General features: G+C 39.3%; 2 protein-coding genes across 2 annotated transcripts; one reads left to right on the forward strand and one right to left on the reverse strand.

Moving 5' to 3' along the window:
• Positions 1–12,625: 12,625 nt before the first annotated feature.
• emc2 (ER membrane protein complex subunit 2) lies at positions 12,626–49,250 on the reverse strand. The gene is made up of 11 exons (XM_038288793.1): positions 49,144–49,250; positions 48,396–48,509; positions 41,503–41,567; positions 38,899–38,984; positions 36,558–36,615; positions 32,180–32,265; positions 31,928–31,987; positions 26,661–26,742; positions 25,814–25,924; positions 20,505–20,609; positions 12,626–13,139 (listed from the first exon to the last, which is right to left on the reverse strand). The coding sequence occupies exons 1-11, from the start codon at positions 49,208–49,210 to the stop codon at positions 13,053–13,055; spliced, it is 921 nt and encodes a 306-aa protein (XP_038144721.1). The 5' UTR covers positions 49,211–49,250; the 3' UTR covers positions 12,626–13,052.
• Positions 49,251–63,487: 14,237 nt separating this feature from the next.
• Positions 63,488–110,901, forward strand: eif3ea (eukaryotic translation initiation factor 3, subunit E, a). Its single transcript, XM_038288809.1, has 13 exons — positions 63,488–63,643; positions 67,945–68,062; positions 68,322–68,439; positions 72,618–72,660; positions 74,369–74,473; positions 87,443–87,568; positions 87,884–88,008; positions 90,700–90,826; positions 92,312–92,413; positions 100,202–100,311; positions 107,390–107,492; positions 107,802–107,936; positions 110,744–110,901. The coding sequence occupies exons 1-13, from the start codon at positions 63,554–63,556 to the stop codon at positions 110,777–110,779; spliced, it is 1,338 nt and encodes a 445-aa protein (XP_038144737.1). The 5' UTR covers positions 63,488–63,553; the 3' UTR covers positions 110,780–110,901.
• Positions 110,902–120,869: the final 9,968 nt, after the last annotated feature.

The raw sequence follows: 120,869 nt of genomic DNA on the forward strand, positions 1-120,869 counted from the left end.
CGGGTAGATAAATAAGGATCTCACCGAATTTGGTGGAAGCTGCATCTCGGTCGTTACATTCGCCATCTTCCCTCTAACTGTCTGCACCTGCGCTTGGGTTCAGAAGCCTGTTAAAGCGCAGTATTTTCAGCGCCCCATTACCATAAAGTTCAGAGACGCTGATTGGCCATTAAATTCACCTAGCAATAGTACATGATTGACAGATTCTCTGCAAATGTGGGTCAGTCTGATCAGCGCCCCCAGAACAGAGACGGTAGGAGTCTGTCTGTGGAAATCCACAAATTAATGACAGTAGATAGGGAAATGTAGTTTATATAATTTGTTTTGCTTATATGTACACAGTCTAGAGAGTAAAACTGACATTTATGAGTTAATTTCTAAAAATATATTTTACGTTTCTCTCTTCTTATCAGGGAGGGCGGTGCCCCAGCGCCCCCTATGGGCCGGCCGCCACTGCAGTCCAGTGCAGAGATGGGAAGAAACAAAGTACAAATACTTCGTTACTGTACTCAAGTAGATTTTTCTGATATTTTTACTTTACTTTACTACCTATTTTTATGGTGACTTTTTACTTCTACTCCTTAAATTTTTAAACAAATATCTGTACTTACTACTCCTTACATTTTAAAAAATTGGTTCGTTACTTTAGTTTTGAATCATTTCAATGGAGTTACCGTTATTATTTTTCACGTCATCAATACCAAATTCAATCTAATTGGATGGGAATCTACATTGGATTTGACGTACCACTACGAGATGAATCGACAGATTCGGCGGTATTCATTTGCGGCAAATCATTGCAGCTTGGTGGCGGTGGCGTTAGCATAGTAGTATAGATGACGAGATGATTGAAAATGAACACAATGGATATCTAGTCCTATTGGCAGACATCCATTTAAAATGTAGGCAACGGCATGAAAAAAGTGGTTTCTACTTTTACTTTTATACTTTAAGTAAAATTACAAGCCTGTACTTTGTTACTTTTACTTGAGTAAAGAAGTTTAATCAGTACTTCCACTTTTACCAGAGTATTTTTTAACACAACTATCTGTACTTTTACTCAAGTACGGAAAGTGAGTACTTTTGCCATCTCTGGTCCAGTGTCTTTCCTTTAATTACTACAAAATATTAAAGTCTTTCTAAAAGAATATTATGATCAACTGTATCAAATGCATCACTGAGATCTAACAGAACAAGTACAGATACATGTCCATTATCTGAGGCCATGAAAATATCATTAGCAATTTTCACTAGAGCTGTTTGTTTCAGTGCTATGATGAGCTCTAAAGCCAGACTGAAACTCTTCAAAAGGTTCATTATGGTATAAGTGGTTGCACACTTGTTTGGCAACTACTTTCTCAAAAAGTTTAATTAAGAAAAGAAGACGGTATATGGGTCTATAGTTGAATACAAGTTGAAGGCTTAGATGAAGACAATAGTTTTGCTAACTCTGAAAGTTCAACTGGATCAAAGCAGTCTAAACCTGTTCAGATTCTATGGCTACCTCTAGATGCTGCCTCACCTTCCAGAGATAAAACAATCATAGAGTGCTAATTATCTTATTTCAAATAAAATCAATCTTATTCATAAAGAATCCCATAAAATCAGTACTGCTAAGAGCAGGCTGGGGTGGACTTTGTTTTATTTTTTTTATCATGGAAGGCAGTTTATTAATGGAGGTAAATTCTGCACAGAAACAGCAAACAGAGAGAAATTCCCTTTCGACAATGATGGTCAAGAGGATTAGTTAATATATTTTGAAAAAATAAAATAAAAACATAAATTTAATTGCTTTTAATAACTCATACTATAAGTGTACACTTTATTATAGTGAATTAAAATAAAACAAATTAAGGGGCTGACGAAAAACATTAAGCTCATGAGCTCAACAAGTTCTTTAATTAAGTAAACATTATAAAAACTCTTACATGCTTAGCTCTTGCATCCAACCTCTGGCGTTTTCTGGAGAGACTCTCAGAAATAATGTATGTATCCTCAGAGTCACAAGAATTGAGGGGTGATAGTTGGGACTTTTGAGACAGGTCCTAACCATGAATAGAAATAGAAAATAACACATTATATAGAGTTCACTAATAACTCTAACCGAGCACTTCTAAAAAACATCACAATCTTCATAGGATACTCCATCCTTTAAATAATTTAGATAATTAGAGACAAACCAGAGTCATATTTGATGGTCAACACCCCAGTTGAGGGATTTGCTACCCCATTCTTTAAAAACATCTTCATCCAACTCAGTCCCTGAACTGTCGCCAACTTTAACACCTTTTGTTACAGCTGGGACAACAAGGCTAGGAAACAAGTAGCTTGTAAAAACAAGAAAACTATTGCTTATAACATTTTAATTGCCTTAATCTTAACGAAATATATATGAGTTCCTACATTATGACTCAATGTGAATTTAAATTATTTTTGTAGCAACTTTAAAGGGTGTGAGGAGTCAACACAAAAGTTCTTGATGAATTTCAAAATGCAAGGCCTTATAATTTGTCATCATTCAACAACAACATTACAGTATATCACTTTTGAACAGCTAAATCTGCCTATTATTAGCATTTAAAGCTCCTTGTGCAAATCTTAATTCCACAATATCAGTATCTCACCTGCAATCAATAATTCTTTCAGATTTGGCTCATCTGGCGATGCGCCCAGAACTGTTGATAAACCTCTATCTCATCAAGGACAATGCCTGTGGTCAGCGTTGACGGACAAATTGAATGCATTCATCAATACATACATAACAAATGTTTCAAATGTCACATTGACTTCATGTGACTCCGCCTCTGATGTGACCCACTGCTGAGATATCTGTCTCATGTTTTTATGTTCTTTTCTTGTGCTGAGATTTTTTTATAACTCAAGCTGTATCCTGTCAAAAATAAAGTGTGAAATATCCATTTTTCCCATCTTTTCCCCAATGTGGCTCCTATCCTCCCACAGAGATAAAGGCAGCGCTATAGGTAACCACCTGAGACCATGGAAGCCAGGTAACCGGTGAGAACCTGGCCAGCCAAAGGAATGCGCTACCAGCAGCGTTCTGCGGCACGCATGGCCTCAGTAGATCCGTTCCCCCTCTCAGCCCCCCCATCCCAATGTATGTTATGTATTGTGATGAACGGTTTGTACTGAAACTGAAATTTCGATTGCAATGTAAATTGTAGTTGACAATAAAGATTGGTTGATTGATTCTGGGACGTAAGGCATACGCTGGCTAAATCAGCAAGGTGTGACAGGGCCCTATGGCAGAAACTGAAAAATCAGCATGAATGTAACAACTTATTGAGATTGTTGGGAACAGTGATGTTTATAAAGTCTTACAGATGCTGGGAGGAAGGATCTGTGATAACACTCCCTGGTGCATTTAGGATGCAGCAGTCTGTCACTGAAGGAGCTCTCCAGTTATGCAACAGCTCCATGCATAGAGTGGGAAATATTATCCAATAGAGATGTTAATTTAGTTAGGGTACTTTTGTTTCCCCCCTCCTGCATTGAGTCCAGAGGGCATCCAATCACAGAACTGGCCTTCCTGATCAGCTCATCCAGCAGCTTTCTCTCAGCTACAGATAATCCACTGCTCCAACAGACAGCTCCTTAGAAGATGGCTGATGGCACAACAGAGTAATAGAAGGTCTTTAGGAGCGCGCCCTGCGATACAAAATACCTTGGTCTCCTCAGCAGGAAGAGTCCACTCTGACCTTTCTTAAACAGAGCCTCCGTGTTGTGAGTTTAGTCCAGTTTGTTATTCAGGTGAACACCTACACAACTCCACTATTTCAATGTCCATTCCCTGGATGTTCACTGGTGAATCCACCACTAGCTCATTGGTTTTCCCTGCATTAATAAGAAGGTGGTTCTGCTGGCACCAGACCACAAAGTTCTGGGTCCACTGTCTACACTCAGTCGTCCCAACCTGTGGTGAGTCCTTTGGATGTTTTGTCTTTGCCACTGATCCCAGACAAGAGGTCTTCCACAGTTGTAGTACTTCTCCCAGCCTCAAGCTTAAGTTGAACATGTAGCACAAGATGATACACAGTTCATCTGCACAGTATCTCAGTGGCCTGGAGCTGATGCCATATGAACTCTGGCATGTCCTTGTGTGTTAGCACAAGGTTGTGTTGAAAATGGGGACTGGTATGGCGCATTTATTGATTTAGTGCCTACTTTTAAAGAAAATCCTATGTTGAGAGGACCGCGGCAACAAACAGACCTCCGAGGCAAACCTCAGTCAGGGCTAAGGTTCTAATGGCTAGTTTTTTGTTTTATTTGGCAAAATGTTAATTTTAAATGAAGAAAAAAAATATTATTATCTAGAGACTATTAATAACAAGAGGTGAAATACAGCTGCAGATGAGCTGAGCATGTGGTGATGCCACAAGTATGCTTCTTTTCCAACTAAACCATATTTTTTTCTGCATGCTCCCATTCTCCCCGGATTAAACTTTCCTGTGTTCTTCTCAAGAACATACTTGGCGAATTGGGAATTGAGTAACGCTTAGAGTTGGTAAGATAGAGATCACCAAAAAAATAACTTAATTCTGATGGAGATAGCCTGAACAACAATGCAACTCAGCAGTCAAAACAGGAAATGAACAGTGGAAGAAGGTTGGACTACTGCCACAAATGTACAGGCATTCCTAAGACACACTTTTTACTTCATATTATCACAATATATCATTATAACCCTTCAGAACACTTATTTTAAGCTTTTGCTTTTGGGATAATTTACAGAAGACAAAGGCGTGCACACTCTGCCGCCAGCTTGGCGCGGCAGAGCAGCCTTCAGCTTTAGAAGGACCGGTCGGGCTTAGAGAAATATACATGGAAGGCCTTCAACATTGGTTTAATTCTGAGTTTATAAACAAGATCTGATTTCCACACAGGCTTTATCAGAGCCTCATCATGTTATGATATAGTATATATATCAGTCTTGACATGCTATGACTGGGGAAACCATGTACTGGATTACTGTAAGCCATGCTCTCAAAATGTGGTACTGGTGCTTAGGCGGCCTTCAGTGGTACTCACAAGAAATCAGGATTGGTGAAAACATCAGAGAAGCACCTTTTTTTTACTTTCAAATTGAAACTTGGACTTTTTTCAACAGCTGGAGAAAATTAAACTTTGAAAGTATCTCTAAGAGTGATGCAGTGCCACTGAATAATTCTTTTTGTCCTACTGTCTGTCAATTTGATGTTAATTTTGTATTTACACCAATAGTTTCTGAAGTCCGAGAAACCCTCCATAGATTATTTTTCTATTAATACTGCAAACACAGATGACATCTGGATTTGGTAGACCTAGAAAATCCTGCTGATCGGTTGTGTGTTGATTTAGATTTAGGGAATTATGAAGCCGATTAAAGGATTCTATTTGGGATCCCCTTTTTTTTGCAATCAGTGAGCACTTTCCCGCTGAAATAGTTGCCAGTCATCAAGCTTTTCTGGTCCATTGAAAGGTTGCATGTTGTCTGTAGACTTATAGACTTAGTCAAGCTTTATTGTCATTTTGTACACACAGTGTGCATATACAAAAATAAATTTTGTTCTGTACAGTTCTCAAAACATTTTCATTTTTTAAAGTTTTTTCAAGGACATTCTTTTGAGGACCAGAATGTCCATATTCTGGATAAAGAAAATAGGTGGTTTGAGAGGGGCGTGAAGGAAGCCATCTATGTTAAGAGAGAAAAACCAACTTTAAACAGAGGTGGTGGACTGAGATTCCAGCTTCCAAAAACATACAATTCAATCATAGACATGATCCCTTCCAGATATCACCAAACCCCCCACCCCATCACAGAGGAACGAGGGACTTACCCGCTCCAGCCGGTGAACAATACCTCCTTAACGACCAACCCTTAACAATCATAGACAGGTTTCAGGTATTACAGGAGACAATCCCCCCCTTAATGACAATCCCCCCTTTAACGACCGACCCATGGAATCATACACAGTTTCAGATATTACAGGCTAACGATGGAACTAACGACCCATTCATCGGTTTCTATTGCATGTTTCCAAGCAATACAAGGCGTTGTCTATATAAGACTCAAACTCACTGCGGATCCAGACATTTGACCTCTTAACAGAGATTTTGACCATAACCATTGACCTAAACATTTTCATACAAGCAGAAATCTATAAATGGGATCAACAGCGACTGGAGTATGGAAAGACAAAACTACAAAAAATCCAATAAATTAAAAAGTGACAAGATCTCTATTTGTAAAAAATATATGTTACATCTGGTGCTTGCATTAGATACAAAATATACCCTTTTATCCTAAATAATCAAATATCAACTAACTTTAACTAACTACATATTTTTCTTACTTCCAAAATAGGAATCAACAAGTGGGGGGCCCATATCTTTTGTGTGTGGCCCAGCCAAGGCTGTTGGCTGGCCTGGTTGCACAGTCAGTAATTTATGAACTAATGGACTGTAGCTAACCTCCCTGGTCATGACCACTGTAAGAAAATTGATGATGAATCAAAGACACGGATAATATGAATGTTAACAAAAGAGCCCAAAAAACTTCTAAAGAGATTCAAGGTGAACTTCAAGCTCAAGAAGCATCTGTAGCAGATGGCAGTATTGCTCATTGTTTAAACCAAATTGGAGTTAATGGTTCAGAACCAAGAAGGGCACATTGTTAAAAACAAATCATAAAAAAGCAAGACATGTTGACAAGCCACAACGCGTCTTGGAGAATGTCCTACAGCAGGAGTCTTCAACGTTTTCCGGGCCAAGGACCCCCAAACTTATGGCGAGATGGAGCGGGGACCCCCTAATTATATATATATAGTATGAAATTGTGTTACATCAAAGTAATCCTATAGTCAGTCTATTACAGATGGAGTAATGTAACAAAAGTAATTTCTCCCTGGGATTATTAAAGTATTTTTGTTTCTGATTCCTCGTTGATGGGACGGGTGTTTTGAATTAAATGGTGCCCAGTTTGAAAGAGCTCCTGTGTGTTGCTGAATGTGTGAAGACATCTTCTGCCTCCTTATATCTGTTTATTACAGTGTGTTGAATTCATGTTCATCTGTATTTAAAGACATTTCAATTAGTGGAAAAAAATTGCAGGGGGGAATATAAAAAAAATCGAATCCACCAAAACTTTCGCGACCCCCATGCAGTACCCCCTGTTGAAGACCTCTGTCCTACAATATGGATGGATGACACGAAAATAGAACGAACAACTGAGGGGTATCTTGAGGGGAGTTTTATCCATGTCTCTGAATCCCACACTAACACTAAATCAGGATATACAGTACAAAGTATTCCCTTCCTGTTGCTGATTGTAACTTTCCTGTCTCTGTTTGAAAAATTTGTGCTTTTAGATTAACCTCAGCCCAGTAAACTAGCCCCACCCGCCAGCGGTCAAATAATTTTTGCCTGCAAGTGGTCTAGCCTCGATCAATGCCCCAGGACCTAGAACGGGCGGGCCAATCATAATGCAGAGATGTGTTTTCAATATTTGGATGCAAAGGGGGCGGGGTTTTAAGGGAGTGACGACAAAGCTGCGCGACGCTGGAGAAAGCACAACAAAGAAGATGGCAAAAACAATTGAAAAGTTCTCGTTTGACTGCTTTGGAATCAGTTTTAGAAGGATTAGTCTTTCGTTGAAACGTGAGCAGGATGAGACTCTACGCTCATTCATTTTTAAGAAGGGCGTATTTGCCGTTTTACCGACAGGCTGTTTATCTCTTATACTGCACTGTAATTTTTATTCTTGTGTTTTATTTTGTTTTTATTTTTAACTGTTTCTTCTGTGTTTTAATTATTTTTTTAACTGATTTTATGTAAAGCACTTTGAATTGCCCTGTTGCTGAAATTTGCTATACAAATAAAGCTGCCTACACTCCCTTACCAGCTTTCTGTTGCGCTTACTACGTCACAGTCAGTTGCACGCATTGGTCAGAGCGTTGGCCAATAGGTGCAGACAGCGGTTTGCAAAACAACGGGTTGTTCTCTTCAACAATCTTCTGATGTCTCATTCATCGGGGCCAGACTAAATTACACATTTAATCTCACATTTAGTCTGGTTTATCAGGCTAGATTAACCTGAAAGTAGCCAGATATGTGTAGAACTGGGTTGAGTTCTACGTTATCAATCTGGGATGGCTGTCCATCTGTCTGTAAAAAGGAGCGACGTTTAGTAGAATACCTCGAGCTCACTGGGTGATGTGGCAGCTAGTACCCACCTACCATATTACGCTTTCAGCCAATCAGGGCTTTACCAATGTCATGCAGCTTCATAGCAGAAATACCCAGTTTATAGTTTCTGCAACTTGGCTGTCCATGACAGCCAGATACACGACGATCACAATAGGATTCCTCTGTAGCTTCTAGAGGGTTTTCACAACTAGAGGAGTAAGCTGATAAATCCTTTCCTAATCCTGTAGGGAAAAATGTCCAGGCATCTTTCCTATCTACAAATGCACAAATTGCTTTTCTTTGCTCCTTTTTTAAATGAGAAATTGTAGCTATTTTAGATAAAACCGAGTCAGTTGCGTATCAACAGTTGAGTCTTCCATGTTCCCATGTTTGCAATGATCAGGCCGTTCTGACTGTCGTCATTCCTACATGTGCTGCCCCCAAAAAACACTGCCGGCATGTCATTGGTTGTTACGAGATTACCGGTAGCGGGAGTCTTTCAAGACGGATTTGTTGTGTGACTGAAAACTCAGATCTCGTGACAACCCAGCTTGCAGCACAAGGTTACTTTTAGATGGCAACTGTATTTTTGGATAGATAATGTACCTTATTTGTTAACTCTAAGACAGCGTCCCCATTGCTTTGGTGGTGGTTGACGACCTTAACTAGATAAAAGAACACTTCGCTTCTCAGAAACCATTTTAGTTCACTTTAACCCCCAAAGTACAACCTTTTTTAAAGCAGGTGGTTAATTTACAGCTTACTGATTTTGAGCATCCTACACTGACTTTGGTTCATCTAAGTCTAATTATTTCAGAATGCTGGCTACAAAACATTTGATCAGAATTCATGATTAAGCACCAACTTTATTTATATTGCAAATAACTCAGACCGTTTTTATTCCTTTGTGTTAATTTGCACCCGGAACACAATCAGTCGTTCAACTTCTTTACAATTCCAGAAAGACAATGTTAAAACAGGTAATCCACATTTAATCACTGTGGCTATCTCACATGCTTGCATCAATAGGTCCTTTGGCTCTATACCTCTCCTCTGCACTGTGAGAGCTCAGTTGACCATGAGATTAAACGGCACCTTGGATGACTCACTCTTGTTCTTTCCATTCGATTGTTGGATGCTGTGTTTGATCCTTAATTAGTGGGTGATTCAAAGAGCTTGTTTATGTGTCCTCTAATATTTTAGTTCTATGACACACAACTTATGAAAGCAGAGGGAACATGATTTTATGCCTCAATGAGAAGCAACTGCCTTATAGACCAGTGTGAAGAACAATTTCGTCACACGTTAAGCCATGATTAGAGTCGATGAGTCTTAATCGAGCAGCCATATAAGCTTAATACCCTGTGTGATACTGTGTTATAATCCTCTGTGCTCTTGTTCCACATACAGTAGTTAAACACAAGGCTTTGATTTACTGAGACAGGTGTTTGCCCTTATAGTACATCTAAGGATTACACAGCATGGAGCAGGTTTTTTGGTATATTTTAGATCAAGTAGAGTATAATAAAAGTATTTCATTAATGTGCACCCTTAGACTAATACTCTATTTAAGCCTTTATTTTATGCCAAAGAACTGGCTCCCACAATCTACACTAAGGGCCCAGCTTTTGGACAGCTCTTGAAGTAGCTGGATTGTTTCTGCTTTTTCATTTTAACTTATGACTCAGGATTTAATTAATTGGCCTTAATCTGAAGAGATTATTTTTAATCGACCAAGTATTGGTCTAGTTTAGGTCTGTGGTTGAAAGGGGGTTTTACACCACAACACATATTATGCCAAAGACGTGCTACATGTCCTGCCTATCATCTGCTTTATCAACCATACCATATTTATTCAATACTTCAGTCCTGTATGTGAAATCTATTTTTCATTAACTTTTGTAACAGTTTGATTTCCACTTGAAGTAAATTCAGTGAAGAAAATATTTGTTTGACCTTACTTTAAAAGACACAATGCTTGAATGAAGGAAGCTGTAATTTATTCAGTAGGAAGTTTTAAACATAAACCTCTAATTTCCATAATAGAATCAGCCTGTAGAGATGCGACTCCCTTTAATCAGATCTTTTTAAAGCTTTTTTTTAATCTTGTGCAAGAGATTCCATCCAGCAACTTACTTAAAGTGCTGATAGAAAAAAGTAGAGCCTGTACCTTTAAGATTTATTCTTTAAGAGCTAAACAAAGAAGAAAACCAGATACATTTAGTACCAGTTTAAGGGTTTTTGGAGGATTTTTTTTTTGCATATTTCAAATATTTATTGACATGAGAGATAAAGATGTTAAGCTCAAAGCCTTTTCTTGTAATATGATGAAATAAATTGATCATCCTGAAGCAATACAGATGGATAAAATTTCTGTTTGATGCGTTTTATTACTTTTAGGCTCAGATGGCTGTTAGGTTTACATTTGATGACCCCGCTGACCAGCCATAGCTCTGCTTCAGAGTAAGCCAATTATCCCAGGGCTAATCCTGTTCTAACCTGCTCAGTGCATAGCAGTGAAGGACAAGCAAACCCCCTCCTGCCGCTAATCTTCCTGGGAATCCTGGATTACATGCGGCACTAAGTGAATCCTCTAAACATACTAGTACAAGCAGCTTTCTATTTGCAGTGCCTTTTAATTTGGTTTGTAATCTCTGTTACGGACCAAGAACTGAAAGGGTTCTGAGTCAGAGGTTGAGAAGACAGTGGTAACAGAGGGAAATCTTTTTTTAATTATGAACACTAAATGAAGCCAGATTCAGGTTTCATTGACAGCAAAAGTGTGTGGTTTCATACTAATAGTTACACATTTGTTCAAAAGAACACCAACAGATTTAATTCTGTGCATTTCAAAGTCCCAGAACTTCCAGCCAGTTCTCGATTAAAGCTACAGAGGGCACTATCGCTTCAGTCTGTCTGGCATTGGATACCAGTCTTTCATGTTGATCACGATTTCAATTGACAGCTATTTTTCCAACAAAAAGTTCATCCATGACGTAACAATAAATATAACATTTAAATTGGAGTTTCAGCAAATAAAATAAAAAGCTCAACTCTGCTTCAAATCAAACAGCTTTCACTCTGCAACTCTTCAAAATACAGCCTGTTCTGGCCTGAACCCCTATCCTTTAAAACTAACTTTGGTCAGTTGAAGTTAAAACATCGCCTGGCTTTCATTGGTTCTGCTAGATCGGTGAGGCAAATCAAATGCAGACATTCATGAGCTAACACAGAGACATTTAAAAACCAGGGAAGAAAGAATTTGTTCATTTCCAGCGTTGAGCTGGGGACCTGTGTCAGCTTAAGAGCTGTCAGAGCAACATAAACTCAACAGTTCTTTTTCCTCAGCCCGAAAGGAAAATTGTAGACAACTTCCTCGGCTTTATTAAATTAAAACAAAAAGAAAAAAAGACATGGAAGCATTTGTTGATTCTGCCTGGGTGAACAACAACCTCAGAATATTCTCCAGATAAGAATCCATTCATGAAAGCGATCAGTGTGTACGCCCAAACATGAAGAGCAACCAGGCCCTTCTTCTCACAGGGTTACACTGCATCTCTTCTCCATCTGTCAGGATTCTCTCCAGATTCATCAGTAAACATTTTCCTACATTAATAACTGTCAGGATTTTGGTGGAGGCGTAAAATGACACAAAGGTCCGAATGTTTCTGCTATGTGAGGCTGAATAAAGCTTGAAGCTAAAATGCAAACTCTCTGGAAGAGCCAGATGCTCTTTTCTCAGGGTGCCTCACTATTTTCTATTCAAAAATCCTATAACGTTCCTGAATAAAATAATTTTTTTCCCAGTTTTCAGTACATTTTGGATGCTAAGAACCCAAGGCATGGACATTTTTGGATCTTGTAGCGTCCGAATGTTTCTTTGATAGTAACATTCAGAGTTCTGTTTTTAATAGCATCAAAAACAGCTTAAACTGAGAATCTAGAATATCCACCGGCTTATCCAATCTGCTGAATGGTAATTTAATTGCTTACCTTTAAAATTTCTACTAGGTGCACGTTTTCACGTAACAAGTTGTTTTAACTGTTTTTTGTTAAAACGCACCACAAATCAGGGCCAGTTTGAGAACGGAGTTTAAAACCTGATGCAAATAGTTAAAAAAAATAGGTGTGAAAGCAAGTTTTTTTCCCTTTTTTTTTAAAAATGAGTTTGCATTAAGATTGAACACTCAAATACAAGGTCAGGGATTTCTGACAAAAACTAGATGCTGTGCAGCAAATCAAAAAGCATAATTGAAATCATCTTAGAAAATTGGATTTAGTTTTTAACCGACCGACCTTGGACAGATCTGTCTGCCTACTGGTCATTAGAGAATTTTTTTTATCTCCATTTCATCTATTACAGTACTGCATTTCAGTATATAAAAAAAAAGACAATCAAAAAACAATAACCGAGGATATTGCTTTTAAAAATGAAGCTATGTTGTTCTATTTTGAAAAACATTTTTATTAGTTTAATTTACAGATACTTCTGAAAACAAAAGCTGAACACAGGATCATCACGATGTCATAAATACAATCTATTGTTCAGCCAAAACTTCCTCAATATTAAAGTTGATGTAGCACTAATGGAGAACAGTCCAAACCTCTTAGAAGCTGCGATGAGGAGGGGGCAGCTCAACCCAATCTGGGACTGTTTAACAGCTAACCATCTACAGCATGGTTTACTTTAGTTTCTAATTTATTTAGAGCTATTGTCTGTTCAAAATTAAATAATCACATAAAAAAAAAATCTAAGAAAGGGAGAAAAGAAAACACTTAAGGATGAACATCTGGTAAAATCGCCGTTATTATTGAGCTGCCGAGTTGCTCCGACTTTACAGAGGAAAAAGGAAACGTGTGAAACCAGATATCTATGACATGGTGATCTGCATGGACTCCAGCATCTCCTCCACAGCCTTTATGGAGCATTTGTTGTCCTTGTTCCCACGACCAGCCAGCTGTATGACAGTAGAGAAAGGAGAGGAGGCAAAAAAAAACAAATTAATGATCTCTTTATTTTGTTTAAACAATTCACATTGAGATATACTAGAGATACACTGACAGGCGCATTCAGTGACTGAGTGAAAACATCCGATTTCCGGTTTGATAACCAGACAGCTCAAAGCTGAAACAATCAGCAACTAGAGTGATTCAAGTTGGCAAACAGGAAGGGCAATCGCCTCCGATTAAAATAAATTATGTTCAAATGTTGTTTAAGTGCCATTTTTATTTGAGGAAAGCTTGAAGTCAGGACTCCAATATTAGTCAGCTTCCACGGCCCCCGGTAGAGGAGAACACAAAACCCTCACTCTCATGTCTGAGCCCCGTCCAGACTGCTTCACAAGAAGAGCCGCAGATCATGACCACAAACGTGTACAAGATAACTCGAGCGTACAAACAAAGGCACACAATCTTTCTACCCAATTTAGCTCTGCAGCAGGAGAGGCAACACGTCCAGAGAAAGAGGACTTCCTGAACTGCAGGCATAGGGCCAGAAATGGAACAATTGTCTGATCAAACCTCCAAGCAGACAGAAAAAATGCCTCTTTATTCGAGTCCTTCCTATTAAAGTGAGGATGGAGTTAGGGCTGCTGTGATCAATATATCAATACCTTTAGTGGAACAGCTTTTCCTCCTGACTGTTGCCTGTGGGGAAGGTCCCACAGCTGCAGTCAGCAGCTCTATCTGACATACACGACAAACAGGGCATCAGAATCACCGCTGAATAAATATGTCCGAAAAAATCTTCAAGTCTGAAACGGTCTAAAACACAGCTGTTCTCCCAGTCAGTAAGAATATAGAGGGCTTTGGATGCTTATTGGAAACCATAGCAATCGTATCTTTCCTCCCCTTATCCTCAGCGGGTTGTGGGGGCAGCAGACTTCCAGACTTCCTTCTGCTCGCGCACCTCCTCCAGGTATGCTGAGGGAAGCCTGAGGTGCACCAAGGCCAACCTGAGAGATGTGTCCTGGGTCGTCCATTGGGCATCCTTCTGGTGGCATGGCCCTGGAACACCTCCTGAGAGGTGTCCAGGGGGGTATCTGACCTCGGCTGACTCTCTAGATGTGGAGAAGCGGCTCTACTCCAAGCCTCTCCCAGATGACTGAGCTCCTCACCCTCTCTCTAACCCCAAAATCCCACATCCACCGCAAGCGCCCCGCTGCGCTCCAGACCGCCTGCTCGAAGCAAAGCCAACAGCCTCCGCTTTTCCTCCCCTCCTGCTCGGCTCTGACTTATTCGGGCTTGAGGAGAGCATGCGCTATATTATTATTAAATTCACAGGAACAAAACATGTGGTAATGAACACTTAATTATGACTTATTAAAAAAATCCCCATCAGCATCCAGCATATGTGCAGTTTCTGCCCAAATAATAAGAATAAGAAGTTTGTTTTGAAGTAAAATGTGATCTTGGAAGTTGTTGTGACTGGATTTGATTAAACTTTTAAGCCTCTCGGTATAAAATAAATATTTTGATGGACATCAGAAATCTGCTTCCTGGTATGTTGAAGTACCAATAGTTTGCATCCAATCATTTCATTAAAGGTTCTTAGTTTTTGGGAATATATAAAATTCTGCTCTATTTTGTAGTTATCAATCCAACGTTATTATATTTTAATTTGACAAACCGGATAAAATCGACGTTCTTCTTCTTGTTTGGTGTGATTGAAACTGCGGATATTGAGCTGGCCGGACCGGAGCAAAAATTAGCTCTATTTTGACGGTGAAGGATGGAGAAGACGTATGTGGACTGTGACGTGTGGAAAAGTAGCAGTGGATGTGGAACAGTTCTCATTGATTAACATGACAGACAAGTGCTATGCATGATGTACGTGAGCGGGGCGGGGCAGAGCGGAGGGCTGACAGAGGATGTGGAATCTGGGGGTAAGGGAGAGCCCAGCAACTCTGTGCAGAAAGCTCAATTCAGCCGCTTGCATCCAGGGCCTCTATTTTTCTGCCATGATCCAGAGTTCATGACCATATTTGAGGGTAGGCACGCAGATCTACAAATTAACAAGGTTTGTCTTTTCGCTCAGCTCTCTCTTCACAAAAACAGCCCGGCGCATTGTCCGCATTTCACCATCAGTCCATCGATCTCTCACTCTATTCTTATCTTACTGCTGAAAAGGACACCAAGAACTTCAGCTCCTCCACTTGAGACAAAAGCTCTCAACTGGAGACCTGAAGGAGACAATTCAGCTTTTTCCAGTCCAGACTATGGCCTCGGACATAGAGGAGCCAATTCTGGCTGCTTCAATCTCGGCTTTAGCTAAGGAGACCAAACCAAAGGGATAAAAGCAAACTGCTTTAAAAGCTGAACACAGTGTGACAATCTTTCTGCAGTTTTTTCCTCTAAGCTGTTCAAGAAAACATTAAAATCTACTATTAAAAACGCATCAACCTGTTTTGATGTGCAGACTTTCAGCAGTTTACTGCATCCATTGTAGCATGTATTCTTTTCTATATTTACCAAGTTTAAACCTCTGTCTTGCTCCCTTAGACTCATGGCAAAAAAAAAACAAAAAAAAAAAGACAACGACATAGCGTTCCTTAAGTCTCCATGACAACTTGTAAGTAAAGCATGGACTTTAGGTCCATGCTTTACTTACAAGTAAGTAAGTATTTTAAGGAAATACTTTTGGTGGTGTAGAAGTAGGCGAGTCGTTTTAATTTATCTTTTAACAAACAAAGAGATCCAAAACACAATTACAATCCAATCAACATCAAACAGGCTAAGGTCAACTTTTCTCTGCATGGAGGAGTTTTATCTTCCAGATAATCACACAGATGTAGATTTGGGAAACATTGTTGTGACTCACTAGGGTCTCTGATGGCCTTACCCATTTACTGTGGGTTCATGACTCATTCTTTGCTTATTATCACCGATGCTTTAGTTTTCAGTGGTTACCCTCTGTGGATCATGGAGCATCTGCATACTTTAGAACATTAGCATCACCAAACCTTTGCTAAAGCAGTTTTAAGTGGTTATTCTCGAGTTGGTCATGTGAAAAAGGACAATAACGTGCTTTAATGTCAATAATGCGTGACAAAGAATTAAGCTGCTGAATTCTGCTTGGCATTTAAGCTCTAATTCGGTTCTCCAAATGTAACAAACAGTTTTCAGAAATATAAACCTTTTCACACTTACATGTTTACCTCCATCAGTTGCATCAATAACCAAAACATGAATTATATTTTACAGCGCAGAAACCACCTGTTTGTATACTGCAGCTGTGGATTAGTAGTTTATTCGGATTAATCTTAAGGAACCAGGTTTGGGTTCGGCTGTGCTCAGTCACCATGATCATTCTCCAAAATATATTTCACATTCTAACAGTCTGGGTAAAAATGCTCAATTTGAACTCTGGGTTAAACCCTTTAAATCTCTTATTCATAGACCCGTTACCTGCTGCATCATGTCATTCTTACAGCTTCAAAATTCAAGAGTGATCCTTTGAAGATGGTGAAATTCACAAGCTGCGCACTGCAGGTAAGCTGGCTGGGAACACTTTCCTCCCAAATATTTGTGTTAAAATAGCCCTGAACTAAAAACATGAACCAAAGAATCAGAAAATGCCAGGTAAATAACAAACCCATGAACTCAAAGTGCTCCAACTTCACTCAACCCTCTCTCCAATAAATCCAAAACAATACATTTTAATAGCTGCAGTGTAGGAAAACCATGCTTGTTCCTTTTTTCACTAAAAAGCACTTCTTTTATTGAGTTGACACGTTTATTCATCCCACCTTTGGCACTGCTGAAGAGTCCACAAACAGGAAGTAGCTGTAACCTAATCCTAGCCCATACTGTTATTTCCATGCTAAAACTTTTTCCTTCCCTTTTTGCCAAACGGACTTAGACAGGGCAGCTGGCGAAGGTATAAAATTGGCTATGTAATTTCCAAAGTGACTCATTCTTCTAGATTTATTGCATGTGCATGTGTGTGTGTGTGTGTGTGTGTAAGAGATGGTGGAGCTGCAATGATCAGTGTTTTTAATTGCTTTGCTGCCTAATGCACCATTAGTCCAGGCCTCATAGTCAATTATCTCCTCAGCCTGAGGTGAGACCACCACATTAACTCCTGCCCTCCTCCTCAACAGAAGGAGCCGACCAGACAACTTCAGATCTATTTAGAGCATCTGATAATAGAGTCGTGAGCCAGTGCTTCGTGACAGAGGAGCTAATCAGGGAATTTGTTTGGAGAGTTGGGGCAGGAGGCCAACCTATGTAGTGTGTCTTTGACCCTCCCTCCCCCCTACCCAACACACACCTATAACCCAGCATCCCCATGTCTCTTACATGTCAGCCAGCCCCACCGATCTAATTACATTTCTTTTCGAATCTGCCTCAATCAGCGTGACCTCCCGCCGACATCTGCAGCTACCTGACCCCCCACCCACCCACTGAGGTATGACAATCACCAGGTACTGAAGGGTAATAAAACTGGACGACTGACACGAACAACACTTTTAAAAGGCAATCAATCAGCCCCTGTGGGCCCACAGCTGTGTGACAGAGGCCCACATCTCTGCTACCTGAGAAAAGCTCCACATGCATTAAAATGGAGGAAGAACAGAAACAATAAGGACATTATTATTATTATTTAAAGTGCTCCACATGTGGGGGGAAAGGTTAACCTACATGCTCGCTGCAAGACATGATTACATATAACAGATGCACAAAATGAAATGTTCCAAAAATAAGAAAATTAAAAACAATCCTCTGGACTTTGTTTCCAAGTTTGAAGATGTTTCAATTGTTTTAATTGCTTCAATTGTTTTTAAAATTCTAGTTATTTAATAAAGTTTCGATTGTTGGTAATTTTCTTTTTTTGGAATGACCATGACCTGGTTGACTGAGAATCTTCACCAGTGAAAATCAAATGTTTAACTAGTAGAGGAAAATACGAGATCTCCCAGAAAATATATCTACTGGATGTGTTTCGGTGGCGCAGTGGTTAGCACAAACAAACAATAAAAAATAATATATTATATATATCATGCCACTTAAACTTTTATCCCCATTTTGGCCTTACTAGAACTTCAAAGTATTTGATTGGCATGGGCGGTTCTAGAGAGGGGCCGACAGGGGCCCCTGCATAACTGGTCCTGGCCCCTGTAGTGAAACCATAAGACTAAATAAAAATGTATGTGCTGGCACAGAAACCGTAAATCATATGGTCCATTGGACAAGTTTTAAAACATTTTTTTGTTTTATTTCCACAATCTTGGAAAAATTAAGCCGTTGCCCTTTTAGCTTAAGTCTTACTAAGGGGGAACTAAGGTTCATGGCTTTGATCATGATGTTTTATTTGAGGTTTCCAGAGGTACAAATGGATTTTTGGATATTAAACAACGAATCATTGCCTGGTTTTTGTTCTGATTCTTTTGTTTGTTGGGCCAATGAAAAAAACACTGGCTCCCCTGGTAAATTTGGTCTAGAACGACCAACATTTATTGGAAATGTATTGAAAAAATAGATGAAGGAAAATGATGCATGATTCTCAAACCTTTTTTTAACCCATTTTTTTATTTTTTTCTATTTTTTATGTAAAGTTCTGAAAAGTGTGGGATTGTGCCATCATTCTAACGGATCCCTAATATGAACTATTTTCAGCTGATTCTTGAAGCAATACTCTCTTCCTTTCATTTATATGGTCAAAATAAACATAAAAATTACAACATAAAGTGCTACACAAATAAAAAAATAGTTAAAAAAATTAACAAATCAAAGAAATTACAAATTAATGACACAAAAGCAAATTAAGGGGGGCTGCAATGCTACACTTTGCCTGATCTCAGGGCATGGCTGCTTCATGCAACAATGTACTGTAATTAGCCAAAAATATGGGCCGGCTGATGTATTGGTTTATCTATAACTCTAAAATATAACACTGTAACGTTAAACTTTATAATCTGCAAGTCAAAATGCATTTCCCTCAGTCACTGAGCCCCTTTATGAGTTGTTTTAAAACATATTGCTTTACTCTGTTAATGTTATTATCTAAATGTTTATAGTGCTTAGGATCATTTTTGTTAATAATAAACACAGTTGGACACATACAGGGCTGTTTAGTTCCAAACAGCCAGCATCACTGATCCCAGATTTGCTCCATATCTGTGGGTAAAGCCCCCGCCCCCCCCCCAAACACACAAGACAGAAAAGAAAATATTTAAGCAGGGAAACATATGCTACCCTACTGGTTATGCTACTGACCAGCTCCTCTCAACACTCTCAGATCGGGTCCTTTTTCAAGGGGATTTGGATTCTTTCCTCAAATTTTTCCACAACAAGGCTTTTCTTTTTGTTCCTGATCACTTAGTCAATCTGAAGTCTCCGCTCAGTACTTTAGTATAAGCCATCGAGATTCATTTATATGGTCAGAAATAAAATAGGTTAATAAAATAAAACACTGCTTCTAAAAGTTGATTACTTTATCGTTGGTTTTTAACATCAATTGACTCAACATAAAAAGGTCCACTCTATAATACCCTCATATCCTGCTGCTGCTCTTTTTATGTAGCAAAGTTTTAGTGGTATTCTAAAATCTGCCTCTTTGTTTCGATAATGCTTTAAAAACCCAGATAAAAACCTTCATGGAAAATCATTCTCTGGCTTTAAATGATGTGGGAATAATCAGCTGGTTTTTCAGCCATGATCTGCAGCTCTGAGCGAATGAAGACAGAGCAGACACATAAAAATACAGGAAGCTCCTGTTTACTGTCAGAGTCATTTCAAGTGGTGTAAAAGCTTTTTATCATAACTGGAGAACTCAGATTTGCTTAACATAATTATATCCTTTTAGAACAGTTTTGCAAGTTATACAGGAAATACTTAGGGTATGTTAATCATTGAAAAATCATGTAGTAGCAAACACTTAATATCTATAATATTTCTTTAATGACCAGTCTGATTCACTTTTTGACCTCATCTGTGAAACAGCAAAGCTCACTTTCAGTAAATCACTACTAACTCAATACAACCATGTTTTTGATCTTAATCTATGAACTAATAAACTTTCCTGTTATGGTCATCTGTGTACCATATTCTGAGTTTATCAGTGTGACAAATCTGCTCACATGTCCTGGTCCAGAGTAAAATCTACAAAGGTTGGTATAATAGTGAGAGCCATGAAAGCAAACTACATTTTCAGGCCCTCAAGCAGTTTGGATTTTGTGTGCATCCACAACATCCACAGACAGAAAACGGGTTCTTGTTGTGTGGAGACTGAAGAGTCATGTGGAAAGCAGTTTTCTCCTGTAGCAGATATGTCAACCGAAAACAAAAAAGTAAGAAAGGTAATGTCCAGGTAAGATACTAACCTTATAGGCTCTATTAATCTGAGCAGCGGCCCAGGCGGCATATTTGATATTGTCCTTCTTCACCTTGGCACTGACTTTAGGACTGGCAGCAATGTGACTGGCAGACTGAAAGAAAAACAGACAACATGAAGAAGAAGTGAAGGAGAGAACAGGGGAAGAAGTGTTCCAGTATCAAAACTTGGTGAAGCGGCAATAAAAACGTAACTGAGATGAATGTGCAACCACGCTTACCATGCACCACTCTACTAGTCATTGTGGCAGAATAAAGAGAAAAAACAGACCTTGGCCTGATGACACAGGGGAAATCATTTACAGGGAGGAAAAAGTGAGCACTTTAATGCTTCATACGTAAATTGTCACTTAACAGGGCCTAATTTCTCCAACACCATTGATTCTCAGTGATGAAAGGACCTTGTATGCTTGAAAAAAAAAAAAAGAAAAAAATGCACTGAGAGGAGTGCCTTGTGAATCACAGTCTGTTCCTGCCCCAACAGTTCCCCTCTGAACCACAAATCCCATGTCTTTCCCATGTTCCTGCCATCATCTCCACACAGCAAACCCCAGCCAACGTACCCAGCCTGCACTTCAAAGCTCTCTCTTATAGTGCTGAAATTTTATCTACATACCAATCAACCTGGTCCTCTTTAAAAAAAAAAAAAATAGTTTGGGTCTTTTTTTTTTTTTTTTTTTTTTTTTAAGCATGAATTTTCGTTGTTTCAATGTTTCAACTCCAGTCAAACCTCAGTTTGGATGATGTCAACCCTGAAAGGCTATCCCTGAATAACAGCGGACGCCATTATGAAGGGGAATCCCCGTGCATGTGTTGTCAGTAAGTGAACCACAGCCCAACTGTGGTCAGTGCTACCAAGTCCACTGTCACACTGACTCACAGGGTTTGGGATGGAGAAAGTTTTCTGCCCTTTCACTGAACTGCCTGCACCTGTCAAATGTTGCAGCTTGCAAAACAAAAATCTTAAAATAGATCCCAGATAAAGCTAAAAAGTCCCACTTCAGATATGAATATTTAATAAGTGATGCACAAAGAAATCGACTGATGTCAGAATGCACCGACTTTACCCTTGAGCAGCGACGATGAGGTGGGTTTGACTCTTAAAATCCATTTTAGGTTTTAATTAAGACAACTTATTTAAGTACTAACAATCTGTTTTAATAACCAGGGCAGCAACAACTTATTATAAACGCATCATCATCACAATAAGGCAATATTACCCAATCTCTTCAACTACAACCAAGTTGTTTCACTTCCAAAAAAATAGACGTCAGCCAGCAACTCATTTTCTATCAAAACCTTCTTGATGCTGAAATAAAGATTTTTTTCCTGGTAGCCGAATAGATTAATTATACTATGGGGTCTGTGTTTGTTAAGAACCAAAGAAAGGTAAACCCTTCACTGCAATATTAACCATTTAATCTCTTTCCCCCATTTTGCAGCCCTGTTTATAACACTTAATTCTGGAAGCTGTCACTGAGTGAAGACCATCTTTACACACGTCAATTTGAGGCTCTTAATCTAAATGGTTTTCGATTAAATCTGTTCACTCTTTGCTACAACAGATTCAGTAGGAAAGGCTTTCAACGAGGATGAGGAAAAAAGTGAGTTTTCCTAAAGTGTATATGTAAGGTCTAACACGGATGTTGGATGACAAAGTGTAGCTAGCAGTCTCTACATTAGTACCAATTAAGGTCCGTTTGGAGGCTGGGGCCAAGCTCTGTATTTATAAAGCATATTGGAGTACCAATACAATTTACGGAATTTACTCCTGCTTTCAAATGTAAGAATTGATCAACTTTCTCAAGTCTAAAAATCCCTCCAACTTATTCAGCATTTAACAGACCTCTGATGTGTCTTAGGTGGGTTAGAGGTGCCACTAGAGGATTGCATGGAGGGGAGAGAGACGTCCACCAACGTTCAACGAGCAAAAGACGCTTCGGCTTTGACAACACACAACTGATCAGAAGGGATCCAAGAAAAGAAAATTTAAAAAAACAATCCACTGGACTAGGTGGATTTGGACCAAGTTTGAAGACGTTTTGATTCCCATCCAGGAAGCTTTTTTTAATTCAAAAAGTCAGGAATAGCGTTGAGTTTGAGGTTTTATAGAGCCTGCAATGCCCCATAACCGGCTAACGAAAGAAGCCAAACTACCCCATTCCAAAGGGGTGAACCCTTCGTCTGTTTCAATTTTGCATGTTTTCAAAAGAAAAAGAAGGTTCTGTCTGGCTACTGTATTAAACCTTGAACTCAACGCTATTCCTTACATTTGGAATTGAAAAAGCTTCCTGGATGGGAGGCGAAACGTATTCCAACTTGGAAACAAAGTCCAGTGGATTGTTTTTTAAATTTCGTGTTTTGGAATGACTATGACCTGGATGACTGAAAATCTTCACCAGCATCAGAAGGTATCGTTTGGATGCAACAGGTAGAATTTATAATGTGGACTTAAGGTACATAATCTCACAAGTAAACACATGCAGCAGATCTTCATGCTGGAATTATTAAAAGCCATTATAATGCTCCAACACGAAATTGAACATGGACAGCATTTCCATCAGTTTCTAACAAAATAACATCTGATAACATCATTTAGGATAAAAATAACCAGTGACCATGCGTCACTTAAACAAAGCCACAAAATTATCCCGTAATCATGGCTGTGTTAGAAATTCATGGAAAAAAACATGAATAACTGAATGCTAGCTGGTGCTAATTCATAAAATTGCAGCATGTTTTCCATAACAAACTCCTCTAAGCCCATTTTGAGATTTTTAAATAGTCCTGTATGTGACTGATAGAACTTCTCCAATCAACGCTCATAAAGGAGTCTAATAATTAAAAATTAATAGACGCGTCTGTTAACCCGCTTTGTTAATGGCAAAAAAAAAAAATTTTTTTTGTAATCTTTTGGCAAAACAAAAACTCATAAGAGAATAACTTTTTTTGGTGACATCGAGAGACTTTTTTTTTCTTTGGATGGTTTCCATTGGTTTACCAGACTTTATTGCAAAATTTAGGCTGTGTTATACTGGAGATAACACTGGGCCATCACAGCCATCAATAAACAGTTCTAGCTTTGGTCAATTCAATAGACTTAGAAGTGACATAAGCTAAAATTCCATTTACGGCACCAGGTACCATCGTAACCCGCTGTGAGAATCACACTGAAGATTTTGCCTTACACTTTAAGTGAGACACTTGATAAGCAACTTTTAAGTCGAACTTATAACAGATTATTTTTGCTTATAAGTCGACTCTTAAGAGTGATCTTGGGACTAATTCTAAGAAGTTTAATAAATACGCACCAAGCTCTATAAACCATGTCTTTATGGATTCTGCTGTGGGGACTGGTATGGAACCGTCCAAAATGTCTAAGTTTCATCACTGCAACTAAGGGAAACCCACCTAACTCCTTAAAAAAAGAAATGAATAGCCAAACTGCTGAACTTCCTACTTGACAGTGCAGTTGGGCAGCAGGGTTGCAGTTGTTTGGGGTGATGCTTATACCAAACAACACCCTGGGTGTGTAAACCTACCAGCGCTCTGCTCATCCGCTTCCAGTGTAATTGTGGGTTTTCTCTTGGAACTGCAGCTTCCTCCCAGTCAGCAAACATGACCGTGAGGTTAATGGGTTACCTGAAATCTCGCGTGGATACGAGTATCCGTGTTGCTGTGATAGGCAGATGATCCCTCTTGGGTGTATCCTACCTACTGCTGCACCTACTGCTGAAAATCAGCACCAGCCCAGTCCCAATGCTGTAGGGTTATGGACAACTGATCGATGGATGCACATACAGTTAGGTAAGTGCTTTTCTCCTGGCAAAGGCCAAACCCAAACTCGTTTATTTGATAGCTAAAAAAAGAGGAACGATCTTTCACTGTAGACAAGATGGCGACCTCAGAGTCCAGTGGCAGAGTGCTTTAGATGCTTTGTGATAGACTCTATGATGTCAGGCTTGGATATAGCAGCTCCCCTTAGAGAAAAAACTTTCCTGTATGGTCTCTACCCACTGTGCTGGAGCTCCTCTGAAATCTTTGGAAACTTATTTCTGCTCAGTCAAGAGCTAGAGGCTTCAAATACTATGCTCTTTTTCATCAAATGATCCTACTTTTTTCAAATAGCCGTGGTGGCTGATTTGGTTTTACTCCATAGCTCCACTTTGCTATATTTTCACTACAGGTTGACACAAATAATAATAATAAATGAATTGTATTGATCTCACATTGGAGAAATTTACCTCTGCATTTAACCCAGCCCCTTGGGGAGTAGTGGGCTGCCATTGTGAGGTACCCGGGGAGCAGTGTGTTGTTAAGGGTCTTGCTCAGAGACCCAGAGTGGCAGTCTGTGGGAGTGGGACTCCAACTCAGAACCTCAGGATTCCAAGCTCTATTCCCTAACCAATTGGCCGCCACTACCCTAACTCAATATTTAGGAGCAAGAAAATTTCAGGATGAGACTGATTGGACAGGTGGCATCCAATGACGGTACCACACAGAGCACTGGAGGAAGACCTGTTTCTTGACAAATGTTTGTAGAAATAATTTACATTTCTAACAAATAATCCAATAAGGCCCATAAGTCCTGTATAAAGCAATGACTGCTGCATTACTGTGCATCATTACACTGACTCGCTTGCTTATCTGTCCTTCTCCTCATGGACTTACTGCTACCACCTCTGTGAGGCTTCACAAGGTGTGAGCCTCTATGTGGTGACTGGACTTTATGAGAAATCCCAGAGCAGAGAGGTGAAAAACCACTAGAGCTCTGTGGGAGAGACACACTTCCCTCAGCACCTTACATTCCCAGCACTGCTTTGTTTGTGTTTTTATGTCATGTCTCCCTTACATGCATTTCCCTGGCAATAGCTGACAATGTCCTGTTTAAACAAACCTGCAGAGCGATGGCAGCAATCAAATCAGCACCTGACTGGATAATTTGCCTGTGACAAAATACCTGCTGGGGTTGGGCCGTTGTTGCTGATATTTCTGTTTTACACTGTCAGTACTTTTATGTAAATAGAACATAACATTGGTCAAATAAAGCCCTGCAAAGCAGGAGACTTTTCCAATGCCGGGGTTCGTTCTCTGAGTCAGCAGTGAGCTGACCTGTCTGAGAGCCCCTTTTGTTTCCCCCCACAAAAACACACAGAAGGTCTTACTTAACTCTCATTGTGGCCAACCCTAACCTTGACAAACCGCAGGGTTACAAAAATGGTTCTGCAGTTCCTTTCCCCCCCCCTTTTTTTTTTCTTTTCTCGTGTTGCTTTATTCTTTAAAGTAAGGCAGCACTCACCATATAGAGACCAAACAAGGCCCTCATGTTCCGGTTGTTTAACCTCAGTGCCTGGGCAAAATACTTTCTGGCAAGCTCCAGGTTTTCCATCCCCCCTTGTGTATACTTCACCTGTGAGAGACAACACATTGCATTGCCAAAAGAGCAACTCAAGCAATTACAGCATGACATCCTAACAACCAGTACATGGATACCTTGAGTAAATAACTTATTTTATAATTCTACTGTATATTCCCTGTGACATTCATTGGTCCCACCCTTTAACCAAGGCAGCATTCAGATTTAACTTTCTGTGAAAGGGACAGTTAAAGACTTTGAATTTAAGTTAGTTTGAGAAAGTTATAAGCAGTGGATATCTCAGTTGCAGTAACTATTTTAGTGTTTTTAATTAGTAGATATCCAGATTAATTTGATTGAAGCTTACTACAAGTCTGAGAGAAGCCATGACCAAGGTAGATTTAAAGATGCCTTGGGGGGACACAGATATCCTCCCCCAATTACACTAGTTTTTAAGTATAGACTAGTTCTGACTTTTTGCTCTAGATGTTTCTGTGTTTAGAATAATAACCTTACAGGAAAGTAGACAATTGTCACCAATAAAATTCCTGAGCAAAACGCACAATAAGTAGGTTTAAAGCATATCTGGCCAGAGTAACATAAAAGAAAATGGAGAAAAAATAAATGTCTAATTTAAAGGTATATTGGAGGATTTTCGTGAATTTTTTAAAAGACCCTCCCCTCCACTTTCCTATTTCTAATTTCCAGCTACAACTTCTTTTTATTCTTATGTAAGCTTAAACAGAACCTTACAAACAAAAACAATGTGTCTGTTTAACAATGAACCCACCTCGGCGTACTGCTCGCAGTACAAGTGATTGTGAGGATTGGTCATCATCAGCTCCTCCAGACAAAACGCAGCTTTTCCATAGCTGTGGGAATGACAAAGCAGGCGGTAAGTTAATGGATACAGCTCAGGATGAGTCATCCCTTAGTTCACTCAGCATCTTAAAATTCACCAGCAAGTTTAGAGATTTAAACCTTTTCCATCCATCTACCGTGCTGCTCTACTCTCCCTTGATGACATTGACTCTGGATCCTTTTTAATGTTTATGCCCGTTTAGTGTTTAAACCTCTTTTAAAAGCACACCGCAGACTTTGTGACCTAAAGAGTTGACGCATAAAGGCTGATTTATACTTCGAAACTAGGTTGTCTGCATAGGTGTCGCAGCGAACTGAAAGACGTCCCCGCCCCCTCCGCAGACACTCTGCTGCACCTCTCCCAAATTGTAGGTGACCGCAGACAGTGCCACAGACAGGAGGTGGGCTTGTTTTGTTATTAAGACTGCAATTGCGGTCCGTTGTCGGACAAACTTGCCCCCACTTCCTCACCATCTTGGCCTTATCTAGACCCACAGCGTATAACGCAGACCACGCTCAAAATTGAGCATAAATCAAAAATGTCTGCGTCAAGCTTACTGCGACAAGTATGTGTATAGTTCCATCTGAAATTAATGACAATAGTATTTTTTATGGTTATTGAGTCAAATATGTCGTGTATAATCTTTAATTTATTGAAAGTTTGTCCCTGTACAAATATCAGAGCACAGATTACAATATCTCTGCATTGTGGGGACCATAATTATGATATTTGTGACGACGGTACTGCTGATGAAGCTGCTCGAATGTTATTAGCACCTGGAAGAGTAGTGAGAAGTTCAGCATCCATTCTTTGCCTAAAGAGAATGTACGGGTGGTGAAAGAAGAGGAAGGTTGGACCTCTTCCAGCCTCCTTATTTTCAAAGACCTCAAAGGACCCAGTCCAGATAGACGGGTCCTTGGAGGATGCAGCCTCTGAAATCGAACACAATGTCTCCCACATAAACCCTCTTCTGGTCCGGTGAGAAATAGCTGACTGCTAACAGGTTGGCTTGAAGTTATTATTGGAGAGGTTCCTGATTCCATTTGATAGTTGTCAGCAAGTCAATGTTTGTACAAAACCATGAATTGTAAACAGTCAATAAAGCCGAAAATGCATCCCTAAGGATAGCATTACACGATGAACTAAAGGCATACACTCCTGTGCAGCAAACAAAATACAAGAAAGCAGAAATTACAATGTAGGACCACAAAGAAAAAGACAACACAGCTTTTCTATGCATGCATTTAAAAAGAAATTAAGTCCAATTTCAACACATTCAACAATATTCTCTCCCTCCCCCCACCAACTTCCTTTTTTCATAAGCTGCCTAAGAGAACTTCAAAGAACATTTCACAAACATATCTTCTATCAAATACCTTCCAGCATTTTCAAAGAACAAGGCAAAAGCTGGGAAGTGAAGAGAACCGTGACTCAAATGTTCAATGCGAGAACATGGAGAACTTATCAGCCTACTTAACATCTTCCATTGTAACCAGTTGAAAGATTAGCAGTGCAGCCAGGAGGGGAACGTTGGGACACAGAGAGAAATAAACATTGGGAAGGAGTTGAGTGGAAGGGGAGATCAGAGGGCTTGAAGGGTTGAGGGGCTGCTTACAATTACCACTTCCTTTCCATAAAGACTTTCAGATGTGCTTGTGTAGAGGCCGTGGCTTGCATCACAGCTCACCCCGTCAGCCATCAAGCAGAGTCTTGTACCACATCCAGAACCCTAACCCCCTGTACTCCTCCTCTAAGCCATCTAAACTCTAACATTACCAAACTGCTCCCTAAATGAGGTCCCTAAACTAACTCCTAACCAGGCTTCTTAAGCAGGGTTGTAGCCGCTATGCAAGACTACAGAAATTTTATTGTTTGCTTTGGAGGTTAGCAAAACCACCAGCAGTTGCTTTCCTCTCTAACACCACACTCCGGCTGCAGAGAAGACAGAAATTGATTTAGACTCGGAAAAGTATGTCTGAGTAAAAATTGTTACTATTTAAAATTCAATTTTGGGTTACCAGTTAAATATTTTAGGTCGAATTCAAACCAGCACCAGAATGATGGAGAGCTTTGGAGCAATTACTGCCGATAACCGAATCCCCAGTCACAACATCGCTGGAATAATGATTGTTTAACAGCTTGGAAATTGTTATTTAGATACCAAGAGTTGGTGCTTCTCTTACAGCAACAAAGCAGACACACATCGCTTTGGTTATTATTAGCTCCCAGGGTGTTGCACACAGAGGGTATGATAGTTTATTTCTCAAGCACGATTGAAAAATAACCTGTGTTTTCTCTGGCTGGGAGAAGGGAGGAGGAGCAACACCTTCTCCTGGGAATCTCACAGCAAGAGTTCTCCAGCTTTACCCCTCTGGAAAACCCTGGTGATAACGCCCGGCTGCCCGGAAGAGGAGGAGGAGGGGAAACAGGGAGTTTGTAACCCAAAATAAAGAAAAGAATGAAAAGAAATTGACACGCCTGTAGATAAGGGGCTGTGGGAGTGAATGGTGTGATATTAGAAGTGTTGGGATTAGCCGGGAGATAATAGTCTCACCCTTGGATTTCCTCTGGCAACTACAGCCATGAAGCCTCCCAGACAAAAGCAGCAAATATCCAATAAGTAGCCGTCCGACTGTGCAACACATTCCTCTTGCCGCTACCTTCGTACCAGAGCAACCGCAGAGACAAGAGTCTACACAAACGGGCTTTAAAAAGGACATATTAACAGCTGCAGCCGCTGCTTCGCTGACCTCTGAACCTTAAAACGCTCTCAGATACAACAAAACTGACACCAATAATTTCATGTTTTTGTAGCTATGCTTTTGTTGATCCGGAAATTCATCTCAACCACTTGCATATATTCATCAGTAGGAGGTCAGGGAGTGTGAAGAGGCTTAAGACTGAAATCCTATCAGACTACTCTTATGTGACAAACAGGGACAAGACTCTATTCAGACCTTTGGCTGAGTTATGCATCTTAGTCTCCTCTATTGTGGTCATCCAAAAGCGCTCAAGAGATCTAATCACATCTAATGTTTAGGTGACATGTTCATTTTGTTGAAAGAACCATATAACGGCTTCACACAGACGTAGACTCCCACAGTGCCTTAGAAAAATATTCTAACTACATCAGCTTTTACACTTTTTATCGCATAACTACAAAACTCCAATAAATGCTATGTGACGAATAAAAGAAACTTGTCAAGGAGAAAAGAATTCCGCCTGGTTTTCACAATAAAAGCAGACATGCGTGTGGTGCCATTCTTTAAGAAAAATATAACGCAGCTGCAAGTCTATTAAGGACTTCTGTGCCAGCTTTTCACCGTTAAGAGTCTGAAAGTCTCAACTTTTCTATTCTAAATACCTAAACCCAACCAGATCAGATAAAAGTTGCCTGTGATGATCCATTTAAGTATTCCTTCAGAATTTGCAATGGTGTCCTGGACTAATGGAGGCATTATAACATAAATGTTATTTTTGTTAGCTTTGGCTATAGGGGCTATTGGTATTCTACTGGGAAGTAAACCTCATTCAAACTTTAAAGTATTCTAGAGCCTCTAACAGATTTTATTTTAGATATTAGCTCTACTTCCATCCATCTGCTATTTTATCAACTCAAACCAACCGCCTAGTCTGTCCTAAAGGAAAGCATCCCCACCGCATTATGATGTTCACGTTAGTTTTTATGACAGACAAGCCCATTAAAATACACTGCAGTTGGAGGGTGTAAAGTAACTAAATGTGCAACTTCTTTAGTAAAACTGGGCCATGAAGTCACATCTGCTCACCTGAATGAATGCTTGAATGAGGTAGACCCAAACCTTTTTTAATCTTAGAAGCTTAGAGACATTCTGTAAGTTTTTACTGAAAAAAAAAAAAAAAAAATGTAATATAACCGTTCTATTTGACTCTTTATGACTAAAAACATTGTTTGATGAACAGACGGACTCATCAGTAGGTCAGGCTGATGCATCTATAAGCCGGGGTGGAAATTCTGTCTGTGAAGTCAAGCGTGTTCATGTTAAATAGATCTGACCTAGCCAACAACCTAACAAGCTGTCACAAGTGCAAAGCAACGAAATTCACTCCCTGCATTTAACCCATCCTCTCGGGCAGCAGTTGGCTGCCATTTTGCGGGGCCTGGGGAGCAGGGTGGGGTTAAAGGTCTTTGTTCAGGGACCCAAAGTGGCAGTCTGCGGGAGTGAGTTTCGTACTCACAACCTGAGTATTCCAAGCTCTATGCCCTAACCACTAGGCCGCCACTCCCCCTAATTTTATGGATACTGAGAAGCGACTGGGATCCAGCTCAACTCAGACACACATGGCTACTCCGTGTAAAGTGAAAAAAGTAAAAAAAAAATAAAAAAAAAAATAAAATTGTTAAGTACGAGTGCAAGCTACAAAAAAAGAGCAGAAGAATGCTGCAGTTTAGTGTTTTGACCACAGGTGGCAGTATCATTAGAAAACTCTGTAAAGCCTCTTTAAGCCGGGCACACACTGTAAGGTTTTTTTAATTGTTGCACGCAGCTTCAGCTCACACTGTAGGACGAAACTGCAGGGATTGGTCGTACAATGCGAGTTCACAGCTCACGATTTATGTCCTCACCCTGTGCGGCTCAACGCTCTGATGCGATCTACCTGCTCACACTGTACGTCTAAAAACCATGTCTGCCTCAGCTTCGCAGTGAGATGAAGCTACTTGGACTCGTCTGTCCGGAGGCCAAACAAGTAAAGAGGAATATAAAGCTCACTAGAGTGAAACACGCTGCCATTTGTGCAATTAGGTGCTGAAAGCCCTAAAAAGAAAAGGCGACAGAGTATTTGGACAAAGACATGGCTGAGCAAACATGGCTACTACAGTCTGTCAATTTCACAGAAAGAACTCCATTTCAACCATACCCCCCGCCATGCTTCTGTGTTTTCGTCTGTACACCACACGATGGACCATCAGGCTGAAAGTCAGCCTGATTGAAAAATTCTCGCACGACTGAAAAGTCGGAAAAGAAAAAAAAAAAAATCGTACAGTGTATGATCAGCTTTAATTAATCAAATCTAATATGGCTTTATTAATAACTTTTTCTTATGCTAAACTACATGTTATTTTTAAAGCTTGTTAATAGTTGTATTTTACAAGATTATTAAACATTAATACCTAAAAGCATAAATTCTTTTAAGCCCCAAAAATATATACTTACTCATGTTCATTAATGTAGAGCTCTGATAATTCGTGCCACGCTTCTTGATCACCAACGAACCTGCAAACAGAAAACACAATTACATTACCTCTTTTCTAACATAGTGAACTTATTCTACTTACCAAATGTAATTATGCTAATACCAACCAAACTGCAATAATCAAAGTGGGGATTTGCCGTCTTTATTGATAGCAGATTCCTTTCTTAATAAAAGCTAATGGAGATGAAGAGGAAGGATGGCTGAACACTCACTGCTCCAGATACTCATTGAGTTCCCTTATGGCTTCAGTGCTCTTCCCCTGGGCTCTCAGTATAGAAATCTTGCGCTTCCTCACTGCCTATAGAGGAGAGAGTAAACAGGATTAACGTATCTGTTTAAGTGTTGCTGTGAGCTTCAGAGTTACATCTCGTAGTGCAAGTAAAGGCATCTCTTAAACCTAAACTTTGAGATTAGATTTCCTGAAAGACGAGGCTTCTTAGCAGCAGTCAAAAACAGAGACTTTAAAGAGATATATTTTTTAACACAATTAATGTGAAGCAGGGTGAATATTCATCTATGGAGGCCCTAATTGGAAAAGGTTTAGTGCCAATGTCCAGCAGGAGATGGGTACACAGTATGAGTCATTGTTTGGTAGCTGAAATGAGCTCAGTGGCTGAGATATAGTGGTGACTCATCCTCTTACCAAGTGGGGAAAATGGCACACTCCCCCAAACCCCAACGCCCGTCTTCCTGCCGGCGCAGCACGCTTCTCCAGCTGCACAGGCCCAACTCGCATCAGCTGAAAATGCTTTCCACTTCGTTTTGAAGCTGAACTGACCTTAAGGTGGATTACAGTCTCATCAATCTGCATTAGGAAGAATTACTCCTACTGCTCTGACTTTTCCAAGTAGTTGCCTCTTCCCTATCCAGCTTCTCCCTCGTCTGCTTCTTTCGATACTAAAAAAGCTTAACAGGAGGTTGCTGCTCCATTAGCCCTGCCTTGCCCTGCCACAACCCTATTTTATTTTATTTATGGACTGGCACTTGATTGAGTGAGGCTTCCTCTCCCTTAGTAATAACTGAAACCATTGGGGGGAGCGTGTATGAGTCATGTCTAGGGGGTTGTAAATTTGGGCCTCGTCTGACACTGCCATCAAACAAAATCCACTTATCCATCAATATGGGATAGAGACCTGCTGAGAGACTGCAACCTCATCTGACAGGCAATATTTTAGCCTCCAAAAGAAAGAACAGGACACAAGGGAAGAAGAACATCTTCATCAAACAAAAACGGCCTTCCAAACTATGAGCCAAGGATTTGATTTCAAGTTTCAAAGTGACATGTTTGTCATGCCATGAATCTCATTCCAGTCATGTGTGGATAAACCTCAGCAGTCATGTGACGTTAGTCGTGATTGAAGAAATGCCATGAATGTAGTGAAATGTAACATTAGTATCAGCTGTGGTTTCACTCATTGTTAAAATACTAATCTGCCATTTTCTTGTGGGCAAATGCTGTGGTCAAAATCCTCTTTAAAAAAAGGTAAAACAAAGAGACAAAAATTTGGCCGGCAAACTGATGTGGGCATTGGAGAGTTGTGAGCTGTGGAAGCTCTCAGACACTGAAATTTTTTTGGAAAAGCTGCTTGGCAGAAAAAAAAAATCCTAAGCAATTTTTGTTGATTCAACAATTTTGGTTAATGTGCACCACATCTATTCCACAGTCTGTAATTACGACAGCTCTCTTTCCAATCTCTGCTTCACATGCTGGGATGTCTTGCAAGCCTTCCTAGTAGCTGCCAGTTTTCCGCCATTTTTTCAGACCCATCTCCGACAAACCCTTGTGCTATGTGGCGAACACTACAAAGGAGGAGACCGTCCCCATCCAAAGACAGGTGGCCCGAATTACCTCATTCCTTCTTCACACCAAACACCATCAATACCAATGCTGGGGAAAAACTACGGTGGGAAAAAAGGTTGAAAGTTAACATCCCAGGCCCAGTATGCATATTTGTGCGTTTTGTTCCATTCATTGCAGATGTTACTGATAGCTTAAGCCTAAAAGGGTGGCAGGCTCAAAGCGTGCAACGTTCAGGAAATGGACCGTTCCCTTTCCGAGGGAGTCCCTGCAGTATTTAGGTGGGGTGCCATGGGAGTCACTAAAATGACTTCTCCCACTGTCAAATCACTGGATGGATGCAGAGCTGCATTATACCACGTTTACTGCAAAAAATTTTTTTGTGGTCCCAAAAAAAAAAAAAGACAGAATAAAAAACATTAGTATGGGTTTGTTCTTTATAATGGCATAAATAAAGAACATGAAAAACGGTCAGGGGTGAAAAAGTAAAGATCAAAACCCTCCGTTTGAATTAAAAACTCCAATTTAGTGCACTCTAAAAGAATAATCAAGCAGAGTTATAGGATGGAACCATGTAAAACATTTACACATTATCAGGGATGCATATTTAACCAGACATTTTCTAACATCCTTTAAATGCAAACTTTACCTTAATGCCATTTCTCAACATTTTCCTCATTTATTCAATTTATTTTAGATTTTTAACCAATTTGTTTTCACGTCCTCGTTATCACTCATCACAACCTTTATAACAGTAGATGAAAAGCTTTTATTGCCATTATGATAGTGAAATTTACCAAGGGTAGTAATGTTTCTAAGCTGTAACCCTGGCTGATACGACACCAACAGAACTTTTTGTTGATGAACTAATATGTAGAAAATTAGCTGTTAATTTAACTCCAGATCAATAAAAACAAAACTTTATCGAATATCCCGACTTTGATCTGATGAAATGCGCTGACATTTTTTAGTCACCTAATTTGAACAGATAATAAAAAAATACAGCATCTCCAAGACTGTCCATTACATGAAAGTTCAGAACTTAAATTTAAATGAAAAAATATAAGGAAATTGATAAAAACTAGAATTATGAAAACACAAGCAAACAGTTACATCTATGACTAAATAAAAATGGAGGAACTATGAGAGAGAATTTATGGAGGAAGATTTGTGGGCCTGAAGTCCTGTGGCTCTAGTGGGTAAATGTGTTTTGAAATCAAGGCTTACTTCAGGCAAACCTTCTCAGTTCACTATCAGAGCGGCGCTTTGTACCGCTCTCGTGTGTAATCACATATCTGAAAAATGTGATTTACTTTAAATACACGTGTGTAATCAAACCCTATATTCGTCAACATGTACAGTTTTAGGCCACATATTAAAAAAGGTCATGTTTGTTTTTTTCTATTGCAGATGTGTTATGAAGCTGAATGATGAGGTCATTTATCAGATTTTAATGTTACAGCCAAATTGGAATTGTTGGAAACCAATACAGTTGAGACAGAAAAAATTATGTAAAGTGAATCCGTTTTCAGGACTACAGGTCACAGGATTTTTCATAGTATAAATTTCGTATATTTCGTAATATAAAGGGAAACAGAAAACCTGAACCAGTCAGAAAAAAATAAGTGAAATCAGTCTTTTTAGTAAAACAGAAGAGTAAGACAGCATTTTAAAGATACATCGATAGCAAAGTAAACTGTCTATTCTATTTTTATCATTTTGTAAGTATAGTATTTTTTTTGTCATTGTACACCATACCTATATGCTAATGTATCCATATTGTCTCAGAAATCTGTAAACTGGGATGGATATGGCAGAAAGGGGAAACAATCAACACTACTTTTTTAAAACCTTTAAAAGAAATCCCTCCCTAAGCCCCAAAGACTAATAGGGAGCATCACCAGCATGTACACCGTCTTTAGGGAAAGTCATGTGGGCATGAAGACCGATATCTAAACTAGGGTTGCAGCTACTGTTGGTAATCAATTAATCTGTCAACTGTATGATTAATCGATTATTAATACAATGTCAAAAGGTTCCTTAAGAAAGATTTTTCACAGAATCAAACCAGTTGAAACTAAAACATTTCCACTTGTGGAGCTTTGGATAGAGCATACTGACAGACGAAAACAGTTTTTTTTTTTTACGTTATTATGTTATCTTTTTTTTTTTTTTTTTTTTTTTTACAATCTGTATAATTACTGCTCTGATTGGGTCGCTCTGTCAGCTAAAGGCATTTTTTAGAGTCTCTATACTCCAGTTAAGGATTAATTGGTTACTATATTAGTTGAAGATTATTTTAATAAATCATTTAATCTGATTAATTTTTTCAGCCCTAATCCAAACATGCAAGTCTTTCCAGTAATGAACTGCAAACTGAAAGCAGAGGATAAAAAGTTCAGGAGCTCTCTGCATAAATTCTGTTAGCAGCTCCCCCCAAACCAGACGTCTACTGTGACGCCAATAGGAAACAAATGAGAAGGCGGATCAGGAACTTGGGACTAAAAGATTAGATAAATCACCGCCTTCAAAGACCGGGCCTATATTAGCATTTTACTTCCAAACATATCCAACATTGACCAGGTTCATGAATCACCTCCCAGTGACCCAGCCTGGTGCCCTAATCAGTCTTCAGTCGTGTGAGTGTGATACGCTGATCAGAACCATGATTGAGAGCAGAGAGGCCAAAGACTTAGTGAACTCCTACTGCTAACACAGACAGATTTAAAGCCCTTTAGAAAAGAAAGGCCACGTTACTGAAGCTAAGCAGACATACTTCCTCTCAGTCCTACCGTGTTGGTTGGGTCCTCTTGGAGAATAGCATCATAATGTTTGTTGGCATCGTCGTACCTTTGTAGACAAACAGAAACAGATAGAAATGAGCTCTGTAGCCAATCGCTATCCCACATGGTGGGAAATCAGCTGAATTTAAAGGTAATCAACTCTGTATACACAGCAGGGCAGGATGCTGATTAAAGCAAAGCTTCAGAGAAACCATGGTGTTTGTTTTGTTTGTCCCACAGCTCACAATATGAACACAATCAGAACAGATCAAACCATTTTAAGATTAATTTAGCATTAAACATCTAAATGCTACCCTAATGTGTTTAACTTACATTTGTCCACTTGTTTTGAAGCTTAAGATGGGTAACAAATTAGGTGAGACCGACCAATTGATTTCCTTACTTTTGGTGATTCAGCTGATATTTTTATATGAAAACATGAAATTTTATTTACCACAAGAAAGGTGAAAACAAAATGTGTCCGTTTCTTATTTTATATTTGAGAGAATTACCTCATGGGCTGTTCAGTTTTTTCATGGGAATTGTTATTTTTTTTTATAAAACTTTGGTACATTAAAGGTGTGACTTTATAAGACCTGACAGTGTTCTAAAAAAATGTAAACAAATCGGTATCCAGTTCATAAATACACGTTATTTAATGCACATCTGAGGACACGGCTGTGTTTTCACATTAAAAAGAAATATTGGCTCCAAGAATCAGACTAAAAATAAGAGTTTTTAAAAGTTTTTTTTCCCTGATAAAATCCAATCCTAATCCCTCGGCTGAGCGTATCGGCTGATATCGGATACAAATGTTGAATAAATTAATCGCATCTCGCCATGTGAATGAAGGCTTTAGCCTTTGTTTAAAAAGGCAAAAAATTAACACAGATATAAAGAGACTTTATATTGTTTATTAACAACTAAGCAGCAAAGGGAAATGAAAAAAAACATCCCATGTAAAGTGCCTTGGATGGGATCACTGCTATACTAGTAATCCAGCTAATTAGTCTAATCCAAGCATCTGATCGATACATCCCTACTAAAAATGACTGATCAAGGATCAGTTAGACTGATGCCAACATATTCGTTATGGGCTTAAAAAATAAATACAAATCTGTCAATCTTTTATTCAGATGTATCCAGCTCATGATGTTTATATATGAATATTTTCTTACCTTTTCTAATTTGTATTTGTACAATATTCTAAAAAAAACATTATCCGCTTTCAAAAAGTCACACACCATTTCTTTTGTTTGATTAGTTAAAATCCTGACAATTAAACTTCTGTTTTTAGCTTTTAAATGCAAAAAAATATACTTTTGCTAGGCACTGCAAAACTTATTTTTATAAGTTATGTTTTCTGATAAATTTATGTCCCTTAGGGCACAGAGTTGTGATTCTAGGATCGTCTTTAGTGTTAAGGTGGGGGCCGTAGCTCTGCGATCAGAAAGCATCCCGCCAACAGTCTGCAACACACAGAGGCAACTCTGGTTCCCATTAGCAAGGCACAGCCCCATTTCCAGCACTGATGCTTCCCTCACATTCACTTTATTACTCAGCCACACTTTGGGAGATTTCAGATGGCACCAGGCAACCACTCACGAGCCACTTTGATTTGCTTTATTTATTTAAGAACCAAGTGTGTGTTTGTGTGCGTGTGCGCTCCAGTCAAAGGGGAAGGGCTGTACTGTTTGAAGTTGTGTCATTCAAGTGTAGCTGTGTCTGCAGCCAATTAGATCCTACTGTGCAGTGTATTTAATCTGACAGTGCCGAAGCAATCTCTCTCAATTATCACATAAACTGACATAACCAATAAACCAGCAGAGGTGATCCTCGCAGAGTAATAAACAAATTGAGGTATCCATACTGTGGCTCGGGGCAGACGAAGATAACTTATTTAGTTTTCTACGTCCAGGTCCTTATTCTGACTGTGGCAACATGTCAACCTTTACAGGGTTAAAACCTTATGGCAGAGAGACAACACAGTAAAGTATAAAAATAGAGAGAAGGAAGAAAGAAACGCAGTGAGAAGCAACGAAACAAGGAGAGAATAGCATAGAAACCAGAGACGACAGAGACCCCTGGAGTAACAGCAGGATCCAACCACTTCCTTCCTGGGAATCCCTGACACAAGCTAAAGGCCCACAGGAGCACTCAGGGCTGCATCTCTGCTCTCCATTCCCCTTTTCTCCACAACGAACGCTGGGTAATCCAATATAAACACACCGTAATATACATAAACACGCCCCAGTCGCTGTTCCATTTAGGTCCTGCAAACACTTTTTCTTCCCTCATCTCCCAATATATCAGCCTCCCTCCCTCCCTCTCTTTGCTACCCCATGCTTACCTTTCCAGAGCTTCCAACCTCATGCCCGTTAATCGCTTCACTCTGTGGCTATCTGGAAACTGCTTCCTCAGTTCCTGTAGACAGGTCTGGAAGGAAGTGGGAAGAGAAGACAGACCGATTCAGGCAGCGGTATTTTGACATCCAAAGAAACTCCTGCTCTCATGCTGCTAACAAAATTTACAATCGTAATCAGTTGTGTGGAAGCGGATGATTTGTTCACCATTTCCTTTACATAAACATAATTAACTGGTATAACAACCTGGCACTATTCCAGCACACGTCTGCAGCTCAACTGAGTGACTGTTACTCATCTTGTAGCTTTAAAGAGGAAAATAAGGACTTTTGTTTAACTTTCTTCTTTTTTCCACAGAGTGGTGATTTTCTTTGTTAAGATAACCTTAAGTCAAAGGGGGATAGGCTCTGAAGACTTTCCTTTAAGGAAATCTTTTAACCTGTTTACAAAACTGTAGTTGTGGAGTGGGAAAAAATGCTATCATCTTAAGGAATTAGAATTTTTAAAATGTGGTTTCTTTTTGTATTAGCAGCATATTGTCAAACCCTTGATCTGAAAAAAAGAGGAAGGCAGTAATGCAAACCTATAAAGACCTACCAATGGAGCAGGAGTAACTCGGGAGGAGCTGCAGAGAATATTACCAGAGGATAACTTTCAGCCTACATATCATTATGCAAGTTTTTATTGAAAAATATAAAATATCTTTAAAATAGCCTTTTTATTTGACCCTTTATGACTTAAACCCCATTCAATGAGTAGACTGACAAAAGTATCTGTAAAGGCCAATTTATGCTTCTGACGCAGAGCCTCTGCAACAGTGAAACCTGTCTTTGTGAGCGACCACGGTCCCCACGCAGAGGTTCTGCAACCGTTGTCTAGCACCTCAAAAAAATCCTGTCGGACGGTCGCAAACCTGTGCAGACCTCAAGCAGAAGCGCGCAGACAAAAATTTTTTGAAATGATTTGTCCTTGGTATGCCTTTCCAGTTGTCTGTGTAGTCGTCCTTCTCAATTCTGTGCCGGGGCGCGCCATTTTTAGAATCCAAGAAACAACTACAATGGACAACCTACATGTCCTCCTTTGTCTTTTTGTCAACTCCATTAACAGAACCTGTTCCTCTTCGATGTCTAGCAACTCTAGAACCACCCTTGTCATATCTTGCAGATGCACCATTGTTGTTTTGGAAAATAAACACTCCCGCTGGCGCCGCCAAAGTTCTTGTGACCATCCACCAAAGTTCTCCTAAGTTCACCAAAAGACTCCCTCTTGCGCCTTGGCGGGAAACTGCTGTGCGTCCCTAGAAATTCCAGACCGACGGTGCAGAAAAATACCAGCAAAACTGGTTCGCGACCAGACCCAAGCGACATTTGATGTGTGCAGTTGCAGAAGTCTAATCTGCCCTTCAGCCTGTTGCCTATTTTCCTGAAACCACTTCAGGTCACAAGTTTCCACACTGTTCTACGGGTGTGACGTCAAGCATGCAAATGTTAAATGGCTTTGACCTTGTAAACAATCAAAGCATTACATTCAAGATGGATTTTATGGATACTTGGAAGCAAACTGGATCCAGCTCGACTCAGGCACAAACTGCTACCAGTGCTGCAGTTCTGTGTTTTGGCCACAGGTGGCAGCATCATTAGAAAACTCTGTAATACCTCTTTAAGGAAGACTGAAAAGAAAAAAGATTTTTAAAAAAGGGAAAAAAAAAATTAATAAAAACAGATAGCAGCATCGTGCTGCAGGGATTTTGTCCTTCAGTAAAAGCAGATGGATGCAGCTATATTAATGGCAGCTTTGGAAGGAAACCTGCTGCAGGGTGGGGTGGAGGCAAAACAGCCCTCCACCTAAAACTAGAGCTAGTATGGAAACAATCCAATCCAAGCATACTGATTAGATAAATTGGCCTGTTGAAAGGGAAAATCTAAATCCAACCAGCCTCACAAGATACTTTTCTTTACACTTCCCAATTATTCATAGCAATAAAATACATTAAAGGTAGTGGTTGAAACAAATGTACAAACATCCAAAGGTTATACATACTTCCCCAAGGCACTGTAGGAACATCCCGGGGATTAAAATGAATTAAATGGAAAAGTCCAGAGGGACTTGGATTGTTTCCACCAGCCATAAACCCAAATTAGGTCCTTTTTATTTTAACAGTGGCAACTGGATAGCCAACAGACAACTCATTTAATCAGTGAGCTCTGCGCTGCCTGTACTCTGTCACTCATTTGATCTTAAAAGTCATCACATCCATTTCTAACCATGCCTGATACCATCTAATTTATTTTGTGTTATGTAGACTTTCAGGCCTAAGACTACTTAGACATCTAATAAAGTTTAATGGTGCCAAATAAAAAAAAAAGTCTTAATGAGTAAAAGGATGGTAAACACTTGAAGTGTGCTTCTCGTCTCATTTTTCACCCCGTCTGATTTCCATGCTCCAGACAGAGCAATGCTACCCTGCCAGATAGAAAGGACATTTCTAAAGCTGGCAGAGCGCGTGCTGCAAAGCTCAACTGGCTGTGACAAGTTGAACGATGAACTTCTCAAGCTTTTTGGGTGTGTGAGGAAGTGTGGTAAAAATTTACCAGAGCCAAGTCATCCCGACTGCAGTCCAGTGCGGCGATCATCACCTGCTCATAAATAATCCAGACTGGGCAGAAGAGAGAGAGACAAAGAGGATAGTGTTAAATGACCTTTCCATTTTCCTGTCTGCTGCTATGAACGCAAAAAAAAGTGAAGATACTAAAGTAAATACTTAATGTACCGACATCAAGTTTGCCCTCAGCAGCAGCAAGAGGGGTTTTTTTCCCTCTTGTAAGCAGCCTTGTTCATGTAAATCCCTGTGTGATACTTTACCCAAATCCAAACACTGCAGGTTCTAGTAGAAATGGGAATTTGTTTAAAGCAAGGTGACAATACGGTAAAGGGGGGGACGGATAGAATCTAATTTTTATTACTTCAAACCTCACAGGATATGTTCCAGAAAGTTTTTACTAGATTTATCTGTCTGACCAGAAACATTTTGCAATAAACTACCAAGAATTGTAGGCCATTTTTTATCTCTTAGGTTATAGAAAGATTATTTTAGATAAAATTCTAAAGAATCAGTTCTGCTTTGCTTGTGTTTTATATTAATGTGATCAAGACGAAAATTTTAATATAGAAAGAAACAGTCTGGAAGTTTAAATCTTTTGCCAGGACCACATCTATTCCTCTCTAGTTTCAACCCCAATGGCCGACGCAACGTTCTGAGTGTAGCCAGATAGATGTATTAATCAGTATCAAACTGCAATAACACCAAAACTCTTTAGAGTGGATGTTTAAACTGAGTGAAGACAAAAGTTTGAAAAAAAAAGTCAGGGGAAGCAGAGAATACTTCATGAACGATTTAACATTGAGCTCTTACCACCTAGGCCTGGGCACAAAAAATAAAAAATAAATTTTTATTTTTTTGTTGCAGGCAATCAAAAAAAAAATTTAAAAATTTTGTATAATAATTTAATAAAAAAAAAAAAAAAAAAAAAAAAAAAAAAAAAATTTTGTATAATGCCATAAATTTTGGCTCCCCGGAGCTTCCATAGTTTAGTATCAAGGCTGATTTATACTCAGAAACCAGGTCGTCTGCATGTGTGTCGCAGTGAATGCAGATATGCCCCCAGGGGAGCATATATGCCCCCTGAGCAAGACCCTTAACCCCACACTACTTCCCGGGTGCCACACAATGGCAGCTGACTGCTCCCCAAGGGGAAGGGTTAAATGCAGAGAAGTAATTTCCCCCTGGGATTATTAGAGTATATAAAATCAAAAAAAAAAAAAAAATCAAAAACCCCTTTCGCCGACACTCTGCTGCACCTCTCCAAAATTGTAGGTGACCGCAGAAAGGAAGCCTCTGATTGGTCAAATCTACATCCGCTCTACACTATGCATATTTTCTGTTTGTTACCTTACTGGCTTGTTTTGTTTGTATCACTGCCATTGTGGAAAACGACTCTTGAAGAGCAAGGTGGAACGCTGGACTCATTGACTCAAATGCAATCCCTCACACTAAGCATACTTGAAGTGACAGTGGAGAGAAAAAACTCCCTTTTAACAGGAAGAAACCTCCAGCAGAACCAGGCTCAGTGTGAGCGGCCATCTGCCGAGGCCGACTGGGGTTCATGGAGACAGAAGCAGAGATACAAAAAGCAACTGTAAAAGGTGACCCCATCAAGGAAACATACAGTCAGGCAGACGAGCTACGAGCCAACTCCCATGTCAGAGGATGAAGAGAGCACATCCAGCCAGTCACAGTCAGAAACGGGACTAAACTGAAAAACAGGTTGATCTCCAACATCTATAAACAGGCAAATAATTAATTTTAGTTAAAGGCAGCAGCACCATAAACCTTTTTTATCATCTTAAACAGAGGCATCTAATACAGGACAGTCTCTCTGGGACGAACAACCCTGAACAAACCAACAAACCTCAGCAAGAAGCATAAACTGGAAGGTGAGGAACAAAACATACCAAACATCAACCGCAAATGTTTGTGGAAGCTAGAATAATTAGCAAGGCTGTTCACATTAGCCATGAGGATTGGACTTTTCTGATGGAGGCGATTTTCTCATCCTGGAATGTTTTTATTACTAATATCCTGGATTACTTTTGATCTGTACACCCTTATGGACAAAAAGAATATAAACAATCTAGGCCTCAGGATCGCTTCAAAGGTAGAAAGTCAAAGCTTTATTTTAAAAATTCCAATTTCACATACAGCTATATCTTTATTAATTGTGCTTTCTTGCTCATGGTGTCCATTAAATTAAATCGGTGGTTGAACTGTGGAGAATCTAAAAACTTTTTCTAAGTTTCTAACTTTGACCTTACCATGAACTCAGGCAGGCTGCAGCATTTCCATGTTCAATGTACTGAATGAAAAGGCAAGCTTGATATGTTTTCTAATCTGCAAACTCAGGCTGTGCTGCCTAAGAGTTATAACCTGATTAATAATAAAGATGATGATGCAGGGTCTGACGCGCGTCGTGGGGAGCTACCCTATCCTTTTTTGCCTTGCAACTATATTTGCTGTGATCAGTGGGAGTAAAGTGAGAAAATCCACCTGAAAACAATCAGTGCAGTCAGTTCATTCAGATTACGATCCTGCCTTCTAATATAATTTCTGTTGGAGCCGCTCAGACCCCCACATACCAGCGGTGCGCTGTCAGTAGGAATCCCATTCAACAGCAACCTATGGCCCGGTCGCCTCCTCGCGGTTTGCCGCGGCGGCTGGAAGGCCTTTTTTATGTACATAATCCAAACTGCAGGGACCAGGATAATAAAAGCGAACACGCTTTGTCGGCAGGTTTCAGCATTCTTTTTTTTTCCTCAGAATATTTTTATTGAATTTTCATTTTAACATACAACATTGCACACTGTGATGTTTACATCTAAGTCTAGAGTGTACAGGAAAAAAAAAAAAAAAGTCAAAATGGGAAAGCAACACCAACGAAACAAAACCCCTAACTTATACCAGCAGTAACAGTTATAGTACAGTCGGTCCCTGTTCCTGGATAACACCAAAGACTTAAAACCTAACTGGAATTCAAATTCAACATAGGTAGGAAGGTGGACAGGGAAACATCTTCATCTCAATTTATAGTGATGGGAGTACTTCAAAAAGGGTCCCCACACAGTAAAAACATTTTCTACTGAGTTAGTTATTGAGTAACGAATTTTCTCGAGAGTAAGGCATGACATAACATCTTAGAGCCACTAGGTTTCAGCATTTTAAGTTAATTTAGGCGTTAATAAACTGTTTCAGAGGAGTGATCGCAGCGCTCTGTATCATCAGCGATGTGTCTCTCTCCCTGGCAGCTCCCAGATCAGCGTCTGATTGGTTGACGCGGCGCGTCGAGCAGCAAAAGTTCAATTTTTCCATCTCAAGCAACAGCGCGTTTGCTGTGTGTCGCGCTCGTGAGATGCTTAAACGCTCCCGACGCGCTGCGCCTGCTGCTCAAAACATGCTGCGGGACCTTTTGCTGCGCCTTGACGCGCGTCAACCATTGACTTTGCATGTAAAGTCGTTGCTTCTGCTGCACCTGCTGCATCTGGTGTGAACGCATCATAAAGGTATATGTACTAACTCTGTTGCTTAGCTGATTGTGTAAAATATCCATATTAACTTTTCATTTGAGAGACAGATTAAATTAAAAATCAATACAATTAATCTAAAACCACATCATTTCAGCATGGCTATCTCAGTTATACTTATACTTAGAATTCTATAAATTAATCATTTTTTGTGCTTTTTATTCAATACATTACATAAAAAACAGATGTTTAGATAAAAATCTGACTTAAGAGCAAGAGGATGCAAGATTAATTCCATGAAATGTGTAAAACATGTTTCTTTTCTTACATTCTACTGTAGTATCATGAACAACTGGCAGTAAAAAGTCTTAAAGACTTATTCTTGGAGTTAGTAAGTTAGACACCATGTGTGGGCAAAATGAAGCACGCAGAGGCCCAGAAATAAGTTCACTCGTTTTCTTGACTTTAACAATTTCCACTTTTTCTAAATATTGCTTTCTCACTCCACAGCTAATTTAAGAGTTCCATTGGTTTTAAGGAAAGCGTGGCAAGTGTTTCTATCTCCTTATGTTAAAATGAGAAGGATTTGTCCCCTTGGAAGAAGCTTTCTCACCGGTTCTTTTCCTGGGAGCAAGTTATTTACTATTCTTAACTCAAACTGGGTAAAACCATATAAAAAGGACTATAAAAACAGGAGTAAAAAATTACAGAGTTTATTCCAGATCAGGTCGTTACAGGAAAGAGAAAAATGCTTAGAGCTTGCACAGCTGTGGTCTCAAAAATCACGTCCGCGAGCGTCCGGCAAAGTTTGAGCCCCGAACAAGGTCATCACCTGCTTCTTATAGCTCATGGGTCTATGTGTTGCATCATGTTGATGTTGAGCTGGCCGTATCAGAAACTGACACGCCATCCATGTCTTGAACTTCATGCAGCTTGCTTCTATACTTCAGGGTTCAGAGCTCTCCTTTATCAGTCGGGCTCCAAGATGTGTCAATATCCTGTGTACTCTTAAAGACACGAAGGCTGTCCTGATTAGATGACCTCCGTACACACCGTGACATCCACAATGTGAAGGAAGGCCCTCTGCTCTGTCTAATCTGACTAACAAAATAACAATGCACATGATGTATAAAAGAATAAACCTAACACTTACAAGCACAGTATGGATCATAAAGACTTGAGACGTTTTATAGAGTAAGGCAGCAGGGCAGTTAGCTTACATGGATAATTAAGACCTGTGCTATGTTAACAGTCATTAAAATACTCAAATGCCTTCAAATCAACAGCAGACTTGACTATACGGCCTAATGGACTGCAACAGCAGTTGCTGTACAGATAAAATGTTTCAGCGAGTGCAAAATAAAAAATGCAAGAACTTAAGAATATCCTTCAAACAGGTATGCTTCTTGCCTTTTTTCTTTTACATATCAATAATTTAATCATGCCAATAATCTAGTTTAATGAGTTCTATATTTTGCCTAATAAACACTCTCTTTAACAGTTGTTCTTTTTAACCTTCACAATTTACAGAATAGAACTCAACCGACATAATCGATGGGCTGATATATATCATCCACCATCTATTGAACACTACTTTGGTGTTCCGTTTCTTTATCTAGAATCATATGTTGAATATTATCACAATATTAGTTAGACTACAGTTTGTCAGTGCTTATCATCTATATGTCCATGTTGTTATGTTTTTTTTTGTTTTTTTTTTAATATATATTCTGGTCAAAATATATATTGGATATTGACCAATATATCAGTTATCAATTTTTAAAAAAAATGATGCCATAGAAATCATGAGATGAATACGACAGAAAATGAAACTGACACCAATCAACCCCACTCTGTCTGTGTATGTGGTGTTTAAAAAACGCAGCATTGGTGCTGCAAAGGGCAAAACAAACAAAAAAATGTCTGTGATAAATACATATTTTGGTACTTTTGTAATTGATTTATTGAAATGCCTTGATTTTACTTAAGGTTAGCACACATTGTAGCCATAAATGCCATGATTCTACCATTTAACATAATTTATTTGAGTGTTTTGCTTTCTAACTTGGTTTCCTATTTTTGTTTTTTTGTTTTTTGTGGGGGGGGTCGGGTTCCGATTTGAGCAAAGAATTTTCATTTTGGTGAATCTATAATTAAAATGCCATGGAAATGTCCTGAGTGACTGGAGTTTAGAGCAGAGCTGCTCCCCAGTCACTAAGTGAGAAGAAAGGCTCCTTCGAATGTCTGTGGTGGATACTAAAAGAACACAACGTTTTACTGCAGCTAAGGTAATTTCTTTTAAAGTAAAGCTGGTGTAATAATAATTTATAGCAGAAAGACTGTGAAGCAGAATCAAGTCTTGCTTAGAGACCATAGCTTGGGAGCTATTTGGCAACATAATATTAACTTTAAGTGTCATCTCTATGAATAGCAGAATGGAAAGAAGCCATAAGGGTTGGTTATACTCCTGCAGCAGTGTGTTGCAGTGAGCTTGTCGCAGGTATAACGCAGACATTTTTGATTTATGCTCAATATTGAAGCGTGGTCTGCGCTATGTTTATTCCATGCCACAATGCAAAAGGGGAAAATCACGAACTAGCTGTGGGTCTAGATACGGCCGAGGCGTTAGGTGAGGAAGTGGGGGCAAGTTTGTCCGACAACAGAGGGACATGAGGGCGAAAAAAGCAGGGATCCAGGTGGAAAAAGCGTTCTTGCACACCTTGTTCTTCTAGCTGGTCCAAATTCACGAGTCGTTTTCCACAATCACGGTCATACAAACAAAAGAAGCCGGTAAGGTACCAAGCAGGAAATACACATAGTGTAGAGGGGATGTAGATTTGACCAATCAGAGGCCTCCTGTCTTCGGCACTGTCTGCTGTCACCTACAATTTTGGAGAGGTGGAGCAGAGGGTCTGCGGAAGGGGCGGGGATGTCACTGCGTTCACTGCGACACCTACGCAGACGACCTGGTTTTGAAGTATAAATCAGCCTATAGGAGTACAACTGATACAGTTATTTAAAAATAATAGGTATATTCTACCTTTCACAGACTCTTCACGGAGATATACCATTACACGCCATGTGTTCATGCAATATTTATCTAAATTTAAATGTATGTAAATCCTTTTATTGTCCCACAATGGGGAAATTCACTCTGCATTTGACCCATCCCCATTTAGGAGATCTGTTTAACATTTTTTTTTTTATCTTTCACCTTTAATAAATACTACTTTACCCCTTGACATCGTTTTCCACTGTAATTTTGTTTTATTCTCTTCTTAAAACACATAACTATATTAAAAGGTGCTCATGTCATTTTTTGACACTCCCCCCAAAAATAAAAAAGTATATACATTTTCAAGAACAGTACAGGATTTATTTGTGGCTTGAAAACAAAATAAAAACTTACTGTCATCCCCCAGTTTAGATGCATGTTCACTGATGAGCTCCTCACCAACATCCACTATTTGCTCACTATTTCTGCAGTTGTCTTCTCTCCATTTACGTAGCTTGTCTCTCATCTCTGTACAAAAAGATATACCACCACAAAAAATTAATCTTAGTTTGCATGAATACTCGACTTATAACACATGCACCTCTGAATATATGTCAGCAGAAAATCTAGTAACCTTTCCCAGTGCTGGTTAGCATTTGACTGTTAGACATTTTAACCTCGTATCTCCCAGCAAACAACCATTGACAATAATGACCACGAAATATAGTTAGTTAATTTGCACGTTAAATCACTAGAGAGGCGTAAGAGAATAATAAACAAAGCTGGCATTACGGTTTAAACCATTTCCCTGTGTCCTAATGCAGCATTAGCAAGTGTTAGCCGTAACCATGACAGAATATTAGCGTTTAAAACGCGACTTCATGCAGAAAACCGACACTATACACTGTATTAATGTCCTACAAAGACCATATTATCGTTCCACCAGGTAGTTATTAACCCTGCCTCTCTGCGTATCCATGATTTTTACCATTTAGCACAGCATGCTAGTTAACATTTCCCCACTTCTTTAAAGACGTCCTCCCATCAAAATTCAACGGTTAAACAGCGAACATTACACGCTGTGCCACTACGAATACAAATCTGAAAAGTCTAAGAGGCAGATGAAGCCTGCCATTGTGAAACAAAACAGAAAATACATTACCTTCCCATCCCACATCGTACATTTCTGACAGTGACGCCATCTTTCTTCCCCCCTCATATGGCAACATAGGGCACCTCTACGTCACAAGAGAGCTGGCTGAAGGCGTGCCTGAGCAAAAAAAGATGATAGATAGATAGATAGATAGATAGATAGATAGATAGATAGATAGATAGATAGATAGATAGATAGATAGATAGATAGATAGATAGATAGATAGATAGATAGATAGATAGATAGATAGATAGATAGATAGATAGATAGATAGATAGATAGATAGATAGATAGATAGATAGATAGATAGATAGATTTTTTTTTTTTACATTAACCCTATGGAATAACTTCAGTACAGTACATATTATCACTACCTCCAGTGATAATATGTACTGTATGCTGTATATTAATTAGACCTGCAAATGCAGACTGACAGAAAACAACATTAAAAATTAAAGTTTATGTCTTAAAAAGAATACAAATTTCAACATAAACTTAACTGTCTATGTGTGACTGGTGATGATTGTTTTAACATGCTTGTTCTTTTGTCAGTGAAGGTGCTCTCAGTGAGTTGAGCTAAGAGCAGCAATATTTTGTAAAAATATTAATCAAGTGTAAATTAAAAAATATGGTGCAGTAAAACGACTCCCAAGCCACATTTAATAAAGGTAATCTGATGTAGTTATCAGTTTTGTCACACTAAGGTTTTAAAATCTAAATTATATATTCAAAGTATATACAGTATGATAGATTAAGTAGTAATATATGTTTTATAATTGACATATATTTTTCATATATCTTTGATATTTATTTCGAGATCTAACCTAAACCTTTTAAGCAGAAAACCTGCTGAGCAGGTTACAACAAGCCCAATTTTAGCTTATGCTACCTACATGATTTCAGCAAAGATTAAACTTCCGCAGTGTCGGCAATATGCAGAATGATTATCAGGAGGCAATGCCTCATCAACTTTCATATCTTTATCAAAGTATTCGATTACAAGGTCTGTCTCTTCCGCAATTTTTTTTTTTCCTTTGGAAAATCTGAGAACTGCTTTTCAAGCACATTTGCCTTTTCATCTCTAATTCCCCCTGGACTCTTAGTGAATCGCATCCCTTTACAGCGACTCCTTGCGTACGTTCTTCTCTCTTACCACATTACACACTTGTTGATGTGTAGTCAGGACAAACCTGCTTACAAAGGACATTTTCGAGATATAATGTCATATCCAGTGCCTCTCGCTGCACACAGCCTTGTGTTACATACTCTGTTGATATTCCTCCAGGAAAGGGCAACAAGGAGATGTTCTTTCGTATACTGATATGCTTAAACACCCTGACATCATCAGTAATGGGCAAGTGCAAGCTGGCAGGAGAAATGTCATAATCTCTTCCAGGGATACAAATAATAACACCATGTACAGTTTGGGTTACGCTCCACTCTGGCAATTGGTGTTCTTGTAATTTTCAAGTCTGCACATGGCAGTCGGTTGATATGTGGTCGGGTTTTTGCTGGAGTACCAAATACCAGAGCAGCCACATTAAAACAATCACACTCTGTCCTCTGGGGTGGAGGGCTTCCTCTGTCTGCCAAGGTGCTTGTGAGGGCCAAAGCCCTAATAATGACCTGCAATAAACACCGTGCAGCTGGTGTGTCTCCTGGGATTTCGATAGATGAGGGTGAAAGCCATATGTGAATACGCTGCTCATAACTTTAGGTTGCAGCTGAATGCTATGTTGGTAAAAACAGCCTCTTGACATGCATACTGCTGAGAAGTTTGCATACACACATCACAGACATGAATCTCATATTAGTTTGAGGCTTTGAAAGATGCATTTGAATGATGGGTTTTTTTCAGGGTGGAAGGATTATGCAACAAAACAACTACATTGATTTCTAAAACCAAACATTTGGCAAACACTTGTATTGTTGATTTTCTCCAATCCACACATGGTTAAAATTATACAAACAAGCTAAATTACAGAGGAGACTAACCTCCCTGTTAAAAAATACAGGTTTTTGTGATTTGACTAAACTTTTTCCACATACATGACATTCACAGAATTACTGAAATCTGTTGGGGGGTCTGGAGGTTCTGGTAATGTATAAATATGCCCAACCTCTACTAATACTTTATAAACGTTCTGATTGAGTTTTACCTTTTAGCATACAACCAACATGGATGATATTTAATCTAGTTTTCTTAATGATTTTAAAAGCTTAGGAACAGCAGGAATTTACAGTGATTTTATTTTTTACATATACAACAATCTCGAACTCTTTACATTTCAGGTAAGGGGTAGAATAAGCCGGGTTGAAAGACCGAAGGCTTTTCTTAAGGAGCAAACATTCAGTATTGCCTGAAATTATTAAAAACCCTGTGAGAGAATGGATATTTAGAAAAATAAAATTGATGAGCTTCATCAAAGATCTTAATCAAGCATAGCAATAACCGCATGATACTGCACTGTAAAAACGATCTACAAATAAGTACAAATTTCTTAAGCTAAGTTTATTTACCCTTAATTTGAGTAGGTAAATGAGAAAGTTTGCCAATGTAGTGAGTATTTTTACTCTTAAAATAATATTAGATAATATGCACTTGAAATAAAACAATGCAATTTTGTTTTCTTATTTTAAATGTAAAGTATCTTGTTCTATTGACAAAATGTCTTCTTTACGTCCCCAATTCAAGAACAAATGCAGTTATTTTAAGAAAAAATGACTTATCTAGATTTCGTTCCAGTGTGAAGATTTATCAACAAGAACTCAAGTTTGTGTAACAGTGGGTGATATCATTAGATGATTGAAATACCTATGATCTTTGGCTCAGATCCTTCAGATATATATTAGGAAGTGGAGGAAAAATATATGCGATACTGACAGACTCTCATAAAAAAAATGAATGAATAAAAGCATTGCTGAAATTTTAATTGAGGTACTTTCTGTAAAGTTCAGTTTTGAATTGCTGTACTGTTTTAAATTGTTTTTCTGAAAAGTTTATTTGAAATGCTTCATAATCATATTTGAAATGTAATTGCGTTGTGTAAATATGTATACCAAGGGTGTAACTTTGTAATGAAAGTTGGTGGGCCTTTTTTAAGGGTGGCGCACTGGAAAAATGATCTTGAAATGTCTTAACTTAAGTGTATTTATCCTTAATTTGAGTTGGTAAATGAGATAGTTTGCCAATGGAGTAAGTATTTTTACTCTTAAAATAAGATAATTAGATAATATGCACTTGGAGTAAGACAATGCAATTATGTTTTCTTATTTTAAGTGTAAATTGTCTTGTTACATTGGCAAAATGTATCTTTTATTTCCTCAATCCAAGAACAAATACACTTATTTTGGGGGGAAAATTACTTAACTGTATTTAGATTATTTCCATTGCGGCTAATGGACCTACAGTTACTCAACACAAACGCTTTCAATAGGGTTTGTATTCTCCAAAAATGAGCTCAAAAATATATATATTTATTGAATGCTTTCATATTGTTGAGAACACAAAAACCAAAATACAGATATTTATGGGTAGTTAGACATTAATGTATTATAAAAAGATAAATAACAGCCGATTCAAATGCCAACAGCAATATATTATGCTTCCCTTGTATGTACACTATTTCAGTTTCATTCATCCATCCATCAATCCATCCAGAAAAATGTGGATTGATAGATGGATGTTTCAGTTTGGTATATAGACAATTTCCTGACTCACTTAACACCTTAACTGACCTTTTTTTTTGTGTCTGTGTTTTTTTATGGCTTAGTGAGAGCAGTGGGCTTTTTGCTGCCCTGCAAGGCTTTAAACCTGGGTTTGAATGGAGACAAAGCCATTCTCAAGCACATATCAAGGTGTTCATTTTGAGCCTGGATCCATATTTATTTTTGATTCTGTTCGTGGTGGAGAATCCTGCTTCACAGAAGCAGGTTGAGCCAGACATACTCTAAATGTTCAGTGTAATCTTTGAGCACCATTTCACTTTTCGTTTACCAGTTCAGCACGGATATTCCAGCAGTCCACACTTTCTCTGCTCTCTTTTTCTCATCTTCTTCTCCTTCTTTCCCATCGCCCGGATTGCCACAGGTTTGCCTGCTGTGTCTAAAAGTAGCAGCAGCAGCAACCCAGACTGACAGCAGCTCATTGGCTAATTTGTATCATGTGTAGCCTGGTCCCGGGCACTCCAGAAGGCTTTACCATATTAACAGGAGAAGCAGCCCAAGTGACATTTAGACACTGTCGTCAGATAACATGCGGTTATTTATAAATGTTTTAAATCAGGTTGGGCCGGATTAGCCAGCAGGTGGTTCCGGACCCTGGCCCACTAATCTGTGACCTCTGCTATAGTTAATCCAAAGGTAGATCGAACCAAACCCACATAAAATCTGAGTGGGAACAGACAAAAAAGACAAGCATTAAGCCTCAGGTATACATTTTTTTTTCATAACAATTCAATGTTTTTAAAAGGATGATTCAAATGTGTCTTTATTTACTGAAATATCCATTCCCATAATTATTTCATGTGTCAGTATTACAACCAGCCTTTTTAACTTGGTGCAGCTTTCTTGTGTAGTAGTATAACTCTATGGCAGATCACTTGGACTTTCTCTTATCCATATTTCCATGCTCTATAAACCCCAACATATGGCACCCAGGGTGAGCTTATATATGTTTTTCTTCTCAGCCTCCACGTGTAAAGAAAAAAAAAAGAAATATTCAGAAGAAATACTTCACAGACATTTTATTTTGATTTCTGACAGAAGCAATCAGAGTTGGCAATCTCTAAAGTGAACAGTTGTGGCCCAGGAATTGAGGTAACGTTGAGGTGCTCCCTGTGGTTTTGAAAACAGTCCTTTTCCACTGGGACCTCTGTTCCGTTGGTGTTGTACAGTGAGTTGCGGAAAATGAAGGCTAGTGCAATTAGCGGCAATGTTTGGACTCTGCCTTCAAGTGTTTGCTTTGAAATCTGATTATGTTTCCTGACCGAACAAGTTGCTTTCACCTCACCGCGGATAACTCTGCGCAGATGACTTGGAGCATGCTTTGCCTTTGATGGACTCCCTCCATCGCACCTTTGACCTCATCCATACCCTGATGGAGAAGCCCAGAGACTCTCTTGCTCCTCACTGTTGCAATTCTGGTGCCAAGAAAAATAGTCAGCCCTCATGTTAGAGCAGGACCCTGCTGGTAATTGACGCACACACACGGCACAAATACCAGAACGTATTGCTCCCCTGACACCCCTGATTGCAGAATGTTCGACGGAGTATTACCACATGTATAATCCTGTGTGTTGCTGGGTTGAATTAAAAGACTAAACGTTTGTTCTCATTAATTCTAGATGAATATTTATCGTTGTGATGCAAATGACTACTGACAGCACGCTCCAGCACAAACGGCAGGTGATGTGCTGTATTCACAACAAGCTCTAATGGATTTCCCCACGAGCAGAACAAGCCCTGTGAATTGGAATGCATGACAGAAGGAAGTCAAACTGGATGCACTTACATTTGAGCCGAAGCTTACATAAGCAGCATGCGGTCTTATTAAAGAGCGAGGTTGATGTCTAAGAGAGGATCTGGCACTGACTATGCAATTTTGATAACTTAGAGTCAAACGCTGAATATTTAGCTTGCTATTTTTATCCAGGAATTAAATTGCAACTTGTGGACTCTCTCATTCTGCCAGAAATTCTTGTTTTGTGGGAACTTTGAATAATAACTCAATGAAATTCTCTCTAAAGAAGAAATTAAGCTTTTGAGAGAGAGGATAGTGCTATTGATGATTTATTCTATAACCCCAGTAAGCAAAACAAACCCTTTGAGTAGTACCTCTTAAATAAAATAATACAAGAAGCAAGCACACATGGCAGTAGAACTGGATCGAACATCTACATTAAATAATACAGTTGTCAAACTGCTCTTTTTATTTAATATTTCTAGTAAGTAAGTAATGTTTTAATATATAGCACCAAGAAAAATACATTTACAGTAACTAAAGACATAGTCATAAAAGAGCAGGAAATCTACAAGCAGAAAGCCAAAGTAGTGCATGATATGAGGATCAAACAGCAGAGGTGGATATTGAAAAAGTCTCAAATATTAATTGTCTTGTCTGCGTTCCTTGCATGATAATCCAAATCTGTGTGAAACAAATCCCCCCTTGTTTGTGCAGTGGAACATGTGCGGCACACATGCTGAACCATGGGTGCTCAAGAGAAATCTGTGTTGTTTTCATCCCCATCAGCCTGGTCGATAACCTCCATCTCGCTGCCACTGAGTGTGACACTGCTGAAGTCAGCACTAGGCTATGAAACCAGAGGGCTGGCTGCTGATTTATAACCCAACGTGCACTCGGAGTGAGGTGACGCATATCTAAAAAGTTTACAAAGGAATCATTGAAATTCATATGAGATGCTGAAATTTGAACTCAGCAGAGAGAAGCTTGGCTTTGCAGCAATAAATGCCCGGTCATTTATCTTCAGAGCATATTGATTTATATTTTGACAGATATTAGCACAAGGCCAGTGGTGGGTGTCTTTGGCAGTGTCATCTCCTCTTCCTCTCTTGGATTCATTTGTTGACCAAGTAAGATTTCAGAGAACTGAAGAGTTGAGGTTTTCCATGGAATATTTGGCCAGGGTCTTCAGCACCCTTTTGAGTTTATCCCATTAGGTTTGAGGAGTACTTTCTGCAAGGCGAACAAGAAGAATGATGGATAACGATTGTGCATGCAGAAATGCGTCGCCTGTCCTGACAGCATCCGAATACTGAACCTGGATGTCATGTGTGGTCCAAACCATCACTATTTGCATCATCCCATAGAGAAAACACACAGGCTTTGATTTGCAGTGTCAATTTGTGGCTTGGTGTTAATGTTTACTCCACTTTTATTGGCTTCGCATAGAGTTTTGATAAACCATTGGTCCAAACCTCCTCTGAGAACCCTGGCTCGATATTGAGGTGGATAATATGAACAGATGATCATGTTTTTGTTGAAAATAATGACCTTCAATAACGCTTAAAAGAATTAAAGTAGCATAAAGGTATGCTAAATTGCTTTTATATTTCATTAAAACAGTTGTGTGCATTGTGTTACTTTAGTGTTTAGATACCTAAAACAGGGAGAAATACTTTATAATAGCCTTTGCAGAAAATAGGAAATCCAACCAGTTTTACAACAAAAATGTTCTCAAATCCGGAGGGGGACTTCATTCCTTGATTAAAACTGGGATTTAGGATTTATTGGAAAAGGTATTATATTCTGATATTGAACATACAGCCAATTAGAATTAGCTTGATTAAACGCAAACATGGTCGCCACTAAAGCCAGTTAGATTTCTTGATTAAGTGCAAATAAAATAGGCAAAATACAGATCATTATCAATGGTATGTGTTTAACTGTTTAATAGTTTGCACAGGCTAGCTAAACGTTGCTCTCTGTACCCCTAAACGTACCGGTAACTGTCAACCAACTGTGTGTGTGTGTGTGTGGTTAAAGGGGAAATATGTATCTCTTTATTTAATGTAACATGTCTTTTTTCAAGTAAAATTTTATTACTTACATTTTTTGTTTATTTTCTTTAGTTGGTGCAAATACGATACTAGATTTCTTTTACTGCAGAGGTCTTTAACAGGGGGTCCGTGACCCCAAGGGGGTCCACGGAGGTACTGCATGGGGGTCGCGTAAGTTTTGGTTGATTAGACTTTCTTTCTTTTTTTATAATCCCCTCTGCAATTTTTTCCACTAATTGACATGTCTTTAAATACACATTATAAATTCAACACACTGTAGTAAACAGGTAGATGGAAGCAGAAGATGTCTTTCAGTCATCAATGCACGCATTCAGCAACACACAGGAGCTCTTTTAAGGTTAGAGCAGTGCACTTGTGCTCTGAGAAGGTTACAAGTACCCGGTTTGATCCCTCCCAACAGCCTTCACTCTGGTTTCCTGAGCAAATCCTTAACCTCACACTGCTGCCCGGGTGCCACACAATGGCAGCCCACTGCTCCCCAAGGGGAAGGGTTAAATACAGAGAGTGAATTTCCCCACTGAGAGACAATAAAGGGATTTACTTTTACAACTTTTACCCTAAAGCCGCCAATATAACAAGATAAATTTAACAATAATAACAAGTCAAAGGAAAGCGGAATCTAAGAAGCAGTTGCAATGCGTTTGATAAATCATCAAGTCAAAACCCTTTTAAGCCTGGAACAATTAATCAAATAACAGAAAATTCCAATTTCTTAAAATTAGAGTTGTCATTGAATTCTCTGACAAATAAAATAAAAAACAAAAAAGTTGTACATGTTAAATTGGATCATATATTTGCATCACTTTTGATACAATAGGCATCTCTGTATTATCTTTCATACGTTTTCTATTTGCTATATGTGTCTGATTGTGTGAGTTGGTTTTTTCAGGAACAAAAATGTCACACTGGTGATATTGAGGTCTCAAAAACTCATGTGTCAAATACGATACACTTGGATTTAATGGGTGTTCCTCTCTACTGTCACCGCATGCATGCATGCATGCATGATGCTGTAAAGTCACTGATGAAACACTACAGCATATCTGCTGTCGCCACATGCTCATCCAGGAGAATGTTCTGCAAAGTTCATGACTCTATGCAATCAGATGTGTTTCCTCAGAAAACTTTTTAGCATCTGAATGGATGATCTGATTGAACCTTCTCTATCTAAAGTGTCTTTAGATAACCTGCTGTGAATTGGTCTTACATGAATAAACTGAATTGAACTGAATTAAAAAGAAACAGCAGTTCAAATGATAGTATGATCGTTCTCAAGGGTCATTTGGGGTTCGATTAGGTAGTTATTTTGATTTAGGTTGAAAGCTAATTTAGTGTAAATGACCCATGAATAATGGGCTATCGCTGGTCTCCGTGTTATTTTGTGGGTCAGACACTGAAGGGTTTAAGAAACTTTCCCTCAGCTGGGTCTCTTTCTGGCACTCATCTACCACATGTCAGTAATGATTTTAGAATTTGTGTGAAAACTTGGAAGGACCCGTCCTCTCATCAGTTGCTGTATACATTAATTGTATCTCTTTTGACTATTTTATGATTTTTATTTTTCTATTTATTTATATTCGCCAATCTTGGGCTTGGTTGAGCATATTTTAAGTCCTGTTGGCATTTAGTGGGAAGACATGTTTGTTTTTCAGATTTTATTATGAAACCCGTACAAGACGTTAGTTTTCATAAATGAAGTATGCAGATGTTTCTTTTACTTTAGTTTTTCAAAGTGTCTAATAAAAACTAGTCTGACACATAATTTACATCTGATTCACAAATTAAGGTTGGCTTTAGGATAGAAAAAACAATCAAACTCAGAAGTAATTATATCATCCTGTGGTGAGTTTTTTCCAAAGTACTCATCCCAAGCACCTTTTATGAGGATTTCTTGGTTGAAAGATGAGAAACCAATACAATTTGGCCATCAAAGCATTGTTTAAAATACATCTGCTCTTGTCATTTTAGATTTAATTTGCGGTATTTAAACCATCTGACTGGGTGTATTGGCTTTGCCACGACCAGTGACGGTGTTTCTTTTTCCTTCTTCGTGTTATTATTTCAGCACACGCCTCACATTAACCTGTAACCGTACACAATACAGTAAACATGTATCTGTTTCACGATAAACCGCTTAATGGTTTCTGGTCATTTTAGAAGAAATTTAGTATGCAAGGAAACAGATTTTTTTAGAAAGTGATAAGATTGTGAAGAATGTGCGTTTCACAATATACAAAAAAGTGGGTTTTCTTTAAATTCTTCTTAAATATAAATAATATAGCTTTACTACATCTCAGAGCAGGGACGTAAGGAGACATTTTTGGGGGACAGGTGCCCCAGCAATAAAAACGGCAACACTCATATTCATAAAAGACAGTAAAACACAATAAAAAAGTGCATTAAAAAAAGCAGAATATTTACTAGTGATAAGTCCAGCAACACCAATGCGCAAGTGCATGTGTCGAGCTCTAACAGCAAAACCCTGTGTCGGTGCGGGCATCGTTTCAAGACCGTGACCGATAGAGGAGCTGTTTCGAACTGACTCACGCTCTAAACTGTATTTATAAGCACATCTGTCAATGCAACACATCTGCCAAAAACAAAATTCTGATGTTTTGCGATTCATCATCAAATTAATCAAGAAAAATGGTTCAGCGTCAGGAGAAAAGGTTTTAGCCGGGCGGGACCATTCTGATCTCATATTTAAATTCATTTTCTTGTTGTGTCATCCTGTTCCTCTCAGTTATCACTCAGCTTATCCAAATTCACATTGACTCTTAGTTTGCTGTTCTTCCTATAGTTATCTTAAATAGCTAAATCCTAGTCCCACATGCTCACTTAAATTTTCCCATTATCTGTTCAAATTTATGGTTTGTCTAAAAATCTGAAAATATCAAACATATTTTAAATTTAAACGAAAATATGAAATATACATTAAAACAAACAACGGTTTTAAATATGATGTTAACAAAGGTCATCAAATCAGTATAAGTTTAGTCTCACAGTCTAGTGTTTTTAAATGTCCAGCAGGTGTCAATATTCAGTGACACAGAATCAATAAAGTTTGCTAATGTGCCGAAACGCTTCATGATGCCTCATGAAGCCGTTACTAATATATACATTTCAAATAATAATCTGATACGAAGCAAAAATAGAGAGAGCTGTCAGGTTGAGTTGAGGTTTTAGAGGACCCAAGAGTTGTGCAGAGATGAGTTCTTGTAGGTTTAATGTCCAAAAGTGGCAACTGAAGCAAAAATCCAGTATAGCAAATACAGAAAACCGAAATCTAGGAGACATCCAGGAAAACACACATGAGAAGCCAGGAAACGATGAGGAACCAGCAAACAGTGGCTGAACATGAGGCGTATAAGTGGGAGACTGAACAAAGACCAGGCTAATTAGTAGACTGGGAGCAGGTGTTGACAGAGGAGTCTAGAAGGGAGCTGGAGAAAAGGAGACCAACACAAGAGGGAAAACAAGAAATACCTAAAAACTAAAATTCAATAAAAAAATAACTGGAATATAATAACACAAACCGGAAATTAAACCATTAAACTAGAAAACACTGAAAAATATGATTCGAGGTATAACTGATAACTCAAAAAAGAAAACTTAAACAGAACCAAAAAGTGCCGAGTCATGACAAGACCAAGCTCACTTTGTGCATCCTTTCATAAAACCAAGAAAATATATTCAACGATTGACCGCCAAAAAAAAGGTCACACTTTAACTTTTATTTGTTGGACTACTTCATTGATTACCACACACATTCACCGTGCCAATTATTGGATAATCTTCTGCAACATCACAATTTATTTCCATTAAGTGTTGCATTTATTTCACACCATGATCTAGAACTGATGATTGGACATTTTGACCGCTGTGCAAAGCCTCCTCCAACACCTCTATCCAAAAGGTGTTTGTGATCACAAGCAGAAGACAAAGTTTAAATCAGCAAAAAAAACTAAGATAAGGTAAGAAAAGATTATTGCACAACCTTTCCTGAATTAAAATGGACAATAAAGGTTTTGGCAGGTACAAGCTGTATTTCTCATTTACAAACAGTCTGCTTCTGCTGAGTGAAAGCTGGCTGTGTCAGAAGCACCCAGTAAAACACCAATAGGCCACAGAGAGTGCTGTCTGTTCATGACTCATTTCTACCTGCCATCAGCCAGAGGAGAGAAGTGAGGGAGACTCCAGAGCCAACAAGGGAGGAATTGTGTACGGACAAAAGACAGCACAGCAGGCTTGTCAAGAAAACAAGGTAGCAGTGAAACCTATTAGAGATGGGCCATTTAGAAGCTGATATTGGCTGCTGTCAGCAGGATATGGTTAACACATGGCCACCTTTATGTGTCAGCTGCTGAAAACAGGGGAGACAAAGAATGATGGTCCAGAGTCACAGTAAAGACATTCTAACCTTTTGGAAAAGCCAGGCGGATGGAAATGACATGGTTGTTTTTATTATAATTTAGCAGCCTCGTGAGTAGAGGCGGTGGGGGTGGGGTGGGGTGGGGGGGGCATTGGGAATATATTTGCCCTCAAAGGGATTCAGCCTCACAAAGAAGTTTTAGGAGCAATATCGGTGGTGTCTGGAGGAAAGCCTGTGTTTTTATATTCAACAAAGTGTTCATTTGGAAAGGAAATGTTTCGCTGCATCAACACCGCAGAGAAATTATGGGAATTCCGAAAGGTTAACAAGTTACATACGTCCGTTGGAGAAGCCAGCGGAGTTAAAAAAATGTCATGAACACTTATGAGCAACGGTATTATAAGTCAGTAACTTTCTTTGTCTTCCCAGTGCTAAATGTAGCAGTATTCCTGTCTCCTGCACACACGGACACATTTTCAGGGACTTTTTAGGACTGCAGACAGCTAACATTACAATAAGTTTCCACAGAAGTTTTAAAATAATTTGCCTTTAAGATTATCCCTTAAAGGTGATTGTTTCTCCAACCCTTTAAGAACATTTAGGGAATTGTTGATTGATTAATTGATTGATTGACTTTATTGATCTCACAGTTGAATTCAGTTTATTTATATAGCGCCAATTCACAACACGTCATGTCAAGGCACTTTACAGTTTACCAGATCATACACTGAGATTGATTCAAAGTTTTTATCTAAGGAAAACCAGTTGATTGCATCAACTCATTGACGCTAAGTAGCGACAGTGGAGAGGAAAAACTCCCTTTTAAAAGGAAGAAACCTCCAGCAGAACCAGGCTCAGTGTGAGCGGCTGTCTGTCGAGGCAAACTGGGGTTCAAGGAGACAGAGACAGAGATACAAAAAGCAGCTATAAAAGGCGGCCAGGAAACACACAGCCAGGCAGACAAGCTCCAAGCCAGCTCCCATGTCAGAGGATGAAAAGAGCACAACCAGCCAGTCACAGTCAGAGAAACAGGACTACACTGAAAAACAGGCAAATCTCCAACATCTAGAAAAAAAGACGTTGATGGCAGCAGCACAGCTGCTATTTTTCTCCAGGATGGTGTCACAGCCAAACAGGAACAGACGACGCAAAGCTACTATGAGAAAAAGCAGAGAGAGGATAACATTAGAGATTAAACTAACAGATTCTGCAGAGTGGGAGAATCACAGTGGAGAAATTTACTTGTTACATCAGCTTAAATAGACAAAGAAGAAAAATTTGCCAAAGGAAAAAAAAGCTGCAGAGGATATATACGCTATTTCCACATATGACACCTTTTTCTTTTTAATAGTAGGATCATTATACCGGGTTATTGCACAGGGCATTTACTGTAGACGAGTATGTATATGGATGGAACATTCACAAGCTCCACACTATAATTTTAGCAGAACCCTCTGGGGATGTTCCTTCAATGACATTTAAAAGTTAAACAGCCTCAAGTTTGGTGTACAGGAATGATGGGGGTGGGGGGGTGGGGGGGTAGGGGGGGGTGTCAACGGTGATGCTATTTCACTAATTGAAGAGCAGATATGTATTGAGGACCAACCCTGCCATATTTAAAAATAATAAATAAATGCTCAATAAATAAATAAGCGTACAATTAATTGCTCCCAAAAAATACAATAAAAAATAAATGTAGTTAGAAATTAATTATAAATTATATATATATATATATATATATATATATATATATATATATATATATATATATATATATATATATATATATATATATATATATATATATATATATATATATATATATTATAATGATAAATTATACAGTGAGACATAAATGTATATATCCCTTTTAATTTATTTATTCGTTAATTTATTTATTCTCCTTTGTAATAATTACCTTATTTATTGTCCGTTAACATCTTCAACTTTATTGAATACTTATTTTTGTAAGTATTTATTTATGTGCATGTGATAATATTTTTATCTGTTTTATTCTTCCTTTGTATTTTTTTACCCTATTTATTTCTTCAACACTATTTATTTCCGCCTGTCGCTTTTACATTTCTGTATGCATTTTTGCCTATGTTTTACTGTATAATTTAATTTCTACCTACATTTATTTGTTTATTGTATTTTGGGGGGCAATTAATTGTATGCTTTTTTATTTATAGAGCATTTATTTATTTCTGTATTTATTTTTAAATATGGCAGAGTTGGTCCTACTATTCATCTTCCATAAGGTTGTGTACTCTTAAAATAAAGAATTTTGATAAAAAAAAAAAAAAAGAAAGGAAAAAAATGACTTTAAGGATAATGTCCCCTTTACCCCTTTACAAAAGAATATTTCGGTCATAACAGAACAGAACAATATCTTTCTTTTTTTTTTTTTGGTTAGTCCTCCCTAAGGATGCTCAGGGTGTCTCTGATTGGTCAGCGCTTCTGTACACAGCTGCATCACACTTCCACTTCCTCTTCCCCGGCGCAAAGATGGCGGAGTACGACCTAACCACTAAGATAGCCCACTTTTTGGATCGGCATCTCGTTTTTCCTCTGTTGGAGTTCCTTTCGGTCAAAGTGGTATGAAACAAATCAACCAAGAAACTTGTATTTCAAGTTTTACTCTTATCAAAATGTATGTTTAGGCAGTCGTAGAACCTTAAGGAGTTGATGAGCACATTTTCCTCCCGCGTGTAAAATCTCTTCATTTTAGGCGGAAGAGGGTGGGAAGCTATTTTCAAAATAAAAGCATAGTTCATCTCTTCTACGTGGTTATAAAGTATGTACGACAAAAGTAACTGAAAATGATTATGTAAAAATGAAAATAATGTTGAGATGGATACATTTATTAGACATGAACAACACATTTTAAGTTTAGAGCGTACGCTGTATTCCCCTGATGTACATGTGAAGGGAATTAAACGGAAGCTTTTAAAGTTGTAACGTCTAACTTTACGTTAGCATTAGCAACGTGAGCTTGCTACAATTGATGTTTTTCGTGCTTCGAAGTATTATGTTTGTGTTCAGATATTCATCTGGGCTTTGTACAGTTTTCTACATGAGTTGTTGTTGACCTAGTAGGATATTCTGGGTAACGAAACGGTGTTAAAAAAAAGCTCCCAAATGTAGCGGTTTCTGTGTTACCTTGGTGTTCCAATAATTTTAGCTTGCCTACATTTGCCAGCAGTTTGCGAACATTTTCTGGTCTGTTTTGCCTTGATTAACTCGGTTTATGCATGTTAACATATAAACCATTATATATATCGTCGTATATGATCAGCTTATTTCAGAGCAAAGCTTTTGGCTTAAACCGGGATGCTAACCAGGCTAGCTAATTTATCCTTCATTTATCAGACTGGGTGTTTTAATCCATGTTTAACACCATTGTTTTCCTTGTATTTTCCTACAGAAGATTTTAAAAGAAGAAATATAAATTAATTACACTATCAATTTTTGAAATGGAAATGAGAGTATTGCTAATACTAACTTAATTTTCTCAAAAAAAATATATATATAAATAAAGAAAACACGAATTACTGACCAGAATGCAATTAATAAAAATGTTATTGAGATAAACTACTCTGAAGAAAAACAAATCAAAACTCATCATGCTACCTGAAGCAAAATTATCAACATCAGTACAATTTAATTGATGGCTTCAGGTAGTAATTTTGAGGTTAGTTTTGACATGTTCTTAATTCCTGGGTGATAATGATCATGAAAGGCCTGTTTACAGCCATGTGCTTTATTTTAGTCTTGTTTAAACCTTTACTTTGGTTAGGCCACTCCAAACCTTTATTTGATTAGGTAGATTGCTAAGGTGCTTTGGATCATCATCTTCTTGCATAACTCATTTGTGCAACAGTCTGACATGTTAATATGTGAAGAACAATGCTTTTACTGAATTTGTGTTTTAAGTTTAACAGTCAAAAAATTCAAACTAATATCCAGGATGCTAAGCATGCTTCTTACTGTGTTCAGATTGTTGAATGTAGAATAGATGGTTCACTGCTTTGGGCTGGTTTGTTTTTAATTCGAAAGATGTGATTTCTCTTGGTAGGAAAATTCATAAAGCTGGTGCTGAGGTATGGCAAGCCAAGAAGGCCACATTTCACATTGAATCATCGCGTTAAGATTGAAAGTAACCCGCTAAAAACGTGCGTTTTTTTTTTTCAATCTTAAAGGAATAGTACAGTAATTCCCGAAGATTCCTCGGAGGCGATGCAGAGCCGCCCCGGGGCCTACACAGTAGAGTCCTGCACGGGTCGAGTTTTACCAACCCGCACCCGCCCGAACCTGTTAGGATGACTACCGAACCCGACCCGTCACCCGCGGATATCTTCAATTCAAATCCGAACCCCACCCGACCCGTTGATATTTAAAGGAATAGTACACCCAAAACATGATTAGCCTTCATTTTCTACTCACCCCCATGCTGAACAACACTCTGGAGTACTTTTTTGATATCTCAAATGCATCTGGAGATCTGGGAGGCTTCTTGCTGTCTGCTGACATTCAAATAATGGAGGTCTATGGTGACCGAGGCAGAAAGGTCCATAAAAGTCCACAAAAAACGTGTCAATATTCCTCCATACTGCTCGTCCAATGTATTCCAAGTGTCCTGAGTGGGTAGCATCCAGAATTTACTCGAAACTAAGTTATTTAGAATGTTTTTAGAGCATAAACAGTAGTGTATAGGGTTTCCTAAAAGCGCGTTCACGAATCTACGGAAACCGTGGCAGACCAAACCAGATGAAAGTGCGCATTCAGCGTCTGCTCTGCCGATAATGCAAGCGTAGAAGAAGAAATGTGCTTTTTACCTGTGCAAAGAAAGAAACAACGAAAGAAAAATGTCTGAGGACTTCAGTGTTGAGGAAGAGCATGAGTTCTTTGCCGAGCTGAATGCGCACTTTCATGTGGTTTGGTCTGCCGCGGTTTCCGTAGGCTCGTGAACGCGCTTTTAGGAAATCCTATACACTACTGTTTATGCTCTAAAAACATTCTAAACTCTTAAGGTGGAAATTCTGTCAACAATCCTCCGAGTCTGACTGTTAGCAGCTACAGTATTCACACCCCCTGACTTTTCCACAGATTGTCACATTATAACATGAAAGTATGTTCCTGGGAGTTTATGTAATGGCAAATAATGTACAAAAATATGCATACTTCACACCTTAGAAGTTTGACATGCGTTGGCAAGACATGGAGTTTGTTTCTACCTGCTTTTTACTTCTACAGACTGAATTTACCTATTACCTACAAGATCTGCTACCTTACATTTTGTTCTCCATTGTTTACTTTCCCACTGGTGACATCAACAACGCTAACCCAGCGTTAAGTTGTCACCAGACATGCACCTGCGGGTGGACAGAGGCCACCCAACTCTTCAGTTGGGGTTAGGCCCAGCATTTTCTTGGCAACAGGAAGGGAGCAAAATGCCGATTGTAAGCTGGTCTACCGACGTTTGAAAAACCTGGGTTAACCGGCAAATTTCAGTGAAAAAGATAATTTACAGGTTGGCATGTACAGGAAAGACACAGCTAGGCAGGTGAGCTCTAACCCAGCTCCCATGTCAGATAATGATAGAGAGCACATCCAATTAGTCATAGTAAGAGAAACAGCACTACAATGAAAAAACAGGCCAAGCTCCAACATCTATAAATGAAGGTGTTGATGGCAGCCGCCCAGCTGATATTTCTCTCCGGGATGGTGTCACAGCCAAATGGGAACAGACCAGATGAAGCTACTGAGATGAGAAAAAACAGAGAGAGAGTATAAAGTTAGGAGAATAGAGATAGAATGAAGCAGAATGATGAAATAGGGGTTCGCATTTCTCCAGAAGTCTAAGCCTATAGCAGCATAACTATAGAGATAGCTCAGGATAACCTGAGCAACTCTAACTATAAGTTTTAACAAAACGAAAAGTTTTAAGCCCTTAAAAGTAGTCAGGGTGTCTGCCTCACGGACCAAAACTGGTAGTTGGTTCCACAGGAGAGGAGCCTGGTAAACAAAAGATCTGCCTCCCATTCTACTTTAAGAAGTTTTGGAACAAATTGTAAACCTGCAGATTGAGAGTGAAGTGCTCTGGTAGGAATAATGAGGTACAATTGGATCTCTGATATATGATGGAGTTGGCCATTTAAGGCTTTATATGTTTAGATTTAACAGGAAGCTATGGTAGGAGAAATATGATCTCTTTAATTTTCATCAGAACTCTTGCTGCAGCATTTTGGATCAGCTGAAAGCTTTTAACTGCAGTTTGTGCACTTCCTGATAGTAAAGTATTACAGTAGTCCTTGAAGTAATAAATGCATGGACTAGTTTCTCAGCATCACCCCATGGCAGGATATTTCTCATTTTTGCAATGTTCTGGAGATGAAGGATGGAAATTCTAGAAAGCTCTTTTATATGGGATATAAATGACAGTTCCTGATCGCAGGTCTGCATTGAGGCGCTGCAGTCAGCAGACTCCAGATTCAGTAGAATGGCCTTGGTGATCTTAAGATTGATTTTCATCTCTCTCCTCATCCCATTGATTTGTGCAGGTGTCGCCTTTGGCTTCCAAAAACGTCCTCTGAGGTTTTTGATTCTGCAGATTCTTTTTTAAATAAAATATGCACTCTATTCACAGGTACTTTTTGTTTAGATTTCAATAAAAGCTGAAATATCTTTGGACAGGGTTACCTATTGTAAACACTCTTTGGGGAGAGCCCTGTGCTATTTCCATACAAAAAAATTACATGCTGTTTAAATAAAATAAACTTAGTAAAAAATGTTCCTGTGGTATGAATAATTTCAGCTTTGACTGGACTGTAAGATAACCAATTTTTGTTATTTATTCAAATATCATGTAAAAAAGTATGAATTTTCTTGGTATACAGATCTACAATGAGGAGGAACTTCTTCGTGGGAAACTGGATCTCCTCAGTGACACCAACATGGTGGACTTTGCCATGGATGTTTACAGGAACCTCTATTCTGACACGGAAATCCCCCAGAGTGAGTTTGGATGCTTCTTATATACACACAGCTTATCCCTTTTTCCCTGTAGCCAACACCCTCAGAATCAATCAGTTCACTTATTATTGCTAGATGGACATAATAAAAAGGCTTCTGCTCCGCTCCACTCACTCCACTCGCCATCGATTTAGCTGTAAATTTTTATTTTACAGCTTTTCGGTACTGGAGTTCAGACTGTGTCCATGCTGCTTTATGATGTTGCTGTAACTAATATCTGTCTTTATCATCTTCGTGTCAGCTCTTAGAGAGAAGAGGACGGAGGTTGTGGCCCAGCTGAAGCAGCTACAGGGAGAGACGGAGCCCATTGTGAAGATGTTTGAGGATCCAGAGACAACAAGGCAGATGCAGTCCACCAGGTAAAGCCTATTAATATTAACCCCTTAGCTCCTACCGCCCAGTCCCAGGTCATTTTGACATCACATTGGATGTGCTGCATCTAATGGCAAGCTTATTTGTTAACAAAACCCAACATGTTGTTTCTCTTTAGGATCAGGTGATCCTAAAGTAAACAACCATCAATTAAACTATAAACCAACTATACTCTACAAACACAAATAACAAATAATCTGTCATCAAATTAGAACTCATAATTTTCACTTCTTACCTTGGTTTCGTCTCGTGGCATTCCACAACACGCTCCATCCTGGCATAAAGGGGCTCAGTTTGACCGTAACACTCCAACAAAAAGTTATATCCACTTGTTTTTCCCATGAAATAAAAACACGTTATAATTACCAAAGCTTAGAAGTAAAAATAAAGTTGATAAAAGCTAATTTTTTTATGCCTGCCATTTTAGGTTATCTACGTTACTTGGGCTTATTCACCAATGTGTTTGCTCCCAAAGTTAAACATAAATTCCTTTCTCAGTATCCAGAATACGTCGGAAACGCCCAGCACGTGAAAAACGGAGTTCCAAGGCGCTGTAGTTTTTGCGCAGCTGCAACTCCACAAATCAGTTTTAATTGGCATCTTAGCCAATGATATGAGCTTTTATTGGAAGTGTAGGGTTTAGTGTGCGTAAGGAGTAAGAGGAGAAATAATTAAATAGGCACAGAAAATGCAGTAAAAATTCTGAAAGCTGAAAATTTGAAATATTATAAAAGGAAGCGCCTGAATGAAAATTAGCATAAAGCTATATATAGATATGCGTTTATTTATGGTCAAATTAGTCAGATAATTCAAATAATCTAATTTTGATCAATTATGCCAAAAAGCCTTTTTTAAACAAAAAGGGTCACAGTTTCGCAATGCTTCTGACTAAAGATATAACGTTTTACTCAGTTGTTGTCGAGAACATAAACAACAAATGTAGTGAGTTGTAGAGGTCAACTATGAATTATCCTCTTAAAATCTACCCGGTTGCCGGCGACTGTTTTTAAATATTTACAACTAACAACTCAGAAACACTGCTGACACCAAAAGTTGAAAGCCCCACAGCTCTGGAACTGTTATACTTAGAGGTCTGAAATATTCTGCAGTTGTGGCTGACATGATGAAGAACAAATGTAATAAAATGAGACATGCCTATTCTCAGGCATGTTTTCTGCTGTTCAAAAAAGCTGAAAATTATGTATCACACATGTAGTTTGGGCTTCCAGTTCCTCAGTTATATTTGCTTTTCTATTTGGGTATGCAAAATAGGTGAGGATTACCCAAAATGATGTGGGTGTTAAGAGTTAAAACCCAAGATATAGAATATTAATTTTTTTTTTTATACAAGATAAAAAATGATCATTTTGGACATGCTAGAAGTTGTGTAAAATATAGAATTTGTAAACATATCTCCAGAAACTAGAAGAGTGTACCTTTCAAATGAGGCACATCACATGCATGTGTTATTTATACTAGTTTACTGGCCTATGGCGTTTGGGTAAACAATTTGTTAATGCACAAGCTATAAAAAGGTGGAAGCTAAGGGGTTAAATGATTGAGTTTTGCTGACATTAGCATTACGTGAACCTGCTCCGTAACTTACTGCTCAACAATCTGGGATGAATTCAAGCTCTTCCTTGATCTTTTCTAGTTTTTATTTCATCGTGGACTAATTCAGCTGAAAATTGAAAACATAAATTTTGCAAAAAGCAAATTTTATTCCAGTAGGTTTATTGATTACTCTGGTTACAAAAAGCTGGGTTTTATTTAATGTTGAGGGTATTCTCATACCACTGTGGTGTTTCTGCAGAGCAACAGACTATTCAGCTCTTAAATCTTCTGTTATGTTTCTTTGATTATGTTCTTGTCAAACTTATGTTTATATTCTAATCAGTGAATGGTCTGTTTATTGAATACTATATGTGTCTGGATGCAACTTTTTATTTCCAATACAATACCCATATTGCAGCTGTGAGTATTGACCCTATACAATATCAAAGCAAATCATACATACTTTGATTAATTATTTTGTAGTTTGGAGCGTTAGAAGGTTGATCATGTTTTTTTACTCAGAAAAATATTCAAATGCAATTATAAGAACCACTGACCAATTTATTATTAACAAACTGGTTTCATAACCTTTACACAGGAGCAGATAGGAGCGAAGTGTTTCTATCGGCTTTTTTATATCCAGGCTTTCGAAGCATGTTTTTGGCTGATATCAGATCAATACAAAAAATCCTGACTGAATACATGCACTGTAGTTGCAAAAATTACTAAGAGTTTGATCAACTTACTGTGTTATTGTTTGGTATATACTTTTGTGTAGATAAACACTATTGCCAACTGATTTAGTTGGTATGTTTGTTAATCACTGGCATCTATCATCGGTGAGAGATAAATTGTATCTTTCAGTCAAAATAAGCAAGTTTATCAAACTTTAGAACAGATAGGATGCTTTCACAGTAATAAAACCAAAAAACAAACAAAAAAGTGTAACATCACATGGCTTCCTTTTTATGATGCAAGACAACAAGAATGCTCCTTATTATCACGCTACGGGTAAAATCATGTGTATTTGTTGGCAAAGCTGTAGAACAAGGACATATAAAACAGAAGGCATTTAATTTTCATAATTTTAATGTGCAAGTATTTGAACTTCTCTGTGTTGAGCTGTTTAAATGCAGCTCTGGGAGGATAATAAGCTAATACTATATGCCAGGCTTTGTGCTCAGGTAGGACCAGCAGTCGCCTGTTAAACTGACACGTAGCTTATAGCTTTCCGCTGTATTTTGCTTAGTAGGCAAATTTTCTGTTTAGCTGAAATAATATCTTATGTTGAAGAGGGAATTGAATGAGTGTTTGTCTTTATTGATCTCACAGTGGAGAAATTTACTCGTTACATCCCTTCAAATAGTCAATAAAAGAAGAAGAAGGTGCCAAAGAAAGAAAATGGTGCATATGTATACATTATGTCCACATATGATAGCTTTTTGTGGAATGGTTGTCAAAATAAGCCATTTTAACAAACTTTAGAGCAGAATGCTGTCACATGAGTAAAAAAAAAAAAAAAAAAAAAAAAACATTTTAAAGACCAAAAAGTGTAACATCATATGGCTTCCTTTAATTGAGGGATGTAAGATGACAAAGGGTGGTTCCCTGTTCTTAGCCTGCTGATTAGGCTTGTGTAGTAACAGGTGGGGGAGGAACTACAGTTATTTTGACAATAAATCTAGAAAAGGTTGGTTAGTCTGCTTCTTACTTTTATTCCAATGACTGTGAACCTGAGGAACTCTGATAGATCATTTTGAGGGTTTAAAATCCACTTATTAAAACCTGCTGTCTGAAAGCACCCCGCCCTCAGTCATCATTAGGATTATCAAAGCAGCGCTCTGTAGATGTTTTGACACGAGTTTCTTTTCCCTGTCCAAATGTGTGATGGTTCTGTTTCTCAGTGTGGATAGCCCCTTAAATCTCAGCACAAATCCGTAGCAGAGTTTATGGTCCTGATGGATCATGGAATGGGTTGTGCAGAGAGATCTATGGCAGACGTTGCTGTCTCTAATCAATCTTTGGAATCTTTGTTCTGAAACACCCAGCGGGTCGCCATTCCACACATTGGACAAAGCAGCGAGGAGCCCCTAGATCTTGAACCTCTGAGCATTTTTGCTGCTTCAACCTGGCCTGCAACAGAGAGGAATGCCTCGGCCCCAGTGAAATTCATTTAACACACCACACATACATGCCAGTGAATGCACACTCACACTTTCCCCTTTTATAAAACAGAATTTACTCTAGAAAGACACATAGTTTGAGTGCGGTGTCCACATAAATAGATTCTTGGTCAAAGGCGAAGTAGTAAAATGCATCTGGGATACAACAGTGTCGAAGAGCCAGTGCATTCCTTGATTTTGACAAACCCAGAGAGACTCACAGGCTGCGCTAAGAAATCAGTCCTCACTTTATTCACCATGCAAAAACTTCCAGCCAAACCGAATCTAATAAATGGCTCATCACACATTTTTGAACACTTTCCTCTTGCTTTCGACCACAAGTTGAACAGAATACCTGGATGAGGTTTTAAACAGCAGATTTCTGGCCAAATGGCGGCTCCATTTAAACTGCCTCTAACTGAAGGAACTGTCTTTTCTTTCTTTTCCAGAGATGGACGAATGCTCTTTGACTATTTGGAAGAAAAGCACAACGTAAGTTGACCCGATTTGCTGACTTCTCACTTCTGTACTGCGTTTCCCATGGCTCCTGGGTGAACCCATGGTCATTTTAGGGGCAAAGTGGGAGGGACAGGGAAAAGCAGAACTACTTCCCAAAACCCTTAACTCATTTTCGGGGTTTGTATGGCTTGCACAAATTCTGCGGACATTTACATTCTGTGGTGAATTGTTAAGAATAAACGGAATAGCTCGGAACCCGTGGATAGAGCCGCAAAAATGCCGGAGGTTCTATATTTACCATGATGTTGGGCCGCTTCCCCTCCCCTTCATCGGTCCGGTCCCACTCCAGTATCCTGCTGACCTGCATGCTATCCTCAGTGTTCCTCCACCCAGTTCCGGCCCTGGGCCTCTTCATCTGTCCTTGCAAAGGCTTTATTTTGGGGTTTCTTACATCAGTGGGTACTGCTTACATTACTGCACATCACCAAACACCATCATATGAAGGAATACACGTCTGCTCTGGTTGCCTTTATAAGTATGACCGCTGCTTGGCAGATTTGGAAGTAAAGTGAAATCCCACCTATGGAACATTTTGCAGTTCCTCACACTTTGTCACTCAACTGCCTCGTATTTTTGATGCATTCTTATTAAATTTTTATTTAATTATTGACCAGAACAAGCATCATGATTGTAAAAGTGGAGGAAAATTTGTAATTATTTTAATTATTCATCCTTTTAGGATTAGGAATCTGAGTGGTATTCATTTATAGTCAGCTCAGTTCACTGGCACTCGCCTGTAGAAGTGACCTAATGATAAAATCTTCGATTTAATCACAGTGTAAATGCATTTCAGACAGGAATACTTTGAACGACTTGATTTAAAGAAATCCTCCAAAGATGGAGAAAGCTTGGTCTAGTGAAAACCTACATTCCATCCACCTAAACTAACAGGCCGGTTAAGTAATCAAGACTAGAGTTACACTTTATGGTCTATGTGTGAACAACTGCATGCAGGTAATTGACCCTGCTTATTATGTTGAACTCAATATCCTTACAACTTTTTTTTTTATTTACTTCTGTAGAGATGGGAAGCTGGTAAAGGTTGGTAAAGTGGAAAAAAAAAGCTCACTTTGCCTTAGGATGCTGTTTCATTAAAGCAGGTAAATTTGTAAGAATGGTCTAGTCAAAGTCTGGACCCTAAATCAACTGAGGATCTGTTGCAAAGACTTGACAGACCCTCTCCACATAATGAGAAAATATTTCACTCTATTGATATTCAAAGCTTCTAGAAAAGTCCCAAATCATTATGTGCTGGAACGGCAGCAGCAGCTGGTTCTACAGAGATCAGGAGCTGAATAGAACTTCATGCTACGCTGTCTAGATTATTATTTTTGAGAATTTTGAAACACCAATTTTCCTTCAGCTTTACAATTGCCAAACACTAATCGTTGGCCTGTCACTTTACATTCCAAGTAATCCAGACGGTGGTGCTTTGACTCATTGTATTAAATGCAGTTCAGAAAATATAGCATAAATTTCTCACTTGGCAGCTCAGAGATTTTCCTGAAAACTGCTCAACACTTTTCCCTTTTCAGCAGCAGCGTCCATACATGTGACAGCTGCACGTAATTACGGAGCAGCCCATGTTTAAATTAGGAATGGAATCCAATGTAGTTTTCCTTGGTTTGACAACAGTTCCCGTTCTCCCTGTGATATTAAAGCTGTTCTGTTTCTGTTGAAGTTCCGTCAGGAGTATTTGGACACCCTGTACCGATATGCCAAGTTCCAGTATGAGTGTGGGAACTATTCTGGTGCTGCAGAATACCTCTACTTCTTCCGTGTCCTGGTAAGTCCTCAGCTTTGATCACACATGTTTACCATAATCATAATAAGTAGAGTCAGCTTCACTCTTTAATGTCCCCGTCCCTCAATTTGTGAAATAAGACGAGTTTTACCTCTAATATGAACATCAGTTTTACTGGAATAAATTTTCAATAACCTGACAGAAATTCACAGAGGTAAAAATATATAATTGAATCATCTTTCACTTAAAAACATCAGATTTGGTACAGAATAAAGAAACAATCAAAGGTATTCGTTGAATACTGCCAGCTGCAAATTGAAGCATTATTTTCTCATCTAGTTGTAGATTCTGGAAGAAGACAATCTTCAGTTTATCAGAAACTTTCTATAAATCATTTCTGTTCAGGTTTCACTAGAACTTCCACCTCAGAAATGACCCAAAGCCTCAGAAGCTTTCAATTGATCCCATTAAACAAAATCTATATTTTTGTGCCTTTTTCCACCTGTCAAACATGGCGGGTTTTCTCTGGTATTTTTGCTCTGGTGTTCAGCTGATGGAGGTACTGGTTACTGTTAAGGAAAGAACTTTGATAAACTTATACAAGGTTTCCGTGGGTCATTAAAAGTCATGAACTTATTTTTTAAATTAAAATAGCTTAAATGTGATTATAGTGGCATTTAAAATGCTTTATTTAAAAAAAACAAATTTATAAAAATAATTTAGTCAGATATATGAGATATAACTGGTTCCGCGTGTTTGCGCAGAACTGCTTAGAGTTGATCGTAAAGCCGTATATTCGGAAAACAAGCTTGAGAATACCAGCGAGTCGGATAGATTATCCTGGATTTTAGACTATGCGAGGTGGTGTTTCTATTTCATATAGGCTTCGCCCTTTAAGGCTCTCACTAGTGGGTTTTTCCTTTTGCGCACATGCGCGAGCACTGAACATTTTAGTCCACTCCCACCTGCTGTGTGGTTCCGACTCTGGTCCGTATAAATAACGGTGAGACCGGACAATTGGCTCCCAGTTTTCCTTCAGAGACGTAAGGGCACTAGAAGAATGAAGAAGAAAAGATGTCCAGCCGCGGCAGGTGGTGTTTTTTTATGCGAGTGTGAGCCTGCAGGAAATACAATAATTCATGCACCATGCGCCGATTAGAACTACTTTGATTGTGTTGGCACAACAATAGAGAGAGTGGTGTGGGCAGGAGGTTGCTTGTGAAACCTGTGCGTATCTATCCAAGGCGATGCTTTGCAATGCTTTGGCAAAGGAAAAGGCAAATAAAAAAAAAAAGTGGCTGGAAAAAAAGGAATTCGGGATATGGCTGCAACTTGTGGACGGTAAAGATGACGAAGGATTTCGCTGTGTTTTGTATGCATGCATGCGTGTGTGTGTGTGTTATATAAATAAATATATATTTCTATATTCATGGGTACTTGTTGATGGCATTACATTTATTTCTAAGAGTATTAAAAAGCATTTAATTAGAGTTAGTCATTCCTGTAAAAACCCTGTTATGAATGAGCCGGTATGTATTGGGATGTGGAATAACTAAAACACAGCCTAAAGTAGATCAAATCATATATTACCAATTCAGTAAGCAAAAAAAAAAAAAAAAAAACACTAAACAAAGCTGTATTATATTTGGGACCTTTGAATGATTTTATCCAAACTGTAGCTTGGAATGAAAAGCAATGGGACTGATGCTGTGTTTGACTTATGAAAGAAGAAACTTTATTTTCTTTTTAGACTTAGACTTCTTTATTTGTCATTTTGTATGCACAGGGTGCATACAGAACGAAATTGCGTTACATACAGCTTATGAACGTTGCATTGATATTTCAAATGGCACGAGTTATAGAAAAATACAAAAAGTGCAGCAGTGGTCAAAGTGTGAACAGTGCAGAGGATAAGAGACAGTGTGCAAGTTGCAGTGGTTCAGTGCAAAATGGCATTTGTGCAAAAAATGCGTTATTGAAAAATACAATGAGATGAACAATTTAAAGGGCTAAAAGTTAAAAGTTCAGCAGCATTTGATGCCCGATAATGTGCAATAGGTGCAGAGTTCGGATTGTGGATCAAAGGTTCAACAGTCTGATGGCAGTGGGGAAGAAGCTGTTGCACAACCTGGTGGATCTGCAGCGGATGCTGCGGAACCTCTTTCCAGAGGGCAGCAGGGAGAACAGTCCATGGTGGGGGTGTGAGGGGTCTTTGATGATATTACGGGCTCGGGACACACAGCGCTGTGATGAAATGTCCTTAATGGAGGGAAGAGGAGCCCCAATGATTCCTTCCGCTGTCCTCACCACCCTCCTCACATTCTTCCAGTCAGAAGCTCTGCAGCCTCCACACCACAGAGAGAGACAGCTGGTCAGAACGCTCTCTATGGTGCTTCTGTAGAAGGTTGTGAGGATGGGCGGGGGCAGGCGGGCTCTCCTCATCCTCCGCAGAAAGTACAAGCGCTTCTGTGCCCTCTTCACTAGAGATGAAGTGTTTACAGTCCAGGTGAGGTTGTCCGTGATGTGCACCCCCAGGAACTTTGTGCTGCTGACCACCTCCACAGCTGAGCTGTTGATGAGCAGTGGAGCATGGTGGGGGCGGTTTTTCCTGAAGTCGACGATGATCTCCTTCGTCTTCTCCACGTTCAGGATCAGACTGTTTTCACTGCACCAGTCCACCAGCTGCTCCACCTCCTCTCTGTAGTCCCGGTCGTTGTCGTCCCTGATGAGGCCCACCACCGTGGTGTCGTCCGCAAACTTCACGATGTGATTGGTGGTGAACCTGGGGACGCAGTCATATGTCATCAGGGTGAACAGCAGGGGGCTCAGGACGCAGCCCTGAGGGGAGCCCGTGCTGAGGGTGATGACATCAGAGGTGTTCTGACCGACCCGGACTGACTGAGGTCTGTTGGTGAGGAAGTCCAGCAGCCAGTTTCGAAGGGGTGTGTTGAAGCCCAGATGTTCCAGCTTTCCCACCAGGTGCTGTGGGATGATGGTGTTAAACGCTGAACTGAAGTCCAGGAACAGCATCCGCACGTGGGTGTTCTTCTCCTCCAGGTGGGCCAGGCTCAGGTGAAGAGCAGAGGAGATGGCGTCCTCAGTGGAGCGGTTTCGCCGGTAGGCAAACTGGAACGGGTCGAGTGTTGGGGGGAGACTGGAGACGATGTGTTCCTTTACCAGCCTTTCAAAGCACTTCATCATGATGGGAGTCAGTGCGACGGGCCGGTAGTCGTTGTAGCAGGTGACTTGAGGTTTCTTTGGCACTGGGATGATGGAGGCAGACTTGAAGCATGCTGGCACTGTGGCTTGCTCCAGCGAGGTGTTAAAAATGTCCGTGAGGACACCAGCTAGCTGACCTGCACACTCCTTGAGCACCCGCCCAGGTATGTTGTCGGGACCTGGGGCCTTCCGCGGGTTGACCCTCCTCAGAGTCTTCCACACGTCGGCTGTGTCAAGGCAGAGAACCTCCTCTTCCTGATGTGGGACAGCCTTCACTGCTGGAGTGCGATTTAGTGCCTCAAACCTCCCAAAGAAGTTATTTAGTCCGTTTAGGAAGTCAGCATCAACTTCATCCACCGGGGCAGGGGGCGTGTTGTAGTCTGTGATCGCCCGTATGCCTTGCCACATGCTCCTGGTGTTGTTGGCGTCGTGGAACAGATGCTGGATTTTCTGGTTATGGTTCCGCTTTGCTAACCTGATGGCACGGTTCAGGGTGGCTCTAGCTGTCCTCAGTGCCTCCTTGTCACCAGACTTGAAGGCTGAGTTCCGTGCTTTTAGCGCGTGGCGGACCTCCTCAGTCATCCAGGGCCGTTGGTTGGCTCGGGTGGTGATGGTCTTTGTTGTGCTGACGTCCTCGATGCAGTGGTTGATGTAGGCTGAAACAGTCATGGCGTACTCATCAACATTGATCTTGTTGTCATATGTTGCTGCTGATTTGAACATGTCCCATTCAGAGCATTCAAAGCAGTCCTGGAGTGCATCCATGGCCCCCTCCGTCCAGACCCTCACCTGCTTCACTGTAGGTTTTGCTCTGATCAGCAGGGGTCTGTATGCAGGAATTAGCATCACAGAAAGGTGGTCTGAGGAGCCGATGTGGGGGCGGGGGGCTGCTCTGAATGCGTCTTTTATGTTTGTATAAACTAAGTCCAGAGTGTTCTCTCCACGAGTAGCAAAATCCACGTGTTGATAAAAATGAGGGAGAACAGTTTTCATATTCGCCTGATTAAAATCTCCAGCAATGATGAAAACGCCCTCTGTGTGTGTAGATTGCAGCTCAGAGACAGTCCGATAGAGAACACTCATGGCCTCCTTTGTATCAGCGCTGGGGGGGACATACACCGCTGTGATGGTAACAACAGTGAACTCTCTGGGCAGGTAAAAGGGTCTGCAGCTAACAGTCAGAAGCTCTATGTCCGGAGAGCAAAAACTTGTGACTATTCTAGCATTTTTACACCAGTTGTTATTGATGTAAACACAGAGTCCGCCTCCTCGGCTCTTACCGCTGAGTTCTTTGTTTCTGTCGGCGCGGAAAGTAGCTAGCCCCTCCAGGCTAATGGCGTTGTCCGGGGTTGATGATGTGAGCCACGTCTCTGTCAGAATGAGAGCGCAACAGTCCCTAAACTCCCTCTTTGCTGAGAGCTCGAGTTGAAGATGGTCAGTTTTGTTATCCAGTGAACGTACGTTGGAGAGCAGGATGGATGGAAGCGATGGTCTGTGGGGGTTAGCCTTTAGCTTGGCTGCTAAACCTCCGCGACAGCCGCGTTTCCTCGGCCGGCTGCACCGCTTTCGCTTGGCTCTCCTCCAGCGTGAGCCGCTCGACGGGTCCGCTGCATCGCAGGCCTCCGGGGCTTGATCCCGGAGCACTCCGGAGTCACGTAAACAGTCGAGCGTAGTGGTGGTTACAAGTCCAAATACACTGCATGATCGTAACTCCAGCAGGCGCTGGCGGTCCAGTGATGATCTGCTAGGTAGATAAGCAGTTTGCAGCGGGTTTGGCGGTATATTTTTATGAAAATCTCCGCAAGTTGGTCGGAGCTGTATGCCAGCCGCTGCCGCCAGGGGCGCCGCCATTTCCTTAGTGCACTGAAACACATTTGTTCTCGTAAGCAAAAAAATGTTTGTTTGTTTTTTTTAGATCAAAATGTTAGTTAAGGAAATGTAATTTTATTTACTTTATTTGCAGTAATCCATTACAATGCAGAAAGTGATTGTTTTAGTTATTTTATCATAGTTTTCATCAATGTTTTATTTTAAAGTCCTTTTAGTTTGGATTAAAAAAAATTCTTTCTCAGATGCTACATGATTATACCTTTTAACATTTTCAATATCACCAAAAATGTGTCGATATCTGCCTGCTCCAGTTTAACAAATCCTTACTAATTTAGATAAGTTGAGAATTAAACAGTGATGCTTGTAGAAATGAATTAAAACTCTTAGGATGTAAACAAAATATGTCAAGCCCCTAGAATAGTAAAATGTCTAATTTCCTTTAAACATAACTGAAATAATTGCCAGCCCATTTTGATTTTGTTTTTGTTAAACAATGCCTTTGAATTAATTATTTATATGCTATTTTAGGTATTGGAATTTCTTAGATTGAGTCAGAACTGCATTATAGCTTCATTTTTGATGGATTGTTTTTTAAAGTTCTGTCAGATGTAAATACTTCCTCAGCAGAGGCTGGTAACACTTGGAAACAACTAAATGTGTAAAAGCTTAAGTTATTGCCTGTTTAATTCCCTGCACATCATCTGTATTAAGCACATGCTGTTGTAGTACTTGAGTGGGATCTTTTATTGGGCCAAATGAACAGTGGCAGGCTGCATAATCTGTCTGTAGTCTTCTCACGGGGTGGGGCCCTGCCAGACAGCTTATTGATTTTTAGAACCGTGGCCAGAGTCCCCAGTCACGACTCCCAAGCTTTTCTGCTTGGTTATAAAATCACTTTTGACTTGGCAGCAACAGTTAAAGGCAGTTTGCAATGAGTTTTAGACGGCATGAATGCCTGTGATCGGAAAATGACATTAAAATTGACACTGAAATTACCGAAGTTGGGACTGCAACAGCTTTACTGCGTGGTTTCCTTAAATAAATCTTTAAAACAAACACAACCACTAGATCGAAATAAAAGCCTGAGTCTCTGAGTTAGCTTTAGTCATATAAAATGTATATTTGTACAATTTGTATACCATCACCATACGACACAATCACAGCTTTTTTTAACTTATTTCATTCTCTCAGTTTGAAATCCATTCAATTCCACAAGTTAGCACAATTGTTTGGTTTTGATATCTGTTATTGATAGTTCAGGCCAACACATATTTCCAATCAGTTTATTATACATGTGTCCAGGAAAAAGAGAAAATGTTAAATGTCCTGCTTTCTATAAACTTAGCTGTTTCCTTTAAAATTTCTTCAGGCTGTTTGGGAAATAGATTGAAATTCAGAATTTCAAGCCAAGAGAGTTATTGAAGGATATAGAACAAGACCTTATTATTTTGTAACAACGAAACTATTTATATGATGGCAAAAATCAAGCTCAATGTAATTACTAAAACAATCATTTGACCTAATATGGTAAACAAAAAAAGGTTGAAAACACTAATGGAAAGAACTAAACACTTTCGTGAAAACATGGTAAATTGTAAATGGCATGTACTTATATAGCGCCTTTATTCAAGTTAGGAGACTTGACCAAAGCGCTTTACACTACATTCATTCACACACTGATGGTGGCAAGCTACATTGTAGCCACAGCTGCCCTGGGGCTCACTGACAGAAGCAGGGCTGCCGTACACTGGCGCCACCGGGCCCTCTGACCACCATCAGTAGACAATGCAGGTGAAGTGTCTTGCCCAAAGACACAACGACACTGAAGGTCGGAGTCGGGGCTTGAACCGTCAATCCTTCGATTTCAGGGCAAACTCCTACATCCAACACCACTGTCGCCCCACAAACACAACCCATACAGGAACTTTTCTTTCCTTTTTTTTTTTTTTTTACTTTTTTAAATGGCTTAGTTCCCCCTTAAATTTGCTTTTTGAATTTTTAATTAAATACTTACAGTTTTTCACTTTTTTTCACTTCATTTACAGTAGGAAACATCACACAGAAATAGGCTACATTAGATTTCTGGTGGTATTCTCAGTGTATTCAGGTACACTCAGCTTTATGAAAGAGAAGAACCTCACAGACCCTGCAGACCACGTTTGACCTTGCGATTTTTCCTTGTTTGCTGCAAAGTAGTTTTTATGTCCATGTTACATAAAAAAATAATTGTATAAAAGTGATAGGCTAGTGTTTATGGAGACCAGTTCAGACAGACTGGAAGGTGCAGCACTGTTTCTTTGACTCTAACCTTTAATGGTTGAGTGAAAAAAAAAAAAGTAGATTTCCAAGGAAAACCCACAGTTGTTAAATCAGCAAATCATTAGTCACTGCTTGTAGCAGAGGTGGGCAATTCTAGTTCCTGAGGGCCATTATCCTGCAACTTTTAGATGTGCCTTTGGTTCAACACACCCAAATCAAGTCATTAGGAACTGATTGAGTACTTAGAAGACAAAAGACACACCTGAATCAGGTCGGTGAATCATCAAGGGCGAATCTTAAAGTTGCAGGATACCGGCCCTCAGGTACTGGAGTGTAGTGATTACTCCATGCTTTCTAATGCCATCACACACAGTAGCGCATTCACTTCCTTTATTCTTCCTCATTGGTGTTCAGCAGCTTCTTTCAACGATTGGCGGACTGAGTATCAAACCAATTAATTCCATTTAAATCTATATAGATTGTTTTAGTCCAATCCTACCGACGGTACAGTTGAAAGAGAGCAAGTGGAGCTACTAGTTTAACCAGTTTCTGATCATGATTAATTGAGTTGGACGCGGGTCACCCTGACAGGAAGCTAAGGATGACGACATTAGTTAATTTCTAATAGTCTGACTTTAACCATCTGCAGATTGTAGTGGCTGCTTCTATTATCCCTCTTAGGGATTGTTTTCTTCATGGGTGAGTATTTTTTTTTTTTTTTGTATTAATCTGAAATAGAAACATCATGTGATGTTGCATCAAGTGTTAACAAGTTAAAGTCAGCTAAAGGTCCTTTAATTACTGTTGCAAGCACCCTGCATAACCGGTGGTTTCCAAATGTCATTCATTTGTCCGCTGCGTTTGGTTTGACTTTAGTTCAGCATTTAGCTTTGTGGGAAAACAAGCGCTCAGGCCAAACCCAGTCCCGAAGGAACAGGCAACCGTAAGATCAACATTTTCCCTCTTTGTAAGAGTGAAAAAAACAAAACTTTGACCATCATTCTAATGAAGACTTACTTGCGAAAAGTTTTACTTCCTATGATATTGACGTCAGTGAACCAGGTTCTGAAGGTTCCCTTCTTGTAAACCCGGCATTTTAAGCAATTATGAGTGTTGCTCCCCTCAGGATCTGTTTTTATTTATGTATCTGCTCTACTGCATCCATGGTGACAAGTAATTTGTGCGAGAGGAGAAAAAGCTTTGAAAGTGTCCATAACCCTCGCAAAGGTTGTCTGACTCTTCCAAAGACATTTGTTTGTGGCTCTCCAGCTCGTTCTAAATAAACCAAAATTGCTCTAATTGAGTTCAGTTGTTGAAAGTCCTAAAAAAAAGTCTTACCCCACAGTTTGCTAGATCTCTGGTGTAAAGTTCAAGCCTGACCTGACTCTGTAACTAGATCTTTGTTGCCTAAACTTGACAATGCAGCAGGCTTTCATGAGAAGGGAAAGGCTAGAAATGGATTTCATTAGTCTGCACGGCTTTCCCTCTCCTTTCTGTTCAGTGTATTTGAGGACCTCCCATCCTCACAAGCCTCTTGTCTGTGTCCCCCCCCCTCCCGTATGGGAGAGGTGAGGCTCCATAAAGTCATTTAACGTGGGAAACCCAGTCAATTAAACGAAGGAAGCCAGGCTTGCAAAATCCACGGCTCAGGTCTTGTTACAGTGTGGCCTGGTCCGAAAAGAGCAACTTATTCATATCATCACTTAATGCAGGGATTGAATGTTAAGAATAAAGATTGGATATCCCGCCTGAACCCCAGCACAGTAAATTTATTGTTGCTGGTCAGTCAGGGAAAATGTGCCCATTTCACAAACCAGTGGAAACTTAAGGTAACTGCTGGAAAAACCCAGGTATTGAAACTTGTCTAGCGTGGCCACTAGTAAAAGCGGGACTCTGTGTTTGTGTGTGTGTGGAGAGAGCTGCCATAATGACCTGGAGGTCAGCCAAATGTAGCAGGCTGGGACTTCCAGGAGAGAAAAAAATAGAGAAACAAAATAAAACACTTCTACAGATGAAACCCTGACCTTTACACAAGCTGTGTCGCCACAACAGTAATGCTGGGCTTTGTTGTTGCTTTGCTCTTTAAAAAAAATTATATTATAAACCTCAGTTTTGCTCTACATTTCCACTGAGACTTCACTGGCCCGTAATAAACCACCATTTCCGATGGATCGCAATTATTCAGCTGATTTAAGCAACTACGTCGTAAAGCAAGTTGTTTTTGACTCGTATGTCGAGCAATGTATGGGTTTGTGAAATGGGGTCCTCAGGTTTTCTGGACGCTCAGACATCCACCCTGACTTCCTGCTCGACTCATGTCATCAGTCTGGTTGTTTGATGTTACCATGAACTAATGGGAGGCGGAGTTTCCCACAAAGCTTCATTGAAGCCCAAATGTCCACCACAGACTGAGGATCAGAGGACTTTTCAACCTGTGTTTCATTACCTGGTTTTTCCTATGTTTGTTTTAAGCTGTTCTGGAAGTCAGGAACGATAACCTGCAACATGTTAGAGAGTAATTATCCTTTCAAAGATTCCTTGTCAGAATCAGTTCACATTTCAGTCTAATTAACCCCGTTATAAAAACAAGATTATCTAGACTGAAGATAATGATGATGAAGCTTTTTGTCAGTTTCCGAACCGTCTGTCTGAGCTAAGCTGCATTAAAGTGTAAAGAACATGTAACAAGATTAATTGTTCAAATATTTTTGGTCGATTTAATTTATTTTACTGACCCAGAAAAAACAGCAAAACAAAACTTTTGTAATAAGTTTTTAATAGAAAATTTAAAAGAAGAAAACCAGTGTGTCAGCTCTTAATTCAATCACCTAATCACATATTTTGTGTAGGTGAGATCAAATATTTTGCTTTTCGATAAAATTATAGGTTTGAAACAATTATTTGGATTAATCATGATTCATCTGTTATTGAAATAACAGGGTTCCCGGGGTTTTTAAAGGGTCTTAAAAAGCATTGAATTCTTCAAAATAAAACTAAGGCCTTAATTGGTATTAAAATGTCTTAAATCAATCTTATGTAGGTCTTAATTTTTAAAACATCATAAATATTATTATTTTTATTAGTATTTTTTTTTTAAATCTTAAATAAAACGTTAAAATTGACAAATAATTTTTTTTATTATTAAAAAAAATAACGGCTCGCCATTATTGGTTCCGTCCTGATAGCAGAACCAATAAAAGCGTTGTTGCGGCCGGGACATTTGGGAGATGCGCCATTTACTTTTTGTCTGGAAAATATGAGCAAGTGTAAATGTAACTTAAATTGTCTATCCAGCCAAGAGTTTTCTCCATGGCTAAAACCAGGGAACATACATGAGGCACAGTGTATTTTGTGCAAGAAGCGATTAAGCTCAGAACGATGGGATTTAAGGCAGTGGAGTCGCACATGCGAAGCACGAAACACAGAGCGTCAAAATCGAATTACCGAGAAACAGGCGGTATTTCTCAGTTTTGTTCCACCCTTGCCTCTGCAACGCCTCCACTTATCACCAAATCAAACATACTAAGAAAACGATACAAAGAAAAATAACTGCAAAAAAGACTTAGCACTGGTTATGTTGTGGCTTTAAAACTGATTTGTTTTGTTCCCTGCTAAAACAAAGTTTGTGAATTCAGTTAAATAATTGTTAAAATATATCTGTCATTTGTGTGTTTTTAGCTTTCTTCCTGTATGGGAAACTTTTCAAAATTTGAAACATTATTGCAATGGTTTATGTTAAAGTAAACCTTTGGGTTAAGTTGTTGCAAGAAGGTTTTTCTTGTGTTTCTTGTAAATTTGGTCTTAAATTTTTATTTCAAGTGGCATTAAAAAGTCTTAAAAAGTCTTGATTTTAACTTGCCTTATGTTGTAGGAACCCTGAATAATAATTGAGTAATTAATTAATCGTTAAATGGAGTCTAGAAACTGTAAAACATGCCTGTAGCTTACGATTGACCAACTTAGAGCAGTAATTATATCAAAATTGTAAAACATTTTGTGCACACTTTGCATTTAAGATGGGGGAAAAAAAGAAAATCTTCTGTCAAAACGATTTATACAAAACTCCTGAAGTGGAAAAGTTTTAGTTTCACCTGGTTTAATCTCATTAGAAAGTTTTCTTTATTAAACCTGTAGCTATTTGATTATTTATTGATTAATTGAAAAAAATAATCGACAGATTAATCGATTTGCTAAATAATCATTAGTTGCAGCCCTACAATGATCATATCACAGCTGTCGATTACCTGTATGACCATGATTTCCTCTATTACATTACAAGTCTGATCCAAAGGCTGCAGTTGTAGTATTTTACATTTAAACCCAACCGACTTTGATTTTCTTTCCATCAACCCTCTTCCTACCTGAACGATTTGCTTTGCTCAATGTTAATGTGGATTGGAAGCAGAAAAAATGGAAAAGCTGCCTATCTTAGAGAAGGGGCTAGGAGATTGTTCTTCAGAAAAGTGCTAAAGGGCTTTAAGTGGAAGCACCTCATGACTAGAACTGCTGGGATCAGCTTGGCAGAGCAGCACAGCGGTTTATACGTGCCCCTTCTAGTGGAACAGAGGAGTAAAAGCTTAAAAAAAGAAGACATTTGTGTTTTGTTTTTTTTTGGAGACTTGATATAATTGTTTGAGATGTTTAGATGTTATCTATCAAATGAAGATCCTCTCGTGACAAACTGTGATATTAGCCCTGGGAGGATGCTATTCTGTGTTTTACCAGAAACATTTCCAGATACTTATGTTCGTCTTTTTAAGTAAGGGAAAAATGCCACTGCAAAAAATTGTAATCTAGATAAGTCATTTTTTCTTAAAATATGGCGTTTTTTTCTTGAATTGAGGAGGTAAGTGAAACACTTTGCCAATAGAACAAGACAATTAACATTTAAAATAAGAAAAAAAATTTAATTGTCTTATTTCAAGTACATATTACCTGATTATCCTATATGAAGAATAAAAATATTTTACTCTTCAAATAGGAAAAAAAAAGAGTAAAATTTTTATTCCATTGGTAAATCTTTTAAAGATGGTTAAAAAAAACAATACTTCTCTCCGTATCATCTGCCATGCTTGTTGTTTTTCTTGCCGCTTCTGTATAGCAAGACGCAGAATGACCTTTGTCGGTTAGTAATGGCGTTCAGGTCGGATGAATGCGACCTGGCCGATGAATGCGACACAGGTCGCATTTGAAAAGATCAGATTCGTATCGGATTCAGGACCACATAGCCAAGCGGCCCTGGTCGGGTTGGAAAAAATCGGATCTGTGTTGTTCAGACTGTCATGAAAAGATTAGATACAGGTCCATATGGGCCAAAAAATCAGGTTGGGTCTGTTCAGGCTGCGGTGTGAACGTAGCCCTTATTTACCTACACAAATTAAGGGTAAATCCACTTAATTTAAGACATTTTTACCTATTTCTAGATTGTTTTTGCAGTGGCGTTGTCTTTCAGCCATCTGACTGGTAGTATACAATATCAGCAATTACAAATTATTACCAGTTGTTCTCCTGGTTATGATTTAGGTCAAAGCATATATTTGTGGTGCTTTTGTTTTTAGTGTTTAGTTCTGCTCTCATCATTGTGATCATCAAACCACGACCGCATTTAACATTAAGGGTCCAGTAAATGTTGAACTAAATGTTCTTTATTGTTGTGATTCGTCCATTTCTCTTAACAAGTGTACAATGTCAACTGTCCTCTAGGTGCCGTCTACAGACAGGAATGCCCTGAACTCGCTGTGGGGGAAGCTGGCCTCTGAGATCCTGATGCAGAACTGGGAGGCAGCCATGGAAGACCTGACCCGCCTGAGAGAGACTATTGATAACAACGTAAATGCCCTACTTCTCAGAATTTGATACCACATTTAGATTCCCTTACATAGACTCCCATATCGACATTTCAGTTGCAGAACAGCTCTACTGTGGCATTTTATTTCTTACCACACGCACTCATTTCAGTACTTAAGAAGTTGGATCCCTACATGAAGGAGGCGTTGTTGGTGTTTAATTGCCATTTAGAGGGCAAACGCACATGATTTCCCTCTCCCTTACTGAAGAAAGACTTTTTAATGTATGCTTTTGTGTTTATCAGCTCTTTTATCAGCTCATTTTTTTTGGACCATTTCTCTTTCTGGTTTTGTCCAGTCCGTGAGCTCCCCTCTCCAGTCTCTCCAGCAAAGGACATGGCTCATTCACTGGTCCCTCTTCGTCTTCTTCAACCATCCCAAAGGCAGAGACAATATCATTGACCTTTTTCTGTACCAACCACAGTAAGTACGATTTATTTGCAAGCGAGTGTATTTTCAGTTGCAAAGTGATTCATTTTAAAACCCAAGGATGGAAAAAAATAACTGTTTGGAGATGCAAAGTCTAAATATATTTCCATTCTGAAATGGAAACTTTGATTTGATTGGCCTTTAAAATTGTACTGTGAGTGGATGTGGTCGGTAAGAATCACCTCTGGTACTTTTACAAGAAGCTGTCATTCCGTCCTTCTGCAGTAACGTACAAACACTTGGATTAACGCCGCTGTGTCACCGGCTGTCTGGGGCAGCTGTTGAGTTTAGTCGCACCCGGTTTGGATTTCTAAAATTGCAGCGTATGAAAATAATAACTCCTTTTTTTTTCTGGCATGATGTAGATTTAAAGTAAACTATTTGCTTTAATAACACATTTTTGGGGTGCTGGGCTTCTTCATGAACCCTGCTGGTATTTTTAAAGTGGTTTCAGAAGTGTGTGTTTTCCGTGTGGTCTGTTTACTCTCCAAGTCGAGGAGCAGGCCATGTGCATCCAGATCGGAAACTTTATACAGCGCGTTAAAATTTGCACACCACCTATTTTGATGTCTTCGCTCCTTCCCTCGCCTCGTTCTGATTGCAGGCTTGTATAATTGTACAGATGATTGGGCTCCACAGACAGTATGACCGAAGACCACAACACAGCACTCTCAAATGTCTGGTTCCCCGAATTTTACTCGGTTTTTAATTTTATTGTGGATGATTAAGGAGGCCTGCCCAATAATTACTCCTGAAAAGCTCACCCAGCCATCTGTTTGGACAAACTGAGGTAGTTTTGTGTGCTTTGCATTCTCACTGTAGAAACCCCTTGTTTTCCCCGCTGAGGCTTGGCTTGGCTCTGGTTTCCTATCCCTTGACCAGTACTTCCTTTGGCTGCAGTCGGTGACCAGTGGCTGGGTTCACCCTCACATTTGACCTCTCTTACCCCCACAGTCAGCAGATGTTTGTCCAAAGCTTTGTTTATGTGTCATTGACCAACGTTATGGGTCAATCCATCCACTGTTGTCAATAAAACTGAACTTTATTTTTTACCTGTCAACTTGAATAGTGTTAGACCTAAACTGTAGTGATACTTAACATAGAATTTTTGTATTTTATGGTAAATGGATAGATATAGCATGGTGCATGTGGAATAGGATTCAATCCCTCTCCCATTGCGGATGTGTTTGTTCTATCTTGGGCTGAAACAGTCAGATTAATTAGTTGAAGATTATTTACTGTTATTGAAATAATCGTCAACTAATTTAGTAATCAGTTAATCATTAACTGGAGTATAGAGACTCTAAAACATGCCTTTAGCTGACAGAGCAACACACTTAGAGCAGTAATCATATCAAAAAACTTTGTGTTTTTGTACCTTAAAAACTGTTTGCCATCAGATCCAATAGATTAATCTAGTAGCAAAATAATTGTTGTTGCTATAGGTGTAGTCCCACCCATCCTCCTGTCTTTGTGTCACTCATTCATTCCTGTTTGTCCATTAAGGAACACATATGACATAAAATGTCCCTAAAGAGAACATACGGACATACTGCAAAGGTCCCTAGGTTAGCATCCGAACCCCAGATGGCGACATAGAGGTCAGACGGCCTCGGTATGAGCGCCTTTCCAAAGCCACGCCTCTCCCTGCCCCTCATTTGACTTTCTTACAGTCTGTGGTTTTTCCAGATTATAAATCAAACCAGCCTTGTTATCTTTCATCTCTACTTTAAAGATTGCCTAAAAAAGGAATGAAAAGCTAATAAAGAGAGCCTGAAAAAGGCTGGAGTTTGGACATGAAAATGCTCAGGATGTTTCATTGGGAGCTGTTTTTTTTAATCTGGAGGTTAGTTCTCCAGAGCGAGTAGGTGTAAGTTAATTAAGACCACAGCATGAAGCGCTGTGGTCTTTCATAGAAGTCTGCCACAAAGAGGAGGAGGTAGCCGTCCTAAAATCAGACCAATCAAAGGCCCCGCAGAGGAACCCACTGCTGGCTTTAGACTCAACATCACAGCTGCCACAGGTCCCCTGTCCCTTTCATTGATTCACCTAATTAAACTGTTGTCAGTGCTGTTTTTCTGAGCAACATGTGTTTCTCCGAACGTTGCTATGGGAGACCTGAGGGGACCCACTCAGCTTCCTCTTTTCTAAGTTGATGTGGTCACTGAGGTTTAGTTCAAAGTTGGTCGGTTAGAGACCAGCTTTGGAGGTACAGGTGATGTGAATTTCTGCTCGTTTGGCCGAGCTGAGCTGAGGTGATGCTTCTTTTCAGCAGCACAGCGACTCCGGCGCTGGTGTGGGATTAGAATCAGCCTGTAACAACATTGTGTAGCTTGTGTTCAGCCTTTAGCAAGTTGACCTGTGGTTGCAGCATCAGTCCCCGATGGATTGGGTTTCAGCTACTGGGCCTGTCTGTGCTCACTGATCTATATCTTCTTGCCAGGGTTTCCTCTTCCTCCCCCCTGCTTTATTTCAGGACTCTAATGAAAGAGACAGCTTAAAGCTGGAGTCTATGTGCAGAAATGAAGCTCCAGTTGGGACATTTATCTCTTTAGCCACAAGGGCTTTTCTTAAGTCAAAATGCCAATGCCCTGAGAGGCAGCCATAATGTTATGTCTCCACAAAGATCATGTTTTTGCTTACATTGGTCTAATAAGTGATTACTTTTACCCTTCCTGATTCCAGATACCTAAATGCGATCCAGACCATGTGTCCCCACATCTTGCGTTACCTGACCACTGCGGTCATTACAAACAAAGATGTCAGGAAGCGCCGGCAGGTTCTAAAGGATTTGGTGAAAGTCATACAACAGGTAAGCCTTCCAGTTTTTTGATTTATTCTAAAAGCACAGACATTCACTAGGTTCTGAGGGATAGTTAAGAACCCAACGCTTCCTTAGGAGGAGGGGTGTAGTGGCTTAGAGCAGTACGCTTGTGCTCTGAGAATGTTGCCAGTACCCGGTTCGATCCCCACAGCCTCCACTCTGGGTTCCTGAGCAAGACCCTTAACCTCACACTGCTCCCCGGGCGCCACACAATGGCAACCCACTGCTCCCCAAGGAGGTGGGTTAGGTGCAGAGAGCAACTTTCCCTGTTGAGGGACTCAGTGGGGATTTATTAGCAAATTAGGTCAAACTGAAGAAGACAGTTAGGTAGCATTGAGTTAGTTATTGAGATCGGGAATTTTTTTTCCCGGACTGATGCCTTTAAAATTATGCCTTTAAAATACATGGATGATGCTAAGCCTAAGCGACTAAAGCAGACAACGCCAGGTTTATAATACTTTGGGGGGGAAACCCTGCATGCCTGTTAAAAGATTTAACCCTCCACTTGTTTTTGACTAGCTTCAGAGGATTTTTCTTTATCTGTCTTTAGGGAAGCAATAATTCCTTGCCCGTTGCTACACCCATATGCTGAGCGGCATTTAACCATTTGTTGGTGTTTTAGTGAGATAACTGCTTGTAGTTTTTAAGTATGCAAGGTTAGTTTTGCCATCCGAGGAGGAGGAGTCATGGGTGTCAGAATACTTTAGACTGGATGTTCATCAGTCATCAGTAAATGACTGACAGATTAACATCCGATAAAAGCACAGATGCAAAGAAAATATTCTGGAGCCCTGAGGGTCTTAGAAGCAAAATTCGCTTGAAATTACATATGTGAATTAAAGCAAGTACAGCTCCCAAACTAAATTTGAAATACATTTGTTTGTTTTTGTATTACAGAAAGGCATTGAGGGATATTTTTCAGGTGGAACCACTATTTTAAATGTCACCATATCTGATTTATAGGTGATTATACAAAGAAAAAAAGAAAAATATTAAGATTAACACTACAAAACACCATGAAACCCCATTTGCAAGGCGTGTGGATGAAACACCATGTGACCATGTTTGAGCAGGTGTCAATTGGCCCTGTGCCGGGCCTGCCAGGTTTAAGTGGTAACAAAACGTTTAGTCTTTAGATGTTAAAGCTGTTAGAAGCGCACTAAATGGAGTTGGCGCTTAAACTGAAGCCAAAAGGGGTTTTATGAAGTACTGTCCTATGGGGGGCCACCACAGCTTTCACATGTTTATGTTTTTAAAGATCTTAAAAAGCACTTTGATTTTCCAAACACCAAATAACTCTTTGGTTATAACATGACAAAATGTGGAAAATCTGACCGGATACAAGTGATAATCTTGGCCAGCACCGTATGTTTACCTCTAAAAGCCTTCTGGTTGTTTTTTTTTGTTGTTGCTTACATCTAAAAAGACTAACAAATGCAATTACATCAACAATTTGTTTTCTCATTCTTTTAGGAGTCCTACACCTACAAAGATCCAATTACTGAGTTTGTGGAATGCCTCTATGTGAACTTTGACTTTGACAGCGCCCAGAAGAAACTAAGGGAGTGTGAGTCTGTAAGTAACCATGTCAGAATTTGAAACAAAGTATCTATTCAATGTTTACTCCTGAAGCCTTTACTCTCTGTTTTCTGCCTTTTTGTTGCGGTATCAGGGTTGTCAGACGTCATATTTTTAATTTTAATTTTTCGTGGGGAGATCCTTGTTCCTGTTTGATGATTGCAGTAAACATGGTAACAGTCATATGATCTGTCTGACCTTAAGCCTTCTTCTGAACAGTGATCGTCTGTACGACCTTCTTTCTGGATGCTGCGTCACTCCGGCTTGAGTCACACTTTACAACGGCCTGTAATTGACCCATCAGGCCGGTTGTTAACAGTGAAAGCTTTATAAGCAAAAGTCTCCGCAGAGGCGTTGGTCACACTTGTTTTAGGAGAGATCTGTCATTGAGCCGCTATTTAAGGAGTTTAAATTCTGCTTCATAAAATATAGATGTACCTGCAGCACCAAAAGTTAGTAATAACACAGGATTGAAGGTTTATATGTGGACTATAGAATTTAAAACTCATTGAATAGTGATATACTTGACAGAAAATAGGGTTGGACAATATGGTCAAAACTTGGATCATAATATATTTCTTAATTTTGATCCATACAATAAAATCTGATATCAATTTAAAAATATAACTCTTAGAAAAATAGCCAATAAATTACACAACAGAAACTTTTACAAACTTTTATTATGCAAAGTCATTCAATTGTTTTCAATCTAACATTTTAGAAATAAAAGAAAAGAGTTCCGAAATTGCAGACTAAAGATCCCCAATCGATTCTTAAATATTGTAACTTTTTATAAACCCCTATTGACTCTGTTGGCGGCATTTTTACAAAAGTTAGTTTTTTTTTTTAAATTAGCCTAATTAAGATTTGTCTCCCTCTCTGTTTTAACCCCCACTTTAGTCATGACTAATGGCATTCTGTTTTCTAATAATAGCCTTACTATTATATATAATAATAATGACTGATTAACTGGAGCAGATATTAGAATAAAGGATGCTGATCCAGCATTCTTAGGAGGTTAACATTTTTAATATCAAACACAACGATACAGTTACATTCACCTAATGACCTCAATTTCATGATTGTAACTGATTTCATAATTACACAGAGAAAACACAGCATCTGACGAGGAGTACCGTATTTTCACGACCATAAGGCGCACCGGACTAAAAGGCGCAGTCTCAGTTATGTGTGCCATTTCTGTATTTAACACACACATAAGGCGCACCGGACTAAAAGGCGCAGTCTCAGTTATGTGTGCCATTTCTGTATTTAACACACACATAAGGCGCACCGGACTATAGGGCGCGTTTTTTATATACAGGTACATGTCCTCTCAGGTGGATTTTCCCACTTAAAAACATATTAAAACTACTTTATTCCCACTGATCACAGCTGCAAGGTGTATTTATTACAAAGTATTATTCAAACCTGGGAGCTGGCCGTGAGAGACACATCGCTGATGACACAGGGCTGTGATTACTCCTCTGATACAGTTTATTGACGCATAAATTAACTTAAAACATAGGCAGGATAATAATCTGGATGAACTGACTGCAATGATTAAATTTTCAGGTGGGCTTTATCACTTAAAAAGATTTAGATTATTTAGATGAAAAAACACCTGCCGAGGTGAGCCGTGGATGCGCCGCGGCCCAGAGGCTGCTGTTGAATTAAGTTTTCAGGTAGAAAAATAGAGCGGGAGCAAAACTGAGTATGATTGTGCTTTATTCAAGTATTTATTACAGAGTATTAATCAAAACTCTCAAAGTCCTCATCCTCTTTTCATCATAATCCGCCGGACGTCGCTGAGCAACTGTACTGTAGTCCTGGTCCGGATGGAAAAATTGCACCGTTTCATAAAACGGAAGCACCACGATGGACCTCCTTGAAAATTTTCAATTTTCATTTCTTCCGCCAGCTTTACTGCTTTTAGACGAACAGTGACCGTTGAAACGCTGGCCCCACTCGTTCTTTGCTCCACGATCCACCGCTCGAGTCTTTCCTCCAACTCGGGCCACCTCGCCTTATGTCCGCGGAAACTCAGCTGCGTCTTCTTCACCAGTCGGAGTTCGTTTTCCAGCTTCCTCCACTTGCGAACCATCGCAGCTGCTCGATTTCCATGTTCCTCTGCGTAGCTGATAGCCTTCAGTTTAAACTGGGCTTCATAGGCGTGTCTCTTTGCCATTTCCAGGGTTGTTAAGACAACAATGTTCTGCATAAAGCACATACCTGTTCTTTTATACACAAGCCACGCCCACACTTCCCCCTTTAAGGTTCTCACATACTCATGGTGGTCTCAACAACGTCCGCAGATAGGGCGCACCGCACCATAGGGCGCACCCCACATTTTGAGGGAAAAAAAAGACGTTTAGGTGCGCCTTATAGTCGTGAAAATACGGTATATAAATGTTTCCATTTTTTCCTTTTTTTGAATTATTAATGTAAAGGATGATGCATTTACTCACCTGGCGAGGTATACAGGAAACTCATTCAACAGAAAACGCGCCGATATTTGGTAATACAATTAGCCCGCGGATTGGATCGGCAAAAAATGGATGCTTCTCTAGTGAAAATAAAAAAGAACCCAGCCCTATTTTTTGTTTTTTTGTTGGAGTGCAGTGAACGTTGACAACATGAGCAACATTTCCTCGCATGAATCAAACCTTTATCTCAGCAAGGATCAGTTCAGTCAATACAAAGTTAATGAATTCAAACATCCCAAAATATCCCTGCACTGCTCCTTGTCTGCGATCAGAAGCTTGCGCTCTCCTGGTATTTGAAGCCTGCGCTCAGCTTTTCTCCCCTGACTGCAACTTACACATAATCCACAAGAATTGAGAAATAAGGTCTCATTGTCAATGAGGAAAGAACAAGATTTTTTTTTCCACATCTATTTGTAATTCACTAGTAACATAGCTGCTCAATTTCTAAATAAAAGCCCCATCCACTGTAGCATACAGGAAACCACCAAGAGACATCACAATATTGGAAGCTGGGGCATTTTAGTCACCCTGAGAGTCACCCTACAACACAGACCATCCGTACACACTGGAAGTTAAGTTGGCCGGATATTTTTAAATATTTTTCATAAAATTCTTTTATTTTAGAACTCACGACTTTCAAAGTTTTAATTTCATACTTTAATACATTTTACATAAAATGTTACATATTTTACATAAATGACCTCTGAGTGGTGTTTGTAGAGATTTTTAAACACTGTATTTTAGTCGGTAAAGTTCTGTTAAAGTTCCTCGTAGAAGTTTTGATGGAAATCTAATGTTTGCGAACTTAATACCTAAACCTAATACAATAGCTCCGCTTTATCACCTCCACTGAGGGCTAATATGATCTTAACATTGGTGGATGAGAAACCTAAACCTAAGGTAAGTGAATTTAATGACTTGAAGCAATTCCCAGTGGGACAGACTTCCGGCATTGATTGTAAAAATGCCAGCATACTTCTTTACTAGTAAAGTACTGTTGCATTTTGTTCTACTGATGGAGGAGAGCAAAATAATTCAATTACTTAGAAGTTTCATACAGATGTTCATGTTTTCTCACTGCCTCGCCCATTAGATCCTCAAATCTTATCCTCTCCAACTTTATCTAATTAATGACATGCATCCAAATCACGACTAATACTGCACCTGTTGTTGGGCATCAGGTTAGAAAAGATGTCTACCCATGCTTTGCTTCTAGCTTTAAAAGCTGCATAATGAAATGGGTCTGACCTGATGAAGTTCTTCAGAGCTTCTTCATCAAAAGTTTAACTCCCTTCAACTAGCCTGATGAGCCAGACTAAATATGGTATTAAATGTGTAATTTAGTCTGGTCCCAAAGAATAAGACATCGGAAGATTGTTGATGAGAACAACCCGTTGTTTTTCAAACCATGTCTGTGCCTATTGGCCAACACTCTGACCAATGAGCGCAACTGACTGTGATGTAGTAAGCACGACAGAAAGCTGGTGGGGGAGTGCAAACAAACAGCCTTTCGGTAAAATGGCGACTATGACCTTAAAAATTAATGAGTGTAGAGCCTCTTCCTGCTCACGTTTCAACGAAAACCCCAAGTTTAATCCTTCTTAAACTGATTCCAAAGCTGAGTCAATCGAGAAACTGTTCAATACTTGTTACCACCTTCCTTTTTGTACTTTCTCTAATGTTTCTCTAAAGCTTTGTCGTCCCGCCCTCAAAAACCCACCCACTTTGCATCCAAAAATTCAAAACACATCTCTGCGTTGTGATTGGCCTGCCAGTTCTAGGGCCTGGTGCATTGATTGGGGCTAGACCAAACTCGCAGGCAACAATGATTTTGTACGCTGGCGGGTGAGGGTAGTTTACTAGGCTAGCCTTCAACACAATGAGTTTAGGCTAGCATGAGTGTGCAACTGTAGTAGCAACTGGAGTTTACTCACTCGAGGGACAATCATTAACTTGCTGTGGGTCTAGATACGGCCAAGGTGGTGAGGAAGTGGAAAAAAACAAGGGGCAAGTTAGTGCGACACTGGAGGGGCATGAGGGCGAAAATGAGCGGGGATCCAAATGGAGAAAGGGTCCGTACGTTCTTGCGCACCTTGCTCTTTGAGTTGTTTTCCACAATGGCGGTCAGACAAACAAAACAAGCCGGTTAGGTGCCAAACAGGAAATAAGCATAGTGTAGAGGGGATGTAAATTTGGCCAATCGGATACCTCCTGTCTGCGGTCACCTACAGTTTTGGAGAGGTGCAGCAGAGTGTCTGCGGAGGGGGCGGGGGCATAAATGCGTTAACTGGGACACACATGCAGACGACCTGGTTTCTGAGTATAAACCAGCCTTTAATGTGTTGATGACACAATATTGACAATATAATATATCCTTAAAGTGTAGTTGTTTTTTATAACCTGGCTTTAACTTGATGATGGAAAACCAAAATCTCTCCACTGCAGTCGGCTGTCTACTCATGGTTCAGCTTTTCTGTGGACGGTTTTAATTGGAGATGAATGTCTCTGATCTAATTTAAAGCTTTAAACTCAAAGCTATTGACAAGATGAGTCCAGCGTTGGGTTAAAACATATTCTCGTTTTAATCATAGGCCTTTTCAATGTTGACTTTGCCTCAGACTGCGCTGTTGTAATGGATGGATGTTCTCAAATACCTTTCAGGTCAGAACCGCGGTTATTCCATGCCTTTTTAACTAAGCTACGGCCCATTGTAACCAGAACCCACTATTGACCTGTTTAGAAGCAGGTTTAACAACGTTGGCAGTGAGAAAAAGGCTTTAAAGTATCTGTAATGCATTACCTGTGATGGTCTGCAAACAGTAAAACATTTTCTCAATTGTATTGTTAAATTGCAGCAAATCGGCTGGCCTACCTTCAAAAAGAAACTAAGAGAAAAGTCACTTCAGAGAACAGGGATGTTTTACAGATTGTAGGTAAATGGATATCCATTCCTAAGGCTTTTGCTAAAAGAGCATCAATTTTAAGCCAACTGGAGCATCTCTGTATTAGTAGGTTACTCTAGCAGCCAGATGTTTTTATTGTTTTACAGCTGTCCTGTTTTAAGTTTTCTGAATGCTATAAAAGTGCTTTTAAACAGTGGAATTAGTCTGTGTTAAATGATCCTGTTTGGGCCTCACAGGTTTAGATCCTTGCCCACTCTACCAGCATCTCCAATCACTGTCAGATGTGAGAGGCCTTCATGTCAAAGAAGGAAAAGTATAATACTACATATAGTGAGGCCCACAGATTGTGCACAAAAGGGCTCTTCAACCCATTTTAGAATTTGTTTAAGCTTTGTGGTCTAAACCCCAGATGACAATAATTAGGGTGCTTAACTGTTCAAAGTTTATCAAGCGTAGATAAGCATTGATGTAGCTGAAGAATGCGTGGTCTGATCGCACTATGCAGTTTGGATTTATTCAACCAGAACTCTGGGCAGATAACAGCTTTTTAGGCTTAAGAAAACAAAGAACCATTAATTCTCAAATAACTTTTTTTAAGTTGGAAGTCTGTGCTGTAAAAACGGCTCTCAGTGGAGAGGTGGAATGCAACAGGCACAGAGAAATGAGAAAATTTCACACAGTGGTACCTCTGGGGCCAGAGCCGGGTCACGAACAGTTACAGTAGAGTGAAGCACATGAATTAGTCTCAGGCAGAAAAAAACAAAACATCCAGTCAACCAGTTCAAGCACGACTGAACCGCTCACCTCAGCTCAGCACAGGTAGCGGGGTCCTGTGAAAGAGCGGTCTGTATACCGTCCATCAAGGGGGGACTGGAGGTTCTAGGATCATAATGGCTGTTCGATTGTTGAGCTTTAAAGAAGAAAAATATACTTCTGAAAAGATCACAATCCACCATTGTGTTAAAAAAGACTCTTCATCTCTATTGTATTCCCCTTATAGTTTTTTCTAATTTATTACCTGTATAAAAGAGCAAACCTAAAAAAAATTTTCGAAAACTTATTTCTGACCCTTAAGAAATGTATATAAAAATGAGAAAGAGTTTCGATCATCTTGCCTCTTTTCCATGGTTCTGGACCCACTAGTTTTATTAAATATCTTTTCTTTTGTCCTTAACCTGTTGAGAAAACAAAGGCAGCACAGTAGGAGCAAATCTGTTAAAGAACTACATTGGCAGCAGCTCTGAACTTGAATAAGAACACTGAAAATTAGGCTAGGCTCACATTGCAGGCCTTGATGCTCAATTCCGATATTTTTGTGAAATCCAATTTTTTGTGTGTTGCAGTTCACATTTTCAAATATATGCGACTTGTATGTGCTATCCTGTGTGAACTGCAGTCGTACAACGCAAGTGTCCCGCGTGTGCAGTAGAGGATGCAATGACGCCACAAGCCAGCATATTCTGTGTTTACGGAAGTAAACAGGGATGTAGTGCTGGAGAGCATCTAGCGATCCTTCTGACCTTAAAACCCCAATCTTTTCAAGATCGTTAAAAAAAAATACTTCTCTCCGCATCATCGTCTGCCATGGTGTTTGTTTTTCTTGCCGCTTCTGTGTAGCAAGAAGCAGAATAGTGACCTATGTGACCTGGCTGTTCAGACACAGGTCGCATTTGAAAAGATCAGATTCGTATCGGATTCAGGACCACATAGCCAAGTGGCCTGGGTCGGATTGGAAAAAATCGGATCGGTGTTGTTCAGACTGTCATGGAAAGATCAGATCCAGGTCACACGTGGGTAAAAAAATTTGGATTTGGGTCACTTCAGGCTGCAGTGTGAACGTAGCCTAATAAAATATGAGGTTTGCTTTGTTTATTAACGTAGTGAAAGCAATGATCTTAGAAAGCATTAGGTTTAACTAGCTTAGTATTGCTGTTTTGTTTCTTTCCCTTTTATTTTATCTCACTTTGGCGCACTCAAACACTTTGCAAAGCTAGTTCTGCTGAACATTTGCCAAAACTGGAAATAATAATAAAAAAAAACTACTGCTTGATTAATGTTTTTCATGGTTGTTATTTGTAGAAGCTCTTGTTTAGGCTTATCTGTGTAACTTTGGGAAGGGGGGATATGGACGGATACGTCACTGGCTTTAATCGTCTTTAACTGCTGTCTTTATTTCTTTGTAGACACTTTTGTGTTTCGAAAACCAAATTTATAAACACAATGCAAATAAAAAAATCAAAATTATTTTTATTACATATTTTAACGGATGGTATGTAGACTTTTGGGATCTCCTATAGGACTGATTTTTGAATAGAAGCATCTCAGTTGCTTTCTGACCGTATAGCAGTACGATCACCTCATTATATTTCATGTGTGTTTTGATTTTTCTCTCACAGGTTCTTGTGAACGACTTCTTCCTGGTTGCTTGCCTGGAGGACTTCATTGAAAATGCTCGACTCTTCATCTTTGAGACATTCTGCAGGATTCACCAGTGCATTAGCATCAGGTTGGTGACGTTACTCAACCCTAATCAGTGAAGCCTTACGTCAAGCAGGACTATGCTAACAGGGGGACATGCAGGCTGGAAATCAGACATTTCTAAGGTGACAGGATATACTTTTTTGCAGTAATTCGCCATTTGAGGCAGTCAACACTTTGATTTGCACACACACACTGCCGTGCTGACCCCACACATCTCTGGGATTAAACATTATGTGGTTTAACTGCTTCCATGTCCTCTCAGGTTGCTCGGCTGGTTTGACTTTGTAGAGACCACCTGTCCTAGGCCGGTTCAGACATTTTTTTTTTTCCCCAGGAAGGGGTCAAGGCTTAGATGGCTTTAGACGTTCCCAGCTGCCTCAGTGCACAGAAACATTCTATCTCTTATTTCTTGGATAAATGGAGGTTAGAGGGTTCCTTATGTCTTCCAAAGTGACAATTTAGAAATTTATGCATTTACAGTTGACCTTTGACGTTTCTCCCAAAACCAAGAAATTTAGTAATTTCTAATTACTGCATTAGTGGAGAGAAAAGTTAAAAGGATTGTTTTAATTGTCTGTAATTATGGAAGATTATAGGATTTGGCTGGCTTCTTACATCAGATTTGGAATGTAACATGGATAAAGACAGCATTAAGCCTTCTTAGAAATTATTCCCCATCTATAGAAGAGTGTTTAGTCACACTTATCAGTTTTTTAATTTTTTTTTTTAGGTCATTTGTGTTTAATCTTATACCCCGATTTGAATTCATTGTATTTGATAGAAGTTGCATCTTAGGCAACAAATCCATTGTAATTATTTTATGTATGATGTGCAAACAAAAAAAAAAAAGAGTTAGTAACTTTGGATTAGATAGAAGTGATGGCTGCTGTGTAGTGCCTCGGAGGTCTGCTGTCAAGGTTGAACCGTGGAACATGATCAGGGTCGGTCTAAATCTCCAGTTGCAGATTGTCTGGAATTGATTAGGAGTCCTGGTTCTTTTTTGGCAGACTTACTGCAATTGGATCCATTTTCTTGTTAAGGACCACAAAGGTTAGTGGTAACACTGAAGGAGGAAGTTAAACGACGATTTTGTTTGGTGTCCTCAGCTCTGTGCTTGTTGAGGTTTCTGATGCAGGAGCACCAATTAGGGGTCGTTTCAGGGATTTCCGTGTTTATTTGGTTGGGTGTTATGACGATGAACAGAAAATGTCTATTTCTGACAGACAGCCGGATTTCCAAGTCATTAGTTCTCTTCCCAAAAGCCCGCTGCACCCAAGCGTGGATTTTAATGAATTTGATGGCTGCTCCTTTTTTTTATTTTTCTTAATGAAGAGGTTTTCACAGCTGTTGGCCATGATGGTTTCACAGATACTTAGCCCAGCTTCTGCCCACAGCCTGGACCCAAAAATAGACCAGACCTCAGCATGATGGGGATATTTTATGCAATAAAGCCTTATGTAAAACGTACTGTAGGCAGAGAAAATATGATTCACCCTACACTTGTAATTGCCCACACACATACACACATCATTTGGGTCTAGACTTTTTACCGTCCAAAGTGTATGTTTTCAATTTAACCTCGCTTTCCTGGTTTGATTTCCTGGCTTTATTTTCATAGTCTTTCCATGAATTTTTGAATGGCAAGATTCTCTTTTGACCTCAAGTGTTCACTTGTCTTTTGAGATTTTGTGTAACTGCTGGAGATGTGATTACTGGAAAGCGTTTTCTCCATCTCAAAATACCTATTTGTACACAACAACTCACTTGAAGTTGGAAATGTTTTCTTGGGGATTTGGATGCAACACTGGAGATCTTTTCCACCTCTCAATTGAGTCATTAAAAAAAAAAAAAGACCACACAATTATTCTGGTTTTCCACCAAAAAAAAAAAAGAAGATAATTTTACTCGAAGCCCAAAGCTAGGCTGCTCCAAATGGGTCGTAGCCTCTATCACGTGTAGCTGTTTAACAATGCAGGCATTTTAGGAGTTATGTTAAAAACTGAGCTGCGTTGGTGAAGGATCCCCCAACCTCCTCTCTCTAACAGAGTCAGACCCTAATCCTGACCCTTCTCTTTAAGTAGGTGGCTAGTACTGAGGCCCCCCTCCCTCCCCAGCCTGAAGTCTAAAACTGAGGAGCCTGAGAGAGCAAGGGGTCGAACTGAAACTAATATCTGTACCCCCGGGAACAAGATCATGGTTGTGTAAAACAAAACCAGCCACGGAGGCTTTCGGTTCGGCTCATGAGCCAACGGATGTCGATAGAGTAGTTTCTAGCGATCCCACCCAGTCCTCGTTCTCTCGTATCTTTTACTCTTCCGTTCTTGAATTTTCTCTAAGGACTTAAGCTGAGCCGTTAAATATGAGACAAAAGGTATAGAACCTCTGATCTTTGGTAGAAATTTGCTTCCTGGAAGGAAAACATTGCCAGACTTTATTTTATAAATTAGATTAGAGAACTTTGACTGTTTCAGCTGAGCCTGTGGGCCTTTTGGGGCACATGGTGGTCCTGTTTTATGCTGCACAGAGCTCGTTGACAAGAGTTAGGGCTTAGCTTAGGTCCCTGGTGAGGAAACCAGACCTTGTTTGTTTTGATCAGCACATCTGACCTGGACTTGACTGACATGTGCCCCCAGTCACTTAAATTATCAAGCAAAACAGCCCCACCAGCACTGCGCTCCAATCATTTAATCACTGATGTTGCATTGGAAGTCAGGTTTTATTCACTGTTTCCTCGGGTTACTTGATTGTTAAGATGTGGATTCAACGTTTAGCCTTCATTTCTTCATCTTCATCACCCTATAACCCAATCTACGTAAAATACTATCTAGTACCATCAATATAGGAACTGTCAAATTTCCACAACATTTCCACCAGCTCTTGATTTTGTCACACAATTCACTATTGTTTGATCAAGACTTCATCATAAACTGGCAGAAAAATGTTGCATGGTTTTTGCATTATCAGGAAAGTTTGTAATGTATTTTTAGTACTTGATAAAAACCACGTTTTGCTGCTGTTCTTTTGGGTATCAGTCTGTTAAATAGTAAAATATCTGTTGCTGATAATGGATCATGAACATTGGTGAACAGTAAAATTTTAGTCCTTCCACAGATTTTCAGTTGTGTCTAGACCTGGTTTGTGAGGCATTTTAGCCTCCGAGTGAAGAACATTCCCATATTATGATGGTGCCACCACCGTATGTTCTTACTGGGCTTAAATATTCTGTTTTATAAGTACTGTTGGTTTTTCACAAACCAACAGTACACAAAGCTGTCACAAAGCTATTTTACAAGTAAGCCAGGAAGTTCGGTTTTTGGTCTGAACCAGGGACCAGAACATCCTCTTTAACCTGTTGACTGTGTCGTTATATGAGGATGAATAATTGCATTTGTTTGTTGGAGTGGTTTTCTTTTAATGGTTGCCTTCTTCTAGCCAGTCTGCAGAAAGGACAGATCTTAGGAGTTTACAACTTATAGGTGTCCTATCATCTTATTTTCCTACTCAAGTTTGGTATCACTACAGATCTGTTAGATGTTCAAAGTTCCTTCAGTATCAGTATTTTAGAGGCATTGTAACTTGTCTAAGCTGCAATCAACATTGAAGGCAAAGTGGAAAACACACTAAATTCACAGATTAGTGGCTCATAAATCCCACAGAATAAAATGAAGGCATGATCCTCAAAAACAATCCCATTTAAGAGCAACGACCGCTCTTGGTTCCCTTATTTTCTATACTCCAGCTATGGAAACTTAGGTGTCACTTTTCCATTCCTGACACGTGTTAACCATCGAAACATGAACTTGCATCATTAGGAAACCAATCCTTTTTCTTTTTTTCTTTTTTTTGAACATGTCAGATTCCCAATAATGATCCATAGACGCAATTTAGTTGTCATGAGTCATTTTCCCCCCGAGTTTAAAGAGCTGAATTGCAATCAGCTGTTGAGCAGAAAGTGTTGGTATGGTGTCTGTTTGAGTGACGGATTCATCCGTTTCCCTGCATCCTTTTCCATCCTCTGACCCTGATCACACGCTGCAATTTAAAGCCAGTATACCTACCTGCTCCACGTACGGTCAGTCGCTAACCGAACCTTAATTTCCTCATTATCCTGAGGTAATGCCTGTTATTTGTTGTTTATGCCCCGTCCGCAGACTGACATCATTTCCCTCCCTGTTTTCATGTGGTTTTTGCCCCCAGTTTAGTAACACTCAAGTGGCAGGCTTTCCTTTTTAACTTCTCTTTTTAAGCTTTAAGGGTACGGCAGTCATATTGTAAATTCCAGTTCCCAAATAAGATTACTTCTCACAACATGAGTAAAACTCCTGAGCGACGAACTGTAACGGTGGTGGGATGTGTTTGCAGAGAATTGGCGTGAGAAGCTTTTCAGGCTGGGAGAATTTGAGCTAACGACGAATGAGTCACACACAACTGTGATTAATGGACCAGGAAGTGAAAATTAGCGGAGTAAATTGTTTTTATATTAGCCCTCCTGACCCTTATTACACAGAGAAAAATCCAGCCAGTTATACCTCTTGACAAACCTTTCTGGAGCTTTTACAGGGCAGGTTTTTTTTTAGCAGTGGGCGGAGCCTCATCTTTAGATGAGGTTGCAGTCTTTATATTCTCAGCCGTGCTCTAAGTGGTAGAGAATATTTATTGGGTCCCTTATATGAAATGTGGTGGAAGCATTGGGGAGGGTCAGAGGATGAGGGCAGGAAATGTTGGGGGGGGTTTAGATGAGGGTATCAAGGGGGTCTAGTTATTTAGAAAGCCACAAGGGAGGCCAGCTGCAGTGAGGGGAAAGCTTTGGATCAAAGAGGAGCAGCTCCCCTCTACCTCTGCTCCTTCTTCTGTGACACATCTATACGGAGATGTTTGAAAGGCCGAGCCAGTGTCCAAGCCGGCTTTCATCTAGGTGACAGGAGCAGGTCTGACCGGTGAGTCATGACCAGCCAGATGGAGTGTGTTTGACGTGGACACAGGTACCAAAGTGAAGGCTCTCAACATGGGGTAGTCCCTGCGCCATTAATGGAGTCATTCCTGCAACTCTGTAAATCACGCTCCCATTAGGGTAGGACCATTAAAGGTTCTTTTGGGCTCGGTTTGTGTTACGATCTTTTGCCTGAAGCAAAACACATTGCACCACGGTGAAAATGAAAAGGTAACTGTTTGTTTGGCACAAAATGTGGAACATCGATCATACATTTTCGGGTTCTGTCATATTTTCTACATGATTCATTACAGCTTCGTTCGACTGAAGGGAGTGTTTCTGATATTCTGCACACAATGTCTTTGAATATTTCAAACAAGGTTGGTGCTGATTACAGGCGTATTATGTTCAGGAAATTAAGTCATTATAGCAATCATTTCAGATGCGTGTTGTTTACTCTAAAAATGTCCACTTTAAGACACCTGTTGTTGTTTTTTGAATTTCTTTGTGTCATTACAGTGATGACGAGAGCCTGCTGTTATATTGCACGTTTAACCATGCTTGGGATTAATAATCTGCTTTTTAGGACACATGAGCTGAGCTTTACTAGTTTGGAATGAAACAAATTTTTTAGAACTTCTGCTTGGTTTGTTCATTTCTTTTATTACAGCTGTGCTCAGCTGGAAGCAGGATTCCTGCGGATCCTTAAAAAGTCTTCAATATAAAAACAAGGCCTTAATTGGTATTAAAATGTCTTAAATCAGCCTAGTCATAAATAGGATTTTATTTATGTAATTCATATCAAAAATTAAAATAATTGATGATAATTTTTTGAAATTTACCGAACGGCTGAGCTGTAACCATTATTAGTTCCATCCTGACAGCAGAACAAATAAAAACGATGTTGCAAACAGACCTTGGGGTGATGCACTGATAACTTTTATCTGGACAACGTTGGGAAGTGCAAGTTCAATGAAAACAGTCTATCCAGCTAAGAGTTTTCTGCATGGCTAGAAACAGTAGCAGGTGATTTATACCAGGAGTGGCGTATTTTAAGCAAGAAGTTATTCAAGCTCGGCACGATGGGAATCAAAGCTATGGAGTCAGACGTGTGAAGAGTAAAAAACAAGGCGCCAAAATCAAGTTGCAGAGAAGCAGAAACTATTTCTCAGTTCTGTTCCACCCTTGTGTCTGCGAGGCTTCTACAGCCATGTATTTATAATCCATTTATAATCTATCAGGTACTTAAAGTTAGTAAAAGGTTGATCTAGGTGGACGATATTACTTAAAATCATATCTCAGAATTTAAATTTTTTGGCAAATCTGATTTACTTTTTAAATTATTTGTCCGTTTTATCAGTCAGGACTCCATATTTAGGAACAAAAAGTAATGAACTGGTGTCACTTAGAGCTATGGAAACCTAAGGAGTAGGTTGTTAGACATCTTCCAAAAATTCAAACAGAAAATTTGACTAATCCATAAAATAAAGTAGTTGTACAGCTTTAGGTCAATCCTAAGGTGCTCCTGTACACTACCAAGGTTCCCACGGGTCATTAAATTATTATTTTTTAAATTAAGGCCTTAATTGGCATTAAAATTCATTAAATGTAATTATAGTGGCATTTAAAATGCTTTATTTAAAAAAAAAAAAAAAACATTTACATAAACCGTAGTGTCAGATGTATTAGATAAAACTGGTTCCGCGTGTTTGCGCAAAACTGCTTCCAGTTGATCATAAAGCCGTTTGTTCGGAAAAGAAACTCGAGGCAGAAAAAAGTTAGAGAATTAAAAAATGCAAATTTCAACAAAAGTGGCTGGAAAACGAGGAATTTGGGACGCTGCAGCCTGTCGACCGTAATTATGACGAAGGATTTTGCCATGTTTTATTTTTATTTATTTATTCATATATATATATATGTATATATATATATATATATATATATATATATATATATATATATGTATATATGTATATAAAATTATTCACAAGAGCATTAAAAGAGCATTATATTTTAAGTTATCTAGAAAGTCGAGTTATTTATTAAATTAGAGTTAATCATTCCTGTATAAACCTTCACTATGATATTTTGGATATTATGAGAGGTCATGTTTTAGTTACACCATTTGATAAGAGATTTGATCTCCTAATCTCCTCTTCCATTTCATCAACAGCATGCTGGCTGACAAGCTGAACATGTCTCCTGAGGAGGCTGAGCGATGGATCGTCAACCTCATCCGTAACGCCAGGCTGGACGCCAAGATCGACTCCAAACTGGTGAGACTTTGTTCAACCCAACAAGCAGATTCATTCTCCTTTTTTTTTTTTTTAAGATTGAACGATTATTTTCTCTGAGATGGATACATAGAACATCTGCACCGGTTCACATTCCCCTTTGCAAAACCTTTATTTTCTGACGACACCTGGTGTACACATCGCTATGGTTCCCTTTAATTAGCAGAACAACCTAGTCTTCAAGTAAAAGGCAACAGGAACGATGCACCTCTAGTTTGGCCTTTGCAGAATATTGCATTAAACCTGTGATTGTCTGGTTCTTTGATTCAGCCCTTTTCTTCTTTGTTTCAGGGCCACGTTGTCATGGGGAACAATGCCATATCGCCTTACCAGCAGGTGATTGAGAAAACCAAGAGCCTCTCATTCCGCAGCCAAATGCTGGTTATGAACATTGAGAAAAAGCAGGCCGCTAGCAACAGAAACGAGGTGAGTAATGCTCTGGTTAAACACTGAAACTCTGCACAAACAGCCTGTCGCCGTAGGGCACGCATAACTCCTACCAACTGGTCAGATTGAAGGTCAGCATGAACGGGCTGTTCAAAGTACCTCCAAAGAACAAGGCTGAAGAATGTTGATGAACAACCGTCAACAAAAGCTCTCCTTACATGTAATAAGGCAGTAAAAGCAGGTTTAACAGAACCGATGCTTTCATCCCTCCATTTCTCTTCAAAGGCCTAATGACAAGGTAGATTCCAAACAACCATAAAATGTGGCCTGAGCTGAGTGAGTCAGCTCAGTGAGGAGGATGCTCTCTGACTTTTGGTGACCGTTCCTCAAAGACTGGAGTTCCCAGCTCTTAAGACCTGCTGCAGCTGGCCTGCTCAGGTCCCTTTTAAGTCTGTTTGAATTTGACCTTTTGTGTTTTTTTTATGACGTGTACCCTCGTGCAAATGTTAGGGATTCTCAGAACCTCTGAATAATTATCATAGTTTGAATCGGAGCAGCTGCTTGGTGCAGCACTTTCTGTAAATGTACGGTTCTTTGCAGAGGAACGAATCCTCCTTGAACGTATTTACATTTTCTGATGCTGCAAATTCATACGTCAGTTTATTTTATATGGTTTTGATGGGATCAACTAACAGTAAGTAGAACATAATTTTTAAATGAAAGGGTTTTAACAATGTTTTCTCCAAGTATAACAAGTATAGTGGTGCTGTTGACCTTACTACCAGCATGCATAGACGCCTCTCTGTCGAACTGATGGGCTGCTGCTCAAAGTTGTTTACGTCCCTGAGACGCTGCAAGATGCCGATCACTCTGGGTCACATAGTAAGACCCTTAACCCCAGAACTTTACCGTCGGGTTACTTGGCGTGTCAGCTCGCTGCTCCCTGAGGGACGGGCGCAACGCAGAGGACAGATGTCCTCACTCTGGGACCTGAAAGGGATTTTTCCTTCCTTCCTTTTGCACATCTAGGAAAATCGCAGAACATTAGTTAAGGTGGAGCTTCAGGTTTTTCATTTGATTTAGGATTTGACTTTGAACCAGTCTGTGGTAGAGCTGGATGCATGTTTAGGGTCATGTTAACTTTCTCCCTAAACTTAATTATTGCCTCTAATCTATTCTGCCCTGCAGTTCCTAGATGCATCCCGTTCCAGCAAACCTGAATCCAATGAGTTGCTCATTGCCAGGCCTTTACCGTACTTTGTTGCATTCTGTAGAGATGAGCAATCATTCAGAGCAGGGATGTAAAGGTTGCAATACAGATGAACCCTAAAAGGTTTTCTTTCAAGATTGTCCTCTATTAGTTCCATCCATTGTCCCATAAACTTTGAGCAGCTTCTCCAACAGCTAAAGAGTAAAAACCCCACAGCATCATGGGGCTCCTGGCAGCTGGCAAACTGTAAATGATTCTCTTTTAAAAAGAATCCCTCATAAGCTTTGGACCCCTGCAGCTCCTGCAGAGCTACCATTAGTCTCTTGGCTGCTTTTCTTGTCAACAGTTTCTGCTAACCAAGCCTGTTGGTTTAGGACAGTTTGCAGTTTGTGTCATACTTCATCTGTTTCAAGTTAATTGATTTAATAGTTCTTTAAGATGTTTAAAACCTAAACCTACTTTAAAGTTATAGTGGAGCTTGTTCATTTGTTGGGTGGATCATCAAAATAAGTGATCCTCCTAATTGTCAATAATTCTGGTGATATGTTTACCGTCCTACGTGCTCGTCCCCATTTTCACTTACCGGTGGTGAGTCTGACATAGTTGAACAAATTGCAAATCTTCTTTAGGAAAGTAAGCTTGTTTGAGCGATGCAAACAGCTACTTTTAAACAGAGCGTGCACCAGGAGAAATGGGCTCATGCATGCTCTTTAATAAGCATCCCGCTCTCGGGAGCGGATGCAGGGTTGTGCATGTGCTTTTCTTTTTTTAAAGTGGAGAGGGCTAGCCTGATAAACCAGTGAGATTAAATGAGTAATTTAGTCTGGCCCCGATGAATGACACATCGGAAGATTGTTGATGAGCTAGACCAACTCGCAGGTAAACATGATTTTGTCCGCTGGTGGGTGGGGCTAGTTAACTAGGTTAGGAGATTGTGGGTCTTTTCAAAAATTAACGAAATTCCTCCACTATGCCTTTAAACTTCTTTATTTTCCATGTTGATCGCGTATGTTCTCTCTCATAAAACAGCTGGGTTAAACTCAGCCGCTTAAATAGAGTCTAGTACTAATTAGATTAATTTAATAATTTATGATTAAGCTTCCAAATATAAGTTTTTGTTTTACAAAATGCTAAATAGTAGAGTGTTTTGAAAGCTTATTTAAGCTCCATTAAGAGACACATCTCGTGTCACTCACCTGATAATTACATTACAGCTGAAAACCTTTGTTTGAATATCTGCAGCTGAAGTTCTGCCATAAACTGGTCTAGTTAAAAACAGGCCGCTCTCATTTGGAAGTTTTTGTAATTAGACAAAAGAGGCTGAAAACAACTTGCAGAGTACCGCTACATCCGGCTGTTTTCAAGCATACAAATCACTTACATATAGAGAACATTTAGTGCCCGCCATCTGGACTGACTGCTCTGGGTCCCTGTCAGCCACCCAGCACTCAGCAGCAGAACACACACATACTCACATTTCCCAGCAAGGCAAACGTTAGTGTTTAACTGCTTGCACATGCATTTTACTCTTCACATTTCCCACATTCAACAACAACAGATTGGTTTTGATTGTCCCCACTTATCTGCAAAAAGAGTCTAACATGTTTTTCTCCCCGTTCTTTTCTTCTCTTCCCAGACACCAAACTGGGCTGGTCAGGAAAGCGGATTTTAACTTTCCAGTGAAGACGGATCATCCGTTACTCCCCAATTGTCTATCAAACAACGCTGTACTTTTCATGCTTTTGGTTCAAGTCATCACCAGCTCAATAAAAGTGACCAGTAAAACCGTTTTCACCCATGATTGCCTTATTTCTAGACGCTGCGAACAGCGGCTGAGGTTTGAGCGGTCAGCCTTTTTGTATCAGTAATACTTGATGAAGTTTTAATGTGCACATTGAGTCACTGAGTGGGACAGTTAAGGCTGCTGCGTGTGATGCGGCTCATGAGTGCATAGTAATGATGAATGGCTGTTTAGTCTGTTGGTTTTATGGTGTTTTTAGTGGTTCACTTCACCGTGGTGGGCAGCCTTGCCGAGTGGGACGTCAGCTGAAGGGGGCAAGCAGAGGTGATGCTCGGTAACCACGGTCGCACTCTGCCAGTCATCCCGCCATCGGAGGACACCACGGAGTCAAAAAGAAGCGTTAACCAGACCAACACCATTTTTTAGTGTCCCATCCAGCCCCCGCTGCACTTTTCCTCTGCTTTTGACCTTTTAACTTTTTTTTTATTTACAGATTTCTTTCATTTTCCTGTAATTATCTGCTCATGTGTAATTTAACTAAAAAAGGATTTTATGTAAAATACACCTGCTCTTTAGGGTTAAATCAAAAGTCAGCAGAGGGCGGCGGGTCCTCCATCACCTGTGTGTGTGTGTGTGTATCCTTCACCCACAGACTCCTTAACAGATGTGTGACTTTGTTCCAACCAGAGGAGACAGAGGACAGACCAATAATTGGTGCCTTCCTCCTTTTATTTTCGTCTATAATGCGTCACAGACTTGCTGGGTTGATAAACATAAGTGAACTGTGGACAAAAAGAAAAGAATATCTTCTCTTTCCACCAGTTTATTCACCAAAAAAAAAACATACTGTTGAGCTTATTTTCTATATATGGCTTTAATATACCTGGGAATGCCCTCAAAGCAGCCCATTTGGACGCTTTAAAGTCCAAATGGACCCTTAGTGGTTGTAGAAATGAAACGTTTGAAACAGTTTCTATACAGGCTGTTTTGTCAAGCTGCTGCTACAAATTCAGCAGATGCAATATATCAGGCATCCCCAAAGTCTGTCCTCGAGGGCCGCTGTCCTGCAGGTTTTAGAGGTTTCCCTGCTTTAGCACAGCTGATTAGGATGATTGCAATTGAGCAAAAGCCTGTTAATCAGCTTTCAATTAAAATCAACTGTGCTGGAGCAAGAAAACCTCTAATACCTGCAGGCCCTCGACGACCAACTTCGATATAGTGCCTGCACTATATTGTCAAAATTATTCTCACCAGCTTTGACTCATATTTGAGCTTGAGTGACATCCCAGTCCTAATCCATAGTTCATTATGCCGTTGGTCCACCCTTTGCAGCTAAGACAGCTTATGTTCTTCTTGGAAGGCTGTCCTTAAGGTGAAGGAGTGTTTATGGGAATTTCTGACCATTCTTCCAGAAGCACATTTGTGAGGTCACACACTGATGTTGGACAAGATCTGGCTCTCTGTTTCTGCTCCAAATCATCCCAAACATGTTCTATCAGGTTGAGGTCAGGACTCCGTGCAGACCAGTGTAGTTCATCCTCACCACACTCTTCCATGTCTTTATGGACGTTGCTTTATTTGCTGGTCATTTCGGGGTGTCATGTTGGAAGAGGAAGGAGCCAGCTTCAAACTTTTCCCACTGTGTGGACCACGGAATTGTCCAAAACATCTCAACATGTTTAAGCAAGAGGCCAAACTCATTTCCTGTAAAACAACCCCACACCATAATCCCCCCTCCACCAAACTTTAAACTGAGCGCAATGCAGTCAGACCAGGACCATTCTCCTGGTAACTGCCAAACCAAGACTCGCCTATCAGATTTCTAGATGAAGCACAATTGGCCACTCCAGAAAATGAGTCTCCCCTACTCTGGAGTCCTTCGGTGCCGTGCTTTACACCACTGCATCCAACGCGCTGCATTGCACCTGGTGACCTATGGCTTGGATACAGCTGCTCCTCAACAAGCAGCATCCTATCAGTTCCACGCTGAAATTCACTGAGCTTCTGACAGTCTACATGTCTCGGTCTTAGATACATTGGTCATGAAAGATCCCATTCATTTGAATAGGTGAGCAAATACAGGTGCTGGTCATAAAATTAGAATATCATGAAAAAGTAGATTGATTTCAGTAATTCCATTTAAAAAGTGAAACTTGTATATTATATTCATACATTACATACAAACTCATATATTTCAGATGTTTATTTTGTTTAATTTTGATGATTACAAATGACAACAAATGAAAATCTCAAATTCATCATATCAGAAAATTAGAATATTACTGAAGACCAATAAAAACAAAGGATTTATAGAAATGTTGGCCAACTGAAAAGTATGAACATGAAAAGTATGAGCATGTACAGCACTCAGTATTTAGTTGGGCCTCCTTTGGCCTGTATTACTGCAGCAATGCGGCGTGGCATGGAGTCGATCAGTCTGTGGCACTGCTCAGGTGTTATGATAGCCCAGGTTGCTCTAATAGTGGCTTTTAGCTCTTCTGAATTGTTGGGTCTGGTGTATTGCATCTTCTTCTTCACAATACCCCATAGATTTTCTATGGGGTTAAGGTCAGGAGAGTTTGCTGGCCAATTAAGAACAGGGATACCATGGTCCTTCAACCAGGTACTGGTAGCTTTGGCACTGTGTGCAGGTGCCAAGTCCTGTTGGAAAATGAAATCTGCATCTCCAAAAAGTTGGTCAGCTGCAGGAAGCATGAAGTGCTCTAAAACTTCCTGGTATGTGGCTGCGTTGACCCTGGACCTCAGAAAACACAATGGACCAACACCAGCAGATGACATGGCACCCCAAACCATCACTGACTGTGGAAACTTTACACTGGACTTCAAGCAACGTGGATGAAGTGCCTCTCTTCTTTTCCTCCAGACTCTGGGACCTTGATTTCCAAAGGAAATGCAAATTTTACTTTCATCAGAGAACATGACTTTGGACCACTCACCAGCAGTCCAGTCCTGTTTCTCTTTAGCCCAGGCAAGACGCTTCTGACGCTGTCTGTGGTTCAAGAGTGGCTTGACACAAGGAATGCGACAGCAGAAACCCATGTCTTTCATACGTCTGTGTGTGGTGGTTCTTGAAGCACTCACTCCAGCTGCAGTCCACTCTTTGTGAATCTCCCCCACATTTTTGAATGGGTTTTGTTTCACAATCCTCTCCAGGGTGCGGTTATCTCTCTTGCTTGTACACTTTTTTCGACCACATCTTTTCCTTCCCTTCGCCTCTCTGTTAATGTGCTTGAACACTGAGCTCTGTGAACAGCCAGCCTCTTTAGCGATGACCTTTTGTGTCTTGCCCTCCTTGTGCAAGGTGTCGATGGTCGTCTTTTGGACAACTGTCAAGTCAGCAGTCTTCCCCATGATTGTGTAGCCTATAGAACTAGACTGAAATACCATTTAAAGGCTTTTGCAGGTGGTTTGAGTTAATTAGCTGATTAGAGTGTGGCACCAGGGGCCATCAATTTTGAACCTTTTCACAATATTCTAATTTTCTGATATGATGAATTTGAGATTTTGATTTGTTGTCATTTGTAATCATCAAAATTAAACAAAATAAACATCTGAAATATATGAGTTTGTATGTAATGTATGAATATAATATACAAGTTTCACTTTTTAAATGGAATTACTGAAATCAATCTACTTTTTCATGATATTCTAATTTTATGACCAGCACCTGTACTAGGAGTCTATATATTTTACCATCACGTTCAGTTTTTAATATGAACTTTCAACCTGTCTGCTGCCTTTAAATCCTAGATTTGAAATGTGAGAAACCTTTCTCCTTAATGCAATATGACATCTATCCAGACATAATTAAAGCAAAAAAAAAAAAAAATAATAATAAAATGCTGTTAAATTTCAATCCTTTAGTGGGTCATGTGACCTGCATGGGAGCTCTTTACGTTCTGAAGTAGCCTGTAAAGAGGAGGGATGCCTCAGTTCAGAAGTCTCATTTATTCAAGATTGTGTTGGATCTAAATAAAAAAAAAAAGCACACAAAAAACAAAGATATTTCAGCTTTAAAAAAGCACTTCTTAAATCACTCCTTGTGCACCAACTCATGAACACAAGGCTCCACTACATGCACGCTCACATATAACTGCAATCTACCTATGAGTGTCGTTATGAATTCAAACAAGCAAGGTGATGCGTTACTTGATGCTTTTTAAATTGTAACTGCAGCTAACGAGCAAAAAGGAGCAGCTTTAAGAGGTGAAAATAAATGGTGAGTGAGGCGAGGATAAATATGCTTGGAAGCCATAGTGGTGTGGTGATAATATGAAAGTATGAATGGACTGATCACAGTTAGAATTCTAACCAAGGCAGCAGGCGGTTTAATGCTCGCAGTGATACCTCAGACCTTTCATATTATTCTATTCCCCTAAAAGTGGCCTCAGACAGAGTAACTTAACTGTTGATTATGTTTTACCACCTGTATGGGAATTTAAGCTGGTAATAGATAGAAGCTGGGAACCTTAAAATGGCCAATGCTTATAATTCCTTCAAAAAATGACATGAATAAATAGACCAAATTCTGGATAAGCAGCACTTGATGGTATCTACAAGATTTACTATAGAATGAAGCCTCATCCATTTGCAGGCATAGTATATAATTTATGTATACTAATAAAACATATATAATAATAATCTTCATATATATGTGCGCAGACCTGCGATGAATAGAGTTGCTGCGTGTTCGTGTGTTTCTTCTATGATGGACCCATTCAATCAGAGGGATTCAATTTCAATTCAGTTTATTTCTATACGCCAAGTCACAACACATGTTATCTCAAGGCACTTTACAGTTCACCAGATCATACGGACAAATTGATTCAAAATTTTCTATCTAAGGTAAACCAGTTAATTGCATTGACTCCATACCAGATCTGGGGTCTAAAAACAATACATAGGATCTATTATTATATAAAGGTTTTTCCTTAAAGCTGAAAATGGTGTAACCTTAAAAAAACCTCAAACATTTAGATTTATGAATTCCCTGCACACCAACAAGCAATTTCCTTTTATAAGTCACAGTTACACCAATGCTACTCTACTTATGAGTACAAGTTTAGCCACATTCATCCATAAATGTTCAATGCAAAAGATGAATGTTATTGTGTATTAGGTTTACCAGCTGCAACAATGGAGAAGAGAGCTAAAGGATGCAGTTTTCCTGAGGCTGACATCAATGTGCTGGAGAGTCGGGTGGAGATTTAAAAAGGATGTTAAGTAGCCATGGCAGTGCTAAGCCAAATAAGAGGAAGAGTTGTCGATGGCATCATGTTCAAAATCTAATCTGGTCATGTTAATAATGAGATCCAGGATGTTAGGGATTATTGCACTTAGTGCTGGCTGCAGGTTTGCAGAACTATGGATAACTGCAGAGTTTGTTGTTCCTGAAAGTTTCTTCAGTAACAGGATACATTTTGCTTGTTAAAAACACACTTTTAGCATAATTTACCATCAGATTTTTACAAACCCCAGAGTGGTTAATGCCTTTCCTTGAACAGGGAATGAGTGGTTCTGGTGGTTTCTGTCTCTCTACGATATCTGATCCAATTCTGCACATAGATCCATGAACTATGCTCCAAGGCGGGGATCTTCATTTCTGATCCTCAAAGGTCATGGTTCCTGCACATTTTAGATATCTCGCATTTGCAAAGTCGTCCAGTTATGTCAAAGCATCCATTGCACTCTATCACACATTAAAATAATACTGCACTTTTTTTTTTAAACAACTGACTATTTCACCAACAGCCTTCTCATTTCAGTTGAGCTTTTTGGCGAGTTTATTAAATGGATTATATTTAAGATAGGGATTGAACAGTTTGTTTTTGAAGGAAGACATTTATTTCATCTTAATCCAGGATTGTATGAAGATCACTTGAAATTAATTTTTATAAATAGATTAAAGGGCCACTTTTGTTTCTGTTTCAATGCTGCCAATATAATCCTTATTTTAATGAATGTATGTATATATATTTATACGTATATATACATATATATATATATATGTATGTATATATATTTATACGTATATATACATATATATATATATGTATGTATATATATTTATACGTATATATAGATATATATATATATATGTATGTATATATACAGTATGTATACATATGTGTATATATGTATATATATGTATATATATATATATATATATATATATATATATATATATATATATATATATATATATATATATATATATATATATGGCATACAGTTTATAAGCTGCTGTCTAAAATATAAATCCTAGTAGACCTGCATGGCAAACACAGGCCAAGGGGCAAAATTTAATGCAATGTTATTCCTGAGGATGAATTCTAGATTTTTATTATAGCTGGCTACCAGTAATATGCTGTATATCTAATACTAAGAACAATATCAAACCAACCTGTCTTTCTTGAATGCAGAGCCAATATCTAGTTAAAATAATGTAACATTTTACTGCAAATGTAAAAATAAGCACACACCTATTGTGGTCAATTATGTATTATAGGTGGAAATCTTTAAGGGAGTTTAGTTGAGCCATTAAAATATGCAAATGTTACTTTAGAGTGTAAATTTAACCTCTTTTCAACAGCTTCCGGTCTCTGAAAACCTACCTAACACATCTACTCTATAGACTTTGCCTTAATCAAATGACCTTGATCAGTAGATGAGGAACAGTTTCTTGGTGGACCATGATCTGGGCTGTGATTATCTTTAGACTGTGATGGTTTATCTGTATTTCAAAATGTCACGCCGGGTTATTTCTGAATCCTTGACATTTCAGAGATTTTGACTTTTACGTGGCCGACAGTTTGGCTTCTTTTTTTTCCAGCTTTCCCTTTTCTTTTGTTTGAGAAAACTGTGATAAAACCCACAAAGAAGGCCGTCCAGCCCGGATCCCTGATGAGCAGAGCGCACAGCGGCTCCCCTCATTGCTGTTATGGCACTGAGGGCTCCAAGCCAGACCATCCAAATGCTGACGTCACCTCCACTTGTGTGCACTGCAACAAGCAAGGAGGGGAGGGATGGATGGAGAGGGCAGAGTGATTGGTTTACCGGCCCCCCTTTCTTTGTGACACATCATGAAAATAAAAGTGCCAGAGGGCCTAAATTATCACATTCACCTTAACCGTGCACTCTCACATGTTGTTATAGAGAGGAATCCAAACCAGCAGTGCAGCCTGTGGCTATAACAGCCATGCTGACCGCAGTGTCTGTCACTGCTCTCTGGACAGACAAATAAACAAAGGCAGCACAAAGGTCACCAAAGGTTTCAGAAACCCTTTTTAAAACAAAGATCTTCCCCTTAGAGTAGATTTTACTACCAGAGCCTTTTTTTTTTCATTGGTTTCTCAGCCGTTTAAACTGTAAAACCTGCATGCAAATGAAAGACAGGACCCTTTGTGTCGCACTGAAAGCAGTCGCATTTAGGGAAAGGAACTTATTTTTTTTCTCTACAACTCAAACTGGTAGAGTGTCTTTCTTGGGCAACACTTTGGTTTCATATAAAAATAATTTCCTCAAATAAATAAAAGATTAAGTGCTACACCTAGTGGCTGAAAGGAGTAGAGCATTGGCTTCTCTCCCTCATCCCATGGCTGAAGGAGAGACTATCCCCACAAATATGCCCACTTACTAATGATCTCTAAGTCTCAATCTGGTTTCCAACACGTTCACAGCACTGTTTTTATTTGGACTGTTTTGCTCATAGGCTGCCCTGGTTTCATTGTCTTTCAGAGATGATTGGTGGGAGAAGGGGAAGATGATGATTTGACACCAAATCTGTTGAAGGATTTAGTTCACCATAAACTTTTGGACCCTCTGCAGAAACAATATACATATATTTTTTACTCTTAAATGTATTTTTGTTGCTTAGGTTAACAGTGGACCTGGCTGCCTTAATAAATAGTAATAAATGGAAATCAGAATAACAGAAAGGCTACAGCGCTTATCAACGGCAAAATGTGACAAAGGTGAAGAAATGTGCGAAAAGAGGAGGGCATTCAGCGACTTTTGTCAAACTTCTATTAGAAACGTCTTATTAATAAGGAATAAATATTTATTGTTAAAATATATATTAATTTAAGGGAGTGTTTTTTAAATTAAAGCTTCCCTATAAATACCCCTATGCAGGCTCTACTTATGGCAAAACAAACAAAATTGAAGACCATAATTTTTTTTATCTTTCAGTCGTTTCTTCAAGATTTTATATCAAAGGTGTTATTAAGATTATTCCTTTACTTAGTTTTTATAAAAGGACTTCCTGATCCAACCTGTTGATTTTCATCTCCAGAAGAGTCCAATCCCTAAATTTTTGGGGGAAAAAAACACATGCATATCAACATGTAGTCGAAGTCTGTATCAGTTTGATCCTGAAGACGAAGTCCAAATGAACCATCAGAGGAGTAACAGCTCTATATCGCTGCTTTGAGGCAATTAGTAATGCTGTCACAATAGTAAAGAGACAAACTTATAGTTGTAGAAAATCCACAATAAATGAAATGGACTTTAAACACAAAAGCAAATCTCAAGTTAACAGTTTTTGTTGTTTGTGTTGGTGGATTCAAACTGTAAAGGAAGACATGAGGCCTATGTTGGTCAGTCTTGAATGTCTGAATTTATCTAATTAACTTACTTTGTTTTCCTTAGATCTAATATGGTTAAATTGATAAAAAATATTTTGTTTTTTAGTCATTCTTTCAAAATCATTTATTATAACTGTTGATTAACTGTTTAAACAGAATTTGCAATTACATGAAAGTCAGGAAACAGGATCCAAAGTCTGCACTTTTACAGCACATCCGTACTGCAGCTCTTCCTTGCATCTTCCACAGGGTTAGACCGTCCACACGGAGCCCCCACTAAGGGTGGCTTCCTTGAGATCCGTTCCATGCAGTCCAGCTCTGCAGAGATCTAATATAGAGAATAGATTTGAGTCAGGTGTGTTGATGCTGAAACTTGCAGGACACAGGCCTTTGAGGAGTTTGAGACTTAAATGAAGAGTTTGAATGTTTTAAAACTAAGTTTTTTTTTTTACTTTATTACCAGTAATAGTTCCTTTAGTTGTTGGAAAACGGTGTAAAACATCACTGGGAATCCTTAAAAAAATGGAGTGAGGAAAGACTAACACTAAGTCAGACTGATTGCCTGCCTGCCTTCTAGCATTTTCAACCCATCCGGAGTAAAAATGTCCATGCCTGTGGAAGACAGCGCTATTTTAGTCGATATTACACATTTACACTTTATAAGGAAGCTATTAGTAACATAGCCACTTTTCTTCATCCAAATAAAGTCTGACTGCATTAGATTTGAGCTAATGGATGCTGCAGGCATTTGGTTCTGCTCGATCGGCTGATCGTGAGTCAAAGGGTGTATTAACAGGAAAGTCCTTGTGTCACTTCTTTCATCTGGATCTAAGGTAGAACTTTCTTCTTTGGGGAAGTCTGCTTTCACTGTTTATAAGTAAAGTATAATTTGTAAACAAAGGCACAACTCTGACAAGCCTTGCAGCCACTGGACAAAAGTGACCAATGCAGGACAGAGCAGCACAGACCTGGAAATGGAAAGAAAACGTCCATTAGAGTCCTACGTTCAGCAGCTTTGACCTGTATGTTTTTGCAATTGCTAAAGCTGCAAAGTCACTGCTTCAAGAGCTGCTAATTCGACACATGTTTTGTGACATTTTATCTGTAATCTTAGAACGGCGTCGGATAATGCCACCTGCAAGCCGAAGGAGACGATGCTCTCTGCAGCAGTGTGGTTAAACAAAAGATGAGCCGAATTAACTTCTGCATATATTTTTGCATCCAGTGGAGATGCACATTGTATGTATGTATCCTAAATCAGCTTCAATGGGGTTCAGCCTTAAAAGCTGATAGCCTGGTACTGCTTTTGGGATTTCTTTTATTATTATTAACAAACTAACAGAGGCATAACTTTCAAAATAATCTTTGGAAGTTGGCCCCCTAAATCACACTCTACTTAGGGCCCCTTTAAAATC

This window comes from Cyprinodon tularosa, unplaced genomic scaffold (assembly GCF_016077235.1).
Source record: "Cyprinodon tularosa strain WSP-4 unplaced genomic scaffold, ASM1607723v1 ctg107, whole genome shotgun sequence".
Classification (NCBI taxonomy): Eukaryota; Metazoa; Chordata; class Actinopteri; order Cyprinodontiformes; family Cyprinodontidae; genus Cyprinodon; species Cyprinodon tularosa.

What these genes read in the sequence shown, in the direction of transcription:
- emc2 (XM_038288793.1), bottom strand. Translation starts at nt 49,210, where the DNA reads ATGTTGCCATATGAGGGGGGAAGAAAGATGGCGTCACTGTCAGAAATG. An exon ending in AAGAGGACCCAACCAACACG is followed by an intron (nt 32,266 to 36,557) that starts GTAGGACTGAGA and finishes TCTCCTCTATAG; the next exon opens with GCAGTGAGGAAGCGCAAGAT. An exon ending in ACTGCGAGCAGTACGCCGAG is followed by an intron (nt 25,925 to 26,660) that starts GTGGGTTCATTG and finishes TGTCTCTCACAG; the next exon opens with GTGAAGTATACACAAGGGGG.
- eif3ea (XM_038288809.1), top strand. Translation starts at nt 63,554, where the DNA reads ATGGCGGAGTACGACCTAACCACTAAGATAGCCCACTTTTTGGATCGG. An exon ending in TGACACGGAAATCCCCCAGA is followed by an intron (nt 68,063 to 68,321) that starts GTGAGTTTGGAT and finishes TCTTCGTGTCAG; the next exon opens with CTCTTAGAGAGAAGAGGACG. An exon ending in AGGCAGATGCAGTCCACCAG is followed by an intron (nt 68,440 to 72,617) that starts GTAAAGCCTATT and finishes TTTCTTTTCCAG; the next exon opens with AGATGGACGAATGCTCTTTG.